This window comes from Acomys minous, assembly GCF_964271855.1.
Source record: "Acomys minous genome assembly, chromosome: 13".
Classification (NCBI taxonomy): domain Eukaryota; kingdom Metazoa; phylum Chordata; class Mammalia; order Rodentia; family Muridae; genus Acomys; species Acomys minous.
In genome coordinates this window covers 111,416,915-111,526,745 of record NC_140495.1, presented here as the reverse complement: position 1 = coordinate 111,526,745, position 109,831 = coordinate 111,416,915, and the positions used below count along the sequence as shown (strand labels likewise).

At 53.3% G+C, this 109,831-nt stretch overlaps 7 protein-coding genes across 11 annotated transcripts; 6 read left to right on the top strand and 1 right to left on the bottom strand.

Moving 5' to 3' along the window:
- The first annotated feature begins 14,249 nt into the window (after positions 1-14,249).
- Positions 14,250-17,789, top strand: LOC311581780 (class II histocompatibility antigen, M alpha chain). Its single transcript, XM_084754324.1, has 5 exons — positions 14,250-14,439; positions 15,838-16,122; positions 16,632-16,910; positions 17,129-17,257; positions 17,570-17,789. The coding sequence occupies exons 1-5, from the start codon at positions 14,349-14,351 to the stop codon at positions 17,572-17,574; spliced, it is 789 nt and encodes a 262-aa protein (XP_084610450.1). The 5' UTR covers positions 14,250-14,348; the 3' UTR covers positions 17,575-17,789.
- Positions 17,790-23,884: 6,095 nt separating this feature from the next.
- Positions 23,885-30,518, top strand: LOC311582041 (class II histocompatibility antigen, M beta 1 chain). 2 transcript variants are annotated; one of them, XM_084754734.1, is made up of 7 exons: positions 23,885-24,128; positions 24,402-24,638; positions 26,390-26,671; positions 27,836-28,120; positions 29,695-29,811; positions 30,015-30,094; positions 30,345-30,518. In XM_084754734.1, the coding sequence occupies exons 2-7, from the start codon at positions 24,584-24,586 to the stop codon at positions 30,399-30,401; spliced, it is 876 nt and encodes a 291-aa protein (XP_084610860.1). In that variant the 5' UTR covers positions 23,885-24,128; positions 24,402-24,583; the 3' UTR covers positions 30,402-30,518. The 2 variants fall into 2 exon arrangements, with proteins under 2 accessions (XP_084610860.1, XP_084610861.1); XM_084754735.1 differs by having other exon boundaries at positions 23,893-24,638; positions 30,015-30,050.
- A 14,014-nt stretch (positions 30,519-44,532) lies between these two features.
- PSMB9 (proteasome 20S subunit beta 9) lies at positions 44,533-49,931 on the bottom strand. Its single transcript, XM_084754750.1, has 6 exons — positions 49,775-49,931; positions 48,348-48,415; positions 46,703-46,834; positions 46,126-46,255; positions 45,443-45,584; positions 44,533-44,826 (listed from the first exon to the last, which is right to left on the bottom strand). The coding sequence occupies exons 1-6, from the start codon at positions 49,832-49,834 to the stop codon at positions 44,699-44,701; spliced, it is 660 nt and encodes a 219-aa protein (XP_084610876.1). The 5' UTR covers positions 49,835-49,931; the 3' UTR covers positions 44,533-44,698.
- A 145-nt stretch (positions 49,932-50,076) lies between these two features.
- On the top strand, positions 50,077-64,369 carry TAP1 (transporter 1, ATP binding cassette subfamily B member). Of its 2 annotated transcripts, none has more exons than XM_084754730.1 (11): positions 50,077-50,507; positions 51,486-51,600; positions 51,740-51,870; positions 53,360-53,565; positions 54,326-54,523; positions 55,804-55,932; positions 57,678-57,866; positions 58,508-58,681; positions 59,016-59,178; positions 60,895-61,031; positions 63,682-64,369. In XM_084754730.1, the coding sequence occupies exons 2-11, from the start codon at positions 51,491-51,493 to the stop codon at positions 63,886-63,888; spliced, it is 1,644 nt and encodes a 547-aa protein (XP_084610856.1). In that variant the 5' UTR covers positions 50,077-50,507; positions 51,486-51,490; the 3' UTR covers positions 63,889-64,369. The 2 variants fall into 2 exon arrangements, with proteins under 2 accessions (XP_084610856.1, XP_084610855.1); XM_084754729.1 differs by having other exon boundaries at positions 50,077-50,931.
- Positions 64,370-65,481: 1,112 nt separating this feature from the next.
- PSMB8 (proteasome 20S subunit beta 8) lies at positions 65,482-68,687 on the top strand. Its single transcript, XM_084754736.1, has 6 exons — positions 65,482-65,687; positions 66,429-66,576; positions 66,711-66,822; positions 67,560-67,689; positions 67,929-68,133; positions 68,386-68,687. The coding sequence occupies exons 1-6, from the start codon at positions 65,541-65,543 to the stop codon at positions 68,472-68,474; spliced, it is 831 nt and encodes a 276-aa protein (XP_084610862.1). The 5' UTR covers positions 65,482-65,540; the 3' UTR covers positions 68,475-68,687.
- Positions 68,688-70,801: 2,114 nt separating this feature from the next.
- TAP2 (transporter 2, ATP binding cassette subfamily B member) lies at positions 70,802-84,282 on the top strand. 3 transcript variants are annotated; one of them, XM_084754731.1, is made up of 12 exons: positions 70,802-70,959; positions 71,883-72,383; positions 72,471-72,585; positions 75,939-76,069; positions 76,270-76,475; positions 79,277-79,474; positions 79,609-79,737; positions 81,536-81,724; positions 81,829-82,002; positions 82,293-82,452; positions 83,140-83,276; positions 83,881-84,282. In XM_084754731.1, the coding sequence occupies exons 2-12, from the start codon at positions 71,891-71,893 to the stop codon at positions 84,058-84,060; spliced, it is 2,112 nt and encodes a 703-aa protein (XP_084610857.1). In that variant the 5' UTR covers positions 70,802-70,959; positions 71,883-71,890; the 3' UTR covers positions 84,061-84,282. The 3 variants fall into 3 exon arrangements, with proteins under 3 accessions (XP_084610857.1, XP_084610858.1, XP_084610859.1); XM_084754732.1 differs by lacking the exon at positions 70,802-70,959 and adding an exon at positions 71,183-71,283; XM_084754733.1 differs by lacking the exon at positions 70,802-70,959 and adding an exon at positions 71,662-71,770.
- Positions 84,283-92,798: 8,516 nt separating this feature from the next.
- Positions 92,799-98,525, top strand: LOC311582046 (HLA class II histocompatibility antigen, DO beta chain). The gene is made up of 6 exons (XM_084754742.1): positions 92,799-92,962; positions 94,408-94,677; positions 95,201-95,482; positions 96,398-96,508; positions 96,738-96,766; positions 96,918-98,525. The coding sequence occupies exons 1-6, from the start codon at positions 92,872-92,874 to the stop codon at positions 96,948-96,950; spliced, it is 816 nt and encodes a 271-aa protein (XP_084610868.1). The 5' UTR covers positions 92,799-92,871; the 3' UTR covers positions 96,951-98,525.
- The last annotated feature ends 11,306 nt before the right edge of the window (positions 98,526-109,831 follow it).

Genomic DNA, 109,831 nt, shown 5'->3' with positions numbered 1-109,831 from the left:
TTGATCACGTTTTTCTGTTAACCCCAAATAATTCCACCTGTCCAGTTTCTCAGCCATTCAGTATCGTACCCTGTCATAAGCACTCAACAGTGTTCAACGCCATTGCGCAGCCGAGACCATTCGGCTCCTATGTGTGAGGTTCTCACCGCCTTGCTTTCCAGGACCTCCCAGCTGACAACCCCAGACTGTGCTCTCATTTGACATTGATCTCTCCATGGCATTTCTGTATGGGTTCCTAACCAGTCTCCTCCCTTTTGGATGTTTGGGTAGCTGGCTCATGCTGTGTTCGTCTGGATTGCACTTTGCTTCTCTATGGTTGCGTTCAGTGACTCAAGCCTTTGGCTCCAACGTTAGTTCACACAGTTCTCTTGAGTGGAACTTATTTTATTATTTAAAACATTTTAATTTTATTAATTTATTCAGATTACAACTCAGTTGTTATTCCCATCACTTGTATCCTCCCGTTCCTCCCTCCCTCCCACTTTCACCCCATTCCCCTCCCCTAGGTCTAAGACCGAGGGGGACCTCCTCCCCCACTATATGGTCATAGGCTATCAAGTCTCATTTTGGTAGCCTGCTTATTGGATATGCTTGGATAACCCAGACTCTGCAGCGTGCTCAGGACTGATGTGGGCCTTACAGCTCACCAGCCCTGCTCCTGTGTTATCCCGAAGGGCGGCAGCTTCTGAGGCCCGGATCGCAGGAGTCCTCATCTCTCCTTACAAATCTGTATCCACCAGAATCCTACCCTTCTCTTAACTGCCCACTGGTGCACACCACGGTGTCCTAACTAACCAGGGAATCCCGCTTTTGTCCTACTCCATCACCGAAGTCACTATCCTACCTAGTAGCTGACCTGAATTTAAATCAGTGTTAAATGTGATTTCACTGTGTTTCGTAGTGGCACTAGCCACAAGTAGTGGCCACACACGGTTATCGGCTTCATATGGGGCAGCTCAATTCATGGGTTATAGAGTAATTCTGTCAGTGCCAGGCAAGTGCTGTTCTGCTGAGCTTCACCCCAGCCCCAAGACTGTTTTGGAGGGAGGTGCTCTGGGCTTTCCCACTTGGCCTATGATGAGTGGGCGCTCCACACTAGAACTCTGCCCCTGTGTTACCTGTTAGTGCCCTGTGTGTCAGAAAGCCTGCTTCCTGCTGCCAGCCTCACGCTAGCCACGCCTCTCCAACCCTCTACCCAACTCCTGGGCAGCTTTCCAGTTGCATGCCATGGGAATGTCATTTTGCCTTGTGCCTCAGTGTTTTACACATACTTCCTTCTACATGGAGTTGGCTTTCCCTTAATTTAAACCAAAAGTTAAACCAACATTGTTTTGTTTTGTTTTTTGAGACAGGGTTTCTCTGGGTAGCCCTGGTTGTCCTAGACTCACTTTGTAGATCAGGCTGGCCTTGAACTCAGAGATCTGCCTGCTTCTGCCTCCCAAGTGAGGTGTGGCACCACGCCTGTTAAGCCAACATCTTTGAATAGCCTCTTGACTCCTAAATTAAGCTGATTTCTTTGGATTCACTTATGATTGTGACTTTGATAGTGAATCACGTGATCACCGTCTTCCCTTATGAGACTTCATCCTGAGGTGGAGACTATGTTGTGAGTGTGTGTGTGTGTGTGTGTGTGTGTGTGTGTGTGTGTATAGACAGGATTTCACTATATATATCCCTGGTTGATCTGGAACTCTGGGTAGACCAGGCTGGCCTTGAAGTCACACAGATCAGCTTGCCTCTGTCTCCTGAGGTGTGCACCATAGCCTGGCATCACTTCCGGTTTTCAGGAGATGTTTAATCCCTTGTCCAAGGTCAGACTTTGGCCAAGTAGCAGAACTGGGATTTGAACCCTTCATCTGCTCTGAACAGTGTGTTACCAGGTACACAGCTCCACAGAGTTTTGCGTCTAGGATTGGGAAGCAGTAAAGACCAGGGCAGGGATAGTTATCTTTAAGGCGGTTTAAACAGCTTTCTGAGAAGCAGTAATTAGGTAGCTGGGCTCCAGGTCAGGGATTAAGTTTTGGGAGAGAGCCTCCTAAGGGAAGATGCAGGAAGGAGACACAGGGCAGCCTGTGGGGGCTGAGCAGCAGGTGTGTCCTCCAAAGACCAAGAAAGGCGGTGGTGGCGCACGCCTTTAATCCCAGCACTCGGAGGCAGAGGCAGGCGGATCTCTGTGAATTTGAGGCCAGCCTGGTCTACAAAGTGAGTCCAGGACAGCCAAGGCTACACAGAGAGACCCTGTCTTGAAAAATCAAAAAACAAAAGAAACAAGCAAACGAAAGATACAGCAAAAGAAAGGACAGAGGCCACAGGTAGGCAGACCAGTGCGTCCAGAGGACCACACGTGGCCCCTGCCTGTCCCCCCTCCCCCCTCCCCCCACCTGACAGGCCTTTCTCCCTTAGGTGCTGCTTCCCTTAACAGCTCCTTGGGTTTGGTCAGTTCCCGCAACTCCTTCTCTGTCAGAGTGACGTGGACAGCCACCAGGAAGTCCTCCCCCTCCTCCTCCCCTTTATGCCGATCTCCACTTTCGGGTTCTTCAGGCTTCTCATCCATTTTCTCACTGTCTGACCGGTAGATGATGATGGATTCTGGACGAGACTCTTCCCGCGGCCCATTGTGGGTTCTCTGTCCAGGGCCAGAGCAGCAGCGACCGCCCTCGTCAGTGAGCCATGGTGGGGGCTTGGGAGCTGACCCTGGCTTTCCCCTGGAGCTGACTCTTCCATCCCAGTCCCGAGAACTAGCTGGGCTTAACCTGGCGGAGAGTCTGACTTGCCTGAGCAAACTCAAACTTCATGCATCACACAGCTCTCACCTGGAAAGGACTTTGCAAACACACCCCCAAGGATGAGCGTAACCTTGCTATGGAGGAACCCCGACTTCTGCTACTATGTGCCCTGAGAAAGTTTCAGGAGTCTGAGTGAGTCGTTTTTCACTTTCAACACTCCACCTTCTCTTTTGTTCCACACGTGCACTGGGACCCTGAAGGGAGGCTGAGGATGCAGAGGGCTGGCTGCAGGTGGCAGCCAGGGGCTCCCACGTTAGCCTGTGGGATGTGGAAATCTGACAAGCATATGGTAAAGTTAAAGGGACAAGACAAATGCTTCTCAGAGATGTGAGTCGTCCTGCGGCACTGTGTCCCAAGTGCACATGTCCTCTCCCCACTTGGTATCTGTTGATGGGTACATGGGTAAGGTTGGTAGAGCGGAAACCCGTCCTCTTCCCTTTTTATAATGAAGAAGAAATCTCATTTGGAAATTGGATGTGGCCTCAAGCGCTCTACTGGATTAGGATAAGTCACACCAGAGGTGACCACAGTTCCCGGGGGCTAGAGGAGGGCCACAGGCTGGGAGTCTACATCCAGCCCCAAGTTTTGGGGAAAAAATATTTTAGGGTTGGGAGGAAACAGAAATGAAAACAAGCTGGGCGTAGTGGCGCACGCTTTTAATACCAGCTCTTGGGGGGCAGAGGCAGGTGGATCTCTGTGAGTTCGAGGCCAGCCTGGTTTACAAAATGAGTCCAGGACAGCCAAGGCTACACAGAGAAACCCTGTCTTGAAAAACAAAAACAAACAAACAAAAAACAAAACAGAAATGAAAACCAAAACAAACCCCAAAACCTCACAAGAAGGTGGAGGGGGACAGGAGCTGGCAGAGGAGGGAGGGAGAGCTGGGCTTGTGGGCAGGTCTACAGGGAAATTCACTTAACTGGTGACCATGGATTTAAAGGAGACTGGCAGTCACTGAGGAACCTGACACAGACAGGCCTCACATAGGAGCATGGGGACACCTTCAGGAGACACCACAGGCCCTGCTGGGATTGGTGGAGAGAGTTGAATCTCTTGGGATGACTCCCTCACAGATGACTCAGGAGACCGCCATTGCCTGAGCCCTAAACCCTGGATTACATTCTCCTAGAGACAGGGTCTCTCTGTGTAACAGCTTTGGCTGTCCTAGACTCGCTTTGTAGACCAGGCTGGCCTTGAACTCACAGAGATCTGCATGCCTCTGCCTCCTGAATGCTGAGATTAAAGGTGTGTACCCAGCTGGACATAGGTTATTTGTTTGTTTTGTTTTTGTTTTTTCAAGACAAGGTTTCTCTGTGTAGCCTTGGCTGTATTGGACTCACTTTGTAGACCAGGCTGGCCTCGAACTCACAGAGATCTGCCTGCCTCTGACTCTGAGTGCTGGGGTTAAAGGCGTGCGCCACCACCCCAGGCCAGGTATTTCTTTTCTTTTCTTTTCTTTTTCTTTCTTTCTCTTTTTCTTACCTTGAGTTTTGTTTATTTATTATGTATACAGTGCTCTGCCTACAGCAGAGGGCACCAGATCACATTACAGATGGCTGTGAGCCACCGAGTGGTTGCTGGGGATTGAACTCAGGACCTCTGGAAGAGCAGTCAGTGCTCTCAACCTTGGAGCCATCTCTCCAGCTCAGGATGGAGGCTTCTAAACTGATCTGCCTGCAGACTGCTTACCTAGTGTTTTTAGTGCGCCACGAGCTGGTATATATCTGTGTATAACGTAAACTACAACACCAGCTCCACCCACCCACCCAGAGGGCATTTTAAAAAGCTCTACGACATTTGAAACTCCCTCTGGGGCCCTTTTGAGGTAACTGTTCAACACGTACAAAGATGGCTGGATGAAGTTAAGCAATTGCTCTAATTTTGCTGGTGAGGATCATGACCTCCATAATTATGTCAAAGGAAGGCGATTAGTGTGAGAGAGCCCCAGGCTTTGTAGACACCCCAGCCCTTAGCACAACTGACTCCATGATGGAAGCACCATTCAGGCTGTAAAACTCAGCACATGACAGCACCAACTGCCAAGAATGAAAACAAAGACCCAATCCATCAACATCCACAGTTCTGGGAAAGTCCCTACGAGTACTGACCTTGCTTTTTGGCCTCTGTCAGTCTGTCTAACTGTTCTTGTTCACTGAAGTATGTCAACCAGGAAATGGTTTTTGTGCTTAAAAGCTCATCCTGAGAAAGGCTCAGGCCACACTGAGATGCCAAACACCCAATGTGGTTTCTGGGCAGCTAGCAAAGACCTTCTATTGCCTTAAACCCGTGTAGGAGCCCTTTCTCGGTGAATACCTCACAGCAGCCAGCTGTTACAGAAGTGCTCTAAGCACGTCTATGAGATTTTAAGGAGTTAACACCAACTCCTATGAGCGACAGAAATGCTATCCTGGACTCACTCTGTAGACCAGATTGTCCTTGAACTCACAGAGATCTGCTGCCTCTGGTTCCCCAGTGCTGGGTCTAGACAGGCTCCCCCAGAGTCTCACGCTGCAGGTCAGGCCACCCCGTACTTCCCCCGTACACTGTACTTCCCCTGATTGGGGTAGTCCTTTGCCTCCCCTTCCCACCTGTTGGGGTGAGAGCTGTCACCCACCATGCCCGGCTAGCACGCGGATTCACCCTCACCCGTGTGAGCTCACGCAGGTGGCTGTGCTGAAGAGAGCTGTACTGAGGTGTCTGGTTGGTAATGATTCTCCACTCTCTGTGCTTGGGCGCAGCTGATGGGCCCAGTGGGCACATACCTAACTCAGGCTGAACCAGTTGAATCTTCTCTCTGAAGGAACCAGAAAGTTAAGACAGGCCCAACCGAGGCCGCTGTGGTGTAGGAGTGATAACTCGGGGCGTGCTGCTGAAGGCCGTGTGGTCACTGCCCGTCCTGTGGCTGCTAGTTACGCCAGCCAGGCCTGGCTTCCTCCCTCCCTTGCTTCTCCTCCCTCTCCTCTTTTCCATCCCTCCCCATCCTGTTCTGTTCCTTTTTTGAGAAAGTTTTTCCACTGTTAGCCCAGGCTGGCCTTGAACTCAGGATCGTCCTGCCTCAGCTTCCCCAATGCTGGGATTTCTGGCATCGGCCACCATACCCAGCCTCTGGAATTGGCTTCTATGCTGGAAACATCTCGTCTCACGTCCCGAGCGCTGGGGTTAAAGGTCACTACTAGAGGAGCATGGTTCCCTTTGGGCAAAACCAACTGTGAGGTGGAGCTGCTCAGCTTTCAAGTGGAGCCGGCTGCAAGTGGTGGAATGTCGGGGTGGATTCCGGAGCAGAAGCTGCAGGAAAAGCTGAGTGTGGAAGGCGCCCACCGTGAGGGAGTCAGCGAGACCATAAATACCTTCAGGGCCATGGCATCCCGCAAGAAGGGCAAAGGTTGAGGACAAAGCCCTAGGGGACATAAATTCTTAAAGCCGGGTGTGGTGGCTCACACCTGTAATCGCAGTGTTTGAGAGCCCGAGGCAGGAGAATGGATGGGAGTTCAAAGCGTTTGCTACATAGTTTGCTACATAGTTTCCAGCCAGGCTGAGCTACAGTGAGACTCTACCTCAGAAAAACAAAGAAAGAAGCATCTGGAAGAAGGAAGAGCCATGAAATCCGTGAAGCGGACTGCAGGGAGAACACAGGGGCAGGAGGAAGGCAGGCTAGGAGGGTTGCCTCCAGTCACCGCAGCGCCTAGGAGGAGAGAGGCAGGGCCAGCCGTGTCACTCGCGCAGAGCGGCCCTGACCCCACCTGGTTAACAACACAGAAATAATGGGGAGCCGTTTCATGCTGAGTGAGAGATTTCAGCAAGTGTGAAAGTGGGGGACACAGCTGTACACTGGCGTGTTGGGTGTGGAGAGGCAGGGTTTGCAAAGGGCTTGGAGTTGGCCTTCCCAGGTAACCTCCCGTGACTGCTGGTGACGCGGTAGAGTGGCTACAAAGTGGCTGCACTTGTTACTATTTTTAGTAGAACCGTAGCCAGTGGAGGAAGGTTAGCCGGCTGACCTGTGTGGTGAACTTGGGCCCCTCTGCCTGGCCCCTCCTCCCTTAGGAGCGGCACCTGCTCCTGAGCCCCTCCCACGCCGCCCACTTTCTCCTGCTGCCCAGAAGAAACCCTCTGCTGTGTGTGGGACACACTGTGCTTATGGCCCAGCCACAGCTCCTAAAGGTGGCTTTATTTGGGGTTTCCATCCTAATTCTGACCACACACAGAACAGCATTCAGCAAAGTAACAAAGCAGCCCCACTGCCTGTTCTTGCAGGTCCTGGGTGTTAAGAATGGTTCCACATTTTTTAAAAAAAATTTTTTTTAAGTAAAAATAAAAAACAAGGATGTTTCATGATACATGGTGTGGAATTCACATTTTAGTGTCCGTAAATAAAAGGACAGTTAAGGACACAACTTCAGGAAACATCAGCAGTCAGCAGCTAAAAGAGAGGCGTCCAGGAGGGAAGGCATTGGGGAGGCCTGAGGAGGAAGGAGGAGGGGAGGGAGCAGGCGGAGCCTCTGGATGCTCCCTGGTCCTCCCTGCCTGGCAGCCGGTTCTTCACACAACTTCGTTTGCAGACTCTGGTTTAGGGATTCCACGAGGGTGGCTGGGTTGTGGCTCCACAGAGAGAGTGGCTAGGACGCATGAGTCCTGGCTCGGCCTCCAGAACTGCAAGTAGCAAAAAGCTGCGTAGGGTGGCCGGTGGCTGTGCCCTGTGTCTCCCCCTATGGAGTGTTAAAGCGGCTCCAGCCCCGGCCCCTGCCCGGAAACCTTGTTCCTCACCCGGGCACCTATAAACAGATGCAGACTGCTCTTAATGTTTTGTTTCTGTGTTCCGCTACAGTTGCTGCTGTGACGCATTAAAAGAGGTCACAGGTTTCACCGTCTCCGCTGACCCACCCTGTTCATAAAGATGGATTGCTTAGGCTGTTACTTAATTGCCACCTTGGCTCTTTCTCACACTGCCTCTCCCCCACCCTCTGTCTCTTTTCTCTGTCAAACTTGAAGCATCCACGGCGACAGTTTCTAACTCACCTCCCACTCCTCGGCCCACCACAATCTGGAGTTGACTCCTACTACAACTCAGAGAGTGTTCTCAGTACTGCGCCCTCCAGCTTATAATTGTCAGGCCCTTCCCGCACTCAGCGTGGCGCTGGGTGACGGCTTACCTGCTTCCATCGCCTGCCGCTGGGTGGGCGGGGCGGCCCCTCCATCGTCTTGGCTATTAGCATAAGTGGTAATGCTCTCTCTGCTGACTCTGTTGCACCCACTCTCCAGGACTAGGCGTCCCCCCTGCTTTCCTGGGTGGCTTCCTTGGAGATTCAGCCAGCAGCAGACACTGACAAAAGAGCCAAGGAAAACCCAAAAGCTTTCTGCTTCAGCCTCCAGTGGGATGATGACTGACAGTTGTGGCCCCTGCTGGTCCAGGTAGCCGTGTCAGGAGTCTGGACAGCCTCCAGGGAGAAACTCTTTTCCGGGATCCTGAGTGTGATGGCAGTTTCTCAGCAGATGCTCGGATCTAGGATGCTAGAATCTCCACTGCGTGGCTACAGACCTGGTCTGCCTCAGGCGCTGGGGCAGAGCCTGATCCCACATACAACAAAACAAAACCAGCCTGAATTCCAGGCGTGGCTCAGTGCTCCCGTCGGGCCGCTGGGTGGAGCTGATGAGGTCGGACCCCTACGGGCCTGTCTTACCTCTGTCACCTTCAGTACAGCCTACTAGGTGTATTTTTATTTATTTATTTTTTGTTTTTTCGAGACAGGGTCTCTCTGTGTAGCCTTGGCTGTCCTGGACTCACTCTGTAGACCAGGCGGGCCTCAAACTCACAGCGATCCACTTGCCTCTGCCTCCCGAGTGCTGGGATTAAAGGCGTGCGCCGCCGCCGCCGCCGCCGCCGCCGCCGCCGCCGCCGCCGCCGCCGCTGCCACCACCGGGCCTTGCCTACTAGGTGATTTGACCCCCTGCTTCATCCTGTGTGCTCAGAGCTCCCCAAGTCAGACTCATCATTGCTCCATCCACCTCACCACCTCCGTGAGCTCCCCAAACGTAACACTTTAAGACCATATTTATTAGCAGGGTGTGGTGGCACACGCCTGTAATCCCAGCAGAGACAGGTGGATCGCTGTGAGTCCGAGGCCAGCCTGGTCTACAAAGCAAGTCCAGGCCAGCCAAGGCTACACAAAGAATCCTTGTTTTGAAAAACCAAAACCAAAACCAACCAACCAAACAAAAACCCACCATATCTCTCTGTCTTTTTCCCTCTCCCTTCCCAGTCTTTATTACCCGCCTCCCTACATCCTACACAAATGCTTTACCACTGAACTACAGCCTTCCTTTCTGTTTTTAAAAGATAAGTTCAAGTCCTTAGTCGCCCTCCAGATCCAATGTCCTCAATGTCTCAGTTTCGTGGAGCATTTTCTTTATTATAACCTCATCTGGGATCCCCTCATCTCAAGCGATGGTGATGGGAGAGTTGCATTAGCGTCTTTGCTCCTGACAAGTGGAGCTATAGACATCTGGCCAGTGGTTTTAGTTTTTCCTCAAGCTCCAGTTGTTGGAGGTGGCAGAACAGTCACTCAAGAATGCTAAATTTGGCCAGTTGTGGTGGGACACTTCTTTCATGCCAGCACTTTGAGAGTCAGAGGGTTTGAAGCCAGCCTGGTCCACATAGTCAGTTCCAGGCCAGCCAAGGCCCCACGGTGAGACCTTTTCTCAAAATGACGGTGGTGGTGGTGGTGTTATTTTGTGTCTTGTCCTGGGTTTTTGTTTATTCTTCCTTTCTCCTTTCTTTTTGCCACACTGGGCATTTGAGCTCAGTGCCCACACGTGCTAAGCAAGTTTTCTACCGCTGAGCTACACCCATGCCTCACATGCTCCCTAGTGTCATCCATGCTGCCTGCTGAGTGCATCAGAGCCTCTTCTTGCTGTGTCCAGGCCTATGCAGCCAGGTCACGGAGGCCGCAGAGGCGCGATGGAGCCAGGTCACGGAGGCTGCAGAGGAGCGATGGGTACCTTTGACTACTGTCTTGCACCTGCTTTCCCCTTGCCCTGGGATGCTTTTCTCTTTCCCCACATTCTGGTCAAATTGGTTTTCCTTCAGGTCTCTTCGTTCAGGTCCTTTTCTTATCAATGTGATAACATACTTAACAGAAACAAGCTGAGGCAGACAGGGCTTGCGTTGTCTCAGTCTGAGGAGGCAGTCCAACAGAGTGGGCAAGTTCTGGCCTCAGGAGTGAGGAGTGAGGCGCTATGGTGTACAAGGAGACAAGAAGCAGGCATGCAGCAGGGATGTGAACCACTGATGTGAAGTGGGCATGCAGCAGGGGTGTGAAGCAGGCATGCAGCAGGGGCGTGAAGCGGGCATGCAGCAGGGGTGTGAAGCGGGCATGTAGCAGGGGTGTGAAGCGGGCATGTAGCAGGGGCGTGAAGCAGGCATGCAGCAGGGGCGTGAAGCGGGCATGCAGCAGGGGCGTGAAGCGGGCATGCAGCAGGGGCGTGAAGCGGGCATGTAGAGCACTGACTGCAGCTCTTTCCTCCTCCAGTGCATCACCCCAGCGGTGTGTACGGTGCCAGCTGCACTTGGGGTGCCTCCCCATTTCATGAATTTCAACCTGGAAATCCCTCCACAGATGTATCTAGAATCTGTTTCCATGGTGATTTTAAGTCCGCTCAAACTGACAGTCAAGAAGAACTCTCATATCTTCTCAAAGTTGTCCTAACCCTCTCCAATTCCCACCACCTCACAAAAACTCCTAAACCCTGACACATTCCTCCTGCTCTGTGGTTCAGGGAGGCCAAGCCAGGGCCTCAGGCGCAGCCCATCCCCCACCCTCCCACCCCAGCCACTGAGGCATTCTCACAGAAACACTCGGCATCACAGCTATTCCTTGGTCCTTGCTAGACTTTTCACTCCTGAAGACAGGACTATGCCTTGCAGGACTCTCCCCTCATGCCAAGTGTCCATCACTGTGACAAAATGAGGTCACTTAAAAGGAAGATTTGCTTGAGCTTGTGGTTTCCTCAGTGGTCACTTGGTCCTATCGTTTGCGCCCGTGGCAAAGCAGAACATGGCAGGAGCGACTGGTGCGGCAGAGTGGCTGAGAGGGAGAGGTTGAAGTAAGTCTGTGAGGTCATGCCCCCATGGCTCAGGCCTTCCAGCTGGGCCTTACCTGCTAATGTCCCCTCTGCCTCCCAATAGTATCAGCTTGGCACACACACACACACAGATACCACACACAGACACACACAGACAGACACACCACACACACACAAGTTTATTGTGCTGATTTAGTCCCCTGGGAATTTTATTTTATTTTATTATTTTTATTTTATTTATTTATTTGTAAAAAGATATTTTGTATATTTGTAAAAAATATATTTATTTATTTATTTATTATGTTCACCAGAAGAGGGCACCAGATCTCATTGTAGATGGTTGTGAGCCTCCATGTGGTTGCTGGTAATTGAACTCAGGACCTCTAGAAGGGCAGTCAGTGCTCTTAACCTCTGAGCCATCTCTCTGGGAATTTTAAACCCCTTCAATGTCTATCACTGGGTAAACCCTGGTCTTTGGGATGGGCCTGTCTGTAGGATTCCCGCCTGCTGGTGCCTGGGCAGCAGGACCTCCAAACTCTGAATTCTCCTTGATGGGTTGACATGCTGTCCTGCAGGAGAATGTCTTTTAATTTTTTTTTTTTACTTTGTGTGTGGGTATTTTCCCCTGCATGTATGTCTGTGCACATTTGTCTGTGCACCACGTGTGTGCTTGGTACCTGAGGAGGCCAGGAGAGGGCGTCAGATTCCTTGGACCTGGAGTTAGAGTCACGATGAGCCGCCACGTGGTTGCTGGGAATTGAACCCAGGTCCTCCAGAAGAGCAGGCAGCGCTCTTACCCTCTGAGCTGTCTCTCCACCCGAAGGATGTCTTGGGTCTTCTTTGCAGCCTCATCCACATAGTTCTGGTACCAGGCCACCAGGGCCCTGGGGATGGACCGTCGGATAACGTGACTCTGAAGCACACGGCACCGCCCCTCACATGGACCTGGATGCTCAGCAACTCCAGGCATGTGTGTTTCAGCATGTGTGGCTCCGTCACCACCAGGGCACGCCTGCTCATCTTGATGAAGCTGTGTCCCATGTGCACTGTGCCATGACTATATGGTGCCCTTATGTCTGAAGACCTGCATGGACTGGGGCAGACGCTTAGGTGGCTCCCTCTGCAGACCTGAGGCCCTCGCCACATGCTGCTGCCTCCGGCAGTTTAATTGTCAATGAGATGGTGGAAACACACCACTGGGGTATCCATGAGGGGTTTCCAGAAAGGTTTAAGTCAAGAGGAACGATCTCCTTTAAATATGAGCTTCTCTGGATTGCGGGCTGTGCTCCCCGATTGAGTAAGGGGAGAAAGACCTTCCTGGTGTCTGGGAGGGAGAAACGGGGTCTGCGAGCACGGAGAGACTTCAGCCGCGTGGTGCTCTACTAGCAGGCGGTTCTGCTCTTGAATGGTTGGGCAGCTCTCTGCTTCCTGACCAGATTCGATGTGACCAGTGGCCTCACGCCCCTGTCACCAAGCCTCATGTCCATCCCAGCACAAGGGTCTGGCTCCTCACAAACCCTAAACCCAACAGCCCTTCCTCTTGAAGCCCTGCTCACCAGCTATGCGACCACAGCAAGAGGAAAAGGGACCAATACACACTTGTTTTCACATATATGTATGTGTATATATATACACACACACACATACACACACATATATATACACATACACACATATGTATACACACACACACACACACACACATATATATATATAAAAGCTTACTCAGTAATAAGACAGATCACCAATAGCAACATGTTATAAAAGTTAAGAGAATGGCCAGGCCAGGTGTGGTAGGGCACGCCTTTAATCCCAGCACTCAGAGGCAGAGGCAGGTGGATGGCTGTGAGTTCGAGGAGAGGCCAGACTGGTCTACAAAGGGAGTCCAGGACAGCCAGGGCTAACACAGAGAGACCCTGTCTCGGAAAAAAAAACCCACCAGAAAATAAAAAATAAAAGTTAAAAAGGAGAGAAGGGCCAGCAAGGCGGCTCAGCAGGTCGAAGTGTGTGCTGGGTAAAGCTTGTGAGTGAGACCCACAGTGACGGGAGAGAGCAGGCTCTTGAAAGTTGTTCTTTGACCCCCACATACGTGTCATAGCATGTGCTCAGCCACACTCATGGATGCATACATGTTCTCTCATACACACGCGTGCATACGAGAGAGAGAGAGACAGAGAGACAGAGAGAGAAAGAGAGAGAGAGAGAGACAGAGAGAGAGGGGGGGGGGAGAATTTTACGTGATAGTCAACCTGCCATGCCCCTCTCTTTCTCTCTCTGGGTTTTTGAGACGGGGTTTCTCTGTGTAGCCATGGCTGTCCTGGAACTCACAGCGATCCTCCTGCCTCTGCCTTGGAGTGCTGGGATTACAGCCGTGCTCCACCACCGCCCGCCCTTTTCTTTGCTCTCCTGCAGTTCTCACCTTTTCCCTTTCCGGAAGCCTTTTAGAGCTTGACCTTTGGCGCTTCCAAGTCTCCTCCTCCCCTCCTGCCCTTTGGGGCCGGTGTTAGTTAAAGCAAGGGTCAGTAGAACACAGGCGCTCTGCGGTGACAGGCCAACCCAGAAAGTAGCTCAGCGGTCACGTGAGCAAGTGATTCACGTCTAGGGCAGGGGGCAGTGAGGCCAGGTGACTTCTCACCAGGAGGCTCAGACCCGCGCACAATTCAAAATTTGTTATGCTGGGAGTGGTGGCCGGCACCTGCAGCCCCAGCTCTCAGGAAGGTGAGGTAGGAGGCTCGCTGAATTCCAGGCCCACCCGGCTACATAGCGAGACCACGTCCGCCCTCCCCAAGTCCCAATGAACCGGGCATGATTGTGCTTGCCTGTAATCCCAGCACTGCGGAGGTGAAGGAAGACTGGTTAGAAGTTCAAGGTCATCCTCAGATACATAGTGAGTTCTAGGCCAGCGTGGGATACAGGAGTCCAACCTCCCCAAAACCTCCCCCCCCCCAAATTATTGTTTGTTTCTGGACTTTTTGTTTTTTAACTTGATACTTGAGATTTGCAGACTTGACGTAGATTCCAAGTAGTAACCTAAGGAAGATGCAACCTAAAAAGGGAGGCTCGCTGTGTTCCTCTTGGAAATTATATCCCTCCCCGCCCCCAGGTCAAAGGGGGAGGGTCTGAGAGCCCCCGGGTTTTGCTGAGAAGGGTCGATCCCTTTATGGCTCTCCGCCGCCAGGCGGCGCTGCTCTGAGCGGCCCAGCAGCCACCTGCAGGCACCCGGCCTTCCCACCAGGGGGCGGAGGTCTCCGGAGAGTCTCTTCCCGGCCCGGGCCGGCTTCCCAGCCAAGTCTTCAAGAGGTGGCTGGCTCCCAGCCTCTCCTCAGCGACCGATGATGTCAAACTGTACACTTCTGTGATTGGTGTAGCCGAAACGAGGCGGGCAGCTATTGGCGATGCTCTGCTGGAACGCGCTGTGGGCCTGGAAGGGAGCTGGGCACCCGGGGGCTCAGTAGCTGCGGCTCCCTTTCCTGAGGGTGTGAAGGTATGGACCATGAGCGGAAGGCAGGAGCCGGGCTGCTGAAGCTGCTGCGGCTTCTGTGGCTGCTGCCCCACGCCTGGGGCCAGGTGCCCGAAGGTAAGACGCTGCCCCGCTTTTGCGTCCGTCCCGAGGGCCGTCGAGCCCAGGGAACGCAGCAGCGGAGTTTGAGCCTTGGGGCTTGAGGAGTGCCAGCCAGGCTGGGGCTCTGTGCTGGTGGCAGCGGCAAAACGGACCTACCTGCGGGAGAGGGTTGCTGTTGACGGATGTCGAGCGACCCAGGTATTTCACAGGCTCCGTCTGTGTGCTAGCCACTTCTCAAGGGAAGAAAACGGGCCTCCGCAGGACCACGAAATGGGATGACAGAGCTGGGGTTTGCACCAAGTAAGAATTACTGCCTGGCCAAGGGTGGTGGTGCAGGACTGTAATCCCAGCACTAAGGCAGGGGAGGCGGGACGATCTAGAGTTCCAGCCTCAGACAGTAACTTAGACTCCTCCGAGTCAGGATCCCACCCTAGGCTGTCCTCAACTCAGATTCTTGACCTGTCTTGTAGTTTCTCCTCGGGGAAGTTTGGGGGCAGGATGTAAGAGCAGCCTGGAAGGCCCCCCTCACACCGAGTGTGTTATTCTGGGAGTTGGCTGAAAAGTTTTCTTCCGTCTGGGGTTTTTCAAAGAGGATTGTTATTTCCTGCAGCCTGGGGCTCTGGTCCCCCAATTGTGTCAGTGCCAGGTGTGCGGTTGTCAGAGTGGCCAGGTGCCGCTGAAGTGGCCAAGGATATCTAGAGACTGGTTTACTTTACACCTGTGTCTGCAGTAGCCTGGGGCCACGTCTCTATGGCTTAGGGAGGCCATGACCCTTCCCTGCGCCCCTCAAGGCAGGAGTCCCATCCTCCGCGGAGACTTCTGAATTAGACGCAGGTGTTGGCTGTGCTGGGGTCCTGGGCTTAGTGAGGCGTTCAGGCAGCCTCTGTGGCCGTCCTTTTGAGCAGAACTGACCCTGTTGCTGCCTTCTGCAGACTTTTGCTTTCTTTTTCGTTTTTTTTTTATTTTTATTTTTATTTTTATTTTTGAGACTCATGTGCCCCCGGCTGGCTGTATGTAGCTGAGGGCAAGTTTGGACTTCGACTCCCTCCCGAGTACTGGCATCACAGATGCACATCACCCACCATACCAGGCTCTGTTCTTTACAGGTGTAGACAGTTGTTCCGTTGTGTGTAAGGAAGTTTGGGAAGATTCCTTCATTTCTTTTCCCTCTCTTCCATTGGGAGGAGGGGCCTAAGCTGCAGGTGTAGAGGGGGTAGGCCGTATCTCTAGTGTGCCCCCCAAATAGAAACCCCAGTTTTCTACTGTAAGGAGAAAGTGTGTGTGTGTTATGTATGTGTAAGTGTGTGGTGAGTGTGTAAGTGTGTGGTGAGTGTGTAAGTGTGTGGTGAGTGTGTAAGTGTGTGTGTGTGTGTGTGTCTGTCCCCAGTCCCTGAACTCACTGTCTCTTTGCAGCTCCCAGCTCCGTGCGGTGGGATGGCCCGCAAAACCACACCTTCCGGCACACCGTGTTTTGCCAGGACGGGGAGCCCAGTGTAGGTCTCTCCGAATCCTACGAAGAGGACCAGCTCTTCACCTTCGATTTCTCCCGGAACACCAGAGTGCCCCGACTGCCTGACTTTGCTGAGTGGGCTCAGGATCAGGGAGACGAGTCTGCCATTTCATTTGACAAAAACATCTGCCAGCTTTTGATCCAGAAAGTGGGCCCACAGCTTGAAGGGAAAATCCCAGTGTCCAGAGGTCAGGGACGAGGAGTGGGGCTTGGTGGGGGGGGCTGCGGAGGCTGCAGTCTTAGTCCCCCAGATTTCTACCTCACATCACCCCTCATCTCTTCTTGTCCTGCTTGGAGCTTTTCTTTTCTGCTTTAACACTCCTCCCCAGCACCTGGCTACATTCTGTGACCCGTGTTTTCCAGTGGGAGGGAGGCAGTCAGAGGCACTGAAAACCTATTGAACTTGATGAGGTGACAGGGGCCAGCTGACCCCACTGAAGCCAGCATTCTCCTCACTGTGTCGGGAAGATGGCGGGATGGGTGTGTTTTAACAAGTGTCAGATGCCAACCTGGCATCAGGAGGAGGTCAGGGCAGAGGGGTCCACACAGTGTCCTAGCTGCAGTTTCTGGTAGGAAAACCTTTCTTGGAACCCCCAGATGTCCTTGCCTCTGTCCTCCTCCCCATGTGTTTTAGCTCTTTCCAAACAGTGGCACTATCTAAACTTGTCTCCTCTCTCCCCGCTGCCCCCCCCACCAGGCCTACCCATGGCTGAGGTGTTCACACTGGAGCCCCTGGAGTTTGGCAAGCCCAACACACTGGTGTGTTTCATCAGCAACCTCTTCCCACCCACCTTGACCGTGACCTGGCAGCATCATACCGTCCCTGTGAAGGGAGCCAGCCCCACGTCCATCTCCGCCATCGATGGGCTCACCTTCCAGGCCTTCTCTTATTTAAACTTCACGCCGGAACCCTTTGACCTTTACTCCTGCATCGTGACCCATGAGATTGACCGCTACACAGCAATTGCCTACTGGGGTGAGGCCTGTTCCGCTGGAAGCCTGGTCCTTTGAGGGGTCAAAAGGCCCAGGCCCATGGGAGGGGCCCTCTCAGTTTACTTGGACGTCTTCAGCCCGCTCTTCACTCTAGCCATCCTCACCCCCATCCCCGACCCGGTTATCCCAGATACCCAAGGCCCTCTGGGTGGGGTGCTCTCCTGTTGGGCCTCCAGGCTGACCTCACCTTCTCTTCTCCAGTCCCCCAGAATGCCCTGCCTTCCGATCTCCTAGAGAACGTACTGTGTGGTGTGGCCTTCGGCCTGGGTGTGCTGGGCATCATCCTGGGCCTGGCCTTCTTCATCCACTCGCAGAGACCTTGCTCAGGTGGTAAGTCCTTCGGGGAAGGGAGGGAGCCAGGTACGAGGGTGCTGGTGTGTGCTCGAGCATACCTCCTGTATGCAGCAGGATGGGGCTACATCCTGCTATCTGGGGAGCCTGGCACACACACAGTTATTGGGGTCCACAGAAACAGTTTTGAGTAGGGGGTGGGGTTCCCTGAGGACCTGTGGGAAATGTGCTTGGAGATGACTTGAGAGCAAGGAGAGTTTGGACTCAGCTGGGTGTGTGTGAGCAGTGGGGATGCTTCCGGGAGGAAGAGGGTCCTTCTGGTGACTTCCCTTCGCCCTGCTCTCTCCTCAGACTGATTCTTCCCGGCCAGAGCGTGGAACAGCGCAGTCAGCAGGGATGTCCAGGCATCGCGTGCCGTGCTGCAGGAGTCCCTGGGATTCCTCGGGGTGTGTGTCAGTGTGCAGGTGCCTCAGCCGCGGCCTCCTTTGCATCCAGAGGAGCCCAGGCCACCACCCGATCACCACCCCATACCTTCCCTCTTGGAGGAAATAAATCTTCTTTCTTAACATCAGCGTGGCCTCTCTGCATGCTAGGCAAGGGTTCTACCGCCGAGCCATACCCCAGCCCACTACACCTTCTTAACTCCTGGAATTTGCTGCATCCCTGGCCTGAGTGGCTTGCCCTTTCAGATTCCGCGTCCCGTAACCTGGACACAGCTCACTAGGGAGGGAAATGGGAAAACCCCTCTCCTCAGCGGTGGCTTTTATCCTATCAGCTTGTGATGAGAGAGGAAGGCAGAGTTTCCAATAACGTACTCACAAAATGGTTGGGGAAATTGCCTTGTGTTTTTTTTGGTGTCGTCCTCTCCATACTATGTTGCTAGTGAAACTGATTATGGCTTCTATGTTGAGGAAAATCTAGCTCCCTCCATCCCTTGGGTACCTGGGAAAACAGGAGCTCCGAGATGGTGGTCGCCGCCTCCAGGTGCTCTTCTGATTGGTCAGATCAGTTCTGTGGGCGGGGCCTGTGAGGGCTGAGAGCTCAGGTTTTCCCACCGGTCTGTTCAGAGGCAACATGAACTGTGTGGCGCTGTCCCAGGCAGACGGAGGGAGCTGGTGGCACCTGACCGCCGCTGGCAAACTGCTCCACACACATTTTATGTCCTTTGCTCTTTGTGGCCTAGGGGAGTTGCTGTGGAGGCGGCTAAGGCTAACTCCTAGGGTTAGTTTGGTTTCGGCAAGGCCATCTCCGCTTTTCATACTGTACCGGAGTTCCAGGGACACCACCACCCAGTTCTTCCCGGGCGTTGGCTCTTCCCTGGACCACTTCATTTCTAACAGCAGAGTGTGCTGATAAAGACTGCGGGAATGCACGGCTCTCAAGGGTTCTCTGTGTGCTCTTGGACGCGTGACTTGCTGTCTCCGTGTCTTCATGTCAATTTCCATTAAAGGATGATAACAGTGGCGTCTCTCTTGTAGAGCTGTTGTAAACCCAACGATCACTTATTTGTTTTTGTGATGCTGTGCCTTTCTTCCTTGTTCTACATGTGTGTGCATGCATGCTTTTGCATGTGTGTATGGGGGCCCAGCCCTGTGGGAGGTAGATACCAGGAACGTTCCTCCACCATTGCTCTTCACCTCAGACAGAGTCACTCACGCCCAGAGCTCACCGATGTGGCTCGTCCTGCTGGCCAGCCTGCTCGGCGCATTGCACCCTCTCTGACTGGAATAGTTAGTGGCCGCCATGCGGGTTCTGTTTTGTTTTTGTTTTTTCAAGACCGGGTCTGTCTGTGTTAGCCTTGGCTGTCCTGGACTCCCTTTGTAGACCAGGCTGGCCTCGAACTCACAGCGATGCGCCTGCCTCTGCATCCCGAGTGTTGAGATTAAAGGTGTGCGCCACCACGCCCAGTTCTGGGCATCGAACTCTGGTCTTCACACTTGTGTGGCAAGAGCTTCAAGGGCCAAGCGATCTGCGCTGCCCCTGTGCATGCTGGGTAGGTGCTCTCACCACTTGTCAGCACCCACGGGCTTCAGCGAGTCTCACGTTAACTTCTGTGGAGTGCAAAGAACAGTTTCACATGGAGAAAGGGCAGGGCAACAGCACAGGCGCCATTTGCCTGCAGCGCCACAGAACTTAGTGGCGTCAGCAGCTTTCTTCTGCCTTTAGGTTCTTGGCTTTTTAAAAAAACCTTGTGCATGGGCGGGTTTGCCCACTGATATGTCTGTGTACCACATGCATGCCTGGTGCTTTCAGAGGCGAGAAGAAGGTCCCAGATTCCCTGCTTCTGGGCTCACACACAGTTGTAAGCAGCCATGTGCATGCTGGGAGTCCAACCCGGGCCCTCTGGAAGAGTTGCCAGTGCTCTCAACCACGGAGCCACTGATTTTCTCCCTTGGAGATGTTTTTAATTTTATTTCCATGTTACCGCTGTGGATCTGGTCCATATCACTGTTCTAAATTTTCCTAGTTTCTGTTCTATTTCAAATGTATGCAGGGATTTCCTGCCAATCAAAATTTAAAACTGAGCTGGGCGGTGGTGGTGCACGCCTTTAATCCCAGCACTTGGGAGGCAGAGGCAGGTGGATCGCTGTGAGTTCGAGGCCAGCCTGGTCTACAAAGCGAGTCCAGGACAGCCACGGCTACACAGAGAGACCCTGTCTCGAAAAACCAAAAGAATCAAAACAAACAAACAAACAAAAAACCTTAAAACTGACTATTTTATTTTGTTACAAGGTCTCACTGTATGGCTCTGATCATCCTGGAACTTAACACGTAGACCAGGCTGACCTCGAACTCAGGAGAAATCTACTTCCTCTTACCTTATGCCGGCCTTAATCTCAAGTGCTGGCATTAAGGATGAAGTGCCTTGCCAGATTTTCACCTCTGTACTTAGCTCCAGGTGACTCCTCCCTTGTCTCAGATGATGGGCTTGCACCAGGCGCCCACTCATCAAGGGGTGTATGTGCCATAGGGTCCCCGGCTGGCCTCAAGCTTGCTGCCTGGTTGAAATGATTGCCCAGCTCCGCTGCCTCCACCTCAGCTGCTGGGATTACAAGCAGACACTGCTCTGCTTGCCGCTCTCAGTAGCCGTTCCTGCAACCAAGTAAGAGCCAGGCTGACGCTGCTGCTTATCGCCGAGGCGGAGTGAGTGCATCAGGCAGGAAGGTGTGAGCCTAGCAGAGCGTCTAGGGTACCTTGTCTTAACCAGAGCCATCAAGACCTGCCTTTAGCCTGCTGTTCTCTTTTCTTTGAGTTAAAGCCTCATGTAGCTCAGGCTGGCCTTGAACTCCCAATGTAGCTGAGGATGACTTTGAATTCCTGGTCCTCTTGCCTCTCCCTCCCAGGGCTGGGATTGCCGGCATGTGGCTCCTTCTAGAGCGAGAATGCTACCCAGCAGAAACCCCATTCCTGGGCAAACCTCGTTCCTCATTATTCCCTGAGGGAGCCAGGCCTCCCTCTCACTGTAGCCTGTTCCCATCTCAACCAACCGCAGGCCACCTGCACTCAGCTCCCGCCCCGCCCCCGCACTCAGCTCCCGCCCCGCCCCCGCACTCAACTCCCGCCCCGCCCCCGCACTCAGCTCCCGCCCCGCCCCCGCACTCAGCTCCCGCCCCGCCCTCCAGCCCCACTCTGTCTTTCTTAGAATTTTCAAGCCCTGACTTCTCAGGATACACCTTTCTTGATAATTTCCTGATACATTTTCACCAACGAGTTTGTAGTTTTCGGTTCAGAGGTCAGAGAGCGGCTTTTAGAGCAGGGCAGCTGCCCGTGTCCTCACTGGCACCGGAGTTGCTGGCATGGGCTGGGAGCCGGCAGGCTCTCACTGGATGATGCTGAGTACCTTTCCACGGGATGATGCTGAGTACCTTTCCACGGGATGATGCTGAGTACCTTTCCACGGGTTCCTTCCTCTTCTTTTGTCATTTTGAGACGGACTCTCACATAGCTGAGATGGCCTTGGATCCCTGATCCCCCGCCCTCCACCTCTCAAGGGCTGGGATTTCACAACTCTACGAACACATGATAGATACCATTTTGATAATTTTAAAACTGCATCTTCGGCTTTCTCTTGTGATTCCTGGGGACATGTTATTCTTAGGGCAGAGTGGAGGCCGCAAATGCCTTCTGCTGGGCATCCCAGCACCTGGGAGGCTGAGGCAGGAGGGTCACCAAAGTTCAAGGCCATTACTGGCTTTATGGCGAAGCTCTGTCTCAAAAATCAAACAAAAGCCCCTCTCCCAACAAACAAACAAAACCTTAAAAGAAAACCCAGCCGGGTATGGTGGCGCACGCCTTTAATCCCAGCACTTGGGAGGCAGAGGCAGATCGCTGTGAGTTCGTGGCCAGCCTGGTCTACAAAGTGAGTCTAGGACAGCCAAGCTACACAGAGAAACCTTGTCTCGAAAAACAAAAACAAAAAACAAAAAACAAAAAAAACCCAAAAAAACAAAAAACAAAAAACCTGACTCCAGTGAAATCTGCATGATTGACTGGTCCAACATTCCCCCCCTCTTTTTCTGTCACAAAAATGGGACCTTGAATTAAAACCATCTGCCCAGAAGAGGAAGCTGAGAGCCTGCACAGAATGAATTAAGGCGATGCCTTGAAGAGGCTCATACGGTTAAGGCCACGCTCCCAAGGAACACTCATCTGTGACTTCCCTTCACGTGCATCTCCAGTGACGCTATCAGTCTTGGCACCTGCTTGTTTCCAATAGCCCCATCTATTGCCTTGTAGACCCCTGACACCTTCTAGCACTGCCAGGCTTCGGAGCTAAGGGGAGCCAGGGCCTTCCTGTACCGGGCAAATGCAGCCAGCAGCCAAGGTCTGCCTCTGTGCCCCTCCATGGAGGATGCCCCGCCCACCACGCCTGCGCTGGCCTCCATCCAAGCCCTCTGGCCTTGTTGCTAAGTAGGGTTTTTTGTTTGTTTGTTTGTTTGTTTTTGTTTTTTCAGACAGGGACTCTGTGTAGCCCTGGCTGTCCTGGACTCACTATGTAGACCAGACTGGCCTCGAACTCACAGAGATCCACTTGCCTCTGCCTCCTGAGTGCTGGGATCAAAAGCATGTGCCACATGTCTGCCTATTGCTAAGTAGCTTTGACATCAAGTTTTCTTCCGCCTCCTACCTGGCCTCAGACGAGACAATATGGTGTGTGGGAATCAGGCCAGGTGGAGAGGTAGGGGGAGAGATGACGACGCAGTGTGGGTCCCCTGGGAGCCTGGCTGGGGGTCCTATTGCTGCCTAGTAGTCAAGTGATGTCGGATAGGACGGCTGAGGTGTCGGACAAACGGCGAGGACAAAACCCATAACGGAAGCAGGGGAAAGAAGGAACCGCTTTGTTGAGCACAGGTCTTCGGGTTTCCCGTTCTGACCCTAAAAGCCTCCCTCCCTGTTCACATGAATACGGAAGTGAAACCTTCTCCTTCTGCTTCCTTCCTGTCTCAAGAGGTTTCACTTCTCCTCTGGCTGCTAGAGCAGAGAGTTAAGACCCCCTCAGGGGGCTCCACTTAGTCTCACAGCCACTCCCACAGCCACGCCCACGCCCACACCCACGCCCACAACCACGGAGACACAGCTCTCCGGGCTGCAGACGGCAGCCCTGGTTCCTGCAAGGGAAGGAAGTCATGCGAGGAGGTGTTGATGGCTGGGGAGTCACGTTATTTTGCGGCTGTCTTAACAACAAGTAGAAGAGCCTGCGGATCCCTCAGCAGAAGGATCCTCAAGCGTGGGAGGAAGTGAACGGAGGGGCTGGGGTGGACTGTGGCTACTCTTCCTCCTTTTCTCAGCAGATGTGTCACTAACTTGGTTATATGGGTTTAACTCAGCCCGGATGGAGTGTGTATGTGTGTGTGTGTGTGTGTGTGCTTGCGCGGGTGTGTGTATACTGTATACATGTGTAGGTGCGGGTCTCTCTGTGTGTGTATGTGTGTGTTTGTGTCTGTAATAGTTTATGTGGTCAATTTAAGACTTTGCATGTGCGAGAAGAAGCTATCAGTTGTGTCGTTCACAGTGGGACAGAAGAGGGGAGCATGCCTTTTAAAATCTGTCCTGTTGTGTGTTGAGTGGGAGATGGCTCAGTTGGCGAAGCGCTTGCTGCACTAGTTTGAGCGTCTGAGTTCAATCTCCTGGACCCACATAAAAAATAAGGAAGAAAGAAAGAAAGAGCGAGCCAGATGTGGCTGTGCACAACCACTGCTGTGGAGGCAGAGGCAGGCACACCCCTGGGCTTCCCTGCTAGCCAGCCCAGCCTACTTGACAAGCTCGGGACCAGTGAGAGACCCTGTCTCAAACAACAACAACCAGCGAAGTGAAGATCTTCTCCCGGCCTTTGCACACATTTGCTCATATATGTGTGCATACCTGTGTACATAGAAGCACCCACACACAGAAACACACACACGCGCGCGTGCACACGCACGCACACACGTGCTCCATAGACGCAGTAGTGGTGTCACATCTCTTCTCTCGTACTTTATAATCCAGAACAGCTGGGCAGAAGGGAGCACGAAGCACAGCTCGGAGGACACAATCAGGGAAGCTGAGCTTCTGGAGCGGGGGAGGGGTGGGCGGGGAGACACCTGAGCTCTGGGCCAGAGGACAGCGCCTCACCAAGAGCGTAAGTGCGGCTGCCCTAGACATGACTACATCCAGGAGGATACGGTTTCCTGGCTCCCACGCAGCGGTTACAGCCTAGGAGGAAACGAAGCCGCCCTGGAGGGAATGGGGTTTCCAGGCCCGCCCCTGCTATCTAACGTCGAGTTGCTTTCAGTCTTTCGTAGTCTTGCTTTGACACAAGGCAAAGGTGCACTTTCTCGTACCTCCTTCATTCACCACTGCCCGCCTCTGCCACCTGTGTCCTCCTGAGTGACAGACAGGGCAGACCCGCGGTGTATGCACTCTCTCCTAGGTGACGACTCCCTTTCAGAGACAAAGACGGTCTTTAGAAGTGGTCTTTAGGAAGGCGTGGAGAGGAGAAAGTCAATCCAGTGGGCAGGCCAGGCTCGTGTATCCTGGGAAGGCTTTAGTGGCTGCCCCCAGGGACCTCAGGGAACCACCTACAGGCCTGTCCTCAAAGCCTAGGGCAGGAAGAGGTTTACCTAGTAACTGATGATGCTAGGCTGAGACACTTCCTGATTGGTCTGACCCGCCTACCTCGCTAATCTGACTACTTTCTCTTTAGGATTAGGCGCTGAGTGACCTGGAGCCACTTCTGCAGCAAGGACCAAGGGACCCGAGCAACAGGCACCATATTTACCTCAGGGTGTGAAGATCGTTTGTCCAGGCTGGAGCAGGAGAGGCCCCGAGGCCCCTGCAAGAGCTGGTCTAGGGCCCTGACCTTCCTGCACCATCAGAGAGTGGAACATGGCTGCACTCCTGCCATTGCTGCTGGGCCTCAGCCTGGGCTGTACAGGAGCAGGTAAGATCCCCTCCAGGAACCCGGATCTTCTTTGGGGTAGAACATGTTTATTTTTACTAGCGGGTCTGACTGCACCAGACCAGCCAGTCTCCCTACTGTGGCACCCTATCAGCATTATGGACTGTTTCACAGCGATTTTAACAATGAGCCAGTTTCGTGGCCTGTGTGATGGTGTCCCAGCAGGGCATAGTTAGAGCTGGGTACCGCTGGGTCCTGGGTCCTGGTGTGGCACCTGGCATGTGGTAAGCACTCTGTGGACTTGTACGGAGTCACAAGTCAAGAATATTTTCAGCACAGAGCAAGGCTGACTGTTTTCCTTAACTCTCTTTCCCTCTCTTTTCTTTTCCTACCCTTGCCTATTGTCTGTCTGTCGGTCTGTGACGGATGCGGAAGTTAATCGCATCATACTGTATTATATCAGTAAAAAAGTGGGACTAACTTTAAAATGTCTTTCCTGGCTTTTGTTTTGTTTGCTGTTGTGTCAAGAAAGCCTGGTAAACTGAGTCATTTAAATATATTGGTCTTAAAACTTTAGACCACTGCAGATTAAAAACAATAGCTGGATTTAGTTTTGGGGCCTGGAGAGGTGGCTCAGTGCTTAAGAGACCCAGGTTCAAATCCTAGCACAAGTAGTAAGTCTCAGGACTGCCCACAACTTCCGTCCAGCTTGGCTGAGTTGGGGCCTCTGGGCTGGGAAAATAGAGAGGACATTCAGTCTATGCAAATTTGTTGCAAGAGTTTAAAAACATCTCTCTCTTAGCTGGGCGGTGGTGGCGCACACCTTTAATCCCAGCACTAGGAAGGCAGAGGCAGGTGGATTGCTGTGAGTTCAAGGCCAGCCTGGTCTACAAAGCCAGTCCAGGACAGCCAGGGCCACACAGAGAAACCTTGTATCAAGTCACCAAAATCAAACCAACCAACCAACCAAAAAAGAATGCTCCCCCACCCTCGTGGTGGTGGTGGTGGTGGTGTGTGTGTGACTGCTTCATTGCACATGCACCACATTCGTGTAGTGCCTGAGGAGGTCAGAAGGGCATCAGACTCCCTGGAACGGGGTTACAGTGAGCCGCTGGCTGTGGGTGCTCCTGTTGGAACCCTGGTCTTCTGCAGGAACAGCTCGTGTTCTTAAACACCGAGCTACATCTCCATCCCCAAGAGAATATTTTAAAGAACAAAGACAGAGGGGCTCACAACATGAAGTCCAGACAGAGCCCAGGTGCAGCGGGTGCCTCCTTGGCGGTGGGGTGTGCCGCGCCCTCACATAGGAATGTGCTCACAAGAAGGTCTCAGAACCTCACAACCTGAGCCTTGTAGGCTCATCAAATAGTATAGATTTGTTGTTGTTGTCTTTGGGTTTTTGAGACAGTGTTTCTCTGTGTAGCCTTGGCTGTTCTGGACTTGCTTTGTAGACCAGGCTGGCCTCGAACTCACAGCGATCCACCTGCCTCTGCCTCCCAAGTGCTGGGATTAAAGGTGTGCGCCACCATCGCCCGTTTAAGTCTCAGGCGTCTAATCGAGGCTCCTTCTTTCCACTGACAGGCCCCACCCCAGGGTTCCAAGGGCCTCAGGGCTCGGTGTGAGGAACCAAGCTAAAGACCAGATATTAGGGCAGAAAATGCACCTGCTCGCTACTCCCACCACTCAAGCAGTCGGAAGGGTTTTAGGAACTCCGTGCCGGGATCTGTGGGCGGAGACCGTATTTGCGATCTGCCACGCCCACTGAGCTGTCTTCCCTTCTCTGGCTCCTGCAGGTGGCTTTGTGGCTCACGTGGAAAGCACCTGCGTACTGGACGATAACGGGACCCCAGAGGACTTCACATTCTGTGTTTCCTTCAACAAAGACCTGCTGGCCTGCTGGGATCCAGAGGCGGGAATGATAGCCCCCTGTGAATTTGGGACGCTCCGTCCATTGGCTGAATTCATTTCAGAAAACCTCAACAAAGACGAGGCCCTGCTACGGCGCTTGAGCAACGGGTTTCGGGACTGTGCGGTGCACACGCAGCCCTTCTGGGATGCACTGACCCACAGAACGCGTGAGCAGAGGGGTGCCGAGGGGGTGCCGAGGGCGTGCTGAGGAGGTCCAGAGGGGTGCCGAGGGGGTGCCGAGGGGGTATGGAGGGGGTGCTGAGGGGGTGCTGAGGAGGTACAGAGGGGGTATGGAGGGGGTGCTGAGGGGGTGCACAGCCAGGAGGGCAGAGGACACGGGGATTCTGGGCAGGAAGAAACAGTGTGTGGACCTGGAACTAGGACAACGAGGGGACAGTGTGGTTACGAGAGGGGGACAATGGCGGGTGGAAAACGTAAGGAGGAGGCACGGATAAGAGGGCCAGAAGCAGGAGCCACAGCATGCGAGGCCAAGTCAGAAAACCCCCAGTGGCTTTCCCCAAAATGTTCGTGTCTCTTATTTTTATTTATTTTAACTAAAGATTTTTTTTTTCCAGTACTGGGAATTGAACCTAGGGGCTTGCACAGGCCGGACAAGCTCTCTACCACTGAGCTTTGTCCTTATGGCGGGGCTCCAGGGGATCCCAATGCTGCCTCTCACCCTCCCAGAATCCTTTGCATTGAAAGCAGCTCGTGGGAATGGCTTAAGTGTGTAGAGTCGTATACAATTTAAAACTCTCCATATAGGCCAGAGCAACGCCATAAGATACCATCTGTGAGCCAGTGTCTCAGCATCATCTGGCTGAGTGTTAACTGGAGATGCAAGTCCCTGGGTGCCACTTTAGACAGGGAGAAACGACCTTGGGCGAGGCCTGGAGGGTCTGTATTTCAACATAACTGCTTGGATTTTCACTTAGGGTATTGCTCGAGAAGTACTCCGATAGATGCAAGCAGGGGACTCACTTGGGAGGGTAAAACTGGGAGAAGACGACAGCCTGAATAATCTCCTCGCCAGGCATGATGGGGCAGGCCTGGGATACCAGCCCCTGGAAGGGGTCCGGAGAGCAGGAGCTAGGGTCAACCCCAGCCTCCCAGTGAGCGTGGACTATATGAGCCCCCATCTGAGAAGACACACAAGCGTGTGGCCGTGCAGGATAAACACAGGCACTGTCCAGACAGCTCATAGCCCAGGCATAGTGGTCAAACCTGGCGAGGTGGGGGCGCGTTCTCTCTCCTCTTCCCGTCGGTGGCTGCAGAAATCTTTGCCAGGATGAAAAATGAGACTCCCTTTCCAACTGTTCCTCCCTATGCAGGGCCGCCGTCGGTTCAAGTAGCCCAGACCACTCCTTTTAACACGAGGGAGCCTGTGATGCTGGCCTGCTACGTCTGGGACTTCTACCCGGCGGACGTGGCCATCACATGGATGAAGAATGGGCAGCTTGTCGCCCCCCACAGCACCAAAGAGAAGGACGCTCAGCCCAACGGAGACTGGACGTACCAGACTGTCTCCTACCTAGCCACGGCCCCCTCCTATGGCGACGTCTACACCTGTGTGGTGCAGCACAGTGGGACCTCGGAGCCCGTCCGTGGGGACTGGAGTAAGTTTGTGGGATCTGGGAGTGGGGTGTGGGCAGAGATGGAGAAGGGGATGCTGGGACAGGAAGTGCATCTGGAGGAGCCTGTTGAGGGTTTGCAAACAGAGTTAGCGTCGTGGGCTACAAGGCCGTGCCGTTGCTGGGCAGCTGTGGTGTAGACTCTGTTCGAATGTCGACGGGGCACTGCCTGACTCTGCACTCCCCGAAAGAGCGTAGATTTGGTAGCCTCTCCGGAACAAAACCCCAGAGTGCACTGCGTTAGCTTTCCTAATATTCAGCTATCTTGTCAGGCCGGGATTGGGAACTGAAAAAATAATGAAGACCAAAGAAGGGCGGATCTCCCCTCAGTATAGGGCGGTGTTGAGCGTAAGCGGGGAGTCCAGCCACGGCTGGTCGACACTTGGGTAGACATGCGAAGGGGGTTGGTTGATAAAGAACTCCTTGACACTGCTCGAACCCCGGGACTGAGGGAAATTGAAGGCAAGAGAGAGGGTACAATCCAATTAAGGGGCGATTGGGAAAGAGGGGAGGAACAGAGAAGAGGGAGGGCAGTTAGCAGAGGCCAGGCGGCAGGGCCTTCCCCTGTGGAGGAGTGTTGTATCTGCCGTTGGTCCTAGTGGGTCCCTGGGAGGGGACGGTGTCCTGGTTAGGGTGACTATTGCTGTGATGAAACACCACGACCAAAAAGCAAGCTGGGAAGGAGAGGGTTCCAGGTCATCTTCCATCATTGAAGGAAGTCCGGGCAGGAACCTTTTCGCAGGCGCCACGGAGGGCTGCTGCTTACTGGCTTGCTCAGCCTGCTTTCTTACAGGCCAGGGGTGGCCCCACCCACCCACACCCGGCCCCACCCACCCACACCGGGCCCCACCCACCCACACCGGGCCGGGCCCTCCCCCATCAGTCACTAATTAGGAAACTTGCCTACGCTGTAGGCTTGCCACAGCCCGATCTAATGGAAGTATTTTCTCAACTGAGTTTCTCTCAAACGACTCTAGCTTGTGTCAGATGGACACAAACCAGCTAGCACAGATGGGAAACAGGAGGGGAGTGGGACGCGCGCACGTATGTCCTGTAGCTTTCCAGGGTAGGTCTCCTCTGTAGGGAACGCAGGGTGAGCGAGCTCTCCTGACGACGTTAGGGTAAGAATCCATGTGGGTATAGTTCAGAGTAGGGACAGCTCTGGCCCGCACGCGGCGAAGGGTTGTAGGGTGGGATGAAACTGTGGAGGAAGACGTGGACAACGTGGGCGTGGGACTCACACGGTGGAACCTTGGAGGCCCGGAAAGAGGGGAGACATTTTACCAGGAAGCTGCTCAGAGCAAGGATGGGAATCAGCCTGTGGAGTGAGAAAGCCCTGGTGGCTGGGGAGGGTACCCCAGGAGTGGAGGAGCTGCAGAGAATGCCTTGAGTGACCCCACTATGTTGGGGGAGGCAGGGACAGAAGCCAGGTGGTAACCCAGGGGAAGAGTTTCACCAGGGCGCCTGTAGGAGCGATGGCGTGGCTGAGCCCTTGACGCGCAGGCGCCCTGAAACTAAGCCATAGACGTAAGTTCTGAGAGCGCTCCATTACTCTGCAGCAGCCGGGCTGTCCTCCATCCAGAAGGTGAAGGTTTCTGTGTCCGCGGCCACCCTGGGCCTGGGCTTCATGGTCTTCTGTCTCGGTTTGTTCAGCTGGCGGAAGTCTCGGTCCTCCAGTGAGTAGCCCCTGAGCCTGAGCACTTCGCAGTCTCCCTCCTCCCCTCCCCATCCCCCTCCTCCCGCTCCCCCTCCTCCACCTCCTGTTTTCCTCGCTTTCTGTCTGTGATTAATTTCCTTATTCACGCTTCTGTAAAGACCTGGAGAATGCTAGGCTCCTTCACCCACAGGGCCTGGTATAATCAAGCATCTTCCTTTCTAGGCTACCTCCCTCTCCCTGGATCCACTTACCCAGAAGGTAACATTCCTGTTGGTCATCCTGCTTACTGGTCCTCAGAAGGGGTGAGGCGTGGTGTTAACAGCACTTAGAAAAATGAAGAGTATCTCTCTGTGCGGGCTGGGGTGCGGGGGGGGGGGGGGGACAGCAGGATGGAGGTCGCTCCTTTGTCTTAGGCATTGGTCCCCGGGCATCCGCATTAACGGGCAACCGGCATATGAGGGCTCGGGCACCCGGCAGTCACAGACACAAGTGGCGGGTCGGGTCGGTTGGATCATCGCTTGTCTCACCAGTTGGTTCTTGTTGCTTCCGAAGGTCGGCGGTAGCGGGCAGAACCCCACACTGAGGCGATTCCTGAGGATGCCGCCGTGACTCATCTTCAGGACGCCCCACTTTCTTGTGTTATAATTTCCTCTATTCGGCTCCCCTTCCCCGTGTAAATATTAGCAGCTCAGCTCCTTCTTAGGAAATATAATTTCAAAAGCTGTCTCCCCTTCCGTTTCATGCAAATGGGAAGTCAGGCGGTACCGCTGGATGAGTGACAGGAGAGGACCCACTTTAGCCACGCCTTCTCCCCAAAGCCCAGGACAAACTTGAGGAAGCAGGTGATTCCTCTAGTTCATTTCTTTCGATCCCCTATGACCCCGGGGATGAGGTGGGACCTTCAGGAGAGTCTTGAGCCCCCACCTCCGATCAGTTCACCTCGGAAAACAGCCCGGGACAATGCTTTGATCGTCACACACACACACACACACACACACACACACACACACGATAAAACAGGGAGGAATTGAACACGGACGCATGTGTATGTGGGATCCTGCTGGGGAACTCTGAAGGCCAGAGTCTGATGAGCCGGGGGGGGGGGGGGGGGGCAGGGAAGGAGTCAGAACTGTGGACTCTCCCCATGGCAGGTGTGGGTGCATGAGAGGTCAAGGGCTGGACTCCTCTGCCCTGGATGGTTTCTGTGCATATGGGGCCCAGAGGAGAGACGAGGAAGCCCTCATCATAAAATGACATCCAAAGTCACTGTGTTCTGCTAGCTGATGGTTCCCCACAGCACCCACAGTTTTCTCAGGAGAATTCTGGGGTTAGGTCATGACGGCATCTCATGTGGAAAAGATGGAGAAGCCAAAAGGAGGGGAGAACGCTCAGCGATCCAGGTGGATCTGGGGGAGACAGAGGATGGCAGAGGAGGAGTGATGTGTGCTGGGGGTCGGGTGGGAATTGAACCCAGGTGGGGGGGGGGTGAGCAGCCAGTGCTCTTAACTGCTGAGCAGTCGCTCTCAGCCCGAGACACCCTGGCATCCCCGACAAGCCTATCCCGTCACTGGCTTTGCTTGCTTCTTTTTTTTTTTTTTTTTTTTTTACTCAGGGTGTTGCAGATACGGTTTGTGGAGCATAGACATGTTTTTGCTTTCTTGTGTCCTTGCTTGCCTTGGTGATGCAGACCTGCACACCGGAGCCGGCGGCCGTTCCTCGCTCTCTTTTCTGGAGCACCATGTCTACACGTGGTTTCCGAAGCTGGGTTTGTGCTGCTCTCTTTCACTGTTCAAGTTCAGCGCCTTCGCTTTGCTGTTCTTACCTTTTCTCTTCCTTCCTTCTTCCCGTGATGCTAACCTTCGATCGTGTTTAAAGGCACATCCCCTCTGAGATCTGTTTCCACTGAACCTGCTGCACTGTCTGTTTGTCTGTCCACCCCCTAGAAGCCCCAGATTTAGTAACAACAAAATTATGCAGAATTCTCACCGTACTATTTCATTTTATTCATTTCTAAGCATTCTTTTTAGTGCTTAAACTCAAAGGTTATGATATTTTGAGCTTTTCATTTAAAAATAACTTAAAACTTGTAGAAAAAGTGTTAACAATACCAAGACCTCTTGGGCTGGGGTGGAGCTCAGTGGTAGGGTGCTAGCCACTAGGTGGCTGCTGTGACCCTGACACATGTGTGCGGGCACACACACACCTTATATATACTTTATCCAGCTTCAAATTCTTATGATTTGCCTTACTTTTAAAAGTTGTTTTAGCTGGCTGTGGGGGCACACACCTTTAATCCCAGCACTCAGGAGGCAGAGGTAGGTGGATATCGATGAGTTCAAGGCCAACCTGGGCTACAAGTGAAACCCTGTCTCAAAAAACCAAACCCAATCAACCAAACAAAATAAATAAAATAAAAGTTGTTTAAAAATACTGCATGGGTACCACTGGATTCCCTTGATCTGGAGTTAGAGATGGTCGTGAGCCAACCAACATGTCGTTGCTGGGAATTGAACTCAGGTCTTTGACAAGAACAGCCAGTGCTCTTAACCACTGGTCCATCTCTCCAGCCCCCACTTTGCCTTGCTTGCTTGCTTTCCTCCCCCTGGCCCCAGTTTTTTGAGACAGGGTTTCTCTGTGTCATAGCCTGGACTGTCCTGGATTAGGCTGGCCTTGAACTCACAGTGATCCGCCTGCCTCTGCCTCTCAAGTGCTGGGATTAAAGGCGTGCGCCACCACGCCCGGCGGCGGCTGCTGCTGCTGCTTCTTTAAAACAGTATCTTAAAATTTATTTTATTAGGGGGCTGGTTAGATGGCTTCCAGGTTAAGAGTACTGCCTGCTTTTCTAGAGGTCCTGAGTTCAATTCCTAGCACCCACATGGTGGCTCACAACCATCTGTAATCAGATCTGATTCCCTCTTCTAGTGTGCATGAAGACAGAGCACTCATGTACATAAAATAAATAAGTCTGTAAAATCATTTTATTAAGCCGGGTGGTGGTGGTGCATGCCTTTAATCCCAGCACTCGGGAGGCAGAGGCAGGAGGATCTCTGAGTTCGAGGCCAGCATGGTCTACAAAGCGAGTCCAGGACAGCCAAAGCTACACAGAGAGACTCTGTCTTGAAAAAGAACAGCAAAATTTTTAAATTTTGTGTGGATAGGTGCTTTACCTGCAGGTGTGTCTGTGCTCCATATATGTGTGGTATGTAGTGCTCTCAACTGGAGTTGTGAACCACTGTGGGAACCAACGTGGATGTTTTTAACTGCTGAACCATCTCTCTAGCACCCAGTAGAGACTCCGTGTGTGTGTGTGAGTGTGTGTGTGTGTGTGTGAGTGTGTGGGTATGTCAGTGTGTGTGTGTGTTTATGTCAATGTGTGGGTATGTCAGTGTGTGTATGTCTGTGTGTATATCAGTTTGTGTGTATGTCAGTGTGTGTGGTGTGTGTGTGTGTGTGTGTGTATGTGTGTGTACACATGTGGGCATTGCAGAGGTCAGAGGATGGTGTCTGACACGTTCTTTACTTCTTCCTTTTCCGGACCCTCAGGGTGGAAGCAGAGAACCACCTGCACAAACTGCCCTCTGGCCTCTGCTCACATGCCACAGCATGCATGTGCTAGCATAAAGACACCAGCAAAATGTTTTAAAAGGGGCTGTAGTGAAAAGTGGGTGTAGCTATAAAAAAAAATCCAGGGAACAGAGAAAGCTATAACACATGGCAACCTAAAGCTGGTGGGCTGCAGAGGCAGGAAGATCTCTGTGAGTTTGAGGTCAGCCTGGTCTATATAGTGGGTTCCAGGACAGCCAGGGCTACAGAGGGAGACCCTCAGCTACCTTGATGCCCCCTCCTGCTCTCATATAGTCCAGGCTAGCCTTGATATAGTCCAGGCTAGCCTTGATATAGTCCAGGCTAGCCTTGAAGCCTTTAGGTAGCAAGGACGCCCTCAGCTCCTGATCCTCCACCACACCTGGATATCAAACCTGAGCTTCCTGCATGCTAGGAAAGCAGTTTACCAACTACCCCCCCAATCCTTCTTCCCCTCCCCCCCCCCACTGCCTTTCTGCCTGCTCGCTCCATCTTCATCAGACTGTAAGGGTGCTCCTTCCTGCCTCTGTTGCCAGATGCGCGTAAGTAGAAATTCTAGCATCCCTGTCCTGGCTTGCATTTGTGCATCTCTTCCCCCCCCCCAATCCCCCCTAGAACCCTTCACGTGGGAGACCAGTGCGCTAGAAAAGCAGTGCAGATATTTATGAACAAATAAGTCACAAAAGATGAAAATGCCACAAATTATGTGAAAATATTTTGTAATGTCATTAGCTATTAGTCTTCTAGTTAATATAATTTTATAAAACAAAACAACAAAAAGGAAACAGCCCTGGGGCTGGCGTGACAGCTCTGCAGGTGTCTGCTGCTAAGCTAAAGACCCAGGGCTGAGCCCCAGGAGGGACCCCTGCGGGCTGTCCTCTGCCTTCCACAGGCACTGCGGCACGTGTGCACCGCTCCCCCAAGCGAATAAAGAAAGTTAAAGACACTGATAAAATAGAAACAACTCATGGCGACATATGACGCAGCAGCTGGTTTCATATCACAGCAAAAGCAAAGCCAAACCTTTACCGAGGACAAACCCAGGTGCCTTACACTGCTTAGGGAAGGGAATAAGACTGATGAAGGAACCGTCCAGTGATGCATCTATTTGCCTGGGGCTCATGTGAGGGGGCGGAGGGAGGGACAGAGACACAGAGAGGGAGAGGGAGAGAGGGAGAGAGGGAGGGAGGGAGGGAGGGAGGGAGGGACGGACGGACAGAGACGCAGAGAGAGAACACAGGATCAAAAGGAAAAGAGACACAAGGCAGAAAACCAAGACAACCGCTTTGCCGTGGCCGCCGGGTTTCCTGCTCGTCGTCAGTCTTTGCTGCCACCTGCAGGCTACAAGGTGTTATTGATTTTTTTTGTTTTTTAACTCTCGCTTTGTGGGATGCAGCTTCCCGGCAGCCCGGTCTCAGTGGCTATGAGACCCTTTCTAGAATGTTTCCGCGGGGGGCGGGGGATAGGGGGTAGGGTATCACACCAATGCTAAAGATCCGACACGGTTGATGGACTGGCTGGAGCTTCCTGGCTGTGGAGAGCTGCGGTGCTGAGGATGTAGCGTCAGGCTCACCTTGCGCTTTCTTTAGCGTCCTCACGCGCATCTCCGAGGCCGCCGTGACGTCCTGTGCTACTCTCACTGCTGTTGCTGTGGGCAGACATTCTGACAAAAGGCCACCGCGGGGAGGAAGGGCTTGTTCCAGCTTACGGTGTCGAGAGACACCGTGGGGAGGGAGGTCTGGGCGGCAACCTGGAACGGCTGGTGGCTCACACCCACAGCCACGCCCACGCCCACGCCCACACTTACACCCACGCCCACGCCCACACTTACACCCACGCCCACGCCCGCAGTCGCGCGCGCAAAGGAATGAGCGCACGCGTGCTCACCCTGCCCAGGGTGCGCTCTCCATCAGTTAACCCAGGTAAGACAGTCAGCCCCTCACACCCACGCCACGCCCACGCCACGCCCAAGCCCACAGTCAACCCAGGTAAGACAGCCAGCCCCTCACAGACATGCCCAGAGGCCAGCGCCGTGTGGGGTCCTCCACTGAGTGCGTCTCCCCATTTACTGTGAGTTACGCCAAGTTGACAACGAAACTAACCACCACGCTTCGACCATCAGGGAAAAGAAATCTCTGGAATTGATTGACTTTTCCACCAACCCCCGAACTCGGAGTGTCGTAGGGCTGACTGACTGTACCTGAAACCTGCAGCGGAGACTCCCCGCTTCGCTGTAACCCGCCTGCCCTGATGTCCCCATTAACGTGTTTGCTGGGTGGCTTGGTGTATGATTTCCTACGAAACGTCCCTGTAACCGCCTTCCTGACACGGGGCAAACTGGGTCTCAGAAAAACAATCTCTTATTTCCTTCTGAAGTGTGTGTATGTGTGTGTGTGTGTGTGTGTGTGTGTGTGTGTGTGATGTTTTTGTTGACAAAATAAATGCCGAAAAACTCAAGGAATTCTGTGACCACAATGGAAGTTTGATAAATTAGGACTTTGGTGACGCAGCGATGTCAGCACACGGGCGGAGGTATCCTTTAAGTAAATGCGTGGGGTCTGGGTGGGTCCGGCGGAGTAGGTTAGCGCAGGCGGATCCGGAAGACCGTTGGCACTAGACTCCATCCCCTTGCTATGAGATGCAAACGTTCTGACAGTGGCTAATATCCACACTATGCACACTTAGAAAAGTGACCAGCATCTTTTGAAATTTTTTTTAGCCGTTGCCATTTTCAATTTCATTCCTTGGGATTCAGGTAATAAAAGAAAAAAGCTATTTTCTCACCAGGTAGCCAGCCGCTACACATTTGTCCACTAGGCGGCGCCAAAGGCGCACGCTTTCACGACTCAGCGGGGAAACAATTAGGTACTTGACACTCTTATTAAAAGGAGCAACTATGGGCTGGAGAAATGGCTCAGCGAGGCTCACAGCCAAAAATATAAAAGAGCAAATTTACAGTGTGGGAAAAACTGAAGAACAAGAGTCCAAATCTCGCTTGGTGTACAGGCTATGTTTTTGCTAACTTGACGCAGCTAGGGCCACCTGGGAATAGGACCCTCAACCGACAAAATGTCTCCATCAGATTGGCCTGTGGACAGGTCTGTGGGGCATTTTCTTGATTAACGATTGATGTGGGGGCGGGGCTTAGCCCGCTGTGGGCGGTGCCCTCGCCGGGCAGGTGGGCGGGGCGCAGCCCGCTGTGGGCGGTGCCATCGCCGGGCAGGTGGGCGGGGCTCAGCCCGCTGTGGGCGGTGCCCTCGCCGGGCAGGTGGGCGGGGCGCAGCCCGCTGTGGGCGGTGCCATCGCCGGGCAGGTGGGCGGGGCTCAGCCCGCTGTGGGCGGTGCCATCGCCAGGCAGGTGGGCGGGGTGCAGCCTGCTGTGGGCGGTGCCATCCCCGGGCAGGTGGGCGGGGCGCAGCCTGCTGTGGGCGGTGCCATCCCCCGGCAGGTGGGCGGTGCCATCCCTGGGCAAATGGGCGGGGCGCAGCCCGCTGTGGGCGGTGCCACCCCCGGGCAGGTGGGCGGGGCGCTGTCCTCTGTGGGCAGTGCCATCCCTGGGCAGGTGGGCGGGGCGCTGTCCTCTGTGGGTGGTGTCATCCCTGGGCAGGTGGGCGGGGCACAGTCCGCTGTGGACGGTGCCATCCCCGGGCCAGTGGGCAGGGCGCAGCCCACTGTGGGTGGTGCCATCCCCGGGCAGGTGGGCGGGGCTCAGCCTGCTGTGGGCGGTGCCATCCCCGGGCAGGTGGGCGGGGCACAGCCCACTGTGGGTGGTGCCATCTCCGGGCAGGTGGGCGGGGCGCAGCCCACTGTGGGCGGTGCCATCCCCGGGCCGGTGGGCGGGGCGCAGTCCGCTGTGGGCGGTGCCATCCCCGGCCGGTGGGCGGGGCGCAGTCCGCTGTGGGCGGTGCTATCCCTGGGCAGGTGGGCCTGGGTTGTATGAAAAGCAAACTGAGTGGGTAACAAGGAGTAAGCAGTGCTCCCCAAAGCCTCTGCTTCCGTTCCCGCCCTGGCTTCCCTCAGTGATCACTGGGGAACCGGATATGGTTCCCGCCCTGGCTTCCTTCAATGATTAACGGGGTAAGGGATATGTAAGCCAGCTTGCTGTTGAGCTTGGTGTTTATCACAGCAACGGAAATCAAACTGGGGCACCTGGTAACATTTCTCTGAGTGGGATATTGCTAAGGTTTTGGTGGCTGCATGTTTTTAGGACAGGTCGGTTAGTCTATACTCTTGTTCCTATTTTGTGTCTGACTGTCAAAAAGCCCTTTTTTTTTTCCCGAGACAGGGTTTCTCTGTGTAGCCTTGGCTGTCCTGGATTCACATTGTAGACCAGGCTGGCCTGGAAGTCAGAGATCAACCTACCTCTGCCTCCTGAGTGCTGAGATTAAAGGTGTGTGCTACCATGCCTGGCACCCAGGCTAGTCTTGAACTCAAAATTTCCCCACTTCACTTTCCCAAATGCTAAGATTACAAGTGTATGACACCATGCCTCATTTCGTCTGAATCTTTTTTTTTTTTTTAAGACAAGGTTTCTCTGTGTAGCCCTGGCTGTCCTGGACTCACTTTGTAGACCAGGCTGGCTTTGACCTCATAGTGATCCGCTTGCCTCTGCCTCCCAAGTGCTGGGATTAAAGGAATGCACCACCATGCCCAGCTTTTTCATCTTAAAACCAGATCAAATAAATGATAAATGCACATCTTGTCTTAATTACCTCCCAATTGCTGTGACAAAGCATCACGGCCAAGGCATCTCACAGGAGAGATCCTGGCAGCAGGCAGGCAGCAGGCAGCAGGCAGGCAGTAGGCAGCAGGTAGGCTAAAGCAGTAGTTGAGAGGCAGGGTGGGCCAGGGAGAGCTAACTGGGAATGGCCTGGCCTTTTGAAACCTCAAAGCCCGCCTCCATAACACACCTCTTCCAAGGCCACGCCTCCCGAACAGCTCTTCCACCTGGAGACAAGGCATTCACATATATGAGCTTATGGGGGCTACTGTCACCCAAGCCACCACAGTGTACGAAGCTGAATCGAAACACTTTGGAAAATACATATTTAGAGACCCAGTCTTATTTTTATTTGAGTGTGTGCTCATGAGTGCAGTGACCACAGAGGCCAGAAAAGGGCATCAGATCCCCTGGAGCTGGAGTTACAAGTGGCTGTGAGCTTCACTCCTAACCTGGGTGCTGGGAACCCAGCTGTCGTCAGCTTTAAGAGCAGGTGGTCTCTTAACTGCTGTGGCATCTCTCCAGCCCCCTCCTGCCCTTCTTAACTCTCTATTCTTCCTTGCTCCCTCTGTCACTTCTTTCCTTTCTCTCCTCTTTTTCCGCCTCTTCTCTGTGCCCCATCTTTGTTTACTTGAGACAGGATGTCTCTGTGTATCCCAGGCTGGTCCTACGCGTCTACTCTTCCTGCCTGGGTACCACCAGGCCTGGCTGTGTTCGCCTTTTCAATAGGAAATGCGGTGCAATGGGTGGGGGTGGGGGCTCACTTGTTTAGGTAAAGGGAAATATTCCAAACCACGCAAGGCCCAGCAGCTGATACCCCTGCCTGCCCCTCCCCCAGTCGCTGTCGATCCTGTGAAGAGGAACCAGGCTTCTGTGCAGCAGCGTCACCTAAGCCACCTGCTTGGCCACTTCTGCTTTCCCAAAGGCGGTCGCTGCTTCTCTTTCCCGCTGCCCTTTGCCAGGGGGATGAGTAACAGGGTGGATCCTTTGGCTGCTCTTTTGAGTTGAAGTGTCAGGTGTGGGGGTCCGATGGACGGGATTCAGTTCCTGATGGTGTCAGGGTGGGGGTGGTGGTGGTGGGGAGCGAGTTTTGTTCTGTTCTGTTTCACTTCATCTTCCAGAGAGCAGGGCTTGTGAAGTGGGAGATTCCACAGCTCCCTCACCACTCTGAACCTGGCCACTGACGCCACCCATCAGGGTCCATTACTTGGATTTCCCCACCACGCTGACACCTTGAACAGTGACCCAAAGTGAACCTTCCTCCCCCAAGTTGCTTCTGTCACGGTTTGTTATCACAGCAACAAGAAAGGCAACTAAGACAGAGAGTTTTCTTTCTTAAGTTAAAACCCACATTTAAAGCAGAAAATATTTGAGTAAAGCAGTCGCCCCCTTCTGGCCGCCATGGTTACTGCATGCATGTGTTGTGCATAAAGCAGGGGCACACATGAAAAGACTTCTTTGGTTTAAAAAATAAAAGATACGTGGGACTGTCCTCCAAATGAGCCTCTGGGGAGGGTGGTGAAAGAGAGCATTACAGAAGGAATAAGTGCTCTGGGTCCATCCTGTCTGCACTGTTCCCCTATTGTATACCCCCCACCATTTCCTGCCCCCCATGAGTTCTTTAGGGAAACAGACGCTAGACAGCCTCTGTACCCTAAAGTTGCTGTAATAATATATAAAGGAGTTTGATGTATTTCCTCTTTGCCTGTTTCTGCCTTGTCCTGATTTTTTTTTCCCAAGCAAGATCATCTGGAAGTTTTTGTTATCTTTACCAGTTCTCACTGGAATACAAAGTTCTGTAACTCACGGACTTAGGCAAGACCATGGGGGAGGGGAGGGGAGGAGTCTTCTCAAAGGGTTCTTTGATATCTTGGCAGCAATAAAGTCTGTTGAGATGCTCAGGAGCCCTGAAGGCTGCAGCTGAGGGCCATGGCGGAAAGAACAGGGGTCTAGTCCCGATCAGGAGGAAGGGAGGCGTCGGGAACCCTCACAGGTCAAGGAAGCAGCAACTTCTGTGTACAAAGGCCAAGGCAGACAAGACGCCTGACAGATCTACTGTGTAATGGGAAGATGACAGACGTGCTAAAGGGCTGGAGTTACACGCAGTAACGTGTAAGTGAGCTGCCTGGTGTGGGCGCAGGGAACTGAACTGCAGCCGTTGACGAGAGAAGGATGTGGTGTCTTAAAGAAAAATATTTATTAATTTTATATGGATGAGGGTTTTGTCCATATGTATACATGTTCACCTTGCGCATGCATGTTCACCATGTGTGTGCATGTTCACCGTGTGTGTGCATGTTTGCTGTGTGCATGCATGTTTGCCTGTGCATACATGTTTGCTGTGTGCATGCATGTTCACCATGTGCATGCATGTTCACCCTGTGCATGCAGTGCCTGAGGAGGCCAAAGAGGCCAGATCCTCTGGAACTGGAGTCACAGACGGCTCTGAGCCACCATGTGGGTGATGGGAACTGAGCCGGAGTCTTCTGCAAGAGGAAGAAGCACTTTTAACTGCTGAGCCCTCTGTCCAGCTCTTTCCCAGGTGTTTGTTTTGTTTTCTGAGACAAGGTCTGACTATGTAGCCATGGCTAACCTGGAACTCAATATGCAGACCAGGCTAGCCTGGAACTCATAGAGCTCTTTCTGTCATTACCTCCCAAGTGCTGCAATTAAAGGCAGCATCAGAAGCTGGGCGTGGTGTCGCACACCTGTAATCCCAGCACTTGAGAGGCAGAGGCAGGCAGATCACTCTGAGTTCGAGGCCAGCCTGGTCTACAAAGTGAGTCCAGGACAGCCAAAGCTACACAGGGAGACCCTGTCTCAAAAAACCATTAAAAAAAATAGTAAAGGCATCATCAGCCTCGTGTCTTTCTTAGATTTGGGGGGATTTTTTGGTTATTTACTTCTAATTTTTCTTGTTATAATAAAAAATGTATTTTCTCTTAAGATTATTTTATTTACATCAGTGGGGATGGTGGTGTGTGTGCACGTGTGTTTGTACATGTGTGTGTGCTACAGTACACACATAGGGTCATAGGACAACTTTCAGGAGCCAGTCCTCTCTTCCCACTGTGGGATCCAGGAATCATGGTCAGGCGTGGTCAGCAAGTGCCTTTTTTCCACTGAGCCATCTTGAGGGCCAACTAAGTGTATTTGGAGGGCTGTCATCCTTTCAAAGTATAGGTTTACCCACATCCTACAACGCTTGATGTGTGACTTTTTATTGTACACAGCACTGGGTCTCATAAGGACATCTTCATGTAAGTGCTGGGCTGGGTAGTTTTGTGCCAACGTGATGCAGCTGCAGTCGTCTCCAGAGGGTGACTTAAAATGTCTGTAGTGATTTTTCTCACTTAGTGGTCCGTGAGGAGGGCCAGCTCACCGTGGGTGGGGCCGTCCCTGGGCTGGTGGTCCTGGGTCCTATAAGAAAGCAGGCTGAGCAAGCCAAGAGGGGGCAAGCCAGTGAGCAGCGCCCTCCTTGGCCTCTGCGTCAGCTCCTGCCTCCAGGTTCCTGAACCATTTGAGTTTCTGTCCCTACTTCCTTCGGCAATGAACAGTGCTGTGGAGGTGTAAGCCAAACAACCTCTTCTTCCCGGACTTGTTTTGGTCGCATGTTTCACCGTAGTGATAGTGACCCTAGCTAGGACAGGTAAGCAACGTACTTTGATTACATTTCCCTTTCCGTTGGCCCCTTCCTGTAGACATGACTTCACTTCCTGTAGACAGCCTCTCTTCTACTCTCCTGGACATGTAACTTTTGTTTTGTTTTGTTTGTTTGTTTGTTTGTTTGTTTTGAGACAGGGTCTTGCTGTCTGTTCCTGACTGGCCTTGAACTTGAACTCACAGATCTGCTCTGCCCTCCATGCTGGGATTTGTCAATCTGTAACATTTTTCCCAGCCTGTTCTGGTGAGTAATTTCATTTGGGGTTTTATCTTAGATCCCTGATACCAATATTTTGCTAGTTTCTAAGTGTCGATTTGTTGCCATGTTGCAGGGTTGTTACAGCACAGGGTTTGCAGGAGTCCGGCTTTCTGAAATTGACCAGGGATTGCTTTAGTGCCCCCTAAAACCACTCAGTTCTGGTCCTATGTGGCTTCAAAGATTGAAAACAGTTTGTGCTGTTTGGTTGGGATGGAAGTTAGATAGAGTTTTCGTAGTCTCTGCCTGGCTTGCTTTCTTTCCTTTCACCGCCTTGTGGCTCAGAACCACCTGTGGCCTGTTGTTATCTTGTGACACGTGTGTCCTGTTAAGTGGGCCCTTTGAGAACCCAGAAAGTACCAACATGTAGTGTTTTTGATTTCCAAATAACAGATGTTTGCACCACAGAGAACGCCGAGTTGCCAATGATTGACAGCTGCCTTCCAAAATTCTCCAGTATTTTACAGTGGGTCTGCCAACCAGTGTAAGCCACTACTCCACACTGTTTGTTTGTTTGTTTGTTTGCTTTGCAGAACGCATGTGTGCCCTGAGGACAAGCTCAGGGAGGCAGCCTTCTCCTTTGCCCATGCGGACTTGGTGGCAAGAGCCTTTACCCTCTGAGTCACGGGGCTGGCCGTCTTCTTTCTTGACACTTCTGTTGTGTAGTTGTTTTAGCCTGTGGCTTTCTTTCTTCTTGCCCATGTCTCCCCTTTGTCTGAGAGCTGTTTCAGACTTTTGGAGTGGAGGGTGCACTGACTCGGTTATTTGACCCGCAGGAACTGGACGAAGCCTTCCAGTTTGAACACGTTTGTATTTCAGCTTGTTTCTGGGGTCCGTGCGACGCCGATTCAGGCACGTCACAGGCGTGAGGGGTCAAGGCTAACTGAGCTTGGAGAGTCCCCACCCTGCCCAGTCCGAGGTCCCTTCTCAGCTCTGCTCACCAGGGAGAGCGCCCTCCTGGCTGCCGCTGAGCAGTCGTGCTCTGGGGCTGGTTTCGGGCAGGCTGGGAGTTCTGACTCAGCTCACTGTCCACTTTCAGTTCTGGCTTTCTGAATCACGTCCAGAGTTCTCAGTGGCCATCATGAGAGAGAGGCTATTAAACTATCAGTCAAATTTAACAAAACCAAACCAGCAAGGCCGGAAGCAGCTCCAGGCGTTGTGATTTTAGACACCTAACACGAGCACCCCGCTCCGAAGGCACAGGGCCATGCGGAGTGCCTTGAGTCTGTGTGCTTGGCTCGGCTTTCTAGCCTACTTGCGGTTCAGTTTAACGTGCCTGCTCACTTAGCTGTTTATTAGCAAAATGGCTCTGAGCACTGGAGATGCAAACCACCTCAGGGCCACCGGGCCTTTATTTGGCAGTTAGCCAAGGTGGGAATGGAAGCTGAGCTTGACACGGTTACTGCGGCCCCCGTGACGGCTGCCTGGCAAAGGACAATGGTTTTGTACCCTCACCTGTGAGCCCCAGGGTGGAACTTTATCTCTCGGTTTTGAGCTTTACCTCTGAGCTGCATCCAGCTGTCCTGTGAGAGTTTTCATGGTTTGCATTATGTTTAAAAAATTATTTATCCTGTGTGCATGTGGAGGCCAGAAGTCAATAGCAGGTGACTTCCTTGGTCACTTTCTCCCTTACTTTTGGGGACAGGGTCTCTCACTGAGCCTGGAGCTCACAGATTCAGTTAGTCATTGAGTCCCACGGGTCTGTGTTTCTGCCTCCCCAGCCCTGAGGTTCCAGGCAGGTACCACCATGCCTGGCTTTTGTGTGGGTGCTGGGAATCTAGTCCCAAGTTTTGGGGTGCAACCAGCCCTTTATTGACTGGGCCATCACCTCAGTACCAGATCTGCAATATTAAAAAACCACCCAGGGGCTGCAGAAATGGCTCAGTGGTTAAGCACCCGGCTGTCCTTGCAGAGGACCCAGGTTCGGTTGTCAGCACCCACATGGAGGCACACAATCAGACTCCGTTTCCAGGGCTGCCAAAGCCCATCTTCTGGCCTCTGCAGGGACCTGCACACATTCATGCAGGAAGAACATAAACACATATACAATAAAAGTAAATAAACCCTTAAGAAACGTCCAGTACACAGTGACCTCTCATAGATGAGGCTTTTTCTCTGGGACGATGTTTTAGCTTTGGTGTAGAGAATGGTGAGGTGTGAAATTAATTGATATTTGGTTTTTCAAGACAGGGGTTCTCTGTGTAGCCTTGGCTGTCCTAGACTCACTTTGTAGACCAGGCTAGCCTCGAACTCACAGCGATCCGCCTGCCCCTGCCTCCCAAGTGCTGGGATTAAAGGCTTTCGCCACCACGCCTGGCCAAGGTGTGAAATTTAATGTGACACTTCATAGCTTTCATTTTAACTCCTAGTTCTAACTCTATAGAAGTTGGTTGAGTCGTATAGACTTTGGATGTGATTAATTTTGGTGTGGATGCTTTTATTTATTTGCAGATTATTTATTTATATGTTTTATTTATTTTTATTTACAAGTATTTTTTTCCACTATAAAGTTTATTTAAAAAAAATAAAAAAGAATGTAGACGGCATGCTGACACGTGGGTTGGGGGAGGAAACGTCCCTCCCCACACTGTCTCTCTCGGGCACACATTTCGCCTTCTGCCCATCACACCAGCTTCTGGTTCCATAGAGTTTATTACAAACAAGAAAGGGGGTTCTGGGGAGGAGTCACTCATCGTAGTATTTTGGCAGCTCATCTCCCAGGATTACTCGGTGGTCCACGCCAGCGGCCGTAATGGTGACCAGGTAGATGACACCTCCACTAGAGCCGTCGCGGTTCATGGCCAGAGCGATGGCTGCAGAGGGTTCAGGTTGGACAGAGGAGCAGGGAATGGCTTAGCCTAAAACGCTCCTTTCCTCCCCTTTCCCCCCCAGAACGTGTCACACGGAGGCATCTTCAGCACCGTCAAGCAAACCAGAGTCTGCCCACGCCCCTGCCTTAACTGCTCCCGCTGTGACCCACTTCAGTTACATACAGGGTAGCCCAAGGTGTCCAGATCCCTCAGTGCTGAGCAATTGAGCTCCTGTGAGGTGGCTGAGTGATCTCACCCTCACGTGATTTGCTTAAAACAGTCCTGTCCCTTCCCTACCACGCCAGAGCGCCATCTCTTTTTGTCTCGTCCCCTTTCACTCTCAAGTGTTTTCCTGCTTCAAAAGGCGGAGATGGAGAGATGGCTCAGTGGCTGAGCACCTACCGCTCTTTCAGAGTTTGGTTCCCAGCACCCACATCGGGCGCCTCACAAGCACCTGCGGCCCCAGCTCCGGAGGACTCAGCATCTTCTTCTGGCTTCCACATTCACACCCTCGTGTACATAGACATAATTACAAGTAAATGGCTATTTTTAAAAGGTTGGACACAGACCGCTTTCCATGTCCACAAGCGGTCCTTCCCCAAGTCACCTCACTAGTTACCGTTTGTGGTGAAGCGCCTGCACTCCTCAGGGGTCATGCCTGGCTTGTAGGCCGCGTCCACGTAGCCGTAAATGTAGGTACTGCCAGAGCCACCGATGGCAAAGGGCTGGCGGATCAGCATCCCGCCCATGGTGCTGTACACCTAGAGGGAGGTTCCCTCAGATCAGAGTCAAGATCGTCCCACAGCGTCTACCACGGAGATGTGGAGACCTGGGACACCCGCACCTGAGCCTGCAGTATGCTTTCATTATTTGTTTTTGTTTGTTTTGAAACAGGGCCTCCCTATGTCCCTCTGGCCGGCCTAGAACTCTTTTATAGATCAGGGTCTTCAGACTCACAGAGATCCTCCTGCCCCTGCCTCCCAGGTGCCGGGGCTGGCGGGGTGGCCCCCCACACCTGGCCCACAGTGTTTTTAGAGGAACTGTCTTTGGTTGGTTATGGTTTTTCGAGACAGGGTCTCTCTGTATAGCCTTGGCTGTCCTGGACTCGCTTTGTAGACCAGGCTGGCCCTGAACTCACAGCGATCCTCCTGCATCTGCCTCCTGAGTGCTGGGATTAAAGGCGTGGGCCACCACGCTGAGTGAGGAACTGTCTTTGGACCACATTGCTAGGTTGACATGCAACTTTAATCTCTCTGAAGAGAGGAGTGGGGGACCCTGAGACCAGGGTGGGGGCACACTTACCTGGCCCCCGTCACGTTCGTCCCAACCCGCTACCATGAGATGCGCCGACAGGTCCTCGCGGTACTTGTAGGAGATGTTCCTCACCACGTTTGCGGCGGCCAGAACAAGGGGCGGCTCTTCCAGTTCCAACCTGAAGCGGATGTCGGGAGTAAAGGTCAGTACGCTGTTCCAAGTCTCCTCGGCACCACGGCTACCCTCTCTGCCAAGTCACGCTTGAACCCGAAGCTACAGGGGATTCCAGCTCATGTGCACAGGGGCTCCGGGGCCCCGCGTGACGTCACCAGGGAGAGGCTCTCAGGCGTTCTCCATCTTCTTCTCAGCTCTACCGTCCCCCTCCCGACAACAAGCCCCTCCCTTGACTCTAAGGGCCCCGCCCTCAGGGGTGAAAGCACAAGATAAGCTCTGCTTCCATCGCAAAGCCTGTGATTTCTCCTACGGCAACTGCCTGATATTAGGAGTGGGCCTGACTGACGTCGTCTTCCTCATTTCCTATATCAGGGCATCGGAGTTTAAAGCTGGCAAAGCCATGCAGCTGGAGTTTTAGCGGGAGGGGAGTCTGGACCCCGGGGCTTTGTACCCGTGCAGCTCCAGCTGGTAGGCGGCCATGTCAGCTATGGCTTGGGCATCCGCAGCGGAGCCAGAGAGGGCACAGTAGATCCGCTGGTGCAGAGGGGAGAGCTTGTCAAACACTCGGTTCACCACTGCTGTTCTGTCAGGAAGGAATAGAACATCCAAGTTGGCGTGAAAAGAGAACGGCAAGCTTGCAGTGCTTGGGTTAAAGCAGGAAGCAAAACAGACATTATCTCAGATAAGTAAGTCAGTGCCTGAATCAAAGGTGGATGTCCTGGGCTGAGGGTGTGGCCCCCGGTGGCAGGGTGCCTGCCTGGCATGCACTAAGCCCAGCACAGCACGAGGTGGGCATGTCAACATGCACTTGTTCTCTTAGTATTCAGGAGGTGGAGGCAGGAGGGTCAGGAGTTCAAGGCCAGCCTTGACTACATAGCAAGTCTGAGGCCAACCTGGGCTACAGGAGAGACCATATTTTAGATACTACACTCCCAGAATACTCCAGTTTTAAAGACCTATCTTTTATAACAAAACAACAAAAAGAACGCCTAATTAAGAAAAATGTGTCAGGCAGTGGTGGCACACACCTTTAATCCCAGCACTTGGGAGGCAAAAGTGGATGGATCTCTGAGTTCGAGGCCAGCCTGTTCTACAGAGTGGGTTCCAGGACAGCCAAGGCTACGCAGAGAAACCTTGTCTTGAAAAACAAAACAAAACAAAACAAACAAGTGTAAAAAGAGGAAAAATGCTCCTTTCCAGAAGATCTTTGCTATCAATCACCTCAGGCTGTGGTAGTTCTACGGAGCATAAACAGCACTGCTGTAGCCCCACAGTCTCACTTGTGTGAGAGGAAACTGGCCAGGAGAGGAGACCAGGCAAAGAATTCAAACTCTGGCAAATGAATGAGATGTCTGCTTGGCAAAACCATCATTTTCATCCTGAATGCAGAGAGCAGAGTCCTTCTCTGCAACCTAGCCTGTGTCCCTCTGCAACCTAGCCTGGATCCCTCTGCAACTGACCCTGGGTCCCTCTGTAACCTAGCCTGGGTCCCTCTGTAACCTAGCCTGTGTCCCTCTGAAACCTAGCCTGTGTCCCTCTGCAACCTAGCCTGGGTCCCTCTGCAACTGACCCTGGGTCCCTCTGTAACCTAGCCTGGGTCCCTCTGTAACCAACCCTGGGTCCCTCTGCAACTGACCCTGGGTCCCTCTGCAACCTAGCCTGGGTCCCTCTGTAACCGACCCTGGGTCCCTCTGCAACTGACCCTGGGTCCCTCTGTAACCAACCCTGGGTCCCTCTGCAACTGACCCTGGGTCCCTCTGTAACCGACCCTGGGTCCCTCTGTAACCAACCCTGGGTCCCTCTGCAACTGACCCTGGGTCCCTCTGCAACTGACCCTGGGTCTCTCTGTAACCTAGCCTGTGTCCCTCTGAGACACTATTTCTTTGTGTCCATCAAGCTACAAAAGCACTCGGGCCTGCAGATCCCGGCCTGAATTCAGAGGCCCAAATCGCCTCCCTTCATCGCATCATGATCCCTTCCAGAGAGTCCACCTACTTTTGCAGGAAGGTGACCATACCGTTCTGAAGTGGGTAAGGAGAGTGTGCACGCAGGGCCGCCGGCTTATTCCTAACACGCGGGGCTTTGGTGGTACTCACCCTGCTGACACCCGGGAGTCAGAACCCACCACGACACCCCCGTCAAACTCCACCGCCATGATGGTTGTCTGTGGAGAGACGGGGTGTAAGATGTCAGAGCGAGGAGTGTCCTGACCCTTCATCTTAAGGAAGAGGAAATGCCCGTGGCAGGTGAAGGACCCAAGGTCACACAGTCAGTCGTCCAGGCCCTCGCTTCCCTCTGGATCCAGCTGCAGGGGACTCTCCTGGCTCGGCTGTGGTACAGCATAGAAAAGAACCATCTTCCCAAGTCCTGAGTGTAACCCTTCACACCCTGAAGAGACCCGGAAGAGACGCTCCTGCTCCTAGAGGGCTGAGACGGGAGGAGGCACCCAGAGAAATGTCTCCCCTGTTGTTGTTGAGTGCGCACCACACAAGGCCAGGTCTTTCCTCGTCCCCGCTCCACCACCGTTCGAAATCAGAAGGGGAGTCTTAGGATCACTGAACATGGGGCACAGAAGGGGCCAGTGGGTAACGCAGTGCGGAGTTGAGGCAGGGCGGGAGCAGCAAGGGCCACTCTGAGCACACGCTTCGCCTAAGGGAAGTCTCTGCAGCCGGGAAAGGCGCTACCACGAAGCAGAGTTTTTCCAGGTCAAGAAAGGGCTTAACGGAAAGTGAAGGACAGTAAAGTGTGTCTACTCCCCGCCCCCGTGCCCTTTTAGCTAAAAGGCACCTTAGAGACCCTCGTTGCACCGAGAAAACTGACTTATGGAGAAGAATGGGTTTTCCAAGCTCCAAGGCCTGTCTCTGAACTCTTGATTGATTTCACTTCTAAGTCTCTCGGCTCCATGGCAGAGAGGGGTGGAATTTTCCCAACTTCTCCGTCCACTCCACACCTCACTCTTCCACAGCACGTGGGGATGGCGGTTGGCGGCTTTCAGAGAGCAAAGGCCAGCTTCCATCTCCTCCCCAGCTCCTAGGCCCGGGCAAAGTTCCTAGGCAAGCACAGTAACGTGGGGGGGGGGGGGGGGAGGCGCAGGGCAGCGCCTGGACCAAGGAGAACTACCGATTATCCCCATCTCCTGGCAAGCCCCTCCTTGCTTAGGGTGGAGGTTGCAGGGGGGGCACAGACACCTTCTCAGCACCTCTTTGCAGGGGTCCCCAAGTCCCTCACTTGATTTAACCAGTAGCGCAGATCAGAGTGAAAGCGAAAGCGCTTTGGAGCAACTTCCCTTAGACGCTTCCAGCTCGAGCCAAAGTATGCACCTTCCCACCAGCTTCGCTCGCGTGTCCCTCCACAAACGCCCCCTCACACCACACTTCTGAGCGGGGATACCCTGCGCTCGCTGTGGAGCGCAAGCGCTGGCCGCTACAAGCTTCCCAAGTCTCTCAGTCTCTTGGCTCACTTTCCACAGCTTCAGAGTTCCCTGGTCACCCCATCCACTGACTTTCACCCCCAGACCCATTACCCCGGTGTGGACTTCTCCCATCCGGAATACACCGGCCGCAGGTGCTCCTGCCCGCAGCATCCTGACAGAGCCGAGCTCGGCTTTCCAATCAGCCCCGGCGAGAGGCGCTCGCCGCTTCCAACCTGCGGCCCCGCCCCATCATCGCGCAAGGGGCGTGCCGTTCTACTTGGCACTTGGCGCCTAGAGCCAACCTGAGCAGGGCAGATCTGCCCAGAGACAAGTGATGACAGAAGGTCCCGCCCTGGAGCTGGGTGGGGCCTAGAATGGGAAAATTCATGCAAGCATGGAAAGAACGTTGGGAAAAGAGAGACGAAGGGAAATGATAGAGACACAGGACGCCCGGGCTGCTAGCCAGAACTTCAGCTCGGACTTTAGCGGCAGCTTCCAGAACAGCCTGGGCAGGCCGGTCTCAGAAAGGGGCGTGCCTAGTGAGACTGGGGCAGCTTTCGGTTTCTGCTTCCCCTAAACGCCTGCACTTCTGGCCAGCGCCACTAGCTCCAGCGGGTCGCCGGGACTTTCCGCGCACGCCGTGGGTCCCGCCCTTCTTCCCTCCCCACGGAGACGCCTGGGCAGCGAGGACGCGCAGCGGAGAGTCCCAAGCTGGGACCGGACCCTGGACAGCGCACGCTCCATGGCTGCGCTCGCCTGGCAGGCGGCCGGGCTGCTGCTGCTGCTGGACTGGCTGCTGCTGCGGCCCGGGCTCCCGGGAATCTTCTCCGTGCTGATTCCGGAGGTGCCGCTGCTCCGGGTCTGGGCGGTGGGCTTGAGCCGCTGGGCAGTCCTGGGGCTAGGGATCCGTTGGGTCCTCGGGGTCACCTCGGGAGTCCATGGCTGGGTGGCTGCTTTGCAGCCGCTGGCGGCGGCGCTGGGTTTGGCCCAGCCTGGACTTGCCTTGTTCCGAGAGCTGGCCGCCTGGGGAGGATTCCGGGCCGGTGACAGCTCCGGATTACTGCACTGGAGCAGTCGCCCCGACGCCTTCGTTCTCAGTTATATGGCAGCATTGCCCGCAGCCGCCCTGTGGCACAAGCTGGGGAGCCTCTGGGCGCCCAGCGGCCGCAGGGGTCCTATAGACATGGTGCTTCGACTGCTGGACTTCCTGGGCTCCGAGAAGTGGCGTCTCTGCCTGGTTCTCGGTCTCTTGGTCCTCTCCTGCCTTGGTAAGGAGGAATCAGGGCGAAAGAGCAAACCACAGGGGACAGGGCAGGAATCCAGGGTAATGGGCCGAACGGAAGAGTAAAGTGGTCCTGGCAAGCGTCAGAGCTTAAGGAGACAAATTTAGGCGGAAAAGGCAGGGCCCTAGCCTGAGAAGGGGCCCTTCCTTACAAGGGTGCTGGGGGCAGTGTCTTCCTGAGAGCAGAGCTAGTGGGAGTGAGGGGGTTCTCTGTACGCCGCCATCTTTCTTTTCTTCTTGAGACACCTCTGTCTGTTCTGGAACTTACTAATATATAGACCGGGTTGGCCTCAAACCCAAAGAGATCTGCCTGTGTCTGCCTCCCACTGCTGGGAGTTTAAAGGCGTGTGCACAAGCCCTGCTAACCGCCAGCCGTCTTACTGAAGTCGCCCTTGAAAAGTCTGATGTAGCTGAACAGGCTTGGGTGCCTGAGTTCAGCTCCTGCTTTCTGGACACTGGTGAAGGGAGAGGGGCAGGGGGAGATGTAGGTGGCCGTGTGCACGATGTTTGTGACTGGGGCATCTCTCCCTCTCTCCCCAGGGGAAATGGCCATTCCCTTCTTCACGGGCCGCATCACTGACTGGATTCTTCAGGACAAGGCTGCTCCTAGCTTCTCTCGCAACATATGGCTCATGTCCCTTCTCACCATAGCCAGGTGTGGGAGATGGGAGCAGGGGGGGGGGACCCCCAGAGTGCGGATGCTGCTGTCTAAGCACAGTTCTGAGGAGCTCAGGACTCGGTCTCGGGAAGCTGCACACTTGACCGACCCTCCTTCTCTGCCTCCATCTCTCTAGCACAGTGCTGGAGTTCGCTAGCGACGGAATCTACAACCTCGCCATGGGTCACATGCACAGCCGTGTGCACGGAGAGGTGTTTCGGGCCGTCCTTCATCAGGATACGGGGTTTTTCCTGCAGAACCCAGCAGGTCACTCATGCCTTTTCTTTTCTTTTTCTCTTTAATTAATTTATTTATTCACTTTACATCCCTACCACAGCCCCTCCCGCCTTTCCTTACGGTCCCACCTTTTCACCTTCTTCACCCGTTCCCCCTTCTTCTTAGAGAAGGGGAACCCCCAGTGTAGTCCCCCCTCCTGCCCCCCCGCACTTCAAGTCTCATCAGGACTAAGCGTCCTTTTCCACTGAGGCCAGACAAGGCAGCCCAGCTAGGAGAAAGTGATCTGAAAGCAGACAACAGAGTCCACGTCAGGGACAGCCCCCCCTGCCCCCGCTCCAATTGCTGGGGACCCACTCGAAGACCAAGCTGCCCATCAGCTCCATAAGTGTAGGGGACCTAGGTCTGGTCCACGCGTGCTCTTTGGTTGGTGGTTCAGTCTCTGTGAGCCCCCATGGGACTAGGTTAGTTGACTCTGCTGGTCTTCTTGTGGGGTTCTTGTCCCCTCTGGGTAAATTTTCTCCTTTGTGTAATTATAAACGCTGTATCTCCACGTATGCTCTCAGCTGGTCGCTGCCCCCCCCCTTTTATAAGCATGTATACGGCATGCCCAGCACCGTATAAACAGGGTAGGGTAATCTCAGCACTTGGGAGATGGAGGCGGGACATAAAGGTTGAAGTTCAAAGTCGTTCAGCTACATAGCTAATCTGAGGCCAGCCTAGGCTAGGTGAGATCCTGTCTCAAAATCCAGAGCTTCCAGGGCTTCCTGTACGTTAGGCAAAAACTCCTTCCCAAGCCTTCTTATGCATAATGTATCTCAAGTGTGGCAAAACATTGTCCTTTTTACTCTAAGAAAAGCAATATTAGCATTCAAAATCCCCCATAGATAGAAACAGCTGACTTACCACCCTGGAAAGCCGGAGCCCCTTGACTCCAACTGCCCTATTTAAAAGGAAAGAAACTGAATTCTAGACACTAGATGCTGAAACCTGCAGGGCAGACACACTGGGTTAGACCCCAGGGCCTCTGTTTCCTAATGGGCCCCTGGACTGCTTTCCTGGCAGCAGCCCCCCACCCCACATTTATGAGGTGACCACCAGCAGGACACAGGCAGCATTCACATAGTCCTTGGGAAGGTGAACATTTTCAGGGAACTGGACATTCATATTTCTTGAGGCAGGGTCTCAGTGTATAGCTCTGGCTGGCCTGGAATTCACTACGTAGACCAGGCTGGCCCCACCCCCCACCCCCAGCCTCTGCTTCTGCCCCCAGAGCATTGGGACTAAAGGCCTGCGCCACCACACCCAGCTACAGCTCCTTTATAGGCCTGCCAGATCTTTCCTTTCTCTTTCCCTGTGTTGACGTTCCTGCCTCCCCCCCCCCCAACAGCTCACGCCAAGCCCCTACCCCTGCCATGCCCCGCCCCATGGCCCCCCACCTCCACCCCCATCTGTTTGTTAGCTCCTCTTGTCTCTTCTGTGAACCACTCGCTCACAGTCTCTCTTGTGCTCCATCTGCCAGGGACCATTACATCTCGGGTGACTGAGGACACATCCAAGGTGTGCGAGTCCATCAGCGAAAAGCTGAGCCTGCTGATGTGGTACCTGGGACGAGCCCTGTGCCTCCTGGCGTTCATGTTTTTGGGGTCGCTGTACCTGACTGTGGTCACCCTGCTCATCCTGCCCCTGCTTTTCCTGTTGCCCCAGAGGCTGGGGAAAGTGCACGAGGTGTGTTCTCAGGGCCTCAGCTCCCACACAGTCTCCTCTGGCTACTTTCAGGGTGGCTTTCCACTCCTCCACCGTCCTGAGCCCTGTTCTGCTACCTCTTTCCCTACGCTGCCCTGTACCCACACCCATGTCCTCTGTCTTCTTGCCTAACCTCTGCCCACACTGTCCTGACTAACAGGATCCCAGGCTGGGGAGACAAATCCAGGTTAAGAGTGCTGGCTGCAGCCAGGCGGTGGCGCACGCGGTTAATCCCAGCACTCGGGAGGCAGAGGCAGGTGGATCTCTGTGAGTTTGAGGCCAGCCTGGTCTACAAAGTGAGTCCAGGTCAGCCAAAGCTACAAGAGAAACCTTGTCTCAAAAAAGTTAAAAACAAATAAAAACCCCAAACAAACAGAGTGCTGGCTGCTTCTCCAGAGGACCTGAGTTGAGTTTGGCTCCTTGTGCCCACACCAGGCCATTCACAACGGTCTGTAACCCCAAACTTCAGGGGATCTGACACCCTCTTCTGGTCTCCATGGACACCTATACATGTGATGCACACACATACATAAATAAAATAAATCTCACAACAACTGAATTCCTTTCCTTCACCCATCTTCTACCTAGAAGCAAGGCTGTAGACCTTTCTCTTCCCTCCGTCCCTCTGACTCTTGACTTTCACCTCCATGTAGGGTGGGTAACCGAGGTGTCAGCGTCCCTTCTCATCCGCACACCCCGTGTGACGTCTCTGGTCCTTGTCTCCTGCCCCCCCCCCCCACAGTCACTGGCAGTGAAGGTGCAGGATTCTCTAGCAAGGTCCTCGCAGGTGGCCATCGAGGCCCTATCAGCCATGCCTACCGTCCGGAGCTTTGCCAACGAGGAGGGAGAGGCCCAGAAGTTCAGGCAGAAGCTGGAGGAGATGACGACACTGAACAAGCAGGAGGCCTTGGCCTACGTAGCCGAAGTCTGGACCACGAGTGTGAGCATGCCTGCTCCCTGTCTGAACATGTCTGTCTTCATTCTGTTGCTCAGCCCTCCTTCCCGCCCTCTTCCCGTGGGAGGCGATTGGCTCGGGGTTCTCACTCTATGCGCTGGCCTTAATTCCTTCCATGTGTTGAGGTGCTGAGAAGTGTCCTTCCATGGCAGGACACAAAGTCACCTCGACCTGTGTTAGAGCAACAGCACTCTCCAGCCCCAGGCTCTGCCGTTGCCTCTCAGAAAGCAGCCCCACACCGTGGCACTGTGTGCGTCATGCTGGCACTGTGTGGGTGAGCTGGCGGGAGCCATGAGAACTGCCCGCGGCCAGTGGCCAGGGGCGCCTGTGACAACGACACACAGAGCTAAAGCTGTAACCAGAGGCTCTGGGCTCCGCCTGCCAGCAGCCGGTTCTGTAAGGAGCACACGTTACTTTTTTATGAGGCCATTTTCCTCTTTTGAAAAGCGGGAATAAAAACTGATGTGGTGGTTTCACGCCTGTGATCCCACTGTTCGGGCTGAGGCAGGAGGATTGCTGTGAGTTTCCAGCCATCCTGGGCTCTGATGTGGGACTTGTCTCAGTAAAAGCTGTGGGGGAGGGAGATGGCTCAGGAGAGTGCCCGCTGTGGAACCCACAAGATGGAAAGAGAGAACTGACTCCTGAAAGTTGCCCTCTGACCTCCACAAGGTGTGCCATAGCACCTGCTCACGTACAAAGCAAATAGACGAGTGAGTAAACGTAGTAAAGCAGTAATTAAAAAACTAAAGTGACAGCAAGGAAGGAATAATACAACCTCCTTTACAGAGGCTCCTGATGTGAGAACTGACTGACACTGCGCTTACCTTCTGTACCGCTCACAGGGTGGAGATGCTTTGGCTATTAAGGGCTCAGGCTGCTCTTCCAGGTGGCCAGCCAGCACCTGTGTAGAGCAGCTCACAACTGCCTGTGGGTTATGACGCCCTCTTCTGGCCTCAGTTGGCACCTACACTCATGTGTGCATACACACACACACACACACACACACATAACTTAAAATTATAAAAATAAATCTTAAACAAACAAACAAACCAAATATTCCTCAAACGAGACAGTGGTGATGGTGATAAAGACACGAGGACACAAGGAGATGAGGACATGGAGAGGCAGTGAGGACATGGAGGACTCCCTGAGCTGTGTTTGAGTGACCCCTGGCCACTCCTTTCTTTCCCCCCATCTTTCATGTCTGTGAGAAAGGACTTCACGTGTGACCATTCCATCCATTTTACCCCGTATTCTCGCTACAGATCTCGGGAATGCTGCTGAAGGTGGGAATTCTGTACATCGGTGGGCAGCTGGTGGTCAGAGGGGCTGTCAGCAGCGGGGACCTCGTCTCCTTCGTTCTGTACCAGCTTCAGTTCACCCACGCTGTTGAGGTGAGCATCCCCTCCCCTGCGCCCTCCCCCTTCCCCTCCCATGGTCTGTGCTGCTTTGCGCTGCCCATTTTCTGCCTGTTCTTATCAGTGAACGCTGTCAAGCAGGTTAGACTGCCCACCTGCTTCCACAGTGGACCCCGCCTCCGCCCCACGCCACTCCCTCCACAGCCCACCCCTCCCTCACCCCACTCCTTCCACAGCCGACCCCGCCCCCGCCCCACCCCACTCCTTCCACAGCCCACCCCTCCCTCACCCCACTCCTTCCACAGCCGACCCCGCCCCCGCCCCACCCCACTCCTTCCACAGCCCACCCCTCCCTCACCCCACTCCTTCCACAGCCGACCCCGCCCCCACCCCACCCCACTCCTTCCACAGCCCACCCCTCCCTCACCCCACGCCACTCCTTCCACAGCCCACCCCTCCCTCACCCCACGCCACTCCCTCCACAGCAGACCCCGCCCCCGCCCCACGCCACTCCTTCCACAGCCAACCCCGCCCCTGCCCCACGCCACTCCTTCCACAGCCCACCCCTCCCTCACCCCACGCCACTCCTTCCACAGCCCACCCCTCCCTCACCCCACCCCACTCCTTCCACAGCCCACCCCTCCCTCACCCCACGCCACTCCTTCCACAGCCCACCCCTCCCTCACCCCACCCCACTCCTTCCACAGCCCACCCCTCCCTCACCCCACGCCACTCCTTCCACAGCCCACCCCTCCCTCACCCCACTCCTTCCACAGCAGACCCCGCCCCCGCCCCACCCCACTCCTTCCACAGCCCACCCCTCCCTCACCCCACTCCTTCCACAGCAGACCCCGCCCCCGCCCCACCCCACTCCTTCCACAGCCCACCCCTCCCTCACCCCACGCCACTCCTTCCACAGCCCACCCCGCCCTCACCCCACCCCACTCCTTCCACAGCAGACCCCTCCCTCACCCCACGCCACTCCCTCCACAGCAGACCCCGCCCCCGCCCCACCCCACTCCTTCCACAGCCCACCCCTCCCTCACCCCACGCCACTCCCTCCACAGCAGACCCCGCCCCCGCCCCACCCCACTCCTTCCACAGCCCACCCCTCCCTCACCCCACGCCACTCCCTCCACAGCAGACCCCGCCCCCGCCCCACCCCACTCCTTCCACAGCCCACCCCTCCCTCACCCCACCCCACTCCTTCCACAGCCCACCCCGCCCCCGCCCCACCCCACTCCTTCCACAGCCGACCCTGCCCCCACCCCACCCCACTCCTTCCACAGCCGACCCTGCCCTCACCCCACCCCACTCCTTCCACAGCCGACCCCGCCCCCGCCCCACCCCACTCCTTCCACAGCCGACCCCGCCCCCACCCCACCCCACTCCTTCCACAGCCGCCCCCGCCCCCGCCCCACCCCACTCCTTCCACAGCCGACCCCGCCCCCACCCCACCCCACTCCTTCCACAGTCCACCCCTCCCTCACCCCACCCCACTCCTTCCACAGTCGACCCTGCCCCCGCCCCACCCCACTCCTTCCACAGCCGACCCCGCCCCCACCCCACCCCACTCCTTCCACAGTCCACCCCTCCCTCACCCCACCCCACTCCTTCCACAGTCGACCCTGCCCCCGCCCCACCCCACTCCTTCCACAGCCGACCCCTCCCCCACCCCACCCCACTCCTTCCACAGCCGACCCCGCCCCCACCCCACCCCACTCCTTCCACAGCCGACCCCGCCCTCACCCCACGCCACTCCACTCCACTCCACGATGCAGGTCCTGCTGTCCATGTATCCCTGCATGCAGAAGGCTGTGGGCTCCTCAGAGAAAATATTCGAATACTTGGACCGCAGTCCTCGCTCTCCACCCAGCGGGTCGTTGGCACCCTTACACATGGAAGGCCTTGTGCAGTTCCAAGATGTCTCCTTTGCCTACCCAAACCATCCCGATGAGCGGGTGCTTCAGGTACTGTCCACCAACCCCTGAGTCCCACCCCTCGCACCTTCACCTCTTCCTTCTTACCTGTAGCTCAGGCTCTTTCCAACCCTCAGAGGTGACAGCGAGAAAGAACCGTGTGTTTATAAATCACTCCAAACAAAGAACTGGCTTGGTTTTCCAATGACGTGAGGAGAAGAGGGGCTGGGGCTGGCTCAGTGGCTCAGAGCACGCGCTGCTGTTGCAGAGGACCCCAGTTCAGTTCCCAGCACCCACATGGTGGCTCGCAACCACCCATGCCAGTTCTAGAACATCCTACGCCCTCTTTTGACTGATGTGGCATATGCTGGCAAACAGTCACACACACGAAATTAAATAAAGAAATCTCAGACAGTTTTTTTTTAAACACAAAACTCCTATAACAAAGGGGTTACCATGGTAACAGTGGCCATTTGGCCTCAGCAGATGATTCCTGCTTCCTGGAGGGAGTGCTCAGCCGTCACCCCCAGTTTTACTCTCCAGTGATGCTCCTTGCCCGGTCCCCTCCCTCTCTTGTCCCTCGGAGGCATCATTTCAGAAGTCCCCGGGGTAGGATGTTACATGTTTCGCACAGTGCTGCAAGCTAGAAGCCGCCAAATGATGCTTTTCCTATGTGCTTCTCTGGCCTCCAGGGCCTGACGTTCACGCTGCGTCCTGGAACGGTGACCGCGTTGGTGGGACCCAATGGGTCAGGAAAGAGCACCGTGGCCGCCCTGCTGCAGAACCTGTACCAGCCCACGGGGGGCCAGCTGCTGCTGGATGGAGAGCCCCTGGCCCAGTATGAGCACCACTACCTGCACTGCCAGGTGGGAGGGGGCCCGAGAGGCAGGGGCGCCGGGTGGGAGGGGCGCCGGGTGGGAGGGGCGCCAGGTGGGAGGGGCGCAAAGTGGGAGGGGCGCCGGGTGGGAGGGGCGCCAAGTGAACAAGGAGGAGGTGTGGAGGAGGGGAGGAGATCAAGCCAGGGGAATATTCTCAGAGGACGCCCTTGCCGAGAGTTAGCGGAGCGGGCGCCGTGGGCAGCGCGGGCACTGTGGGCAGAAGGACACACAACTGTATGGTGTACACTTGATCACAGTTTTCAGTTCCTAGACAATAACGCTTTTGTGTTCCCTGTCTGTGACTCTTCACACGTCACCCCAGGTGGCTGCAGTGAGACAAGAGCCACTGCTATTTGGAAGAAGTTTTCGAGAAAATATTGCCTACGGCCTGGAGCGGAACCCAACCATGGAAGAAATCACAGCTGTGGCCATGGAGTCTGGTGCCCATGACTTCATCTCCAGACTCCCTCAGGGCTATGACACAGGTACCTGCACCTCACCTCAGGGCCATGACACAGGTGCCTGCCCCTCACCTCAGGGCCATGACACAGGTGCCTGCCCCTCACCTCAGGGCCATGACACAGGTGCCTATACCTCACCTCAGGGCCATGACACAGGTACCTGCACCTCACCTCAGGGCTATGACACAGGTGCCTGCACCTCACCTCAGGGCCATGACACAGGTACCTGCACCTCACCTCAGGGCCATGACACAGGTGCCTGCACCTCACCTCAGGGCCATGACACAGGTACCTGCACCTCACCTCAGGGCCATGACACAGGCGCCTGCCCCTCACCTCAGGGCCATGACACAGGCGCCTGCCCCTCACCTCAGGGCCATGACACAGGCGCCTGCCCCTCACCTCAGGGCCATGACACAGGCGCCTGCCCCTCACCTCAGGGCCATGACACAGGCGCCTGCCCCTCACCTCAGGGCCATGACACAGGCGCCTGCCCCTCACCTCAGGGCCATGACACAGGCGCCTGCCCCTCACCTCAGGGCCATGACACAGGCGCCTGCCCCTCACCTCAGGGCCATGACACAGGCGCCTGCCCCTCACCTCAGGGCCATGACACAGGCGCCTGCCCCTCACCTCAGGGCCATGACACAGGCGCCTGCCCCTCACCTCAGGGCCATGACACAGGCGCCTGCCCCTCACCTCAGGGCCATGACACAGGTGCCTGCCCCTCACCTCAGGGCCATGACACAGGTACCTACACCTCACCTCAGGGCCATGACACAGGTGCCTGCCCCTCACCTCAGGGCCATGACACAGGTACCTACACCTCACCTCAGGGCCATGACACAGGTGCCTGCCCCTCACCTCAGGGCCATGACACAGGCGCCTGCACCTCACCTCAGGGCCATGACACAGGTGCCTGCCCCTCACCTCAGGGCCATGACACAGGTGCCTGCCCCTCACCTCAGGGCCATGACACAGGTGCCTGCCCCTCACCTCAGGGCCATGACACAGGTGCCTGCCCCTCACCTCAGGGCTATGACACAGGTGCCTGCCCCTCACCTCAGGGCCATGACACAGGTGCCTGCACCTCACCTCAGGGCCATGACACAGATGCCTGCCCCTCACCTCAGGGCCATGACACAGGTGCCTGCCCCTCACCTCAGGGCCATGACACAGGTGCCTGCACCTCACCTCAGGCTCCAAAATTCCTGTTTTCATTGTTCAGTTCCCTCTGCCCTTTGGATGTCAATTTATATGGTTCACATCCTCAGGACTCCATCTGCCTTCCCATCTGCCTCTGTCGTGTGTGTGTGTGTGTGTGTGTGTGTGTGTGTGTGTGTGTGTGTTGTGATGTGTGTAGTATGTGTATGTGCATATGTGTGTGTGATGTGTGTGTTTGTGGTGTGTGTGCATGGGTGCATGTGATGTGTGTATGTGTGTGGTGTGTGTGTGTGGTATGTATGTGTGGTGTGTGTATGTATGTGGTTTACGCACGTGTTGTGTGTGATGTGTGTATGTGTGTGTGAGTATGATGTGTGTGTGTGTGATGTGTGTGTGTATGTGTATGTATGTGGTTTACGCACGTGTTGTGTGTGATGTGTGTATGTGTGTGTGAGTGTGATGTGTGTGTGTGTGATGTGTGTGTGTGTGTATGTATGTGGTTTACGCACGTGTTGTGTGTGATGTGTGTGTGTGTGTACACCTACCTACATCTCAGCGGAGCTCTTGTCTCTGCAGAGGTAGGTGAGACTGGTAACCAGCTGTCAGGGGGTCAGCGACAGGCAGTAGCCTTGGCCCGAGCCTTGATCCGGAGGCCTCGCCTGCTCATCCTGGACGACGCCACCAGTGCCCTGGATGCTGGCAACCAGCTACGGGTGAGGCTCCCGTTCTTGTCCTCTTTCTTTTTGAGCCATCTTGTTCTGTGGTCTTGGCTGGCCTGGGACTCACTCTGGAGACCGTGCTGGCTTCAGACTGTGACGATTTTCCTGCTGCTGCCTCTGGAGGGTGGCGTCACCCTGCGGCTCCATCTTCCTAAGGTCTCACCCGCGTGGGCTCTTGCTTCTGTTACTCATCCTGTTAGCTCCACAAAGTAACTGTTCAGACCTGTCCTTTGGGATTCTGGGAATTCTCCAGGACACGGGGAACCAGTGAGCAGAGATTTCGTCCTAATGTTGCCCATGTGGGATAAGCTCGATTTGTGTCCCAGTCCTGCCAGCCCACCTTATGCGCTAACTTGTCCCCTGGGAGCCCTTAGCTGTGCTTATTCTGTGGAGGACAAAACAGAGTCTAAGCAAGGTTGATTAGTTTTCTAAAAGTCACACAGCTATTGTGCAGTGGAACCTGGATACCAAATCTAAGTCGTCTGAATTCTCATATTTTTTGTTACTAAGTTAAATTTTTAAAAATTAGACTTATTTATTTTATGTTTACGAGTGTTTCACTTGTATATCTGTATGTGCATTACATGTGTGCGTTGTGCCTCTGAAAGTCAGAAGAGGGTGTGGGATCCCCTGGAACTGAAGGTACAGACAGTTGTGAGCCACCATGTGGTTGCTGGGAATTGAACCCAGGTCCTCTGGAAGAGCAGCCAGTGCTATTAACCACCGAGCCGTCTCTCCAGCCCCTGCATTAAATTTCTTTAAATCGAATATTAAAATCCTCAGTTTGTTAGTGAGTTATTTTTTAAAAAAGATGTATGAAAGAGGAAAGGTGACATGTGGGGTGTGTCCTGGCGGGGTGGAGAGGAGGGAAACGTGAGGTGGTGTGATTATATTTCACTGTATACATATGTACAATTCTCAAAGCATAAATTATATATATTCTTTAATGTTAAAAAAAAAGTTCCTACATATTAAGGCTGGATGAGGCAACCCTGGTCTTACTGCAACTCAGTTGCCATGTTTGGTTAGTAACCCTGATATTTTTCTGAAGGGAAATGAAGGAGGAAGAGTGGATGGGTGGGTTGGGGTAGGGTGGGGAGGGGTGAGGTGGGGTGGGGTAGGGTAGGGTAGGGAGGGGTGAGGTGGGGTGGGGTAGGGTAGGGTGGGGAGGGATGAGGTGGGGTGGGGGGTAGGGTAGGGTGGGGAGGGATGAGGTGGGGTGGGGGGTAGGGTAGGGTAGGGAGGGGTGAGGTGGGGTGGGGTAGGGTAGGGTAGGGAGGGGTGAGGTGGGGTGGGGTAGGGTAGGGTAGGGAGGGGTGAGGTGGGGTGGGGGGTAGGGTAGGGTAGGGAGGGGTGAGGTGGGGTGGGGTAGGGTAGGGTAGGGAGGGGTGAGGTGGGGTGGGGTAGGGTAGGGTGGGGAGGGATGAGGTGGGGTGGGGGGTAGGGTAGGGTGGGGAGGGGTGAGGTGGGGTGGGGTAGGGTAGGGTGGGGAGGGGTGAGGTGGGGTGGGGGGTAGGGTAGGGTGGGGAGGGATGAGGTGGGGTGGGGGGTAGGGTAGGGAGGGGAGGGGTGAGGTGGGGTGGGGGGTAGGGTAGGGTGGGGAGGGGTGAGGTGGGGTGGGGGGTAGGGTAGGGTGGCGAGGGGTGAGGTGGGGTGGGGTGGGGGGTAGGGTAGGGTGGGGAGGGGTGAGGTGGGGTGGGGTGGGGGGTAGGGTAGGGTGGCGAGGGGTGAGGTGGGGTGGGGTGGGGGGTAGGGTAGGGTGGGGAGGGATGAGGTGGGGTGGGGGGTAGGGTAGGGTAGGGAGGGGTGAGGTGGGGTGGGGTAGGGTAGGGTAGGGAGGGGTGAGGTGGGGTGGGGTAGGGTAGGGTGGGGAGGGATGAGGTGGGGTGGGGGGTAGGGTAGGGTGGGGAGGGGTGAGGTGGGGTGGGGTAGGGTAGGGTGGGGAGGGGTGAGGTGGGGTGGGGGGTAGGGTAGGGTGGGGAGGGATGAGGTGGGGTGGGGGGTAGGGTAGGGAGGGGAGGGGTGAGGTGGGGTGGGGGGTAGGGTAGGGTGGGGAGGGGTGAGGTGGGGTGGGGGGTAGGGTAGGGTGCGAGGGGTGAGGTGGGGTGGGGTGGGGGGTAGGGTAGGGTGGGGAGGGGTGAGGTGGGGTGGGGTGGGGGGTAGGGTAGGGTGGGGAGGGGAGGGGTGAGGTGGGGTGGGGGGTAGGGTGGGGAGGGGTGAGGTGGGGAGGGGTAGGGTGGAGTGGGGAGGGGAGGAGGCATTGGGAGGAGAGGAAGGAGGGAAAACTGCAGTTGGGATGCAATAACATATATACATCATACACACAGACAGACACACACTACACACACACACACACACACACACACACACACATATATATACGCACACACACATACATACATATATATAATTTCCCAGCATATGGGTAGAGGAGAGACTGTTCAGGTCCCTCTATTTTGTGCTTTTGTCTATCTGTACCCCCGCTTGTGAAGAGGCCTTAACCTAACAAAGCCTTGTGGAGGAGCCACAGACAGGCCTATCAGCGTCCTTGGGAAGTGACACTGTGTCCCAGGCCTGCAAGTACAGGGCCTCCTCCTGGCTGGCGGCAGAGGCCCAGCCCTGTAAGGTCTCTGTGTCTCTGCAGGTCCAACGGCTCCTGTATGCCAACCCCCAGCGGCCTTCTCCAACAGTGCTGCTTATCACTCAGCAGCTCAGCCTGGCCGAGCAGGCTCACCACATCCTCTTTCTCAAAGAAGGCTCTGTCTGCGAGCAGGGCACCCACCAGCAGCTCATGGCCCTCGGAGGGCGCTACCGGGCCATGGTGGAGGCTCTCGCGGCTCCTTCAGACTGACTGGCCTCTGGACCTGGGCACCGCCCCGCCCTCCCCACTGCTCCCTGCTCTGTGTGACAGAGAAGCTGGGAGCAAAGATATCACCACACCCATTAACAATAGTCGGAGGAGCGGAGGAAGTGCTTGTTACAAGATAAAATGTAACCCTTCGGAGATGCCCAGAATTTACCATGAGTGTTACCTACACCTCGCCCCTTACTTAGACTGTGTTTCAGGTACCCAAAGCTGACCTTTAACCTGGATGACCTTGAACTCCTGATTCCCCTGCCCCCACCCTCCTGGCGCCTCACCCCACCCCACCCCCGCATCACAGCAAGCACCCACAAATCTGTGGTGTTGGGTATTGAATGAATGAGAAGAAACGCCCAAAATGTACAGAGAGAGAAGACAAGCAGTTAGCAATTAACCAAAGGTATAGGCTACCCTAGGGCTGTCCTGTGGGCTCTTGATATTTATAATAAAGCTGGTGTTTTGTACTGTGGCTTCTCTTGTTTGTCACCATCCACAAATGGCTCACCGAGTTAGCCAGCGTCCTTCCACCGACACAACCCCGTGTTCCGCTCTTCTTCAGAACTCTCTGTTTACCGCTGGGTCCTATCATCTTTTATTTCCCGTGCCTCTCGTTTCTCCTTCCTACCCACCCACTGACTCCTAGTGCTGAGCAGGACAGGGAGGCAGCCCCTCCCTCGCCTGCACCCCAAGGCATCAGCCGCGGCATCTCAGAGCTCTTCTTTTCCCTCGCTGAGGCTGGAGAAAGAGCGGCACAAGACGCCACGCCGAACCACCTCGCCTGCTCTCTCACCGTTTCTGAGCCGCTCACCCACTCCTCTGTGGCACACACCGGGATAATCTCAAAGAAGCCTGTGGGATTATCCAGTAAATCTCTTCCATTCAGGGAGGGCCAGGCGTGTGACGTCAGAAGTTGCTGGGCAGATTGTGTCCGCACAGGTTGCAAAGAGAGGCGGGGTTTAGAAGGCTACGAGGAAGAAGCGCTCAGCTTTGACCCGAGGGAGGCAAGCAGCCTCTGAGAAGGGCCCTTTCTCGTGGGTGGCCTCAGGGAGGCGAGGAGGGCGCTGTGAGGGACCACACGGAAAACTCCCGACTGCTCCCTTCCCTTGGCTCGTCCTTCCCCACGTGCTGGGGTGTCTTGTTTTTGTTTTTTGTTTGTTTTTCTGGTCGTCTGGGACCTAAGGACCCTTCGCACGCATTTGCCGTATTTTCCAGTGTCTATAAAACGATGCCCTTTTGGATGGTGCCCCCACCCCCAGGTTACACCCCCAGGCGAATCTGCTCCATTCTCCTCTCAGGCTTCCAACTTTTCGGGGCACCTCTTGTGACGGGACCCTATCTAGTCCTCCGCTGTTCCCAAAGGATGCCCGCCTGTGGGTCCTCATGTACCTCACTGCTAGGCGGCCTCGGAAGGCGCACCTCTTCTTCCATCCCACAGCGCGTTCTCTAGCTGCTCACACCGACCAGGGCGCAGGAAAACTCGTCCCCAACTGACATTTTTTAGTTCAGACACCCGTTGATTGGGCTTTTCTCAGAAAGGGCATGGGGTGGGGGTGGACAACCTGGTTCCCTCCCCTTGGTGCTGCGGCTTTCGCTTTCACTTCCTTGTCGGAGAGTCGAGCGGTCGCCAGGGCTGAGCGGGCATGGCGTTACTGGATCTGTGCGGAGCCGCTCGCGGGCAGCGGCCCGAGTGGGCAGCCCTGGATGCGGGAAGCGGGCATCGCTCGGACCCGGGACACTACAGTTTCTCTGCGCAAGCCCCGGAGCTCGCACTTCCCCGCGGAATGCAGGTGAGGGTTGTATGGACTCTTGAGAGATGCGAGGGGGGGGGGCCGTGGGGGGGTACGCAGAGGAAGGAGGAGGGTCTGCCTGGGACTGAGGAGGTGAGGAAACCTGGAGGAGTTGTCTAGGAAAGCAGCGTCCACGCCAGCCCTGAAGGACACACGTGGAGATGAAGGCTTGGGGCGCGCGGGGAGGGGGGAGAAGAAGGGGGCGGGGAGAGGAAGGGAGAGGGAGAGAGACAGAGAAGATGGGGGTGGGGGTGCCCACCCCAAGACACTATGCACAAATCACCACGCTCTCACAGAACCACCCCTGCTAGGTGGGCTGCGTGGGAGACCCACGAACGTGGGTGGCTAACTTGGCTTCAGTGACCCAGCCTGTGTGTCCTAGGACACATTAGGGGGTATAGGTTTCAAGGCTCTCTACTGTAAAACGAGACTATGTTATTAAAATGTACTTTGTGAGAACCGAGGGAGCCACCGATTGAGGAAACACCTTGAAGTCAGTTACCATGACCCTTGCTCCCTTGTGCCAGGGAGCAGAAAGTTGGTGGGCATACCTCCTGTTTTTCCTTCTTCCGAGCTATTACCATGCAGGGTCTGTTGATCCTCCCTCACCCACCCCCTCCCTCACCCTCTCCTCCAGCCCTACCCCTCCTTACCCGCCCTGTATTCTCTGAAACCCTGGGGGGGGGGGGCTCTTGCTAGGGAGGTTCTCATTGGCCTCTCTCTGCCTCTTCTCTGTCTTAGCCCACTGAGTTCCTGAGGTCCTTTGGTGGTGACCAGGAAAGGAACGTTCAGATCGAGATGGCCCACGGCACAACCACGCTGGCCTTCAAGTTCCAGCACGGAGTCATCGTGGCCGTGGACTCCCGGGCCTCTGCGGGGAGTTATATTGGTCAGTATGTGGGGCCAGAGTCTTCCAGAGGCTCTCTCAGTGGAGGCCCGCTCCAAAGTCAGGCCAGAGCCGGGGGGAGGGGCGGGGGGGGGGAAACGACTGTGCGCTCATTTCTTTATCTCAAACTCTTCCAGCCACCTTAAGGGTGAACAAGGTGATCGAGATCAACCCTTACCTGCTGGGCACCATGTCCGGCTGTGCGGCCGACTGTCAGTACTGGGAGCGGCTCTTGGCCAAGGAATGCAGGTAGGCAGATTTTCTTATCTACTTGCCCAACACTCCTCCGACTTCGCAGGTCACTTATCCCCAGTGAACCATTTTAGTGTGCTCATAAGGGATTTTTTTCCAAAAAAGCCTTTGTGTGTGACGGAATCTGTTACTTAACATGGACACCGTCAGCCCTGTTGGATGGTGTCATTTAGTAGGCTTTTATATTTATTTGTTTTTGGCTTTTTAAAAAATATTTTTATTTATTTATTATTATGAATACGGTGCTCTGTCTGCATGTACGCCTGCAGGCCAGAAGAGGACATTAGATCACATTATAGATGGTTGTGAGCCACCATGTGGTTGCTAGGAATCAAACTCAGGCTCTCTGGAAGGGCAGTCAGTGCTCTTAACCTATGAGCCATCTCTCCAGGCCCAGTTTTTAGCTTTTCAAGACAGGGGTTCTCTGTGTAGCCTTGGCTGTCCTGGACCCGCTTTGTAGACCAGGCTGGCCTCAGATTCACAGTGATCCTCCTGCCTCTGCCTCCCAGAGTGCTGGGATCCCAGGTGTGCACCACCATATCTGTCTGCTATTTAACTAGGCCTTTAAAATGTGGTTCAGAAGTTTTAAACTTCAAATCCCTCCCTCATTCTAAGCCACACAAGCCCATGCATTCCGAGTGCTTACCTCTACAGCCCCTCCTTGCTAACCTTCACCTGCCAACCCTGAGGCCGCCCTCCTCCTCCTCCTCCTCCTCCTCCTCCTCCTCCCACAGGCTGTACTATCTGCGCAACGGCGAGCGCATCTCCGTGTCTGCAGCCTCCAAGCTGCTTTCCAACATGATGCTGCAGTACCGGGGCATGGGCCTCTCCATGGGCAGCATGATCTGCGGCTGGGACAAGAAGGTGAGTGGCCTGTCCCTGTGCTCCCCACCCTGGGCAAGGGGGTCTCTTGCCCAACTGCACCCTAACCGTGCCCGTGCTCGGCTCAGGCTTTGATGTTTACCGAGGGAGGGGTGCTGTCATAGCTCAAACGTTTCCACGCACCGTCACTGTGCCGCCCACTCCTCACAGGCCACACTCGACTCTTTATATTATCAACAAACCATTTCCAAGTTCAGCCCAGGGCGGTTTCCGTCTTCTAGGGTCCAGGGCTCTACTACGTGGATGAAAACGGGACCCGGCTCTCCGGACAGATGTTCTCCACCGGCAGTGGGAACACGTACGCCTACGGGGTGATGGACAGTGGCTACCGCCACGATCTCAGTCCTGAGGAGGCCTATGACCTTGGCCGCAGGGCTATTGTTCATGCCACGCACAGAGACAGCTATTCTGGAGGGGTTGTCAACAGTAAGATACGGGGTTTCCCACACCTGGGAGAAGGGGGCTATTTTAGACTGGGAGACACAGGGGAGATGGAGTGGAGATTTTCAGATCTGAGAACACTGAGGTCTCAGGCAAAGGTTTTAGTGTGTGTGTGTGTGTGTGTGTGTGTGTGTTCGCGTGTGCGCATGTGCGTGCACCCTAATGCCTGCGTAGGTCCGCTGCCATCCACACTGACAGAAAGGCTTGACGCCATGTCCTTTTCTCAATCGTCCACAGTGTACCACATGAAGGAAGACGGGTGGGTGAAAGTGGAAAGCTCAGATGTCAGTGACCTGTTCCACAAGTACCGAGAGGCCAGTCAGTGATATCGGTGGCTGCTGGACACGCCTCCACCCAGTGCTGGCGAGCCCGGTGGACTCAGGGACCTGGACCAACTTCAGTCCCAGGAGAAAGAGGAGCCCAACCCGGGCTGAAGACAGAAAGCTCTGGGGCCCTGGGGCAGCCATGTTCACGCTCTGTCTCACCGAGCAGAAGGTATCACCCTGGATACTAAGTACAATAAAAGAAAAATGGTTATACTTGTCTCTGTGTTGTGGCTGAACGGGGTCAGGCCCCGGGGTCCTCTGGAGGGAGGGGTAAGGAGGAAACAGGAAACCAAGTGAGGCTTCGGTTGAGAAGGGGTTCCACTTTCTCTCTAAGCAGCTGGGAATCCGGACGTCCTTCTGTAAGCATCTCTCAGGAGCAGCCATCAGTCTTCTCTTCACACACTTTTCCAACCCCATTCCTGGAGTGTAGTGGTCGGGGGACTCCAATGTGGCCCCTCGTGAATGTTTTGGGGTGACTGGGAGGACGTTGTGGTGACTATAAACTCTGAAACGCGGAAGCGGCACCTTTGTGACATTGGATACAGAATGTAGAGATGCTGCTGAGGTTGAGTTTCATGTTTCACCTCTGGCTGCAAGGTGGGAGCCCAGTGACCTCCCTGGAGTGGGGGAAGCAGGGTGGAAGGAAAGGTTGGAAGCCCAGGGGCTTGTACAGAGGCCCAGAGCCGGGCCAAGGGCGGGAGAAGGACCTAGGAGCCAGAGCAGCCAGGGGGAGCTTTCTCCATCCGCTCCTAACGCCTGGAGCTGATAAGGGCGGCTGCTGTGTGTGGGGGAGGGGCGTTTGCTACTTTGTAGGTTTTCTTTTTTCCATCCCTGCGTTCACTCCCTATCACTAGAAAGGAGAAAAAGAAGGACGGGGGTGGGGGGTGGGTAGATCCTGAATCTAATTTCTTTCTTCTTGTTTCTTTTTTGAGCACAACTGTTAACAAACCACACCCCGCCCCCCCCCAAAAAAAACGACTACTAACCACCAACCCGGCCTCTGGGGGCCCTAGCATTTATATACCCTCTGAAAAGTTCCCAGAATTCCAAACACAGTTGCAAAGATTACCGCAGCTGGCAAAACTACACCTCTGCTGCTTCAAAGCAGCCCCGTGTCCCACACTTGGGATTGAAACAAAAAGCGTACTCTTACAATATTGCTGTGTCGTCGTTGTTGTTTTCTGGGTTTTTTAAAAAAAGGAACTAAAATTCCAGAATCCTCACTACAGGACCTGCTTTGACTTGTCCCCTCCCCTCAACATTTAACATTTAACTTCAGGTGGCGCGTGGGTAGTCACGCCAACATCTCAAAGGGGATTTTTCTTTTTCTTTCTTTCTTTTTTTCTTTTGGTTAGAGGTAGTTTCAACCCGATTGAGTCATTTCTGATTGTGGTGGTTTGGTGGAGGGACGTGGTGATGTGCAGTAAAGACTATTTTCATTGTGGAGGATGGAGTGGGGCCCCATCATGCTAGGTAAAGGGGTCCCCCTTGTGCCCAATTACTTGTCCTGGGGAAGTGGGGGGGGGAGGAGGGGGTCTGAGGAGGAGGGCTGAGGGGTCAGGTAGAAATCTCTCTGTTTGAAGCCACCTGCTCCACCCCTCCCCCTCTTCGCTCCCCCTCCCCCTCCCCTGGCAGCGCTGACCCAGGACTCTCTCTGCAGGTGCATCCCTCTGAGAAGGAAGTCTGAGCACAAAGGGCCAGGTCCTCCCCAGTTCAAACTCTGTGAAAGGAAACCTTTGGCCTGGTGTTAGGGGCTGAGGCCTTCTATTCTAGTCTCTGTTTTTACTCCAGACCCCAATTCTTGAGCTTGCACGGAAACAAACAAACACAAACAAAAAGCCAAAAAAAAGCCCTAAGCCCTCTTTTCTCCCCCGCTCCTTCTCTGTCCTTCCAAAGTGACTGGGTGTGGGACTCCTGTGCGGTCCTTGTTAATTGTTTGGCTGACTGGGAGGGCACCTAAACCACGCTCTGCTCCACTCTCTTCTCTCCACCTTCCCACTCCTCCTGTCTCCACCTCCGCTCTCCTTTATCCCCCTCCCCCCCCCCGTTCCCCCATTTTCCTTCGCTCCTTTCCTTCCTCTCCTCGCCCCGCCCTTCTCCCCTTCCTCGTGGAGAATGAATCTTGGGCCCAGGCTCTCTACTCTGAGCCACACTCCCAGCCAAATGGGCGCAAGCCGAGGGAGTAACCGGAGAAATGCAGGTTGTCACTCTTTACAAAGCGTCTCAGACCCTCAGAGTTTTGCTAGTAGCTGTCACGGACGGCCAGCCTCCTTGGGGGACCTGGGGCGCTCACCCCGCCCGCAGATTGACAGGCGCCGTCTGCTGGCGGCTGCGCGCAGCACCGCGACCTGGGCAGCGAAGTGAAAGCGAAAGCCAGGGACCCCGGCTCCCTCACTGCGTGAGCGTCGCTGGCGCACCCAGAGGACCCAGTTTGAGAAGAAGCCTGTTTCAGAAGCGCTCCTGAGCTGCTCTTCCCCAGCCGCAGGTGAGTTTTTGAGGACAGAACCCGAGCGCGAGCAGGAGTGCGGTCCACACCCAAACCCTTGTGTCCCCATCCCACGTCCGTCTCCTCGTCCCCTGTCTTCTGCCGCACGCTCCCTGCCCCACGTCCTCTGCCTTGCACCTCTGCCCCACCCGGTGCCCCAGGTCCCCTGCCCAAGGTCCCCTGCTCCACTATCTTGCCCTGCGTTCCCTGTCCTCTTCTGTCCGCCGCCTCTCCAGCGTCCCTGCTCCGCATTTCCAGCCCCAAGCCCACTGCCGCTGCTGAACGCGCCCACATCCCGCCGGTGCAACCTGTCTCCTGGCCTAAGTACGTGGGCAGTGGAGGGAGTGTGACTGGGAACCGAGTCTTCTTGCCTAACATGGACAAGTTTCAAGGACACAGGCTTGGTGGCAGCAGACCGTGCGCCCGCCTCCCACCGCCCCCTGTGTGTGTGTGTGTGTGTGTGTGTGTGTGTGTGAGAGACAGAGAGAGAGAGAGAGAGAGAGAGAGAGAGACAGAGAGAGAGAGAGAGAGAGAGAGAGAGAGAGAGAGAGAGAGAGAGAGACAGAGAGAGAGAGACAGAGAGAGAGAGACAGAGAGAGAGACAGAGAGATGAGTAGCAGCAGCAGATGCCAACTCCTTCCCCGCCTCCCCGCCTCCCCGCCTCCCCGCCTCCCCGCCTCCCTGCCCCCCCTCCCCCGCCCACCGCGTGTCTGTGTGTGAGACTGGTGTGCCTTCCCCATTCCTTTAGACGGGCACCTTGGCATCGATACTGGGAGAGGTGTGAGCAGGAGGGGGAACCGTTCCGGTGAGGGTGAGGCTGATTAAAATGAGAAGTTGAGAAGTGTGATGCGTGGGTTTGGCGCAGGGCGCCTGTGGCCAGGGTGGGACCTCCACCACCCTGGTTTCTCCCTTTCTTTCTGCAGACCCCACCATGGTGCTGTCCTACCTGAGGCCCTGGGCTTCGCTGCTGCTAGTGGACGTCGCTTTGCTCGGGTTGCTACAGGGATCTTTGGGAAATCTGCTTCCCCAGGGGCTGCCAGGAGTATGGCTGGAAGGCATCCTGCGCCTTGGAGGGCTATGGGGGCTGCTAAAAGTGGGAGGACTTCTGGGGCTGGTGCGGGCCTTTCTGCCTTTGCTCTGCCTGGCCACCCCGCTGCTTTTCTCCCTGAGAGGCCTGGTGGGGGGCACCATGGGCTCCCCAGCAGTCAGGGTGTCTTCTGCCTCTTGGGGCTGGCTGCTGGCCGGCTATGGGGCTGCCGCGCTGGCCTGGGCGGTGTGGACTGTGCTGAGCCCTGCAGGAGCCCAGGACAGGGAACCAGGCCAGGAGAACAACAAAGCACTGATGTGGCGCTTGCTGAAGCTCTCCAGGCCGGACCTGCCCTTCCTCGTGGCTGCCTTCTTCTTCCTCGTGTTGGCTGTGTTGGGTGAGAGGGAGAGGCCACCGGGGAGAGGGAGGTGGGAGAAGGGTGGGCAGCAGGGAGCAGCCTCCTGATCGCCCTTATCTCTTTCAGGGGAGACATTGATCCCTCATTATTCTGGTCGGGTGATTGACATCTTGGGAGGTGATTTTGACCCAGATGCCTTTGCGAGCGCCATCTTTTTCATGTGCCTGTTCTCTGTTGGGAGGTGAGAGGTGATTTACTTCTGGCCCCTTTGGTAGACCCGGAGCCTGCACAGGGGCCCCTCCATCTCTACTTTTTTTTGCACAAATCACTTCAACGCTACATCTCCTCCTTCTTTCTGCCCCTCCCAGTGTCTTCAAGTGTCTCCCAGGATTCTCCCAGCAGGGGAGGGTGTGTGTCTGTCACCTGTCCCCCCCCCCCAATCCCAATCTCTGAAGCTCAGGTCTGGCCACCTCCCCAGCATCTTGTCACTTCCTGACTTTTACTCTATTTTTTTTTTTTTTCGAGACAGGGTCTCTTTGTGTAGCCTTGGCTGTCCTGGACTTGCTTTGTAGACCAGGCTGGCCTCGAACTCACAGCAATCCTCCTGCCTCTGCCTCCCGAGTGCTGGGATTAAAGGCATGCGCCACCATGCCCGGCTGACTTTTCCTCTTTTTATACAGACCCCTGAGCCCGCAGTCTCAGGTAAACAAACAGCAGGCTGTGTGACAGGGCTGTAGGATAGGAGGGTTCAGGTGCAGAGAGGGCCCTCTCTCTCTCTCTCTCTCTCTCTCTCTCTCTCTGTGTTGTCTCTCTCTCTCTCTCTCTCTCCAGTCCTTCATTGTGCCTCATTCTAGTTTTGCTTCTTTCTTTGTCTTCCCTGAGCAGGTAACTCCTAGTGGGCCAGTCCTCTGCTCTCCTAAGTCAGGCTTGCGTTCTCCTTGGTGTCTCTGTACGGCTGGCTTCTGTAGTTCTGACCGATCTCTTTCTGCAGTTGACATCTGTGAATTCCCTTCTACACTGAGCTCTGCTCTTCCTTCTTTGGAGAATTTTCCTCTTAAAAAAATTCTTAAACTTTTTTAAAAAGTTGTATTTATTTATTATATATACAGTGCTCGGCCTGAACACCAGAAGAGGGCATTTGATCGCATTATAGATGGTTGTGAGCCACCATGTGGTTTGCTGGGAATAGAATTCAGGATCTCTGGAAGAGCAGAGAGTGCTCTTAACCTCTGAGCCGTCTTTGCAGCCCAGAATTTTCCTTTTAGACACTTAATTTGGCCTGTTTCTGGATATATCACGTTCTAAACTACACCCTCTTTTGTCTTTTTTTTTTTTAAGGTCAGTAAGGGTGTGTACATGCACTAGTGGTCACGAGACAGCTTGCTGAAGTCAGCTCTGTCATCGCCAGCATGGTGACAAGTGCCTTTATCTCCTGAGATGGCTCACACAGTGTGCTTTTCTTTCTTTCTTTCTTTAAAAAAAAGAGATTTATTTATTTGTTAAGTACACAGTGCTCTGGCTGCATGTACACCTGCACATCAGAAGAGGGCTCCTCATTGGAAGAGCAGATAGTGAGCTCTTAACCTCTGAGCTACCTCTCCAGCCGTGAATTAATTTCTTAATAATACTCTTCCTTCTGAGCTACCTCAGCTCGTCACAACGGGTTTCATGTGAGCTGTTTTATTAGCTCAGTCACTGGCAGGCGCACCGCTGCTGGTCAGGCTCTCTCACCCTGCGTACCATGTACCCAGAACCCTAGTGCATCACACTGGTCCTTCCAAAGGATGCGCTCCGCCCCCCCCCCCCCCCGTCCCCATCCACAAAACTCAGGACCTCATTCCGTGTTGCAGAAAATATAAAATATCAGCTAATAATGCTTCTTATTAGAGTGGTTGTTATTAGCCCACTACCAATCAATAAAAGACTCAGGTACCTGATAGGCAAGCCTTACTTCACCTGGGGCAGGGCAGATGCTAACCTCCTAAATCACCCCACTATCTCCAGCCCCGCCCCATGCCATCGGCTTTAATCGTTCTATCTGTGCTATTTCCCAGTCATAACCCCGAACCCTTGCTTACGCTGTTCGTCTCGGCAGCTTCTCTCCACGCGGAGCTCCGGAGCCCCTCCTCCTGGCCCACGTGACTCTTTCCTATCCCGTGGCCACTCTGATCTCTCTTTCTCCCCGCCCCCCCTTCAAGCCCTCGAACCTTAGCTCCGCCCCTCACTTCTGCCCTGCCCAAGCTTCAGCATCTTTTAAATCAACTTTAAATTAGGCAGAGCAGGGTTTACACCACAACGACAGGTGTGCGTGAGAGTGTGCCCGTCTGAGCAGCGCCCAGATCTCAGGGAGCAAAATAATTAACAAGCAAACACAAAGCACCGCCCGCGCTGTTCCACCCTGGGCCTCAGCCTCATGCCCAGATGCTGCTCTGCTGGTTCCTGTATGCAGAACTGTCTCCCCTGGACTGAGGAGATGGCTCCGTGAGCTAAGTGCTCCCTGTGCAAGCACAGGGAACAGGGTTTGAATCCCCAGCGCCCGGGCACTGTGAGTCACTAACCCCAGTGCAGGGTGTGGGGCAAAGGCAGGGAGATCCCAAGGCCATGGTACCTGGTCAGTCTAGCAGAAATGGCGGCCTCCAGGTTCAGTGAGAGGCCCTGCCTTGAAAAAGTAAGGTGGAGAGAGATCTAGAAAGGCATCTGATGTCAACCCTTGAACACGCACACGCGTGGGCACACACACTCACATACACAGTTTTTTCCATTGGTGGCTCCTTTTCATTATTTTTTTTTTAAATTTTTAAATTAATGTACACCAGAAGAGGGCATCAGATCATAATACAGATGGTTGTGGGCCACCATGTGGTTGCTGGGAATTGAACTCAGGACCTCTGGAGGAGGAGCCAGTGCTCTTTCCCACTGAGCCATCTCTCCAGCCCGACCTTTCATTCTTACCGTGACCACCCGAAGCCCACGATTTCACCTCTGCTTACCTAATACGGTAACTGAATTGTGCTTAAAACCCATTATTTTGTAAAACACCTACCTTTGTGCGCTGAAAAATGTATACTTCTTCCCTTAAGTTCTTCTTATAAAACTTTGGTTGCTCTAAGAGGACTTCCCCAAGGATAAAAGATGAAGCCGGGGGGGGGGGGTCCGCAGAGCAGGAGGAGGGTCTTGTTGCTGTTTCCCGCGGAAGCATCTGTGCTCCGCGAGTCCGTGGGCGCAGGGGGGTTTGTTCCTGTTGTGACTGTGATCTTGCATGTACCTTCCTACCTGTTTATCCACGCGTTCTCACTGCTCTCTTCGTTCCCTTCTGCCTCTTGTCTCCCAATCTCCTCCCCGCTTTCTCTCCGTCCCTCTTTCCACCCTGCACCCCACGGCCCTCCCTCCTCCCTCCCCCATCCCTCACCTCTCCCCACCGCCCCCCCCCATCTCCCCACCCCCTCCTGCCCCCACCCCTCCCGAGCTCTGCCCCCCACCCTCCTCAATCCTTCACCTCTCCCCGCTCCCCTCCTCCGGCCCACTCCTCTACCCCCTCTCGCCCCCCCGCCCCCGCCCCCTGCCCTCCCCAATCCCTCCCCTCCCGCCCCCCAGCTCCCTGTCTGCAGGCTGCCGAGGAGGCTCCTTCCTCTTCACCATGTCCAGGATCAACCTGCGGATACGAGAGCAGCTTTTCTCATCCTTGCTGCGCCAAGACCTTGGGTTCTTTCAGGAGGCCAAGACAGGTGACGTCCGGGGTCCTCCAGCCCTTCCTCAGTTACTCCTGTCCGTCCTGCTGGAGCCTGGCCCTTAGAGCCGGGTGGAGTGTGGCCCAGTCTCTCTTTAGGGGAAGCGGGTGTGAGAGCCGAGGATGATGACGCAGAGGGGCTCCTGGGTTCCTGTGGCTGGTGCGCTTGCTCCCCTCACCCTCTCTGTCCCTCCCCAGGGGAGCTGAACTCACGGCTGAGCTCAGACACCTCCCTGATGAGCCGCTGGCTCCCTTTGAATGCCAACATCCTGCTGCGGAGCCTGGTGAAGGTGGTGGGGCTCTACTTCTTCATGGTCAAGGTGTCACCCCGACTCACCTTCCTCTCCCTGCTGGACCTGCCTCTCACTATAGCAGCCGAGAAGGTGTACAACCCCCGCCATCAGGTATGCGTGCTCTGAGAGGAGACCAAAGTGTAGAGGTGTGTGGGCTTCCACAGGCAAATCTCAGGATGAGAGACAGACAGGTGCAAGGCAGGGAGGGAGGGGAAGGGGGGAGGGTGGGAGAGGGAGGGAGGAGGAGAGGGAGGAGGGAGGGAGGAACATCACTTTCAGCACCTTCAGTTTATTGTGTGTTTGTACCACATTCTCCTTGCTCATCCGTCCAGTGATGGACACATGGGCTGAGGGGGTTGGTGGTCTGCTGGATCTGTAAGGAGACGTGTGTGATGTGTGTTGAGCTGTCGGGGAGAGGGGTGGTGGTGAGTGGGGTGTCTTTCTTGTAAGATGTTGTCTTCGCATGAGCTTCTCAGAGCCTGTGTTTATCCTTCCCACAAATGACTGAGAGTCAGAGTGACAAACAAGCATCTTAGGAGGTTTACACTTTGTTTTTATTTTATGTGAATGGGTGTTTTGCTTGAAAGTACGTTCATCATCTGGGTGCAGTACCTAAGGAGGCCAGAAGGGGGCGCTGTGTTCTCTGGAACTGGAGCTACAGACAGTGTGGGTGCTGGGAATGGAACCTGGGTCCCCTGGAGGAGCAGCCAGTGCTCTCACCCCTGCCCACCCCAGGCAGCGCTCTAGCCCCCTAGATAGTTCCCCCTTTGACGTCAGCACACGTGATCGGGTGAGCGCAGGGGAGGAATCCAGTGGGGCAGTCCAAGGATGAATGTCGGGTCTGCCTTCAGGATTTCTCCTGTAGCAAAGCACCGAGGATGTGAAACTCCGCGTTGCTCACCTTTGGGCCACACAGTTCAGGGCGCAAGCCTTCTGATTTCTCCACGTTTCCCCTAAAGTTACTGTCATTTTATTTTATTTTTAAAAATTTGAATAAAAGCCATTCTATTGGCTCTGGTGCAGAGGCTCGTTGTGGCTTTGATACGCATTCTCCTAACCATTAATGATGCTAAGTGTATTTTCACATCCTTCTGGGACATTTGACACATTCTTTGGAGGGAGCTCTTTTGTTGCTCTTTGTCTCTTTGGCTGAGAGGAATTCATTCGCCCATTAATTTTTTAAAAAATTTGTTCTTTAAAGAAGGCAATCTTTTTTTTTAAAAATGTAAGTAATTTATTCAGATTACATCTTAACTGTCCCTCCCCTTTCATTCTACATTCTATTGTCCTCCCCTAGGTCTGTGACAGAAGCGGACCTCCTCCCGCACTATGACGTCACAGCCTATCAGGTCTCTTCCTGGCAGCCTGCTTACTCTTCCTCTGAGTGTCACCAGGTCTCCCCACCAAGGGGAGGTGGTCAAATAGGAAGCACCAGTAAAAGGCATCCTTTATATTTTCAAAATTTGTATAATTAAAATGTATCCTGCACACATTCTGCATGTTAGTTGACAGGATGGGGACAGCATGGGTTAGGCTGGTGATGCGTGGGCTGCGACAGAATTCACCAAGCCAGGAAAAGGCAGGAGGGGAGGGTTGGTTAGACACACCTGGCACGGCTGCCCAAGATGGCAGGGAGGCTGATGCTGCTGTTATGGGGGGGGGGGAGGTTGCTACACACACACAGCCAGGCTGTGCTCAGCGTCACAGTGCCCTAGAATAGTTACAGTGTGTATTTATCATGGTTTTGACGCACTGGCAGTCTCACCATGAGTCAGAAATGGCTCAGCACAGAGCACAGGTCTTAACACTGGCACCCACACGTTGCAGCTGGGCCTGGCTGCTGCTAACCCTGACGAGATTACGGTCACGTTCAGTTTTAATTCTTACATTTAGTTCGTTGATTCATTTAGAATTACAGCTCCACCTTTTAAATGAAAAAACATATTTTAAAGACAGGGGTTTCTCTGTGTAGCCTTGGCTGTCCTGGACTCACTTTGTAGACCAGGCTGGCCTCGAACTCACAGAGACCCTGCCCCTGCCTCCTGAGTGCTGGGATTACAGCGCTCCTGGCTAGATTTATTTTATTTACGTGTGTGTGTGTGTGTGTGTGTGTGTGTGTGTGTGTGTGTGTCAGCCCCGAGTCCCTGGAGCAGCAGTCACAGGTGTGTGTGTTGTTGGCTTGGGTGCTAGGAACTGCACTCTGGTTATCTGGAGGAGCCCCGAGCTCTCTGAACAGTTGAGCACCCTTCCCAGCCGGATCTCCATCTTTCTTAACCTCTGTGTCTCTTTCCTCATCTGACACCAGGGTGGAAGAACTTACTTCAAGTGAGAGTTAAACAAAATCGCACGTATGCCCCACAGTACTTAACAGTGAGAGCCCAGTGATGCACACTCCCTCCCTCCTGTACTCGTGTGCGTGTGTTTGAGATACACTGGGGACAGGAATGTGTGTCGGCTGTGGGTGTTGTTCATCAGGGCCAAGGTGGGTCTCTCACTAGGATTTGGAGCTTCAAGTCCTTATGCGTGCATGGCAAAACATTTTACCAACGGTGTCATCTCCCCAGCACCTTTTGTTTGTTTGTTTGTTTTATTTTGTTTTTGTTTTTTGAGACAGTATTTCTCTGTGTAGCCCGGCTGTCCTGGACTCACATTGTAGACCAGGCTGGCCTCGAACTCACAGCGATCCGCCTGCCTCCCGAGTGCTGGGATTAAAGGCGCATGCGCCACCGCGCCCGGCTACCCCAGCACCTCTTTCTCTATTCTTTTTTTCAAAACATTCCTTCCGGAAAGAACGACAAGAAACAGTGATGAAGAGCTGACCTGAAGCCCTCCCCTCTCCCCGCCCGCACCCCTTCTCCCTTTGTTCTCCCACATTAACTGGTTTACCCGCCGCTGCTGCCCCCTGTTCCCAGGCGGTGCTAACGGAGATCCAGGATGCGGTGGCCAGGGCGGGCCAGGTGGTGCGCGAGGCGGTAGGAGGGCTGCAGACTGTGCGCAGCTTTGGGGCGGAGGACCACGAGGTCGGCCGCTATAAGGAGGCCTTGGAGCGATGTCGACATCTGTGGTGGCGCCGTGACCTGGAGAAAGACATCTATTTAGTCGTGCGGAGGGTGAGGCTGCCTGTGCAGGGCGCAGGGACGAGGGCCTGTGGGGGGAGGGAGGGATGAGGAGGCCGACCTCAGAGGCTGTGTGTGGGGACCAGTGCTGCGCCCTGGACTCGCTCACTTCTCTCTCCTTCCCCCAGGTGATGGCCTTGGGCATACAGGTGCTGATTCTGAACTGTGGCGTGCAGCAGATCCTGGCTGGCGAGGTCACCAGGGGCGGCCTGCTCTCCTTCCTGCTGTACCAGGAGGAAGTGGGGAACCATGTCCGGGTGAGTGAGCCAACCCCAGGAAATGCTTTGATGTTCTGTGTTTCTCTCTGGGCTTCTGCACCATGAGCTTTATTTGTTTAACAAACAACCTAATTACTTTTCACATGAATAATTTTAAAATGCTAAAAAAAAAACATTATAACGAGCCTTCAGATGACTATTAATCAGCTTTAACAAGGGTCATAACCCCAACTCCAGTCACACCCAGCTCTAGCCCTAGCAACACTTATCCTCACAAACCCAGCTCCAAACAGGCATAAAGCTGGCCGGACCCCATCCGTACTAACCGTCTCCCTAACTGCAATCCCAAACCAAACCCTGCCCCTAGCCTTGATCTGACCGTAACCCTAACCGACCCCTAACAGCCCACCGTGTTGGATCTGCCCTCACTCCCCTCACACTGTTTTGAAACAAGCTCAAGCTATCACTGACCCATCTGTAGACATTTCGGTGTGTGTCTCTAGAATATAATAAACCTTAAGTGTGTGGTCCAAATGCCATTATCTCACCTAAAAACAAGAATTCCTTAAATCCACCCAGTGCTCCCAGTGCTCAGACTTCCACAGGTACACACGGTGTGATTGATTGACGCCTTTTCAAGCTCTCGGCGCCAATTGGTTTAAAGTTGTCGGAGGAATGGGCATTCGTGTCCTGTGGTGTTTCCTACGGCCTGGGTTCTGTGTAGCATTATTCTGCAGTATTGTCCCGGTGTGTCCCTCAGCTCTCTTTCCATCGGCAGATAAATTCTGAGAATGTTAAGAATCAGCATTTTCTCTTTTCTAGTCATGGCTGTGCTCTTTTTCTGGGAGACACAACATATCTAGTTCTGTTGGTGTTGGTGTCTGGCACAGGTGCTTAAGGACCACATTTGTTAAATTACCAGGATTGCAAACTAGTGCTGCTCTGCGGTCCCTCCCCTCACTGGCTTGGACACATCAACCGAGAGACTTAACCTCATCTGCTGTAGCATAGTTTGATTAGGAAAGGTATTTAGCTATGTCTTTATATTTGATCACTTTAAAAAATAAGTCACTTTGCTTTGGGCGCTGAGCATAATTTTCCTGGTTACTTCCTCGCCATCTTTTGTGTGTGGAGAGCTGTGCCGACCACTCTGATAATTTCAAAGGTGAGCTGGCCACACTGAGTGCTTTAAAAAGGGTTTCCTGCCGGGCGTGGTGGCGCACGCCTTTAATCCCAGCACTCGGGAGGCAGAGGTAGGCGGATCGCTGTGAGTTCGAGGCCAGCCTGGTCTACAAAGTGAGTCCAGGACGGCCAAGGCTACACAGAGAGACCCTGTCTCGAAAAACAAAACAAAAAAAAAAAAAAAAAAAAGGGTTTCCTGTCTCACACAAGAGGACACTGGGCACCCGGAGTGCAGAGCAGTGAGCAAAGGCAGTGGGGCTTGGCGTGCTGTGTACACTTCAGAGCTTTTTAGTGGCAAATCAAATTACAGAAATATTGCTGCACCTTTAAAATTCTACCAAAATTTCTCTGGCACATAGCTGTCATCCTGTGACACTTGCAACCCTGAAGGAAGATGTTATGTTTGAGGCCAGCCTGGGCTAAGTAGCCAAAAATGTTTCAAACAAACAAAACAAAGCCACCCTCCCTCATAACTAAAAACAATCGCTCCAACTTTCCCTCCCAACTAACCATAATTATTATAAGGGATGCATTAGGAGCCGGAGAAGAGAGGCTGGCTGAGGTCAGAGTATGGGCAGAGTGTACGCGGAGCTGAGTCGGGGACCTGGCTTCCGGTGGGGTTTGATTGTCTGGCATGTCCCTCCCTGTTTTCCAGAACCTGGTGTACATGTATGGGGATATGCTAAGCAACGTGGGTGCCGCTGAGAAGGTTTTTTGCTACCTGGACCGAAACCCAAATCTGCCCCAGCCTGGTACCCTGGCCCCTTCCAGGCTGGAGGGCCGCGTGGAATTCCAAGACGTCTCCTTTTCGTACCCGAGTCGCCCGGAGAAGCCTGTGCTCCAGGTGCCTGAGGGAGACCCGTGGGCCTCTGCTGCTGTGGTCAGGCACGGCAGCCTGTACTTCGTTTTCTCTAGGAAGCTGCCCTTAACTCTTCCTTGCTTTTCTAGGGCCTGACGTTCACGCTGCGTCCCGGAACGGTGACCGCGTTGGTGGGACCCAATGGGTCAGGGAAGAGCACCGTGGCCGCCCTGCTGCAGAACCTGTACCAGCCCACGGGGGGCCAGCTGCTGCTGGACGGAGAGCCCCTGGCCCAGTATGAGCACCACTACCTGCACCGCCAGGTGGGAGGGGCGCCGGGTGGGAGGGGCGCCCGAGAGGGAGGGGCGCCAGGTGGGAGGGGCGCCGGGTGGGAGGAGAGCCAGGTGGGAGGGGCGCCAGGTGGGAGGGGCGCCGGGTGGGAGGGGCGCCAGGTGGGAGGAGAACCAGGTGGCAGGGGCGCCAGGTGGGAGGGGCGCCCGGGAGGGAGGGGCGCCAGGTGGGAGGGGCAAGAGAGAGGAGCATGCTTGAACGAGTCCGGAAAACAGTGGAGGGACAGAAAGGGAGGTACCAGTTCTCTGTCCCCTCTGCGCAGGTGGCTCTGGTGGGGCAGGAGCCCGTGCTGTTCTCGGGTTCTGTCAAGGACAACATTGCCTATGGCCTGAGGGACTGCGAGGACGCCCAAGCGATGGCAGCTGCTCGGGCAGCCTGTGCGGACGACTTCATATTAGAAATGGCTAATGGAATACACACAGGTACCTCCGGGCGCCGAGCCCACCCTGGCAGGGGAGAGAGAAAACGGGGTCGGAGGGAGGCCATTCGATAAAGTGCATGCGTTGCAGTGTGAGGACCCGAGTTTGAGCTCTTGAGTCCATTTTTCAGGGGAAAAGCTAGGCTGAGAGTAATCCAAGCTTTGGGGGTGCAGAGGCAGGAGGAGGTTCCTTGGGGTTCCGTTCTGTTCCAGTGAGAGGCTTTGTTTCAGGAAGAGACACTGCCCGGGAACAGCACATAACCCCCCCTACACACACACACACACACACACACTTATACACACACTTGTACACACTCACACACAGGTGTACACATGTGCACACATATACACACTTGTACACACATGCAAACACACACAGGCCTATATACACAGACACACACAGACACACACAGAGGCTTATACACACACACTGTGCACACATATGCACACATGCACAGGTGTACACATATGCACACATACGTACACACACTTGTACACAGATGCACACTCACACACAGGCTTATACACACACACACATACACACACACACAAGCATCCATGCACACAGGGGGCTTTGCTACTCCCTGACTGGCCAACAGAAGCACATGAGGAGCATGTTGTCCATCCCTGTGGGGAGGGGTGTTTTCTGACCACCTGTGTCTCAGGAGGCGATTTTCTCTGATTTCCTCAGAAATAGGGGAGAAAGGGGGCCAGTTAGCTGTGGGACAGAAACAACGTCTGGCCATCGCCCGGGCCCTGGTGCGGGACCCTCGTGTCCTCATCCTGGATGAGGCTACCAGTGCCCTGGACGCCCAGTGTGAGCAGGCTGTGAGTACCAGCATGAAGGGGCAGGGGACAGCGGCGCTAAGGGATGTCGGGGTGTGGCGCTGAGCAGGGTGCAGGGGCGCTCGGATGTCCCCCGACAGGGAGAGTGTCTGCCCCTTGGCAGGGCTGTGACATGTAAAGGTCACGTTTTGTTGCTGGACCAAATACCCAACAAAAAGAGTCTAGAAGACTGGGTTATTTTGGCTCATGGCTGTGGGAACGTGCGGCTTGGACTCTTCTTTATATGGCCCAGGGATGGGGTGGTACCACCCGCTTTAGGGTAGATCTATCGTTTTCCTCAGACGGTCCTCTCTGGATTTTTGACTCAATCGTCACAGACATACCCAAAAGTATGCATTGCCCACGCCCTGGGCTTTTCTTAAATTGAGCTGGCAATGGAGACAAAGCATCTCCAGGGTGGAGAACGGTGTGAGGGGCCTTCCCCAGAGGCAGCAGTACAGCCGTGTTGAAGGGCAGACCCCTGTCGCCTGCCCTTTCAGGTCCCCTTCACAGCTCATGCCTTCTCCACCCCGAGTCGCAGGGATGGGCCAGCTGTCGTGTCTGTCACGTTCTTGTCTTTCTGAGCCTTGCCATCTGTCCTCTGCAGCTACAGGCCTGGAGAGCTCAGGGGGACAGGACGGTGCTGGTGATCGCCCACAGGCTGCACACGGTTCAGAGCGCCGACCAGGTCCTGGTGCTCAGGCAGGGGCAGCTGGTGGCGCACGACCAGCTCAGGGAGGACCAGGATGTCTACGCACACCTGGTGCAGCAGCGGCTGGAGGAGTGACGCCTCTGGACACGAGTCCGTCTCAGAACTGTGGCCAGGATCAGACCCCCAGGGACTGGGCGGGGGCCAGAGTGAGGACAACCAATTGGGACCATCTTGGACTTTGTGTGCTTTGGTGGGTGAGGGTCGGGGTGGGGTTATCACTGAGTGGAGTGGGTGTTTTGTGGTTCTAGAAACATTATTTTTTTGCTGAATATAGGAATAATAAATATAGATATATATTATGATTTTCCTCAATGTATGCTACAGTTAATAGACTGACCTTTTAACATCATCTAGAATCATTGCCAACATCTGGGCGCGTCTGTGAGCGAGTTCTTAGATTAGGTTAACCGAAGGGGGAAGGCCCGCCCCCACTGTGGGTGGAGCCATCCCATAGGCTAGGGGCCCAGGCTGCTTAAAAAGGAGAAAGTGAACTGAGCAGCAGCAGGCATCCCTCTCTGCTTCCTGACTGCGGATGCCGTGTGACCGGACGCCTCTCTTTGCCGCTGCAGTGGACTGTACCCTTAAACTGTGAGCCAAATCAAACCCTCCCTTAAGTGGCTCTCGTCAGGCATTTTGTTGCACCAACAAGAAAAACAGCTACGCCGGGCGGTGGTGGCGCATGCGCCTTTAATCCCAGCACTCGGGAGGCAGAGGCAGGCGGATCGCTGTGAGTTCGAGGCCAGCCTGGTCTACAAAATGAGTCCAGGACAGCCAGGGCTACACAGAGAGACCCTGTCATGAAAAGCCAAAGAAAGAAAAAAGAAAAGAAAAGAAAAAAAGAAAAGCAGCTAATGTAATATGTACATATAAGTAAGTGCTCATTCATATAGGCAGCTCACAAAGTGTAAAGCAAGTTCATTTTGTGATTTGCTTCCTGGCTATAACCATTGTTACTCTTTTGTTAGCTGTCAATGTGTATCTGTTCTTTAATATGCAAATCACCCAATGTCACATGAATATTCATAAGGCTGCCTTTCTCTCTCCTTCCTTATTCCCTCCAATATCTGATATATTGATATATATATATATATATTTTTCCTTCTCTTTTTGATAAGTCCTTTCTATGTAGCCCTGGCTGTCCTGAAACTCACTCTGTAGACCAGGCTGGCCTCAAACTCACAGAGATCCGCCTGCCTCTGCCTCTCAAGTGCTGGATTAAAGGCGTGCGCCACCATGCCTGGCCGTGTACCTGATATTTGGGAAGGGAAACTAGAGGTTGGCTGGGCAAAGCACAGCCTTCAAGTTAACAGTGCTACTAGTATAATTGCGTGGATAAAAGCTGGGCCTGTAGAGTTTGAGTGTGAGCAACTGTTTGAAGTGTTTCCCATGTGTTGTCCTTAATCCTTATTCTGAGCTCTAAAAGATTTGTGTATTTACTTTTTCCAGTTTCTTTATCATTTCCACTTTACGAGAGGGGAAACCAAGGCTCAAAGAGACTAGAGGACTTTCCCAAGGTCCTTAGTTTCATTGTTGTCACTGTGACAAGCACCCGGACTATCCGCTCAGGCAGAAGGGGATATTTGGCTTACAGTTCCGGCTCACAGTCCATCAGTGGAGGACATCAGAGCAGTTGGCAGCAGATGTGCTCAGTCTTTCTTTCTTTCTTTCTTTTGGTTTTTCGAGACAGGGTTTCTCTGTGTGTAGCCTTGGCTGTCCTGGAATCACTTTGTAGACCAGGCTGGCCTCGAACTCACAGCAATCCTCCTGCCTCTGCCTCCCAAATGCTGGGATTAAAGGTGTGTGCCACCACGCCCGCCCGGCAGCATTGCTCAGTCTTTCACATAGCACCACCGCTCACCAAAGAACTCACTTCACGGGTAGAGAAGGTCAGCGGGACCCAGAGATACCGCTGCTGCCTGTGGGGCAGGCTTAAGCTCAGCCAGCTTTCCTGTACAATTCAGGACTACCTGCCCAGGGAATGGTGCTGCCCTCAGTGGGCTGGGCTCTCCTACATCAGCAGTCCTGGTGATCTCCACAGACACGCCCACGGGGCAACATGATCTAAGAAATTCCTGGCCGAGACTCTCTTCCCAGGTGTCTTAGCTGTTGCTGTGATAAACACCAAGACCAGAAGCAGCTTACAGGAGGACAGTTTGTCTGCCTCATGGCTCTAGAGGGAGAGTTCGTAATGGTGGGCGAGGCGAGGCGAGGCGGGACCGGGCATGGCGTGGCGTGGCTTGGTGGGGCGGGGTGGCAGGCTGTCAGAGCAGGGTACCCAGACATCACATCTCTATTCATAAAGGAAGCAGAGAGCAAACTGGAAGTGGAGGAAACCAACGGATGCCCGACACCCACCCTCCGTGACACATTTCTTTCAGCGAGGCCGCGTCACTCCCCAAATAATGTCATTGACCGGGGACCAAATATTCAAACACTTGGGCCTGTGGGTGATGTTTCTCATTTGAGGTGCCTTGCCAGATAATTCTAGGCAGTGACAAGATGACATTAAATTAAAAAATTTTTTAATCAGTTTATTTTCTGCCTATGATTGTTTTGTCTGAATGTTTATATGTGTACCGCGTGTGAGCCTGGTGCCTGAGGAAGCCAGGAAAAGGCATTGGGTCCCCTGACACTGTGAGCCCGCATGTGGGTGATGGCTAAGAATTCAACTCAGGTCGGCTGTGTTTTTTAAACCCTGAGCTGTCTCTCCAGCCTGCAAGCTGACATTTAAAACGAACCACTGCACAGGCTCATATACTGTTGGGGTTGGGGTTTGCATATGGAACACAATTATATCTCCTGTCCAGACTCTCCAACTCAAGTCAGACCAAGTGAAGCCCCTGGCTTTCGGGAACCTCCAGGGTATTCTGACCCCCCCCACCATCCCCCCACCCCATCCCACCCCCACCCCCGCCACTCCCCCGACAGCCCCTCCGCGGCCCCCCTCCCCCAGCTGCTGCTCACAGCCTTAGAGCATCAGGGAGGTTTCTGTCATGAGTTTACCTCTCCCCGACTCTTCAGGAAGGCAGGTTTTCCTTCTGGAGAGCGCGTGGGAGGGTGCCACTTCCATTGTCGGCTTCTGGGCCTTTGCCCAGCACACAGGGGTCCCCAACCTCCCTTTCTTGGTCCTGTCAGCCCAGGCTACATCAAATCTCCCTGCCCCGCCCCCGCGCCCCCCCCCCCCCCGCGCCTCCTGGTTTCCCAAAGGCCTTCAGGAGTTAACTGAGGGTTTCCAGGAACTCCCCCAGGTCCTCAGTTGGGAGGCAAGTCCAGCAGGCTGCTATCTTATGCCCGTCCTTTAAGCTCTCCCTACCCACCTCTCGCCCTCTAGTCCAGGAGTTCCCCGGGGAAAGGCAGAATATCTCACCCGGCTTTGTGCTTTTGACCTGGCACAGAGCCCGGGTTCACAGTCCATGCATAGCGAGTCCGGCCGCTGAGCATTAGACGCTGTCCAGCTCCCTGGCGCTGGGAGGGCCGGGCTGCGAACAGTTCGGTTCTAGGAAACAGAAACTCAGCCTTTCCTGGAAACAGCAGGTACTTTCCAGCGCGAGCCGGAGCCTGCCAGCTCAGCTGCTCACTAACCAGCCTGGCAGCCCTTGGCGCGCACAGCGGAGTGAGAACGCATTCAGCCTCAGACCCACCCTCCTCCCAGGGGAGGTGAGGGAGGCAGCGGGGCGGGGGTGGAGGGGACGGGGAGAGCCTTACCCAGAAGCCTCTCTTTTCCCACCAAATATCCCTTTTTATAAGGGGGGAAGAATCCTTTTGTCTCCGAACTTAGGGAGGTTGAAACCCTCAGGGAAGATGGTCTGTGGGGCGTCGCTGATATTTCTCTCTACAATCACGCCAACCTTCGGTATTCTTGAAACCTAGAAGAGTTTATAATATAGCAGGGGCTGGAGAGGTGGCTCAGTGGTTAAGAGCACCGGCTGCTCTCTCAGAGGACCCAGGTTCAACTCCCCACACCCACACCGCAATTTTAACTCTAGCTCCAGGGGATCTGACGCCCTCTTCTGGCCTACGTAGGCACTACACAGACATACAGGCCGTTGAAACACCCACATATATTAAAAAAAAATTTTTTTTTTGCTTTTTAAATTGCTTTATTAGTTTAAATTTATGAAAAAAGATTTTTTCCATGATGGGTTAAATTGTCATGCTGGTAGGAATGTTTAGAATTAAATGCAACAATTAAACAATGTTACATAGAAAGTTAAGTGGAAATACCAAAAGTTTAGAGAGAGAGGAAAAAAAAGCCTTCACCAAATACAAGCTTGTAAAACAGTCGACATTTCATAAGCTCAGAAAACCTCAGATTTCAAGGTATGAGGCAAAATTCGTAACGATTGCCAGGTTCCGGTGTTTGGAAACGCACGTGAGGCCTCCCGTTACCTGCCCTACAAATCTCCCACCATCCTCTCCTCCTTCGTTCTGACCAACGTGTCTATTAGGTTTGACCATTGAAAATTAGGCACAAGTCGCCTGACTCGACCCCTTCTGACATTCGCCCCAGGCTTCTTTTCAGCCTCTTCCCGGTGGTGGTGGGATTCTTCTTCATTTTGCTTTGGAGGACTTCCCTCTGGTTTCTTTTTCCTTATTCTCCACAGTGAGATACTTTTTGACTTGTTGCTCTTTGGAGGCCATAACTCCTTCTGCTCCTGCTTTCCTCAGTGTCCGCGCTCTGCACCATCTGTAGCTGCGCCGCCAGCAACAGGTGCTTCTGCCACGGACTGGCAGGCTGGAGGGTGTCATAAAAAATTTTTAAATGTGGCATGGCTGGGTAATGATGCTTTCTGAAAAGTCTGATGACCTGAGGTCAATCCCCTGGACCCACATAAAGAGACGGCCAATACGTACAAGTTGTCCTCCGACCGTCACATACCAGTAATAATAATAATAATAATAATAATAATAATAATAATAATAATAATAATAATAGTTAACAACAACAACAACATAGCAACAACAACAAATATAATAGTCAAGTCTTCACAGATAGAGAAACAGGCCAGAAGGTTACCTAGTGGTGGCAAACAGAAACCTGGGGCAGCAGTGTGTGTGTGTGTGTGTGTGTGTGTGTGTGTGTGTGTGTGTGTGTATGTGTGTATGTGTGTGTGTGCTGGGTCCCAGGAAAGCCAGATCCAGGGGATACAAAAGCTGCTCCCCAAACACAGAGACCAAACCCCTCGAGTGTGGCCTGTCTGCCAGTCCTAGGCATCCATGACCTGGTTGGCTTAGAGTTCTCCTCACTCATCTCTCCCGCTTTCCCCATCCTATAATTTTCTCAGTTACCTCCAGCTTCTTTCTCACTTATTCTTAAAAAAAAAATTACTGAATACCAGTTTTACCATAGGAGAGTGTTATTGTAACTTTTCCTTTTTAAAAATATTTTTATAATCCCAGCACTTGTGAGGCAGAGGCAGACGGATCTCTGTTAGTTTGAGGCCAGCCTGGTCTACAGAGCAAATTCCAGGACAGCTAGAGCTACACAGAGAAACGCTGTCTTGGAAACAAAACAAAACAAAACAAAACAACAACAACAAAACAAACCCAGAAAATCTTTAGCTAGTGTGGTGGTGCACGCCTTTAATCCCAGCACTCGGAAGGCAGAGGCAGGTGGATCGCTGTGAGTTCCAGGCCAGCCTGGTCTACAAAGTGAGTCAAGGACAGCCAGGGCTACACAGAAAAAACCCTGTCTCGAAAAACAAAAAAACAAAAAAAACAAAACAAAACAACAACAACAAAAGCCCGCTTGCATGTGTGTGTGTGTGTGTGTGTGTGTATGCGTGTGTGCGTGTGTACATGTGTGTGTATGTAAACAGATAAGAACTTGCTTCAGCTCCTCTCCTCATACTATGTGGGTCCAGGATTGAACTCAGGCCATCACACTTGGCGGTAAGTGACTTTACCGACAGCGCAATCCTGACACCTCTCTCCCACCCGCCTCGCTGAGAGCCCCCCCTTTGTTTCCATGTGTGCTTTGCTTTACGCTCACAGAGAGGAAACACGGGATGCCTGTTTGTAACCTGTCTCATTCCCTGTGTGACAGCTCCAGCTCTCTCCACCTCCCATTTTCTTTTTCTTTCTTTAAAAATTACGTTAGTTTTTATTTGATGTGCATGCCTGTGTGCCACGTGTGTGCTTGGTGCTCACAGAGGCCGCAGAGGGAGTGAGAGCCCCTGTGTGCTGCCGTGTGTGTGGGTTCCGGGAACTGAACCCTGGTCCTCTATAAGAGCAGTAAGTGCTATTAAGCCCTGGTCTCTCCAGCCCTGCCTGTTCTCCCCCACCCTTGGTAGTCAGACTGAGGTGAGATGGACTCTCAGTATAGTAAATTTTTAAAATTTTATTTATCATTATTATTATTGTTATTTGTGTGTGGGTGTGCACTCCAATCACAGCATGTGCGTGAGGCCAGAGAACAGTGTTGTGGAGTTGGTGCTGTCTCTCCACCACGTGGGCCCCGAGGCAAACGCCTTCACCCCCTCAGCCATCTCTACTGCCCTTAATGCAGCTGTGGCCGTCACTTCTCCGGGGTCTAAAAAGCTTGGACTTAAACAAAAATCTCTGAGGTGAGCACCTAAGTGCGAGGCTTCCTTGTGGCCCGTCAGACACGCGTAGTTCCGGCTGACCAGCCTTGTGGCCTGTTCAGACATGCATAGTTCTGGCTGACCAGCCGGGCTCTCCCTCCGCATCCGGATCTGCACCATCCCTTCCCTTCCTCTTTCCATTTCACGCCCCATGTGTCCTGTTAACCTCCCACCATCCTTTGGAAGCGTCCTCTGTCTGCTTGTTGGCTGCGTGAGCTTCTTCAGTGTCTTTTCAGGGCGGCAGGTGGGGGCAGCAGGAGCCCGGCATGTGGAAGGCCCTGGGCTTGGTTCCCAGCACCATGAACACGGTTACATATAGATGTGTTGTTACCTATAGGTTAGGTTGCTTGTCATTTAGTGCCTGATGTTCTCAGATTTGTGTGTTCTGGGTATTAGACTCCTGACAGGCAGGCGGCTGGCAAAGCTTTTCCTCCTGCTCTCTGACTCTTTGACTCTTCAGAAGCTTTTCTTTCTTTCTTTCTTTCTTTCTTTCTTTCTTTCTTTCTTTTGTTTTTTGACACAGGGGTTCTCTGTGTATTCCTGGCTGTCCTGGACTCACTTTATAGACCAGGCTGGTCTTGAACTCACAGCAATCCGCCTGCCTCTGCCTCCCGAGTGCTGGGATTAAAGGCGTGAGCCACCACGCCCGGCCAGAATCGTTTTCATCTAACACAGCCTCACTTTGTAATTCTTACTTTTGCTCCCTGGGTTACTGGAGCGTTTCCAGGCAGCACCTGGGTCCTGCAGCGTCTTCTGTAGCTGTGTTTTTAGCTCTCACGTCAAACTCTGAGTTGAGTTTTTGGTACAGGATGACAGGTAGGAAAAGGAGGCTTTAGTCTTTCTAAAGGGAAATATGAGCAGAGAGGGATCTTAGGAAGCTTGGTAGATCTCCATGAGGAGGAATCCAGTGAGCAGCACCCTCCATGGCCTCTGCTTCAGTTCCCGCCCGGACTTCCCTCAGTGACAGAGGCTGAGATAAGCCCTCTCCTCCACAGGTAGCCTTGGCCATGGTGTTCATCACAGCAACAGAAAGCTGACTAAGGAGGTGGAGGAGAATTAATTTTTACTTCTTCCCCTATGTACTTTTGAGTATAACACTAGAACTATTTAAATGTTGTCAAGCATGTTTGTTATTGACACTCTTGTTGCTGTTGTTATTGAGACAGGAATCCGCCCTGCAGCTCAGGCTGGCCCAGCACGCACGGACTGCCAGTTCTCCCATCCTGCCATCTTGCTGGCCTGGCCCTGAGTGCTTCCTTATGATTCTATTTTTTAGAGGATTCTGTGAAGGAGAGAAACCTGTTCTTTGGGATTCCAAGTGTGGGATCGAAGGTCTAGTAAGAGAACAGGTGATGTTAATTCACTAGAAGAGCAACCACCTCGTGCAGGAGCTTAATTGCTGCCAGCTGAAAAGATCCCGTGCACAGACTCTGGAAGGAGATCTATAAATGAGCCCAGAACTGGCGGCGGGGCCGATTGGAGACTTGGGATAGTTTTGGCTGTTCATCGCTGCCCTTCAAGACGCTCCTAGAGAAAACCACTGGAGGGAAGGTTTCAGAGCTCCAGCTCCTGCTGAGGCTCTGAGGTCTGGTTACCCCAGGTTCCAGTGGAAGAAATCCTGCGGCCCCCGACCGGAGAATCGTTCCTTGGGACTGATATCCTTAAGGTTTTGTTATTGTGTCCATTAATCCTCCTTTCCTACTGTTTTGGTTAATCTGGTTATAATTGATGTAGGCTCGGTCAATAAGTTGTTAATGAAATACTTTGTTTAAGAAAATTGAGTCTACAATTCTGTCCCCCTCTCTGTCTTTCTGTTTTAGTTTTCCTCCCCCTCCCCCCCCTCCTTGCTTGGCACACAGTGCAACCTGTGTCCTGTTCTTGCTGATAAGCCAGCCTGCTATCGGGACCCTTTAAGCCTGCAGTTCATAACGCCAGCTTCACTGTTCAGCACCCTCTGCTGTCAGTGTCAGCCACCATCCAGGAAGGAGGGCCTGTTGTCACAGTAACTCAGGGACCCTATAAACGAGCACCCCAGGATACGCAATAAAGATCCTGCTTTGTTCCAGGGCCTCACACTGTGCACACCTCCCCTCCTGGTCACAGTCCACTTTCCTGTACTTAAACCACCAACACTGACCCCCAGGTAACCGGTTCTTGGCTATCAAAGTGTTCTGCCTAGCAACAAGTGATGCAAAACTCCTCAGTCTTGATTGGCTAACAGTCTGAAGATGGTCCCAATCTCAAGGAGGCTCCATTCTAAAGAGGTGCAACAGGCTCTCCACTGTCTCACTGTCCCCTCCAGATGGGTGTTGGGAGGGTCCCCTGGGTGGTGGCTCTGCTTGTGAACCTCATGAGGCCAGATTCCTTCACGACTGAAGGCAGAGACTCCCCAGGTAAGACCCGAGCAGTCTCTCTCTCTCTCTCTCTCTCTCTCTCTCTCTCTCTCTCTCTCTGTGTGTGTGTGTGTGTGTGTTCCCTTCTTACCACTCACAATGAACCGCCTGGAACAGACTCCCTGTACCTGAGGCGCAGATGCCAGGGCTGTAAGGAGGAAGGAGACTCTTTTCCTTGTTGGGCTGCTTATGCATCAATATCAGACACTAGAACCCCAAAGGCGGAGCCTGCGAGCAGCTGAGCCTCCCAAGCAGGTGTCCAGCCTTGTTACGACTGCGTTTATCTGGTGAAGTTGGAACTAGCGTCTCCGGCACCTATCACACCCCTGATACGTGTTCCGCATCCTACTGAGCAGTTTTGAGGCATTAGAGAAGAAATCAGACAAGTTGACTATGTTAATTATCCTTGGTCTCAGGTTCCTGTGTACGATTTGTTTTTTAGCTGGGGCACAGGCTGTGCAAACACCAGCGTTGTTAGACCATGAAAATGCAGGGTTCTGAGCAGAAAACAGGATGTGACTCCCCGCTAATGTTAGAGTCTCGTTAAGCACAGAAGAGGAACCAGCCTCGGGGAGGGAGCATCACTTTTCCCTGAGAACAAAAACCGCTCTGAGTTCATCGTGCCCGTTTGACAAATGGAAAAAAATCAGCATAGATTTTTAAATAATGATGAGAACACTCCATATACTTTTCCTTTAGCTAGTTAGAGGGAGTGGAGCAGGGTAGGGACACCAAGGGGTTGAAGGCTAGCACCTGAGTGACTAAGACAGAGGCCGAGCGTTCCTGGAGGAGACTGCTGAGTTTAGGAAGAAGCAGACCAGCAGAGCGAGCACAGCAGCCGTTTTCCTTCAAGCAGCGGTTAGCGACGTTCACGGAGGTCCACCTGCTGTATCAGTCCCCAGCGCACAGAGCCGGGTCACGGCAGGCCAGTGCCACAGGGAGGCTTTTCCTTCCTTTCTCTTCTTTCCTCTCCATGACTGTCATTCCAAGTGTGTCTTCAACATGAGTGGAGTGTTCAGAAACATAGAATGGGCCGTAGGATGGCTCCGTGGGTAAAGCCACGAATGGACCACAGCGTGGCTCTGTGGGTAAAGCCACGAATGGACCACAGTGTGGCTCCGTGGGTAAAGCCACGAATGGACCACAGTGTGGCTCCATGGGTAGAGGCGTGTGCTGCCAAACCTGACAATCTGAGTTCAATCCCCAGGACCCACATGTTGGAGGCAGGGGACAGGGGACACCAGTCATGTTTCTCCTGTAGAGTTAACATTTTGATAAGTATCAGTGAGCATCGGATTGCATCCCGAGTTTTTATCTCCTAATGCCACGGGTTCGAGCACGGTGCCATCAAAGGCCTCCTCTGAAATCCGCACTGACTGACTCCGTGTGCCAGGCTCAGGCTCTCGCAGAGCGGCAGCCGCTTCCTAACCCCTTTTTGGTTCCAGAGGATTTTGTGATTCAGGCAAAGGCGGACTGTTACTTCACCAACGGGACAGAGAAGGTGCGCTTCGTGGTGAGGTTCATCTTCAACATGGAGGAGTATTTACACTTCGACAGTGACCTCGGGGTGTTTGTGGCGCTGACAGAGCTGGGGGAGCCTGACGCTGAGCAGTGGAACAGACGCCCGGATCTCCTGGAGAGGAGCCGAGCCTCTGTGAACATGGTCTGCAGGCAGAACTACTGGCTGGGGGCCCCCTTCATCCTGGGGAGAAACGGTGAGGGAAGTCGGGGGGCTAGAGGGGTTCTCCACGGGGACCTTATGACAGGCATTTAAAAGTGCTTTAAACTACATTTGTTTGGTGTATGTGTGTGTGTGTGTACGTGCACACATGTGTGTGTTCCATGCATGCCACAGAGCACATACAGAGGTCAGAGGCAGTTGGTTCGGTCATCATGCTCAGCAGCTGGCACCTTTACTTGCTGAGCCATCTTGCTGGCTTCTCTTGTGACAGGACATTTATTCTCCAGGATAAGAGGGTGACAGGTAAGGGGCCTGTGACTATGTTGTGTCCTCAGCTGTGAGTCATGGTCCTTACAGGATAGGACATCTTAGTTTTACCTCTAGAACTTCAGGAGGGGGCTTGGCAGAGTCCAAATCCTCCTTGCCGGCATGCACACGTGCCTCTCAGTCTCGGGCTTGGGTAGCCTACACTTCCAGCTTCTCCTTGCCTGGCCTGGGACATGGGTCAAGGGTGGTCAATGCTCCTGACCTTGGTGTGCCTCTTCTTCTCTTGCTAGTGCCACCGGAGGTGACAGTGTACCCAGAGAGGACCCCGTTGCTGCAGCAGCACAGCCTGCTGCTCTGCTCCGTGACAGGCTTCTACCCTGGGGACATAACTGTCAGGTGGTTCCGGAATGGACAGGAGGAGACGTCAGGCGTCGTGTCCACTGGCCTTGTTAGGAATGGAGACTGGACCTTCCAGACGACAGTGATGCTGGAAATGACCCCAGAACTTGGTGACATCTACAGCTGCCTGGTGGAGCACCCCAGCCTCCTGAGCCCTGTTTCTGTGGAGTGGGGTGAGATTTATTTAGTTTTTTAAATTATTATTTCTGGGGCTTGACCTGTAGGGTGGTATCACTTCTGTGTTCCTCCTGATGACAAGTTCCCTGATCTCCCAGAATGAGAGAAAACAGGACAGCCATCCATCCTCACAATGTCTAAGAGGTAAGACGGGCTGTGAACCCACAACTTGCCCCCAACCCTGGGACCTAGTATCCTTTAGTTTTTTGGTTTTGTTTTTGTTTTCTGAGGCAGGGTTTCTCTGTGTAGCCCTAGCTGTCCTGAAGCTCGCTCTGTAGACCAGGCTGGCCTCGAACTCAGAGATCCATCTGCCTCTGCCTCCTGAGTGCTGGGCTGAAAGATGTGCGCCACCTCCACCTGGCTAGCACTTTAATCTTTAGGGACTCGGTCATGGGCTATAAGTCAGGGACAGGCCTGGAGATGTGGTCTAGTTGGCGAACTGGTCATCATGCAAGCGAGAGGTCCTGAGTTTGATCCCCAGTGCCTGTATAAAAAATCCAGGAGCTCTGGTGTGTGTAGTCCTAGGGCCAGAACAGGTACCCTGGGGCTCATGGGCTAGCCAGCCTCCCCTTCTTAGTGAGTGCCAGGCCAGTGAGGGGCCCAGTGAACTGTAGCAGCAGCAGCAAAGGTGGATGACCCCTGAGGAATGACACCTGAAGTTCACACAGATACACACACTCAAGTATATACACATGCACACACCTGGACACACTCAAAGTGTACACACACACACACACACACACACACACACACACATTTGGTGAGAGATGGGAGATGTAACTTTCCGTTTCTAGATTTTACTCTTCTCTGAGCAGTTCTGAGCTTGGGGTCTAGTGGAGATTTTGGCGTTTTAAGAAGTTGCGTCCAGTATTGGGAGCATCACGTTGACTTTAAATCTTGTTTTCCCGTAGTGGCTCAGTCTCAATATTCCTGGACAAAGATATTGAGTGGAGGTGCAGCGTTCCTGCTTGGGCTAACTGTCTTCCTGGTGGGGGCTGTTGTCCACCTCAAGGCTCGGAAAGGTAACAGACCTCTGAGCAACCTCCCCCCACTCAGCCCCCCACTTCCCGGCCCTGTGGCTTCTCCGCTTCCAGCTCCCTTTACTGTGAAGGCCTGGGTGAGGGGAGGCTGGCTGTGCCCAGGCATCACTATGATAGTTTTTTCTAAAGCTGGGAGAGTCCAGAGGGGTGCACAACGTCCCCAGGAGCCACATTTGGTCCTGACTGGGGATCCCGTTCTCTCTCTTTCCAGCGTCTGTGGAGACTCACTCTGGCAGTGAGGTAAGCGCTCCGATTCTTGGTCTTTGGCTGCCAGATCAGCGCCTTGTTCTTTGGCCAGAGTGAGAGTAAACGGAGGCAGAGGCGCCTCTGTTTCCTGAGTGGAGGGGCATAGGGGTGGGGCTTTCCTGAGACCCTCCCACTGTTTCTGCAGGTCTCCGGAGCGCTTCTCCCACCTCACCCCTAGTAACGGAAGCCTCTCTCCCAGAATCTGCAGAAGAGTATAAAGGGCGGGGCCCCAGGTCAGATAAAAGAAAGCTGGAGCCTGTGAGGCGTGGTCATGCGTCTTCTCCTCCCATCCCATCCTAACATGGTCCAGATACCTTAGGACCGAATTCACTCCAGTTCTAAGTTGTTTTAGTCTGTGGCCCCACCCTAACCCTGTGACTGGGGAACTCCCCCGCCCCCCTTCCCGGCCTTTCTGTCTCCCAACCATAGCTCCTGGCAGCCACCTTCAAATCCTTTGTACTGTAAATTAAAACAGTCACAGACAACAGCAGAGAATGTATAACTTAATGATTCATTCAAGGCAAAACCCATGTAATCAGCTCAGATCAAAACATAGACTAGGTTGGTCTCTGTTAAAGTCCCTTTGTGCCTTGGTCAGTAGACACCCAGAGGCACACACTGTGCAGGGGAGGGGTGTGTGTGTGTGCGTGCGCACGTGTGTGTGTGTGTTAGGATGGCTTCCTCAGGCAGGCATACATTTCTGCGTACCATACTCCATTGCCTCTCTTGTGTCTCCGACCTCTTCCTTCTGGTGGGATTTCAGTTGAGAAGCCTGAGCCACCTAAGGCGCACACATGGCGCCACCTAACACACTCTTTTGCCCTTTACGGTTGCTGAAACTTAGAATCTATGACAGAGGTTGGGGTCCAACTCTGGTTTGAAACTTTTGTTGTCTATAGGAGTCCACGCCCCTTTCTGGAGTCACATTGTATCTCCTTGTTTCTCTTGACGTTACAATGACCATTGATGCTAATTGCTCAGGTCTGTTAGTTTACTGGGGTTGCTACATTGTAACAGTCCAAGTCTAGGCCCTGTCTGCTCACTGCTGCGCCATCCTAAAGCAAAGAACTGTTTCACTTAATAGTGACCTTAGCGGGCAATGGATTCACTGGCTTTACTAAGCCTTGACACCTGAGTAACCGTCTTTTTAGTAATCTGACAAAATTGGGAGTGTTTCGGTTGTATGCAGATGGGAAGGCAGCTGTAAAAACTGCAGAGTCGTAAATGGACAGCACACTCCCTTCAACACGCCATCATTGTGTGTGGATACAAAATAGTTTTTGCTTTTCTGTTTGAGAATTTCAGACGTGCATATGATGTGTTTTGATCAAATCTACCCGTTTCCTCCCTTCCAATCTCTTCTCTCCCCTGACCACATTTACTTCCCAACCTCATTTTTAAAAAAAAATTATTATTTTTTTGCTTAAATTCACTGAGTCAATTTAGTTCTGCCTGGATGTTCATGGGAGCAGGGTCATCTGCTGGACTGTACGTAGCCCCTAAGGGCTGCATCCTTGAATAACATGGTCCCTCTCTCTCTAGCAGCCATCAACTGCTTGCCAATAGCTCCTCAGCTAAAGGCGAGACTTCACAATCCTTCCCATCCATGTGGGGGATTTTGGATCGCTTGATCATGGGCAGGTAGATACTTTCTTAATGATTTTTAAGTTTTTTTTTTTAAATAAATTACAGTTCAGTTGGTGGGAGATTTTTTTCTGGTGCATTTTCACTGTCTGAGGAATATTTTGTTTTAAATGGTCTCAACATTAGTTCCACGTTGCCAATAAAGAATGAACACCAACTGTGCGAAGTAGATACAGCTTGAGTCATTTTCTGCTGCTTATTTTAATGTAAAACTGTTGTGCTTGCCTTTGCTGAAGGTAGCATACTGGCACCCCTCCTGTGCTCTGGCTGGGAGCCCACGAGATGCTCGCTCCCAGAGATGCCCCGTGCTCCCAACCCTCACTCTGACTCTTGCTTCCCACTTTTTCCTGATTCAGTTTTTATTCTGCTCCCCACATTTTTTCCTCTTTGGCTACTTGCGTCTGAAGATTTTCCTTTCCTCTAAGTCTTGTGGACTTCCTGCCAGCCAGGGGAGGAGGAGCGAGGAGAGGAGGCTGGGGACTCAGGCAGGAGCAGAGGCCCAGGAGGTCAGGGGAGAGCTGAATCGGGAAAGCTACAAAGTGCAAGGATCTCTGGGACATATGCTGGGAGAAACCAAATTATCGTAGAGGGTTCAGAAATGTGTAACACCTTAGTTCTTATGCTGTGAAGCTTGTTAAAATAATAAAAATGGAGTCTCAACTGGGTTAAGAGAGAAACACAGTTTTATAAAAATCACCGTAACTTCTGTGCTAACTGCTCTAGCTCACAAACAGTAAGCTTCTTCACTCATTTGCCATTTTCCGCATTGATTAGATTTATTCATTTGGGTTTGTGTGGTGCTTTGCCTGAAGTCTGTCTGCACACACGCAGTGCCTGTAGAGCTCAAAGAGGTTGGCAATGGCCCAGAAGTGGAGTTACTGGCTGTGAGCCACCATGTGGGTGCTTGGAACTGAACCTGGGTCCTCTGGAGGAGCAGCCAGTGCTCTTAACTTCTGACACACCTCTCCAGCGCCCTCTGACTTAATTTAATCCGTGTGTGCTTCTCATCATACATAACTGTGGATGTCAGACTTATGCCTAAGTTCATTTCTGGAACTAGTTGACAAAAATAACTAAAATGTCTAAGTATGATTTCCTGCATTTTTCTTCTCAGTGTGGGAGACAGAATGGAGGGACCTTACGAACGCTGTGTGTTCTACCCCTGAGCTACATTCCCGAGCCCCCTGGGCCACTTTATTTTATGTGCATTTTGAAGCAGGGCCTCACTAAGTTAACTACAGTGGCCTTGAGGTCATTTTACAGCCCAGGTTGGCCTTGAACTTGGGATCTTCCTGCCGCAGTCTCCTGAGTAGCAGCCGGGCTCACAGGCCTGTGTCATCAGGCCAAGTGACTCACCCTCTCACCCACAGGGTCACCTCTCTGTAAACTTGCTGTCCTCTGTGAGCAGACAGGACAGTGCCTCATCTTTCCTCCCCTCTAGAGATCTTGGAAGGAGGGGAGGAGGGGGTCATCACGGCCAGAAAGGCACTGTGTGCTCGCCGCCGGTGTTCTGAAGTGCAATTTACTTCTATGCTTGTTTTCTCTCATGTGACCCGATGGACTTAGTAACTCCAGTTTTTGTGTGAATTCATTGAGGCTGCTACATAGACAACTACGTTGTCTGAAAATGGAAACAGCTCTTTTTCCTCTCTGCATTTGGGTGCTTTTTAAAAAAAAAATAGGGGCCTCTAGAGGAAGACAGTTAATATAATATAACATGATTGTGAATGGGGTCTTATTAGGTTGGCTTGCACAGCCGGAGGCCCCACAGCACTGTCTGCAAGGAAGACAGGGGGGGAAGCTGTAATGGAAGTTTTGGTTCTTTAAAAACTCAGTTATGTTGTGTAAACGTGTTTTTGTTTTAATCCCAAGGGTGGGACATGGGGCTGCCTTTAGTCTGTCCACAGCTGATAACAGCCCAGGCAGCTCAGAGAGGGGCGTGGTCTTTGCCAGTAGAGATAGTTGAATCCTAAGGACTCTGAGAGGAACAAGTATGAGAGCCCAGAGAGAGAAAGAGAGGAAAGGACTTTTAGAGGACGCTTGGAGGAGAGGGACAGGGAGGAAGAGGAGGGGAAAAGGCTGCTGCTGTGTTTGCTATTCATATTCTGACTACAGAGATTGGTATTTTTCTCAAAGAATCTGATGACCCTAAACAGCTGGAAGTCTAAAGAGCTCTACGTCCCTTTCCTCTCTAACCTTCCTTCTCTCCTACTGGCTGTTGGAGGTTTGGTGGAAGGGAGGTAGAGGTACGAGAAAACCTAAAGTAAAATAGTATAAAAAGTATGCCCACAGAAAGCCGGGCCAGCAGTGCCGCAGAGTTCAAGGCTGAGGGCTGGAAGCTCCCTGGAGTGAAGAGTCTGCGGCCTGAACCCACGTTCAAAGGCTGAAGAGGTTGGACCTTGATATCCACGGGGATGCCAGCTTCATCGTTTTTATTTTCATCATTGTCCCTGATATGTGTGATGACGTCATACTTAGGGTTCTGCCCTAGAGTGTGTTGGGGGAGGGAGATGTCATGGTGGGAGAGAGGCAGTTGTTGTGTTTCACTGGGTTTGAGGGAGTAAGATCTTATCCCTTGCTGACTAAGTGGGTGAGCTGAGGGAAGTCCGGCTGTGACGTCATGGCTGGGATGTGGTCGGACGCTGGGTTAACCCTGAAGCTTCGCTGGAGGGAGTGGGACCCCAGAGGGGCGTGGCTGAGAGGTCCAGCGCTTGCTTCCGGGCAGTCCACGGCCCCACACCTAGTGGTGCAAACAAGGTGCCCAAATAAAAACCAACTCAAATCGGCCTAAAACAGACACAAAAATCAACAAAACCAGAAAGTGCTCAAAAACTTAAACCCGAGTCCCGCTGTGCCTTGCAAAGTTCTGTCCTTGCTCTGAGGGTGCAGTGCTGCACTCCAGCCGCTAGGTGGTGATGGGAGCAAATTAAAGTTTGTTTCTTCTCTCCCCCACCTCAACCCTGTGGAATATGAATATAAACATAATAATAACAACAAAAATATATGCAGAATATGATAATATATAATAGTTGATGTGGTCATGGCAACAACAGAATATGACCAGGACTGTATGTATGTATGTATGTATGTATGAATGTATGTATGTATGTATGTATGTATATATATATATATATATATATATATATATATATATATATATATATATATAAACCTCCCTTTGTTAGCTTTTAGATTTTATCTGAAAGTTTATACATACACCTATGCACATCACTGCATGAAATTTATTGAAAAGTATTGAAGTCCTTTATTTATCTGGAGTATCCTGCACAGATAAATAAATTGACTTAAAAAATTGAGACTAACTGCAATTCAATTCTTGCTTTTTTTTTTTAAAGATAGATAAGGTATTATCACACCACAGCTCATCAATATGCAATCACACACACACTCATACACACACACACACACACACTCATACACATATGGTAATACATAATAGTTGCTGTGGTCATGGCAGCAACAGAATATGACCAGGACATTATTATACACACACACACACACATGCACACATACACACACACATACACACACACACACGCACACACACATACACACACATGCACACACACGCACACACACATACACACACATACACACACACATGCACACACACATACACACACATACACACACATACACACATGCACACATACACACACATACACACACACATACACATGCACACACACATACGAACACACACACATACACACACATACACACACACACACACACACACAATCTTTTCTCCTGGAGCTGCATTGTTTTTTAAGTTCTTCATTTTTTGTTTCTTGTTTTTAGATCAACAGCAACAGAAACAAAACTAGAAAACAAAAAGTGAAGAAGGATTCAGTTGAGCATGGGTAGAACTCAGGCAGGAAAACCCCCACTATAAGCCAAGCTGACTGGTGACAGGAGGTTGTGGACAGAGGAGGGTGTTGGGATGCCCAGGGTCACCAGGACTCAGGAGACACAGACGTGTCAGGGACATCCACAGTGAAGGCCACCTAGGAGGGACACCTGTGGACGTTCTCTGAGACTTTCTAGGTCAGGCCAAGTGAGGTTTGAAGGCCTGAACCTGGGTAGCATCCTTCCATGGGATGCGGCTGGGCTACACAAAAAGGAGAGCACCAGCCACATCCAAACATCCCTTCTCCCTGCTTCCTGACTATGGATGTGGCCTGAGCTGCTACCTCAAGTCCCGCTGTCAAGGCCTGCCCTCCCCGAGCCAAACTAACCCGCCCTTCCTTAGGTTTGTTTGGTCAGGAGCTTTGTCACAGCAACAAGGAAATTAACTGCCTTTGTCAGATGCAGAGGAGGGTGGTCCTTCCAGGGGACTAATATGGTGGAGATGGTCTATTCTCCTGGTCTGTGGCACCCAAGTCTCCATAGGTGATGCTGCACTCCCCAGTCTGTCAGGAGGCGTCAGTCCGCAGCCACAGGCAAGCAAGTTCTTAGACCCAACAATCCCGTCTTTCTTTCAACCGATGGGAAATCCACAAGGAGACGGTTTGGATCCACACCTGCACTTTTTGTTTTGTTTGTTTGTTTTTAGACCACGTAGCCCTGGCTGTAGGCTTTGACTGTTTTCAAAGCTACTTCACCTGGGTTTCTATAATGCTTACACCTCCCTTCAAACCCATCGAGGCTAGAGAAAAGAGAAAAGAGGCTTATGGGAACAGGAGAAGTAGAACTTTTTAGACTCAGTTCCTTGGAGCAGTTCCACTGGTGTAGTCTGCAGGATTCCAGCAGATCTGTTAAACAGCAAACCAGCAATTCAGCAAAGGTGACTGCAACCGCAGCTGCCGGAACCTGGAGCAGCAGCCGGAACCTCAAAGCTTTTACTGGAGCGGTTCTCTCCAGGAGTGTCTCGCTGGGTAGCAATGAACAGCCAAGCAGTAGAAATGATGCCAAGACCCAAAGCCCCGCCCTTTGTTTTGGGCATATATATAATTATCTCCTCTCCGTAGTAGGATGCTTATCAGTTGGCAAAGACCATGTCCCTGCAAGGGGCGGTTCCTCTTCCATTGGAAAAATATCACCTGTTCTCTCACAAGTCTGTTTCCAGCAGAAAAACACCGCAAATCCTCACACAAGTCTGTTTCACATCCATGCTTGGGATCAAAACAAAAACATGTTTACGTCCACTACACCTGGCTGGCCTTGAACTTACAGAGATCCTCCTGTCTCTGCCTCCCAAGTGCTGGGATCAAGGTGTGCGTCACCACCACTCCTGGCTCATTCTTGTAGTTTTATTTATCCAAGTGACTTCGGAACCAAGCAGATCTACTGATCTATGAGCTGCAAGAGCTGTACTCAGCATCCTTAGTTCTCAGTTCCCCAGACTTAGGAGCCTGCCTCAAGCCTGCCGACGCCCCTCCCACCTGCTGCACCGACGCCCCTCCCACCTGCCGCACCGACGCCCCTCCCACCTGCCCCACCGAGGCCCTCCCACCTGCTGCACCAAAGCCCCTCCCACCTGCCACACCGAGGCCCCTCCCACCTACCGCACCAACGCCCCTCCCACCTGCCGCACCGAAGCCCCTCCCACTTGCCCCACCGATGCCCCTCCCACTTGCCCCACCGAAGCCCCTCCCACCTGCTGCACCAAAGCCCTTCCCACCTGCCACACCGATGCCCCTCCCACCTGCCACACCGAAGCCCCTCCCACCTGCCGCACCGAAGCCCCTCCCACCTGCCACACCGATGCCCCTCCCACCTGCCACACCGACGCCCCTCCCACCACTTTTCTCTTTGTGGGGTCTTCGCTTTCCCACTAGTCACCAACTTCTTTCTCATACCCGAGATCTCTACTTTATGGCTTCTACACTCAGGTCTGAAGTTGGCCTAACTTGTGCCTAATCCTATATCACTGGGGTTGCACGTGCACGCGTGAATGTGTGTATGTGTGTGTTCATGAGTGTGATGTGTGGTGTGTGTGTGGTGTGTATGTATGTGATGTGTATGTGTGTGTGTGTGTGTATGCCTGTGGTATGTGGGTGACGTGTGTGTGTGTGTGTGTGTGGTGTGACTTTTCCCACCATGCCATCACCTCTGAGAGGAAGATCTCCTATGTCACACATGATCCTGATCTTCCCCACAGTGGCGTTGGGAGCAGGCAGTGGCCTGACGTGGCCACAGATGCCCAGCTCCTCATGTCTGTCTCCATCTCCTTGTTGGTTGTTGGTGTGAAGTTGTTAATAACGCATCTGAGCCGCTGGCGTCTGTATGACCACAGGGGCCCACAGACCGTCTTCCACCTTCTCATTGGTGACATTTGTTTCTCTCCTATTTCATAGGAGTTTATAATTGTATTAGTCTCTCCAAATAACCATCTCTCCTTTAAATTCTTATTTTTTTCTATTTGTCGATTTTCCTTTATAATGATGTCTGCTCTAATTTAAAAAAAATTCTTTTTATCTTTTGTGCCTTCCTTAAGTTTAATTTACTTCCTTTTTTAACCCTCTAATGGTAAAAAGGCACACTACGAATTCTAAATGTTCCTCTACCAGCATAGACATTTATAGGAATTAATGTCTAAGGACTACTTTAATAAAATCCTGATCATTCTGTTATGTTGTTCACCTAATGTTATCAATTCCACTGCACTCTTGGGGTTTATGTCCTGAGGCAGACACGGAACGTCCTGTTGGGAACAGTGCAGGTGGAAGAAATGCGGTGACGTGAGGTTTAACGTGTCCACAGGATACTTAACCCCAGCGAAGCCACATGGCTGCGTGGTGGAATCTGACTGGAGAGGCCTGGAGGAAATGGGCAGAGAAGACCATACTTATGATCAACTTTAATCCCAGCACCCAGGAGGCAAAGACGGGGGGTCGGGGGGCAGGGGATGGATCCCTGTGAGTCTGAGGCCAGTCTGGTCTACACAGCGAGTTCCAGAACAGAACTACGCAGAGAGACTCTGTCCCCAAAACCTAACCTTCAATCCTGAGCGAGGTCGTTATGGAAACGAGTCTGTGGCGGTCCACACAGGTGCTCAGGATTCCGCCCTTGCTGTGCGGTCTGATGAGGGGAAACTGGGCTGGAACCAGAGGGGAAGGTCTTGGGGGAGCATTAACCCAGGGAGTGAAGCAAAGGACCCAGTGTTGGAAACTCCGAGAATCATGAGTTTAAAGAGAAAAAGGAAGTGGGGAAAATTATTTCCAGAAACAAGAGTCAAAACCAGAAGACACAGCTAATGGAACGGCGCTGCGGTGCGCTGCGCGAACACGAGAGGGCGACCTTGAGCTAAGACGTCCAGGAAGCCTTTGCTGGTTTTTGCCCTAACTGCTTAACCGTTCTGGTTTGTAATGGAAAATAGAGACAAATAGAACACGAAGCTCTAGACGTGATCACTCAGAGCCGCTACTAACTAGCACTAAGGACCGGATAAAAGCCCTGGCTGCAGCTCTTCACTGCTTGAAGGAAAATCCAAATTAAGAATTAGATACTTAGCAATTAAATGGCGAGGAAACAGGAAGACACAGAATAACCGAAGTCAGGGGAAAAGAAAGCGACAAAAGTGTAAGTGAAAACTGTCACAAACGGTGAGGTGCCCAAATGTACCAAAGACATACTCAAGGGTGCTGCAAAGTGGCATCAAACAGTCAAGAAAATGTTCCTTGATTAGGTTTCTAGCACTGGGGACACTTCACTCCCTCATGGTCACGAGCCTGACCCGGGAAGGCCAGCCCTCCTGCCACAGGGTGACAGCCCAGCCAGGTCTCACCCTTCTCATCCTGGGTGGGTGAAGGAGAGAGAAACATGTTTGTTGTTTAGATCACAAGAGAGAGAAACATGTTTGTTGTTTAGATCACAAGTGGGGGATGAGAAAAGACCTGTGAGGGAGCAGGTGATGTTTATCCCCTTAGAGGTTGAACCACGGTGTGGGGGAGATTGGTTGTTAAGCAGCTGAAAAACATCCTTGAACAAATTCTGAAAGGAGGTATAAATGTGAGCCACAAACAGGAGGCGGGGCTTGTGGAGACTTGGGATAGTTCTGGCTGTTCATCGCTCTACTTCGAGATGCTTCTAGAGAGAACCGATCGAGGCAAGGCTTCAGGGCTCTGGGCTCTGGCTGAGGTTCTGGGTTCCAGTTGCTCCAGGTCCCAGCAAGAGAAATCCTGCTGATTACGCCGGGAGAATCGTTCCTCGGAACTGATATCCTTACGGTTTCATTGTTGTATTCTTTAATCTTCTTTTCCTATTGTTTAGGTTAGTTGGGTTATAAGTGAGGTCCTCACCGTTAATAAGTTCATAATAAAATATATTTGCTAAGAAAATTGAGCCTACAGGAGAGTGTGGTCCTGCTTTTAGTTAGGGTTTTATTTTTTTGAGACAGGGTTTCTCTGTGTAGACTTGGCTGTCCTGGACTCGCTTTGTAGACCAGGCTGACCTCGAACTCACAGAGACCCGCCTGCCTTTGCCTCCCGAGTGCTGGGATTAAAGGCGTGCGCCACCCTGCCTGGCCCTTAGTTAGGGTTATTATTATTATTATTATTATTATTATTATTATTATTTTTTTGGTTTTTCGAGATAGGGTTTCTCTGTGTAGCCTTGACTGTCCTGGACTCGCTTTGTAGACCAGGCTGGCCTCGAACTTACAGCGATCCGCCTGCCTCTGCCTCCCGAGTGCTGGGATTAAAGGCGTGCGCCACCACGCCCGGCAGTTAGGGTTATTATTACTGCAATAAAACACCATGCTCAAGCTGTAAGGGCAAAATTAATGCCATATCCTATATGTCATTTATATTCTGTATTTAATACCATGTTCTGTATGAGAACTTGTCCTCCAGGAGACTTCACTTCTTCTTATGTCCTGGGAAACAGAACTGCCATAAACTAGACCTGCCAGCAGTCTCCAGCGACTCCACTGGAACAATGACATACAATCAGCTCCCAATGTTCCTCTGAGATAAAAACAAAACAAAACAAAAACTTCCCCTCTGGACTCAGCCTCCATCCAACCTGCCTTAAGGTCGGCATTCCTGTGACCTACACCCCCGCTTATGGTTTTTTCCTTACCTTCTTGTGACCCCAACCCCAACCCCCCCTTACAGCTTTTCCCTTATAAACCCCTTACCCTTGAAGCTTGGTGTCACTCTCCTATCCTGCTCCATCAGGAAGGACTGTGACCTGAGGCTCTGAGCCCGTAATACAGGACCCTGTGTGTGTTGCATTGGTATTGTGTCCTGGTGGTCGTTTCAGGGGTCCCGTGATCTGTAGAGCCATGGAGGGTGCTGTTTACTGGCTTGCTCCCCACAGCTTGCTCAACCTGCTTTTCAAAAAAAATATTTATTTATTGTATCTTTATCTGTGCTTTTATCTGCAGAAAAGGGCATCAGATAGCATTATAGATGTGCCATGTGGTTGCTGGGAATTGAACTCAGGACCTCTGGAAGAGCAAGTGGTGCTCTTAACCACTGAGCCATCTCTCCAGCCCCCTCAGCCTTCTTTCTTATCGAACCCAGGACCACCAGCCAGGGATGGCCCCACTCACAATGAGCTGGGCCCTCCCCCATCTAGCACTAAGTTAGAAATTGCTCTACAGCCAGATCTTATGGAGGCGTGTTCTCAGCTGAGATTCCCTCCTCTCAGATGAAGCCAGCCAGTGTCAAGGTAACACAAAGTTACCTAGCACAGGAATCAAACCCCAGGCCTTGTGCATGCTCTACCTCAGCAAGGACCGTAAAGCTCAGCCACATTCACTGCTTGAGGGATGAGGGGGAAAGAAACAAAGACCAGCAAAACAACAGCCAGGCAGTGTGGCGCACACTTTTAGTCCCAGCACTTGGGAGGCAGAGGTAGGCAGATCTCTGAGTTCGAAGCCAGCCTAGTCTACAGAGCAAGTTTCAGGACAGCCAGGACGACACAGAGAAACCCTGTCTTGAGGAGAAAACAACAACAACACAAAGTTGTGAGGTTAAACAGATTTTATAATTTCATGGGAAGACAGAAGGGACGAGGCAGAGAGAAGACCCTGAGCAGAGGCTGTGGAAGGCAGAGGGTGGGGGCAGTGCCCGCCTCTGAGGCGCTGTCCCCTCACTGCCACAGGGTCAGAGCCTCACGTCCTGCTTGGTCTTTCTTGTCATGTCAACCTGTGACATAATACATTGCCCCGTGACAGTCCCAGGACAGCTATAGATTGGACTGTGGAGTGGACCACACACCAGCAGGTGGCCACAGTGTGCTCCAGTCAGGGTGGGTCTGCTGCCTGGTTCACAGGTCTGGACTGGGGAAGGCCAGTGTTCCTGTCTGGTAGGTGGCAGCCTGGTGGCTCCGTCGAGTTCCAGTGGGCAGTGCCGAGCACCTGAGTGGTGGTTTTGGGTGCTGGGGAAGCCAAGAAGCCTGAGATGTGAGACGGAGGAGCTTGAGTCCGCTTTAGCGTGACAGCGCTGAGCAAAGTCACACGCTTAAAACAAGCCGAAGCTTGAGGAAGGGCTGAAGAGACGGTTAAGGACACCAGTTCCCGCAGAGAACCTGCGTTCACGACCCAGGTCCACACGGTGGCCCACAGACATCTGTCACTCCAGTCCCAGGAGATCGGTCACCCTCTTCCGGGTTCTTCAGGCATCAGGCACACACACGGTGCACAGGCATACGTGCAGCCAAACATTCATACATGTGAGATAATAAATAAATCTAACAAACAAAACAACCCGATAAAAACGAACCCCTCGGGGCTGTCACTTGGTGACTCCTTTTCCACATCCAGTTTTTGTAATTCTTGCCAAATGTTTTCTTGATACTTTAGCAAACATGTCATTTTATCATTTATATTTAAAATTTGTCAGGATACATCTATATAATTTAAAAAGTAAACAATAGATATGTGTTTTAATAAAAACAGCCCTTCCTACATTTAGTGTTAAGAAAATATGTCCACACTCCCGTTCTACTGGGTAATGTTTACATGAATGGACCCTGAATTACATCAAATGTTTTCGTTGGGGATATTTACGGACTGATGAATTTGTAAGGATTCAAATCACACAAAGTTTTCTGAGATACTTAGTTTTTGTCAACAATACAAATTGAAGTCGCCTGGGAAGAGGGAAACTCTACTGAGAAACCACCTCCATCAGAGAGGCCTGCTGGCGAGTCTGTGGGGCTTTTTTTGATTAATGATTGATGGAAGAGGGCCCCACCCATTGTGGGTGGAGCCACCCGGGGCAGGCAGTTCTATAGGACAACAGGCTGAGCAAGGAGGGGGAGCAAGCCAGTGAGCAGCACTCTCACCCATGGCCTCTGTATCTGCTTCTGCCTTTAGGGTCGGCCTCTAGGTTCCTGCCTTGAGCTCCTGCCTCCAGGCTCTGGCCTCGTGTTCCTGCCTCCAGGCTCCAGCCTTGCGATCCTGCCCTGCCTTCCTTCATGATGGACCCTTTCCTTCCCAAG

Excerpts from the sequence above, each read along its gene's own strand:
- LOC311581780 (XM_084754324.1), top strand. The coding sequence starts at position 14,349 with ATGGACCATGAGCGGAAGGCAGGAGCCGGGCTGCTGAAGCTGCTGCGG. Across the intron at positions 16,123-16,631 it reads GAAAATCCCAGTGTCCAGAG|GCCTACCCATGGCTGAGGTG; the intron begins GTCAGGGACGAG and ends CCCCCCCACCAG. Across the intron at positions 16,911-17,128 it reads CACAGCAATTGCCTACTGGG|TCCCCCAGAATGCCCTGCCT; the intron begins GTGAGGCCTGTT and ends TCTCTTCTCCAG.
- LOC311582041 (XM_084754734.1), top strand. The coding sequence starts at position 24,584 with ATGGCTGCACTCCTGCCATTGCTGCTGGGCCTCAGCCTGGGCTGTACA. Across the intron at positions 26,672-27,835 it reads TGCACTGACCCACAGAACGC|GGCCGCCGTCGGTTCAAGTA; the intron begins GTGAGCAGAGGG and ends CTCCCTATGCAG. Across the intron at positions 28,121-29,694 it reads GCCCGTCCGTGGGGACTGGA|CAGCCGGGCTGTCCTCCATC; the intron begins GTAAGTTTGTGG and ends ATTACTCTGCAG.
- PSMB9 (XM_084754750.1), bottom strand. The coding sequence starts at position 49,834 with ATGCTGCGGGCAGGAGCACCTGCGGCCGGTGTATTCCGGATGGGAGAA. Across the intron at positions 46,256-46,702 it reads TACCAGCTGGAGCTGCACGG|GTTGGAACTGGAAGAGCCGC; the intron begins GTACAAAGCCCC and ends CATCCGCTTCAG. Across the intron at positions 45,585-46,125 it reads ACGAACGTGACGGGGGCCAG|GTGTACAGCACCATGGGCGG; the intron begins GTAAGTGTGCCC and ends ACCTCCCTCTAG.
- TAP1 (XM_084754729.1), top strand. The coding sequence starts at position 50,406 with ATGGCTGCGCTCGCCTGGCAGGCGGCCGGGCTGCTGCTGCTGCTGGAC. Across the intron at positions 50,932-51,485 it reads CTTGGTCCTCTCCTGCCTTG|GGGAAATGGCCATTCCCTTC; the intron begins GTAAGGAGGAAT and ends CTCTCTCCCCAG. Across the intron at positions 61,032-63,681 it reads ATGCTGGCAACCAGCTACGG|GTCCAACGGCTCCTGTATGC; the intron begins GTGAGGCTCCCG and ends GTGTCTCTGCAG.
- PSMB8 (XM_084754736.1), top strand. The coding sequence starts at position 65,541 with ATGGCGTTACTGGATCTGTGCGGAGCCGCTCGCGGGCAGCGGCCCGAG. Across the intron at positions 65,688-66,428 it reads CACTTCCCCGCGGAATGCAG|CCCACTGAGTTCCTGAGGTC; the intron begins GTGAGGGTTGTA and ends TCTCTGTCTTAG. Across the intron at positions 67,690-67,928 it reads TCTGCGGCTGGGACAAGAAG|GGTCCAGGGCTCTACTACGT; the intron begins GTGAGTGGCCTG and ends TCCGTCTTCTAG.
- TAP2 (XM_084754731.1), top strand. The coding sequence starts at position 71,891 with ATGGTGCTGTCCTACCTGAGGCCCTGGGCTTCGCTGCTGCTAGTGGAC. Across the intron at positions 72,586-75,938 it reads TGCCTGTTCTCTGTTGGGAG|CTCCCTGTCTGCAGGCTGCC; the intron begins GTGAGAGGTGAT and ends CCCGCCCCCCAG. Across the intron at positions 76,476-79,276 it reads TGTACAACCCCCGCCATCAG|GCGGTGCTAACGGAGATCCA; the intron begins GTATGCGTGCTC and ends CCCTGTTCCCAG.
- LOC311582046 (XM_084754742.1), top strand. The coding sequence starts at position 92,872 with ATGGGTGTTGGGAGGGTCCCCTGGGTGGTGGCTCTGCTTGTGAACCTC. Across the intron at positions 92,963-94,407 it reads TGAAGGCAGAGACTCCCCAG|AGGATTTTGTGATTCAGGCA; the intron begins GTAAGACCCGAG and ends TTTTGGTTCCAG. Across the intron at positions 95,483-96,397 it reads CCCTGTTTCTGTGGAGTGGG|TGGCTCAGTCTCAATATTCC; the intron begins GTGAGATTTATT and ends GTTTTCCCGTAG.